Raw genomic sequence first — 144179 nt, 5'->3', positions numbered from 1 at the left:
TGGACAATGCTGGAAACAGTATCTCATCAGCTTACTTTTGACATTTTTGTTGACAGTGATCTTAAGGAGGTAGCACAATAGATAATAGATAGAAAATAAATGTTAGTCATTTATTTAACACAAAAATACAATTACAGTCAGTAAAGCGTCATACAATTTTATATAAATTATTCATTTAAATATTTAAACCATTCCTTGCTGTAAAAACACTTTTCTCAGTTTTAATTATTTTATTTTTTTTGTTTTAAATCATAATCAAACACAATAGAGATTGTCCCCAATTCAAGGGAAGTTATGCAGTATACTGAACATCAGAAAATGGATCACACTCAGGATATTGCTCACCAAAAAGTCTTTATTAATCATTTAAAACCAGCATTTTGGTTCAATAAAACTCCTCAAGACTTATCAGTGGATTGTATTTTTAATTATGAACAAAGTAAAAAAAAGAGCTCTGACTTCAAAATTACTATGAACTGTGAAGCTTATGGTTTTGCATCTCTGAAACTATTATATATATATATATATATATATATATATATATATATATATATATGCAATGAGGCCCGACAGGCCGTCCATATACGTTGAATATATGGACGCCTCGGGGCGTTGTGAGGCACGAGACGAAGTGGAGTGCCTCCACCCCCAAGAAGTCCATATATTCCATGTAAACGGACGCCCTGAAGGGCCTTATTGCATTTATCCGGGCCAAACAGTGGATTTGTAGACAAAAAAAGCATAAATCATGTTTAGGGCAAGAAATTATTAGTTTTTTTAATTAAATATCCTTACGCCAATAAAGTAGTCCCATTTATAACTTTGAACTACACACTAAGTTAAGATGAGTAAATAAATTTTATTGGAACATGCAAAAGAAAGTACATCTGTATTTTTGATATTGTGGACATTGCAATTATTCTTTTTCCCCTGTCACTAACAGTGCAGACAATACAACGCATCTCGGATTTCAGTAATTTTTCAAGGTATGTGTCTGAGATGGGTGGATAATGTGCAGGTGTGTCTTTTTCTGTTTTTCTGTAGCGTTTACAAACCACTAAAAATACATTATTTTAAGTGACAAAGTCAGGGTGACTGAGTAAAAGTCAGTAGTGTAGAGTAGTGGTTAGGGCTCTGGACTCTTGACCGGAGGGTTGTGGGTTCAGTCCTAGGTGGGGGACACTGCTGCTGTACCCTTGAGCAAGCTACTTTACCTAGATTGCTCCAGTAAAAACCCAACTGTATAAATGGGTAATTGTATGTAAAAATAACGTGATATGTGTATAATGTGATACCTTGTAACAATTTTAAGTCGCCCTGGATAAGGGTGTCTGCTAAGAAATAAATAATAATAATAAAAGACAACGATTTTATATTATTTTTTTTTTTTTTTGCTATCTTCCAGTTAATTGACTTACTATTTTGGGATAGATATTTTGCAAGTAATTGGTCACTCAGTTTCATTGTTACAGTTGTACATCTGTAACTGTAAAAGCAAGATGGTTACCGTCTGATACTTTGAATTCTGTGAGGCAGCACAGTTATTTAGAATATGTGACAAAGCTCCAACTGTCTGTATCCATCCAATATACGGACAGCTGGAACCTTGCTCGACCAATCACACTGCTTGTTTCACGTTCCATATAGGTCTCTTACAATGGACGCCAAACCATCTATTTTTCAACATGTAGAACCTTGTGCATTGAAAACTGAAGAACCTGTGTATAGCAACAGCATACAAAAACTAGCTTCATTCTCTTTCCATTGTATATTCTACAACTTTAATAACTGACATACAATTATTGCTTGATAGGGGTGCTTCAGCAACCTTAAAACGTTCCTCTGTTCTTTCTACAGCTTTGGGCTGTTGTGTTGTAGGGTATTTGAAGCTATATATACAACAGTCATGTTTTTGTTTCAATAGCAGTACTGCAAGCAATTGCAGACTCTGCTGCTTGCAATGTATAGTGGGTATTGTGTACCTATGTGCTCTTTTGGATTACTCATCACTCAGATGAATGAACTATCTCAACAGTGCTGACAGATCCCAAATCAGGCAGTACAGCATAACATGCTATTACATTGATTACTTTGTTGCTTGATTGATGAAAAGCCATTCAGTATGATAAAGATGGAAGTAATATGATCCCAGTAGAGGCACTTAGGCAACAAAGTCACTAAGAAACTGAGAATGTTCCACTGGGCATTATTCTCTGCAAATGGTTCCCCATTCAGGTTTTCAACACTGAAAGCTCAATTTTGCAAAAAAAAAAAGGTGCTTTTAGCCAGAAAGCCAAGATCATTTAGTAGTCTTAGGCATTTTTTTTCTCCCATGCAGACAGTAAGCAGACTGCTCTACAGTACATTTAGTGAACCACCCATAAGGCATGTGTGGAAAATTGTCTCTATGCTATGTATCAGATTAGTGGCATGAGGAATTTGAGTATGTACGGTATGAGGAATTTATCAGACGTTAAACTTTCAATTTTATATGAATATTTTTAACCTCGACATATAGCCATTCACGTTCTTACCTTAGCAGCCCAAATGCATTACATCATCACTGTGTGCCTTATCTGTCTAATGCATGTGCACAAAACATAGCAAACATTTATTCTATTACACACTCTTAGTCTATAGAAGTTTCAGAAGACATTTCATTATAACCTTGTGCTTCATGGAACTTTCTGTGCTCTGCAACATTTTCTGAAGATTTGCATTAAATTTTCAGTACAGCAAAATATTGTAAAACTCCAACATGTTCAAAATAACAAATTTAATTATGAATAAATTACAACATGTTTTAAACATACCTGATTGACTATGTAGATTAAGCTGCCTAATGTGAAGTCTTATATCTGTGAAGTTGCCTACAAATTCAAAAAAGTATATTTGATTTAATTTAATCTCAAGAAAGTTAATGAAGTCGACTTTCAAAGCCTCTGTGCTGAATATTATTATTATTATTATTATTATTATTATTATTATTATTATTATTATTAATTTCTTAGCAGACACCCTTACCCAGGGCGACTTACAGTTGTTTACAAAAAATAAATATCAAGAATTACAGTACAATAAAGAGCAAGATACAAAATAAAATGACTTCAGTCCTAATGACAGCAAATACAAAACACAGTACAATTTGATATCGAGGCAATTCAAGAGCAGATAACAGTGTTGATAGTTACATCACAGTTAGATACGAGTGCAAGTGAAATACTACAGATTGGCTGAGAAGGAGGGAGAGAGCATGGTAGTTTCCAGAGGAATCGAGATAGAGATCAGAGGAGAGGGAAGATGAGGAGGGGAAGAAAAGGAGGAAAAGAAAAGATTTAGAGAGGTTGAGTTTGAGGTGATGTGAGCGCATCCAGGAGGAGATAGCAGACAGACAGGTAGATGTACAGGAGGGGATGGTGGAGTCAGGGGGAAGGAGAGGAAGATCTGAGCATCATTAGCATGGAAATGATATGAGAAACCATAAGATGCAATGAGGAGGCCCAGGGAGCGGGTGTAGAGAGAGAACAGGAGAGGACCCAAGACTGATCCTTGGGGGACTCCTGTTGAGAGAGGGTGGGAGTCCACGGCACACATGGTGGGTTTGTGGCCCTGGAGGAGGGTGGAGAGGTCAGAGTCTGAGAGGGGAGAGAAGGAGGAGAAGGAAGGTGTTAGTAGGGGAGACAGATGTTGGGGTTGGAGTGGTAGGGGGTGGGGGGGAGGGAGAGGTGTTAAAGAGTTTGCAGATATGAGAGATTTTCAAATATTCAAAGGGAAAATGTAATTGAATGAGTAAATTCATCAGCTTTTGGAAATCTTTCAATTAAATACAATACTACAGAGAAACTGCAGTCTTTAAGAATCCCAAAGGCTGAAACCAGGCAAGAATGAATTATGCTGCGCACACTCTTGGATGCAATTTTCTCAGTTATAATATTTTTATTGCTGATCAGGCTCTGTTGTTTTTATAGTCAGCCTAACAGCATTATTATAATGAAAATCAGTCAAGCGCGGATGCAAGATATTTTTAGAAAAATTAATTAACTGTACCCAAATCCCAGCAGGAGACGTAATAAGGAAGATCTATACTGAAAATGTCTGTTTGGACCCCAAAACCGCAAAATGCTCCTTTAAATATGTAAGTGAAGATTGATTGAGAACAATTTATGTAACATATCAAATATTTAGAATAAGGGTTTCTTTCTTTGTAGGTACAGACAGTGCGACATTTTCAAAATGTAGTTAAATGTTAATAAGCAGGCTCGATATGCAGTCAGGCTTCAATGGAAAAATGATAATGTGAACAGCTTTCCACAACTTGTAATTCTGTAGGCTATCCTGCAGGCTGTTGCTATGGTAGAACTGTATTGGAAACATACAGTATCAGATAATAACAATTATTATATACAAGTATTTCAACTGTGATAGTTTTATAAAATAAAACCAGTCTCCACGTAAAATTTCGGACTTTATATCCTCAATCACTATAAAATAACCACTGCACCTGGGTAGTTTTCATGAGGATTTTTTTACTTCAGGGGTTCTTATTGCAATACCTCAAATACTGGGTAACACTTTACATTAAGTGTCTCTAATTAGTAGTTACTTGGTAAATGTATATGTACATACACAGAGTTACAATGAACTTAATATGTCAATGTTTTTGCACAATGTGTAAGTACACAATTGTAAAAGAAAAGAGTTAGGGTTAGGTTTAGATTTAGAGTTAGGGGTAGGTTTAGGGTTATATCGTGAAAAAAGGTACACCTTAAGTACATTGTAACTATGCATAATAACATTGTAATTATGTATAAGTACACATGTATTTACTAAGTAACTAATACGTAAATACACAGTAATTAGAAACACAATGCAAAGTATTACCACATACTGTTTTTTCTTGGGAGTCTGTGTTAAGGTGTTTTCTCTGTACTTAATTCACTTCCATATAACCTTTATTACAACATATTAGGCCCTGCTCATTTCAAATGCAAATTATCATGATCCACTGATCCATCATATTGTGACTTATTACCTTAATTTAATAAGGTGATCAAGCAAATTACATCGGTGAGAAGCACTTGTTTTTAATCACTTTAATGGAAGAGCTGCTGATAAGCTGTTTACATCACCCCTCTCATCCAAGGGTCCACTTTTAAAGTGAGAGGCAGATTTGTGAATTGTGTTGATATTAATTGTAATAATGTTAGTGATGGAGTAGTTTTACTTACCATTAGATTGGTAAACATTTTTGCAATGTATGGATCTCAGTTATCTTTTGAAATAATAAGGGTCTTTAACTCTGTATTAACACAGCTGTACAGGAAATCCAATCTTCATACAGGTTAAGCCATACTGGTTTCACCTAGATCAGTGTTTCTCAATCTGTGGTCTACGGACCACTGGTGGCCCACTGGCTCCCTTCAGGTGGTCCGTGGAAAGGTTACATAATTCCGGAAAGGAAGCGGCAGCATAGTTTTAGGTCCCATTGCAAACCCAAAATTTAAAACTCAGCTACAGAAGCAAGAAGAAAATGCATACGTGTAGAATATCTCCAAGTTAAAAAAAGGTCTAAACTCTCCTTGTCTAAAATGTATTCTTTACTAGGGAGTTTTTGTGTATTATGCTCACGTGCACTCAACACACAGACACACACACCCCTCATTATATCGCCCCTCGCTATACTGTGGATTCGGATATATCGCGGTCGTAGAGTTGGCTCCCCATTTTTACTGTCTAACTGTGCATGCCTTAGCTGCAATATACATAGGCTCTTAGAATTACTGTTCGTTTTATTTCGTACTGCACACCACAAACAAAAATACACAAAACAATTAAAAACAAAGCATTAATATTGTACTGTTGTTATCATATACACACGCATTGCACAATAACACAAAGCAAATTAAATATCTACCTGCTGAAGCGGTTTTTATTTTCGCCAGCGAGGTGTTCACGTGTGGCAGCAGCAATGCACTAGCAAAAGTCACAAGGTAGTGACGTCAGCTCCCTAGCAACAAGCCTGTTGGGAGCAGAATCTTTCAATGCAGCGGGTTTGGGCATTTGAGAAAGGAGAGGAAGACTCATTAAATTAATTGGAGACTGAAGTTGATGAGAAGCGGTTACCGTCCGCTGTACGAATTAAAACGGTGTGTGGTGCTTTTTATACGAAAAATTAGAAAAAGCGGGTTGCGTAGAGGACTTATATTGGACCCTGACGCCCCCGATAAAACGAGGGTGTGGTTGTACAGTATTTGTTATTAGCCTATTTGTTTTTCTATGGGTCTCTCGCTATATCGCGGCCCTTGAGTATATAGCGGATTTATATTGGAACCCAACACCCGAGATATATCGAGTGGGTGGTGTATAGTATCTAGCGTTCCTCTTTAGAGATAATAGTCCCACAAACAAGGTTCTATTTGTTGTAAACATTAAACTGGAGGTTTTCAACCTCTCCATTTGTTGTACTTAATTAAAATGAATAAAGCCTCCGTGCTGGTCTCAATCGCTCTGTAAACAGAGCTGACATAACCCACAATGTTAGCCTTGTTAGTGACCAAGCATTTAAAAACGCCAATCATATATTTTTGTTGATAATGAAAAGATACAGAAAAGGAGGCAATGACAAAGTTCACTACCCACGCATTACTACTGCTGACCTGGAGAAGATAATTAAAAAAAAAAAGTTTGGGGGGTGGGGGGGGGGGGGGCATTTTTAAATGCTCGGTATTTATTAACTGCAGAGTAAAAATTCTCAACAGCCAATAAGCGTGCAGCCTCCAAACATTCCGTTTGATAAATAAAGATTATAGATGGAGATTCGTATTGTATTATTAATTCACATAAATCAATTTCTGCTGTAGTTATCCATTTAAAAATAAAACATTCTGATTTTTTTCTCTCTGTGAATTTGTGAAAAGTAGTCATAATCCTCTGCAGTTGTTATTTTCCCCTATCAGGCACCAGTAACTTCAGACCACATACAGTATATACTGATTAGTAGACTTCTGACACTCCTTATGGACATGGCACAGTGGATCTTGTTTGTAGGTTGCAGTCTGGGATAAAGTTGTTTACAGTATTGCACTCATTGTCATGTCCCTTTTAAACTTGATTATCTGTTGGTTATCAGTTGTTCCTGAAGAATTATTATCTTTCCTGCACATTAAACATAATGTTCAGCAGCAGAACATTTCAGATGAGTACATTAACACAGCTTGATAAACATAATCTGAAGAGACCAGGTGGAAAATATCATTAAAATGTTAAGGTTGTTTGGTATTAATTAGCCATGGTAGCCACTTATTGTATTCTTTAAGGTGCATGACATAATTTTCTTAGTTATCTTACAATGTAGGCAGGGCCGGATTAAAGGACAAGGGGACCCTAAACTAATCCATATTCTGGGGGCCCTATGCACAATAGCTTGTCAGTGTTGTAATTAACAGCCTGTAGGTAAAGTGTAGCTGCAAGGAGAGCTTTCATTTCTATGTCAGATGCATGCTCACCATTTAGACCTTGCAAAACAAATACAATGTGTAACACATACTGATCTTGGGCTTCAGTCGACTCCTCAGTGACCACTAACAAGCAACCAGACTGTTTTGCCAATTCCATAGTCTCCTGCTTGTGATACTCAGTAACTTTAGGTAAAAGTATTCACGTCTCAGATGGGCTGATGAAGGAATCACTCCACCATTTGCTACACTCATTCTGAAGAATTTATGTAATTCTTGGTTGGCTAATTTCATGATTTCTGTGCATGGTATATATAAAGGGAGAGAAGCAAGCACTACAGAACAAAGCCTTGCGGATTACTGCAAGAGTTTCAACCTTCACCAGAACAGCAGAGCTTCACAGAGCTGGGTTTTGAGATGCTGGATGAACATCTTCTGAAGCTGAACAGAATGTTCTATGATGCTTTGGGACAAAATGACAACCCTCTGCATCTGTAATACCTGTTCAGCTGTGGTGATGCAATACAGATCAAGACGTCAACTCAATCCGCGATTTAAAATTCAAGCCTTCAGAGTAATGAAGTAACTACCTTGGTATCTGAACATATTACTACTGGATTAAATGTGGTAGTCAGACAAGAAGCTCTGCTTGCTATGGACTTAAACCCTTCTTGCCGGCTGCAGAAGGTTAGCCTCCAGCATTATACACATTTACCTTTACCTGTCTTTTTTCTTCTAAAATTCAAATCCCCTAATTAAAAAGGAAAGTTTCTAAACTGTAAGGAGGCATACTTTGCACATTTGAGACATGACAGGTTTTAAATTGGCCCTAAAACTGAAATAAAAGAATGTGTAAATTGAGCATGATTCATGCATTTTATCCTGCAGCCTGATGCCTCTGACATAGGACTAGGAAAGGATATTTCCCAGGAGGTAGTGGGCATGGAGCATTTGGTATGGTCCATTAGCAGGAAGCTGCTTGCTTGAGAGTCTCAGATCAGGTATGCTGTAAATCGAGAAGGAATGCATAGCCATCATAAAATAAAATAAAGGAACCAAAAGCAGTTTCTGTGCACCTCTCTTCATGTGTGTGTGGGCCTGGCCGCCCACATGCAGTTTTTGTAAAATGTCCCCAAAAACGTCGACCTCGCGTGGGCCCCAATTCTACGGGGGCCCTGTGCTACAGCGTAATTTGCGTATAGGTTAACCCGGCCCTGAATGTAGGTTACATAAAGTGTGGACATTCCTAAACAAGGCAACACATTCATAATTTTAAACAAGTAGGTTTTACCGAATGAAAAAATAAATATATCATGCACAATATGTTTATCTGCCACAGTAATTGAGTTGTGTTGCATTTTGTGGAAATGAAATATCAGAGCATTGGAAATAGAAATTATTCTATTGATCAGTGTTCATGGTTTTTACATGCCAGAAAAGTATGAGTTGGATACTCAAATGCACCGCTCTTTAAGATTGACAGTGTTCTAGATTACACAGCGTAGTTCCACAGTGTTCTATGTTGACTTTGAGACAGACTCACAAGATGTTGTACGAGAGATGTCATTGACCCAATCATGTCACCAACATGTTCCAAAACTTGCTGCTTTGCAAATAATCTAGATTTCTGTAGAATGTAACTTGCAGAATTGATTTCTCCTTAAGGCTTTGTTTGGCAGATCATTATAGTGTGGATGAAGTTTGTACAGTAATTTCAAGTGTAACTTGATTTCCCCATTTTGCTGATATAGTCAAATGTTAAACAACAAGATCTGGATAGTCATTGGAAACTGTGGAAAACTGGAATGCTGTTTAGACCCACATGGGCTCTAAAAGTGAAGCAGACATATATTGCTTAATTTATTCAGCTACCGGAGAGAGATCTTGCAACACATTTTAATGCAACAGGGTAAACTCTTAAATGTGTTGGGAAAATGGTGCTATATTGTTGTTAAGATTTTTTTTGTTAGTATGCAGCCTTAATGATGTTTTGTGAACTGAGTTTCAGTTTTTTGTTCTAAAAAATAAGATACCCATCCTTATACAGCAAATACTGTCAATTTGAAGTAACACATACACAAATAGACAAGCAGACACAGGGTGATGGGATTGTCTTCAAACTTGTTTTAATACTAAAAGAAAGTGATTTGACAAGACTTTCTGTCCGCTAATCAATAAAACATGACATAGAGATAACTTTAAACTATATATTTTATAACGTCACCCTACATGTCGCTATAAATAGACCTTCAGTTAAACAGCCTAGGAGTTAGTAACAGAATCCCACAGATGAATAAGAAGCCATTTGTAACATATAACAGTAGCACTGTAGATTACAGGGCATGAAAAGAGGTCTACATTGTAATAACTGGGTTCTTGGTTCTTGCTCTTACACGTTAAGTGTAATTGTATTGTTACCTCATGTAATTGCATGGTCATAACACCAGGAACAGACCATTTGTATGTAATTACACACTTATTCCAGCAGCAGTGACCATGTAAGAGTGTGAACCATTAGTAGTTATCCAGTTATTACAATGTAATTACATGGTAAAAGTATACCTAAAGCAAACTAACTAGGAAATTCTAAGAAAAATCATGAAACAGTAAACACAATAACAAAAGAAGATTAAATAAAAATAAGCAAAAAAAACACATGATAAAATGTGAACACTCACCCCTGTGTGTATTTGATGTTATATGTATGTATGTATTGGTGCACGGATGTGTTACTATTATTATTATTTCAATGTATGTATTTGGGCACTTGTTTACGTCGATAAGGATTTTTTTTCTTTCTTTTTAAATTTAGTAGTCGCTAATTAATTTTACCCTGTTTTTCTCCCAATTTGAAATGTCCAATTGTATTTAGGCTCAGCTCACCGCTACCATCCCTGTACTGGCCCGGACAGTCTACAGGGGTCAGTGGTGCTCAGTGAGCCAAGAACACCCTGGCCGACCTAAGCCCTCCACCGCTTGGCCAACTGTGCGCCGCCCCCTGGGAGCTCCCATCCACAATAGCCTGGACTCGAAACGGCGATGTCCAAGCTAAAGGGTGCATCCTGCATTCTATGTTTTGGCCAACGTTCCAACGTTTTGTTTTGTAAAAGTGTTTTTGTTTTGTTGAAGCCTTTTATTTATTATTAAAAATGCGGAAGCAGTGCTTTCATACCGCATTCCAACACATGTGTATCTCCTTCCTGGTCTGACGTCACCCACAACCTTGCTATAGGTCCCATCAACAGAAATGAGCATGTGTTGGAATGCTGTCTTCAACCAAGCTACCCTGACTGACCCATTAAAAAAAAAAGGTTTAGCCTGTCAGTTGGTTGGGTCCACTCACATTCACTCACATTCTACAAAAATAAGCACAGAAGGGATGCAAAAACTTGTCATTATTTTCATCCTATATGAAAGTTTATATGCAGTTTTACCATGATTTAGTGCATCGTCAAGTGAACATTGTCCTGTGTGTAGAGCAACTGATCTGAATTTATAGTAAAACATCCAGAATGTGTATTTTGGCAGGGAAGCTTTTATTTTTACCAAGGAATAACTCTATTTCTATCACCTTACCTCGATGGACTGTTCTTGGAGACATAGCACTGGCATAGTACATTATTACTTAACATTGGCACATATTTTGGTACAAACAAGTATACTTCTGTAGGTAACATACATACCGTACAGTATTTATTTTTCAGACTGAAACTGAATATAATCACGTACTTTAAAATGATAGACTTTGGTCCCTTTAAAACACCAGAATGCCTGCAGGCAACTGTCTTATAGATTCTTAGAATGCTTGTCGCTGCTGTATCCCTTTCTATGACAGCAGTGCTGTTCTGCTGTGCCTGCTGACCCCTTAATGATAACTACACTGCTTAGAAAAGGTTTGGGACACCAGCAAGTTCAATTCTAGAAATATAAAAGATGAAGGATATATAAAGGGTTAATTAACAACACAAGTTGCTTTTCAGAATAATTATTTAATCCTATGTTGCGTACTGAAATGAAGTGGAGTCCCTGGGAGCAAGCTGTTATTTATTTGCTCTGCTGTTTTGTATTTTCAGAGGCATTTTTACATTAATATGCCTTTCCTATAGGTGCACATTTTGCATTGAAATTCATTGCACAACAGGATTCCATTTTGCAATCTGAACATTTTATTTTTATATAATGTAAATTATTGAATGTCATTCAGTTTACTATTTAATGTTGTTAGTTACAGTAACAACAGATGTGTTTATGCAGTTTAAAACCCTTATAACCCCACCTATTATTATGGGTTCATTTTAAATAGTTTTTTGTGTTACAGACATTAAACTCTGTATGAATTTTCTATTTATTATGAGAATATTTGTTATAAAACCTTCCCAGTGCATGTGCTTCAAGTATGTGTTCGATACATTCACTCAGAAACGTATTTGCCTGCTTTAATCAATGTATTTTTTTCCCCCCAGAGTAGATAAATGCAAAGTAAGATGTTTGCTACAAAAGTATATATTACCAAGTATTTTACACCAATACTATCTCGCTGTGATATAGTACTAATTGGATAAACAAACATCACAAATCTGTTCCAAAACATATTTACATAAGATAAATGAAGAAAAGAAAATTGATAGAAAGAGATAAATATAATGTTGTTATTTACATCTTTCTTAATGAACAGCTCTCTTTAAAGTGCAAAATGAACATTAATATCAATCCCCTAAGTGCCTGTCAAGTCCACTGGGGGATACAGTCTGCCTGCAATAGTGGAATCCGGCATGATTTGTTTATTTATATATACATTTTTGTTAAGTAAACTGTCATATCACAGAGACTGGACACTTGCTAGCTGTATGTAATAGTTAATCAATACTGACACGTATTCACAGATCATGTTGAGTCCAAGCTGTACAGATGCACCTTTGCTTGAACAAACTAATTAACTACACAAAATGTAATGGATAATAACATAACAGAAAATGACTGATTGTTTTAAGATGCAAAGTGAAATGCATTTACTCTGTAGCCCCACAATAAATTGTATGGGAATAAAAATGTGCCATGGCAGAAAAAAAAAATAAAAAGTGAAAGAACACAGTGGGGTAGATTGATGGCAATATCAAAACGAACTACTAGAAACAGAAAGACACCCAGCGAACACACCACTACATTCAACCAGGGGGAAAACCCCAGCAAGAATAATATAATGGTGTATAAAGTGCAACTGTATTCAGATCAGTGTCTCTGGCAGATGATTTGCTGTTAGTGACCTGGACTTTAGATCAAAATTCTGAAAAAAAAGTAATATAAAGCTAACCAGTCCTGATAGGCCATGATATAAACACCTTTAAGAGAGTATTGAAAACCTGGCCCTTTAGACCACCCAGTGTGGAATTCCTTGGGTAGGAACAGGTATAGACATACATACATTCATATGCACATTCGCTACATGTCAGTAGTGCAGATGGAGATGGTGTTAATTATGGAGACAACACACTCAATAATTCATTCAGTGTTTATTCCAGTTTATATTTGTTTTTCACTATATGCAGAATTAGGGACAATATAAAATATTCACATTTACATCCATTTAAATTATACCAATCCCCTGCCAACTACTGCATTCTTTAACGTTTTGTTTTATTAACTTTTTATGGCAGAGAATATTCTGCCTTTGTGTAAGGCCAAGTGAGCTCAGAGCCTGGAATGAATAAATATTACATATATATTTATCTGTGATAAATATTTGATCTTCCCAGGATTATTTTAAATGATAAATACGCCTATTTCCTGTTAAGTGTATTTTAAAGCACATTTTCCTGTTCACACTTAAGGGTCAGATCAAGCAAAAAACATTATGTCACAACCTGTATTCCTTTTTCCACAGCACCATGGCTGTATTCACACAAAGGGTTTTGAAAGATAATGCACTTTTTTTTTTTTTTTGCTAACCAGGTTTGTGTTGGGCAAGTATTCATATTGTGGAGTTAAATCATGTTTTTTTTGTGTTTTGTAAAATTTCAAAATTAATGTGTTTAAAGCAAGGTTACTTTACAGTATGTACAGTAAGATGCTTATTAATTGAAGAGTTAGCCAATAAGTGGAAACTAATGGAAAATAAAGCTGTATTTCCTTTAAAGGCATCTCCAGATATTGTGAAAATCTATCTTCCAATTATAAAGTTTACCATTTGTTGGACAATATGTATGACCTTGTGGCAAAGTGGTTTGCAGTGCACAGGTGTAGCGGTGATGCAGCGCTCAGGAATAACAGACACAAGACAGTTCACTGTGAAAAGCAGCTCTTTTATTTGGCTGGGTTGCTTGTTTTGCAACTACAAATAATATTACCTGGCTCTACACAACAATGTGTATCACGCAGGTAAACCATGGGGTTCAGTCCCAAAATAATAATAGACACTAAACAACACACACACAAACACAACACGGTCACAAGTCCAGAGTGAGTGCTCTTAGAGTGGTGATTTACAAGTTTATACTTGCACAATCGTAATGCGGATTTACTTGCTGGCTGTTTAGCTACAGCTCCTGAATGTTAGCCTTCTATAAATGACAAACGTAACATTTTAATAGAGAAACAAAACAACACACAAAAACTCTTTATAACACAGTACTCCTTCACTGGTCCTTTCGTAACCATAACAAAGGAACAGATTGCTTCGTCACATCCCCTGATACACCCTCTGTCACACCCCCTTCGGTATCGAGTGCAATCACATATCCTCCAATCCATGACTGACACATCGCCTACCGCATTAAGGCGATGACTTCTAGTATTATTATTTATTTATTTCTTAGCAGACGCCCTTATCCAGGGCGACTTACAATTGTTACAAGATATCACATTATACAGATAACACATTATTTTTAGATACAATTACCCATTTATACAGTTGGGTTTTTACTGGAGCAATCTAGGTAAAGTACCTTGCTCAAGGGTACAACAGCAGTGTCCCCCACTGGGGATTGAACCCACAACCCTCCGGTCAAGAGTCCAGAGCCCTAACCACTACTCCACACTGCTGCCCTATTCAGTCCGGGGCACACTGTTCCTGTTATACAGTGCCCTCACAGGTCAGGAGAGAGATTGTTGACTAGGATTCATTCGCTTTCTGTCACAGGGCTATACTAAACATGCCGGTTAGCTTCCAATCTAAGGCCCCAGGCATTATAACACTTAAGACAATTCTTATGGCACACGCTTGTTACAATGGCAGACAGGACTAGAAATGAATTGTATCTCTACCCTTCCCCAGTGTTTGGCAGAAAGATGTAAAATGAAATGTAATGTTAACATAAATATAAAGTGCTACACAGTAGTCACAGTAACACCAAAGAGGTGGTATAGAACTAGAACAGGCCCACCATAAAAAATAGACTCATCAAAGCAATTAAAAGCAGAACGTTAGGTTACTTACCGTAACTCTGGTTCCCTGAAAGAGAAGACGACCACCAGACATTAAGTATGGGATATGCCTGCCTATTGGTAGGTATTTGCTGAGCTCTTTATATCAGAGCTGCCAATAGGCCCCTTCCTGGGGTGACATCCTCGGTCCCGCCTACCGAGGGGTTAAACCTGTCAGCCCACGGAAGCCATTTATCTTTTTGCATCGAACCTGTGAGGGCGACCGATGCAACCTCGCTGGCTGGTGGTTGTCTTCTCTTTCAGGGAACCAGGGTTACTGTAAGTAACCTGACGTCCCCTTTCAATTCGAAGACAACTACCAGACATTAAGTATGGGATAGCATACCAGAGCAGTCGCGAGGGAGAAGGAATGGCAGCATATGAGGGACACATCAGAACCTCATAACCCAAGAACCCATATCCTCAAGGACCCTTATGCATAATGAAGGCAAGGACGGATCTATCACACTGAGTTGATAGAACCGGAGAAAGTATGAGGCATAGCCAAGCTAGCCGCAGTACAGATATCGGAAAGCGAGGCCCCTCTGAAGAGGGCTCAAGATGTAGCCAACCTTCTTGGTGGGGGCAAGCCGGCACTATCATATGCAGTCGAGGGGCTGTCCTAGGGTCCGTACACCTCAATGCCCGCACCGGACAGAGGAAGTTCAATCTCCTATCCTCCTCTGAAGAAAATGGGAAGTGGATGGAAAGACTCCAATTCCACAGACTGGAATGTGGAAGGCTGTGATCACCTTAGGGAGGAAAGCAGGGTTTGTACGTAGTGACACCCTGCTGCCATCCTAAATAAGCATACAGGAGCTGTGCACCGACAGCACCTGTAGCTGAGGTGATAGCCAAGAGAAAGGCTGTCTTCAACTCAGATACTTCAACTCTATGGTGTGTATGGGCTCAAATGGGGCCTTCGTGACAGCCTCCAGTACAATATCAAGGCTCCATTCAGGGAGAACGAGCCTCCTTGGAGGGCGTAACCGCTGAGCACCCTTCAAAAAAATGGGTCGCTAGTATATGAGTGCCCGGGACACTGAGTCAATGGGTACATGGCATGTAGCTATGGCTGCTAGGTACACTTTTAACGTAGCGGGGGATCGACCCGCCTCTAACAGATCTTGCAGAAACTGCAAAATAGTTGCTATAGGGCAATAATAGGGGTCATAACCTCTGGTCATGCACCAATTTTGAAAATACTTGCACTTATAGAGTGGAGCACAGTCTACAGGCAGAGTGCATCAAAGCACCACGTGCACCAAGTACCGCATGCACCTAGTGTGCTGAGCACTGAGGGCGCTATGCGGACTGGGTTACTAGACACCGTGCGTACTGAGCACTGTGCGCCCCACTGTACTGAGCACTGAGGATGCTATGCGCACCGGGTTACTAGACACCATGCGTACTGAGCACTGTGCGCCCCACTGTACCGAGCACTGAGGGCGCTATGTGCACCGAGTACCGTTTGCACTGTGTGCACTAAGTACTGTGCGCACTGAGCACCGTATGTACTGAGACGCTACGCGCACCGAGCACCGTGTGCACCAAGGCACTGAAGTACCAAGGGCTAAGCGTGCACCGAGGTAGCGAAGCACCGGGGGGCAGCTAATGCAGTGGTGCCTACCCTGACCGCATGTAGTCACACACCTGGTCAGCGTGCAGCACACACCAGGGAGACACACAGACTAAAGCCACGGCGGGCGAGTTGACGGGGAACACACTTTTTTTTTTTTTTTAAAAAGCCAGACACACCGAGTGGGCGGGCCGAGGCAGCCAGCGAAGTCTACTCTACAGTGGGGCAGGTTAGAACGTAGCCAAGGTGGAGGAATTACATGGCTGACTGGCTGTTTTATTATTTTTTTTTTATTTATTTCAGCCAGGTCAGCCAGGGTTTAGGTCGGCCAGGGTGTCCTCGGCTCACCGCACACCAGCGACCCCTGTAGTCTGGCCAGGTGCCTGCGTGCTTGCCAGGAAGCTGCCTGAGAGCTGTGTTGTCCTCCGACGCTGTAGCTCTTGGGTGGCTGCATGGTGAGTCCACAGTGTGAAAAAAAGCGGTCGGCTGACAGCACACGCTTCGGAGAACAGTGTGTGTTCGTCTTCGCCCTCCAGAGTCAGCGCAGGGCTGGTAGCGGTGAGCTGAGCCTACTGAAGAACTTCCTCACAAAAAATAAGAGATTGTTAAAAAAGGGAGGTACACCACAAATACCAGAACTGACACAGGAATGTAAGGGATATACTTGCCACTTCCAAAATTCTAATTATTAAAGGTATCAATTAAAAAAATAATACTGGAACTGGTCTTTTGTTCAGTACAGAAAAGGTGATATGGAACAGAACTGGCTACAGCAATCTAGGATGTCTAACAAAGTCAGTACAAAAACATGAGTGTTCCCAAAGTCGCTTGCGAGCCACTGTTACACTCAAAACTTTTGGACGATGAAGGCATGAATTCCTCAAATAGAGGTAATTATGTGGAATTAATCTCTCTGACAGCATGTTAAGCAATCACTTGCCAATAGCCACAATATTCTCAGGTACCTCTAACAAGATTCAGAATGACTTAATCTCTTCGGTGTCTCAGGTTTTGCTAGATGCAATACAAAGGAGGAGTACAGGAAGTCAAGTACGTAGCTGTAATGGTAAACTCAGCTGAGCTGTCTTGTGTTTTGATGTATGTGACTGACAGTGGGCCGAATGAACGGTTGTTCTGTGAAAATGTGTTACATTTACTAAAAAATAATAATAATAATAATAATAATAATAATAATAATAATAATAATAATAATAATAATAATAATGCTTTTAAAAAGACGAAATTCCAATGTTTAGATTCTATTGATTTAGAAGTATTACTATGCAGGACAGCCGCTATAAGATTGTTACCTTTATTAAAAATCTCTAATCTGTTAATCTACTGATTAATCAACTAATGCTCATGAATTAACCAATCAAAAATTGTAATTGAGTGACAACCCTAGTTATTATACATTATACTGTTTATTTTCAAATATCAAACTTCAACATAGAACACGCACCTTTCTAAATATGTCTTCAAAGGACAGTCTTGGATACAGAAGTTGCAGGTTTAAGAGTTCATCCATTTTGACAGGCAAGGCATAATTTGATGCCAAAGGGCTACAACAAGCTGGTGAGTGTGCTACAGATTTTCAGAGGTGGAAAGCCAAAATGTATCATCTTAAGTAATTGAATATCTGTTGACAAGACGATGTTCTAATGTCATCAGGGAAAAAGAAAAATAAGTCTCACTTTTTTCTCATGCTGTTTTGGTAGTACCCTCATCTTTGACTAGAATGTCAATAATCCCAAGATGGGAGCCAACTGTATTGAAACTTATGTAGCGTGTGTTGCTGCCACCATTTTTAGTTAACTGGGAGGATCCGGTACAATACGAGGCCTTAAACAAGGGCAGGTAAAGCATGTCAAAGACACAGAAGGTTACAATTTACCAGTCAAGGTTTTATTATACAAAGGCTAAAATATAGGCACAGAAATCAATCTAACTATTCCAAGACTAACTAGAAATATCTAATAGAAGGGGCAACACTGGATCTTTAAAAACATTAAATAAAGCACACCAGTGATCATAAAGAGAAGTTAAAAATATAGATTGAAGTGTATTCAGTGTGTTTCAAAACAAAATACGTAAAAAGTATGAAAAACAACAAATACAAACCAAAGCAAACCACCAGATCCAGTGTCCCCAAGTATCAAGACACTCTACATTTACAATCTAAAAATGGATTTTAGTAAAATAGTAAAGATTAATGTACAATCGTGTTAAACACATAACAAAAAGACAACAAAATGCGCTCAGGTTTCGGCCACTTTACCCATAAACCATACTTCAAAGCTGGAGAGAGGTCTAAAAATGAGAAGGGGGGGGGGCTTATCTGTAACAGTCATATTAGAGGGTCGCTCGCAGCAGGAAGTCTCAGGCATGCCGGCATCTCACACCGCCCGGGGTCCAGTATAATCCTCACATCTGCACACCGTCCAAACGCACAACTCCACAATCAGCTTTCCCTGGCAGTTCTGACACAGACAACACAAGTCTTGGATCTCTGCAACAGCCTCAGATTCAACAGCACTCTGATTCCCTCTGCTCGCTCTCTTCACGCTCTGGAATCTCTTGTCCGCTCTCACCCCCACTCATTTATACACCTCTCTTCAATCTAATAATTAGCACCTAGTCGAAACCTTGTGCACATTTAACCTCTTCAACACCAGATGCAAAAATGAATGTGCACTCCAGGTTCCAGATTTAGAAATTATTGTAATTGGTATTTATACCCCTGAATTTGTATATTGGTATAAAATAATAATATTTGGAAAAACGTCAATACATTTATAAAATTTGTATTAACCCTTTAGGCTCCTGTGTACTAGATAGTCATATTCAATAAAGCAAAACAGACACAAAAGTTTGACCTTTTTTTACATTTTATTTATGTATATAGCTAGCAAAATGTATACACAGTAAAATAAACGTTTTATATACATAACAGAAAATTCACTTTTTTTATGTAAAGTAGGTATAAAATTACGCACACAATATATTAAAGGAATACAAAAAAAAATGTTTGTAAAATAAATCTATGCATATACTTTAGATAGCTGATTGTTTCCTGCGGCATCTTCAACTCTTCTCAATGTCTTCACAGATAGACAGGGAGGCTGAAGTTAGATCAAAGTTCGTTGTTCGTTGTTAGTTTTTTGAATCACGAAAAACAAACTGGTTCTGTTTTTGTTTTTCAGCTTTTTGAATGAGGAAACATGAATAAGGTTCCAGTTTGTTATTCAGCTTTTGGGGCTCTGGCAGCACGGGACTCCCTCTCTCAAAGGGCGTTCAGACGGAACGCTACGCGCATGCTGCCTCCTTTGTGCGTCGCTTCATGTTACTGCAATCCCCTGTTTACACCAAAGGCGGCAAAGCCAGGGTCCTGTGACGTCAATTGTGGATGCATTGACCGCAGGCTACGCGAGCTGGCAGGATGTGAGAAAAAAAAATAAAAAAATCTTTGTTTTTTTATAAATTTAAAATGTATTACTTCTTGTGGTGAATTACTGTGGTAACATTTACTATGTAATTGCATGTATTGGAAAAAGGACTATTTAGAACTATAGTTAAGTAAAACAAAAAAATGTAATTTAACTGGGTTAAGAGTAGATTTTTTTTCTGTTAATCATTACAGATTTACAAGAGTACAATAACTTAGTTAAGCTCTAAAAATATAAATCCCTAACATTTTATAAAAGTAACAGGAATTTGTTTTTGTTTTAAAACGAAGACATTCAGCCATTCGCAGATGAAACACATTTGAGTTTATTTGCCTGTTTAAGAACATAAGAAAAACATAAGAAAGTTTACAAACGAGAGGAGGCCATTCAGCCCATCTTGCTCGTTTGGTTGTTAGAAGCTTATTGATCCCAGAATCTCATCCAGCAGCTTCTTGAAGGATCCCAGGGTGACTGCTTCAACAACATGCCTCCTATTTTCTGTTTTGAATGCCCCTTTATCTATTCTCCATTTGTGACTGGACCTTGTTTATTTTTTTCAGGTTGAAAAAGTCCCTTGGGTCGACATTGTCAATACCTTTTAGAATTTTGAATGCTTGAATCAGATCGCGGCGTTGTCTTGTTTGTTCAAGACTGAATAGATTCAATTATTTTAGCCTGTCTGCATATGCCATGCCTTTTAAATCTGGAATAATTCTGGTCGCTCTTCTTTGCACTCTTTCTAGAGCAGCAATATCCTTTTTGTAGTGAGGTGACCAGAACTGAACACAATATTCCAGATGAGGTCTTACTAACATTACTTCCTTTGATTTAAATTCAACACTTTTTACTATATATCCGAGCATTTTGTTGGCCTTTTTTATAGCTTCCCCACATTGTCTAGATGAAGACATTTCTGAGTCAACATAAACTCCTAGATCTTTTTCATAGATTCCTTCTTCAATTTCAGTGTCTCCCATATGGTATTTATAATGCACATTTGTATTGCCTGCATGCAGTACCTTACACTGTTTTATATTAAATGTCATTTGCCATGTGTCTGCCCAGTTCTGAATGACCTGACAACTTCCCACAGGCCTCTACCATGGTGTGAAGTTTCATGAGTTTTCGTGCAATGGTGTTGCTTTTACAGACATTTGAACATTTTAACAATAACAATAGGGTTCCAGCAACTTTGTTGCTTGACCCAGTAATAACAATAAATAACGTTAGGTTGCGGATGCAACCCCGGTTCCCTGAAAGAGAAAATAACCATCAAGGTATGGGATATTGCCGTCAGGCAGTAGCGATTGGCTGAGCTTTTATAGCAAAGCTGCCGATAGGCCTCTGCGCGAGCTGCCACGTAAGCCCGCCCCCTTGGGAGCTTACTATACGCAGCGCGCAGAGACTCACTTCCTCTTTTGCTCTTCAGGCCGTGAAGGCTTCTGAAGCGACCACGCGGCTTGATGGTTATTTTCTCTTTCAGGGAACCGGGGTTGCATCCGCAACCTATCGTTCCCTTTCAAGTCGAAAATAACCATCAAGGTATGGGAACAGTGTACCCAAGCCGTCGCGAGGGAGGATTCTCGGCAGTAGGACAGACTTACGTCATAACGCAACTGCGTAGGCAGAACATCTAGGCATATGCGGAGCTGCGCCTCAGCGTCTATGCTCGTAATGACACCTGTCTTAAAGGTGGAACAGTCAACACCATGCTATCAACCACTCAATACGTCCGCATCCTGAGGCGTCGTAGAGTGTAAAACAGATGCTCCAAACAGTGGAGCAGAGGAATCCAGTACATTTAACCTGTAAAACCTCATGAAAGTATGCGGCGTAGCCCAACTGGCTGCCGCGCAAATATCAGACACCGGCACCCCTCGAAAGAGGGCCCAGGATGTCGCCATACCCCTGGTAGAATGCGCCTTCAACTGCCCTGGTGGTGGAAGGCCTGCAGATTCATACGCTAATTTAATAGCATCCACTATCCAGTGGGAAAGGCGCTGTTTAGACAGCGGCTGACCCAAAGATCTAGAACCATGGCATATGAACAACTGTTCTGTCTGCCTCACAGTCTCTGTACGGTCCATATAACACCTCAATGCCCTCACGGGGCAGAGCATGTGTAACCGCTCTTCCTCTGGGGAAGAAAAAGGAGGAGGATGGAACGCCATCAACTCGACTGACAGGTTCATGTGGAACGGGGATATAACCTTTGGTAAAAAGGCCGGATTAGGGCGCATGGAGACCTTAGAACCGTCTCCTGCAAAACGAGTACAAGAAGGATGCACTGAAAGTGCATGTAACTCGCTCACGCGTTTTGCTGATACCACAGCCAGCAAAAAGGCTGTCTTAATAGATATGAGCTTCATATCCACGCTGTGGAGAGGCTCAAACGGTGCCTTGGTAAGGGCTTCTAGCACCACATCAAGGCTCCACGACGGTAAACTGGTCGTTCTTGGAGGCCGCAAGCGTCTTGCGCCTTTCAGAAACTGAGATGCCAAAAAATGGCAACCAGGTGATAACCCGTCAATGCGTACATGACAAACCGAAATGGCGGCTAAATACACTTTAAGTGTAGAAGGAGATTTCCCTTCATCCAGCAGTTTCTGCAGAAACTGCAATATTACTGCCATAGGACAGGAGACTGGGTCGTGGCTCTCAGCCAGACACCAACTCTGAAACAGCTGCCACTTATACGCATACTGCGACCTAGTAGAGGGCGCTCTCGCACTCTGGATGGTCGATATAACTGCAGTCGAAAGCCCTAAGGCTGACAGGCGCTCCCGCTCAGGGGCCAAGCCCACAACTGCATGAGTTTGGGGTTCGGATGCCAAAGCTGTCCTTGAGCTTGGGACAACAAGTCCGCTCGCAAAGGGAGTTCCCTCGGGCGACCGTGCAGTAACTGCACTAGACTCGGGAACCATATTCTCCGAGGCCACCGAGGAGCGATCAGAATCACTGTCGCTCGCTCTACCCTGACCTTCTCCAAGAAGGCGGGGAGCATCGGAATCGGTGGAAAGGCATACAGGAGCCCTGGCGGCCATTCGTGAGCCAGTGCATCCACCCCCAGGGGGCTGTCGAGGTCCTTCACCGAGAACCATAGGGGACAGTGCGTGGTCTCTCGCGAAGCGAAGAGATCGACCTGCGCTGTGCCGAACCATTCCCAGATGCGCTTCACCACTTGAGGGTGGAGACGCCATTCGCCCGCAAGAGGACCTCCTCTGGACAGGAGATCCGCTGCGTAATTGACTCTGCCCGGCAGATGAACTGCACGCAGAGAGGCTAAACGCGGTTGAGCCCAGAGCAACAGCCGTGTTACCATCTGGTGAAGACTGGGGGACCGCAATCCGCCCTGGCGATTGATATACGCCACTACTGTGGTGTTGTCTGACCGCACTAACACGTGCTTGTCTAGAAGCACTGGCAAGAAGTGCCGGAGGGCGAGGTCCACCGCTCTGAGCTCCAGAGCGTTGATGTGGGCTGACCTCCAGGGTCCTGACCACACTCCACGGGTCCCTGTCCCGTTCCAGACTGCTCCCCAACCGTGGTTGGAAGCGTCGGTCGTGATGACCTGCCTTCTGAAAATGGGACCCAAGCGTACGCCTTGGCGGAGGTTTGACGGAACTCTCCACCAGCGTAGCGCTTCCCAGCAGGCTTGGGATACCCTTAGCCTGCGGTGTTTGTCTCTCCGCGGATGCAACGCGAAGGCATTGAACCAGGCCTGCAGAGGTCTCTGGTGTAGTAAGCCCAAAGGAAGGGCTTGTGAGGCGGCAGCCATCAACCCCAGCATGCGCTGACACAGCTCCATGCTGACTGTTTGTCTCAACCTGAATAGGGAAAGACACCGCTCTATTGAGGCAACTCTTTGTGTCGACAGGGTCGCTTCCATGGACACTGAGTCCAGATGCAGACCCAAGAATTTGGTCTGTTGGCTCGGCACTAGGCGGCTCTTTTCTGAATTGATCTTCAGACCTAGCCGCCGAAGATGGTCTGTAACCATCACTGTGTGCTGTGCCACCTGCTCCTTCGACTGCGCGCAGACGAGCCAGTCGTCCAGATAATTCAGCAGTCGGACACCTTGAGCCCGCAAGGGAGCTAGAATGGCATCCATACATTTCGAAAAGGTTCGAGGAGCTAGTGACAGGCCGAATGGAAGGACACAAAACTCGTATACCCTGCTCTGGAATGCGAAACGCAGATACTTCCTGTGACCCGGGCAGATGGGAACGTGAAAGTACGCATCTGTCAGGTCCACGGTGGTGAACCAGTCGCTGTGTCGGACTGACTGGATGATGTGCCTGTGCGTAAGCATCTTGAACGATAACACCCGCAGGTATTTGTTCAGTACTCGCAGATCTAAAATAGGACGGAGCCCGCCGTCCTTCTTGGGCACCAGGAAGTATTTGGAATAGAACCCCTGGTCGATCAGAGCAGGGTCTACTTGTTGAATGGCACGCTTGCTGAGCAATGCTTGTATTTCCACATTCAGAGCTGAGGACTGAACCGAGTCCTTCACTGCAGTTACGACCACCCCCCGAAAGGGGGGAGGTTTTAACTGGAACTGAAGGGTGTACCCGGTGGATATAGTTTTGTGCACCCAGATGTCGTTGGTGCATTGTTGCCAGAACTGGAGCTGGGAGACAGTGTAGGGGAGGGTTAACAGCTGCCTGGTGTTCTCAGGGCTGTTTGGGCTGGGCTCGTTCGCGAGGGGCCTGGCCAGAGCCCCGGGGGCGTGGCTTGGCACCACCTCTAGGGCGCCACCCTCCGCGCTGCGGTCTTGAAAAAGGAGGTTGACCGCGCGCTGCTGTGCTTGAGGGAGAGGTCTTAGTACCCCCTGGCCGTGGCTGGTGCTGTGGTGGTGCCCTGCGCCACTGATGTTCCTGAGGCCGCTTCGGCTGGAACGACGGTTTTGGCCACATTTTCGCCATCTGCTGTGACGCCTCCCGCGCCTTGGCGGAGCGTTGCAGCATCTCCTCCACCGCTGGACCAAATGTGTGTCCCGGTGTAATTGGGGCATCCAGCAACGGGGCCTTATCAGGTTCCTGCACTCTCGCCTGCGAGAGCCAGAGCTGCCTTCTGGCCACCACCAGAGACGCGATGCTCCTGCCCTGAGCCCGCGCGTTGAGCTGGGCCAGCTTCACCAGCAGTTGACTGACGGTCCCCAACTCGCTTCTGAGGGCCGCCGAAGGGCACTCAGGCAGGTCTTTGATTAATGCCGCTTGGTAGACCGTCAGCAAGCTGGCCACATTAGAGAGCTTGACCGCCTCTGTGGCCGCAGCGTACCCCTTCTTGAGGTGTACCTCAGTGGTCCTGCACTGCTTATTGGGGCATGCAGGATCTTTCGTCAGCCCCGATAATGTTGGAGTCTTCACCAACGCGGCGAACGCAGCGTCCACAGGTGGGAAGGACGCCAACCCAGCCTCACTTGCCCCTTGCATGTTAAAGGCCGAGGCCTTGCGAGAAGTCGCCGGGGCAGAGGCCGGAGCCCCCCAGGTGGACTGTACCTCCTTAATAAAGTCTGGGAATGCCGGAAGCATCCTGGACTGACTGGACTGGGCTGAAGGCGACTCAAACAAGGAGCGCCGAGGCGGCTCCGCCATTGGCCACTCGACGCCCAAGTGGCGGGTTGCTCTGTCCACCACAGACCACGTAGGGTCATTGGTGTCCAGCACGTGGAGCTCGTCCTCAGAGTGCTGGGAGGCTACCTCAGCCTCTGTACTGTCCCCCTCTAGGATGTCAGATGCGTCTCTAGACAGCACATCGATATCCCACTCCCCTTGAGACTGCACTGGAGGAGCGACGACCGGTGCAGGTTGTGGAGGGGCCACTGGCTGACTAGCAATGGGCCCAGTCGGTTGTCCTGGGACTGGAGGCACCACATTTGCTAAGGACATGAGGATGGACTGCTGCCCCATCATAACCTCCATGAATTGAGACATTTTGGAGGTTAGCTCTGCCACCCCCGACCTGTCTCTGTATCGCCTGTCCCGACGAGGGGAACGAGAGCGTGCTCTCCGTCGAGGCGATCTGGAGTGCGACCTAGACTCCCGACGGGGGCGTACCCTACGAGGGGAGGGGCTGCGCTCCCGTCTGGTGGGGGACCTCTGACCAGCCGTTAGCTGGGAGGACGGGCTCCTGGAGAGCTGCAGCCGCCCTGGCGGCGTCGCCGTAGATGACGGCGGGGCAGAAATGGTGTGGGACGATCCAGTGGAAGGAGAGCGCCCACCCACTGCTTTCTTCGCCCTTTGGCAGAGGGTGCGTGTCTGGAAACCAGCACAAAGATGGCAAAAAGCCCTATCCGCCAACGCGGATGCGGCGTGCTCTGGCCCCAGACACGCCACACAGTCCTCATGGGGATCGCTCGCTGGCAATTTTGCCTGGCAGGTGACGCAACGGTGGAACCCGGACATGGTTGCCGAAGCGTGGACGTGCCCTGATCGTAAAGGCGTCGATGCGCCAAGCGTCGAGCGCCGAAGCGTCGAGCGTTGAGGTGCGTGCACCGAGCGTCAAGGCGTCGAAGCGCCGAGCGTCGAGGTGCGTGCACCGAGCGAGCGCCGAAGTGCGTGCACCGAGCGTCAAGGTGCGTGCACCGAGCGTCAAGGCGTCGAAGCGCCGAGCGTCGAGGTGCGTGCACCGAGCGTCGAGCGTCGAGGTGCGTGCACCGAGCGTCGAGCGTCGAGCGTCGAGGTGCGTGCACCGAGCGTCGAAGCGCCGAGCGTCGAGGTGCGTGCACCGAGCGTCGAGCGTCGAGGCGCCGACGCGCCGAGCGTCGAGCGCCGAAGCGTCGAGCGTCGAGGTGCGTGCACCGAGCGTCGAGCGCCGAAGCGTCGAGCGTCGAGGTGCGTGCACCGAGCGTCGAGGCGTCGACGCGCCGAGCGTCGAGCGCCGAAGCGTCGAGCGTCGAGGTGCGTGCACCGAGCGTCGAGCGCCGAAGCGTCGAGGTGCGTGCACCGAGCGTCGATGCGCCGAAGTCCCCAAGCGCAGACGCGCTAGCACCAAGCGCTGATGCGCTGCACAAAGCGCCGAAGCGCTGCACCAAGTGGCAAAGTGCCGACACCAAGCGCCTAAGCGCAGCACGCCGGAGCGTGAGTACCGAGCGTAGAACGCTAGCACAGACGCCTAAGCGTCAGCTGACCCGCAGAGCGGAGACGCTATGTGCTGGTACAGTGTCTGATGCTGTGCACTACTTACCTGCTGGTGCTGGGGATTGAGGCTTAGTGGTCGTCTTCCTCTGTGTAGTGAATGGGAATTTTTTTTTTTTTTTTTTTTTTCGCTGCAGCAGTACTGCTGGTGGTGATTATGTGACTGGGACACAGTATATGTGGGCACAATACAACTACCGAGCGTCGAGCGTCGAGGTGCGTGCACCGAGCGTCGAGCGTCGAGCGTCGAGGTGCGTGCACCGAGCGTCGAAGCGCCGAGCGTCGAGGTGCGTGCACCGAGCGTCGAGCGTCGAGGCGCCGACGCGCCGAGCGTCGAGCGCCGAAGCGTCGAGCGTCGAGGTGCGTGCACCGAGCGTCGAGCGCCGAAGCACTGCTGGTGGTGATTATGTGACTGGGACACAGTATATGTGGGCACAATACAACTACCACGCGGTTTTTTTTTTTTTTTTTTTTTTTTTTTTTACCGCAGGCAGTACGTGGGAGACAGCAGAGCAGGCTCCACACACACGCGGTCTAGCCAAGGCAAGACCGGGGCTGCAGACACGCGCGCGGCCAAGGCCAACGCAACGTGCGTCACAAATATATACAAATACACACAGAAAAATATATATTTTAATACAACCCAAAACACAACACAATAATCAAAATTAATTAATAAAGGAAAGACGGGAGACCACGAGAAACGCGATGCAAGCAAAGCGTGAAGGAAATATATAAAATATATAAAAATATACACAATATATAAAATCCTTAAATAATAATAATAACGACTCCGAAAAGTGTAACTGAAATAAACTCGGAGAAGGGGCAAAAACCAGCTTCTCAAGCTTTAAGCTTATTGAGTACAGTCAGCTACAGGCTCTAATACCTACCGCTACCAATGCTGAAAACAAAAGAGGAAGTGAGTCTCTGCGCGCTGCGTATAGTAAGCTCCCAAGGGGGCGGGCTTACGTGGCAGCTCGCGCAGAGGCCTATCGGCAGCTTTGCTATAAAAGCTCAGCCAATCGCTACTGCCTGACGGCAATATCCCATACCTTGATGGTTATTTTCGACTTGAAAGGGAACTGAATCCAAATCTTGGAGTCTTGGAGCAAGCTGATGTTAAGCCCCGTATTTGTCTTTTTGAATAAATTTGTGGAACCAACAGTTTTTTTTTCATGTTTTCGTACCTTTAAAACAAATCTTGCTCAATGAATTAATACATATTCAGGGGCGGATCCAGACTTTCATGAGGGATCCCTGATTCCAAACATACCGTTAAAGTAAACAGTATATTATTATAGGAAATATTCTTTATTTTGCATAGTTTATACCATGGATGCATTCTGTATAGCCTAGCTGCATATATCAGTATGGATTGGTTTTCTCATAAATCGTCGAAAAACTGCCTTCGAGGATGTTTACTTATGAATCTTTAACATCCTCATTAACATCTATATCCATCACATTGTATTAATATATTTTATCAATTGTATTATGCTATGGATTAAAAACTGTAAGTGTATTACTGTGCTGAGAATACCTAACCAAAGATATTCTATTTATTTATATTCTATTAAATAGAATATCTTTGAGCTAACCTTGGAAGTATTTGCATTATGTCAAAGGTCTAACGGCATTCAAACATTGAAACTCGAGTCGCTATTGAAACAATCTTTTAAAATGTATCAATGTTCTGTAAATGTGTTGGCTGCAAAAAAACTTAACAAGCAGGCAAAAATAGATTTTTTCAAACAACCTTGAGTGACAAATTCAGCGACATTTTCAAGTTTTTGTAAACCTTTTAAAATTATTGATACACTATTGAAAAGGAACATGCAGTTTCCATATTTTGCTGCCTTTAAATCAATAAATACACGGGAGAAACGTTTAACGGCAAACCTTAAATGACAAAACCCAAGTTTTTGTATTTCTTTACATTACTAAAACCACAGATACCTTCAAATTATTAGTAAATTGTAACTTCATATATGCCACTGACTCGCTAGGTCAATGTACAGACTAGTATCTCAAACAACAATCATGAAGTCTGTATTTGTTTGACCCTGTTGCCATAGTAACCATATGCACGGCGCTGATAAAAGTATGACTTACAGTGTAGAATGCTGTAAGGAAAATAAAATGCATATTTTTCACGGTAAATTGCAAGAAGCTGAAAACAACTTTTCGTTTTTGCTTACAAAATCAGCTCTCGGCTCATCAACGCATGCCATTGCTACAGTATACATTCCAAACACACACTCATTTTTAACAGTTCCCAAAATATTTAAGATGGAAAATCGGCTATAGACGAAACACTCCAACCCGTCTTAATGCATGATGCATTGTGGGGTTATGCTAATTTCAGTTCACAAGAAATGATGACATGTGCATATCCAGATACCCATGATTTTATACTTCAGTTTAAAAGGGTATTTAGTAGTATTCTTCCTACAAAGTTAAATTAAATAATGATGATAATTATAATAAAATTAAATAGGGATGGGTTAGGGTAGTCGATTACACACGAAAATTAATTAAGTATTGTAATGGAAACATACATATTCGTATACAGAAAAAAAATGTATATATGCTATTTGCGATTAATGTTTATTTGCCGTATCTTTCAAAGAAGATGGGCGTAAGGGCATGTGTCAGTCATTTTTCTATAAGCTAAAAAACAGGTACAGCTATCGGCTAAAACAAACAAAGTGAAGCAGAAAAAAATGGCTACATACCTCAAAAAAGGAGTTCAGTGTGAAAGTATTTTGACCAGCGAGTTTTTTTTTTTCTTGTGTAACGTCAAGGATAAAAGAAACATTTGGCCATATACTTTCGTTATGGAGTTTTGGATTTTTCTTAAGAAAGGAGAAACAAGCACTAAACTAAAGGCTAAGGATAAACACGCTATCAGTTTTATTTCATGCAAAGTGACTATTAAAATTGACATTTTTTGGCATTGGCCTTTTTTTTTACATTGGACTGCAGTACAAGTATGCACCTTGTTTTGAATGATTTAAATACTATTGAATAAATAAGACATTTGATTTAGATTAATCTGATGTCAATACTTCACAGCTAGTTGTAATTAGTAGCTAGTAATGTTAAACTATTATGCTGTCAATTTATAGTAGGCCTATAGTACGCATATGCCTTTTATTCTTGTGATCTTAAGAAAATGTTGGTCTCTGTGTATTGGAATAGCAAACTATTCAAAATTCCCATCCCTAATATTAAATATTTAAAAATTCCACAAGCTACTGAAGTAATGAACTATTTAATTGATAATTGATTGAACTATTGATTTATAAATATTCTCTCAAGCTTTATTTTAGATTGTAAAATGAAATCTGGGGTACATACTTTTTTTGAAAAACTTTTTTTTAAAACCGATCTACATCAGGAGTTGGAAGTTTTCAGTACTTTGGAGGTTAAAATAAAACCTATGCACTGTTTATTGCAAGGGACAACTTAAACAACGTGCCAGCTTTGATTTTAGTTACCGAACTGTAGCTTGTTTAGAACAATGCTGGTCCAACATTAAGCATTGTTATCTCTGACGAAATTCATACAGCAGTAAGATTGATTTGTAGACACCACAAATAAAATTGAACATTATTAGCATTGGGTGCCTCACCTCTAATGACTCATCCATTCCTCACATAACTAAGAAATACAGTTTTTTCCTATGTCAGAGCACTGTGTATTGTGTCATCGTTCAAGGAAAATGATTAAGAATAACTCAACCACCAATCCAATCTATATTTTAGCGGGATCTGTGTTAGACATGACAAGCCCTGAATTGCATTTAAATGTAAATTCTGCACTAGATTTACGGTTGCGTATTTAAGATGTAAATTCTGCACTAGATGTAATAAAAGTACAATGCACGTAATGAACTGGAATCAAGCCTACCTTTTTTAAACAAAAGCCAACATCGACCTTTGTCTTTTGTGATCCATACTGCAGTCTGTCTGGCTCTGAAATTTTATGGCGTGGACCGGGGCAGCTGTAGCTGGAAGTGTTTGCGGACAGATGCTGACACGGAAATAAAATTTAAAAATCGCCACTAGATGTCATAATTCCAGTCATTGAAATACGCTTGCACAATTTTGTGGTATAAAAAGTCGGTCCAGTAACTATTTATTTTAATTTTGTCTCATACAAAGGTTTTGTTTTTTTTATGAAAGGGGGAGGTCCAACAATCACATGTGTGCCCAGTCCCCAATTAGGTAATTGAGTGCTAATTGGGGAGTGGCCACATGTATAAAGCAGAGCAGAAATCCTTTGTTTGGGAAAGGGAGTTAGGTGTCTGTAACTGTGTGAATGCCCAGCCTGACAGCAGTGTTTGTGTACATTTGCTTGTTTTGTTTAAATCTTTCTTTTGGCTCATGTGCCCTGTTTATTTGTTCCTGTGTTTTGTGTTTGTTAAATAAATGTGTGCAGCACCGCTTCACTGCAGCTTGTGTCTCTGAGTCTCTTCCTGCCGGTTGGGCCGTGACGCTCTCCTGCCACAGGTTAGCATTGAATTGTGTCAGAATGCATGAAATTCTCTGTAAACTCAAAAACATTAGGGGCATGTCCTTCCAACCAGATTAATTCAGAGCGCAACGATTTTTGATGGAAAGCAGTATGCATTTGGTATTCAGACTTTTTTACATTGTGAGTTATCATAATAATACATGCAAATGACCTTGAACAATGTACGTTTGCATGCATGCTGGGTATTATATTTTACTTATTAATTAATGTTGCTAATCGACAGAGCCCTCTTTACTGCTGCATGGCTGGTTGTTGTCCCCAATGGGTTATGTCCCTTGCCATCATACTGCTTTTATGTAATTAAACTGTGCTAGTTAAATAAAGCATGATGAAGTACATTTCCTTTGAGCATGTGGGATATACTCAATTATTTTCTCTGGTTTGGAAAGGTTTAGTTGAGTAAGTGTGCATTTAATTCCCTTTGCTGGTGTCTGTTATCTTCTTACCTACAATATGTATTATAGGCACAGACGGGCTCAAAGGCAAAGGTATATTTTTAATATAATTGGTGCACGTGGTTAATTCTCTCGTGGTTAATTTGGAAGTGCTCTTTCTGAGCACTTCCAAAATCTCATATTCATTGACAGTTACAACATATAGCCCAATAAAGGTACAAAGATACAAATTAATGTTTAGGTAGTTTTTAATACCTTCCATTGAATCTAATTATTTTCACTTTACAGGTTGCAATGGCTGTAGCCATTTTTAATTAACATTTCACATCTAAAACAATGACCTGCAGTTAGTTAGTTCCCTAAAGCTTGTGTAATTACATGAAAATTACCACGTCAGATAAAAATATTTGCAAGGCTATTTCCATGTAATTACACTGTAGCTACTCTTTACATTTAGGAACCATGGGTGAATACAGGGCTATTCATGCCCTGTAATTTATAGTGCTACAAGAAATAACTTCTAAGTCTTTGTCAGGGGAGAATTGTAGCAATGAAGAGACATTCATTATACAGATGCTTTCAACAAGTAACTTGCTTTGACCAGTGCTGAGGTGAAATGACTTGGGAAGTGAAGTAGCCTCAGGCTACCTGGAAGTGTTAACTACAACCACTTCCACAATGTGTATACACATGTATACATAATTCCATATTTTTAAAAGGTTAATGGCACCTAAGAATCTGCCCCTTACAATGCCACTTTTGTCATGACCACAGTTAAGAGTACTACTACCATTTGTATTCAGTGACCATACATGTGTACTGTGTGTGTATCTCTGGAAGAATTCCAGGAGTAGACAATAAAAGACTGTACAATAACTTTGTCCTTGATTATTTACTTGGAGGTTCTCGGGAGGGTCAGCCAGGCCAGGGTGGGACTAATTCAAGATGCCGGATCAGCACTTTAGTTGTTGATGCTTGAATTAAAGAGTATTTGTAAGAAGCAGGCTCTGCTAAAATCTGCCAAGGTCACTATGGGTCAGCACTCATGAATTACATTCTGGAATCTAAGATGAATGAGTTTGACTAGACACTGGAGAAATGCCAAATATATTCTAACTGTTCTGCGAGAATGACAAACAAAATAATAAACAACCCCATTCTTTAAAAAGCACTTCATCATACTTTAATCCTTTTGCTGCTTTTTCTTTCTGTATTTAAAGAAGAATTTAAAATAATTTTCTTTGCCAGTTAACCATCACCAAACAAGCCAATGACAGTCACACCCCAGGTTCTATAGCAACTACGTAGAAATCAGCAGTGTAAAATGGATTTTATTTTTAAAGAAACATAAATGGGAGTACAATGACTAGGCAAAAAATCTGAGAATAACCTTGTGACCTGGATGGCTTGTGGTGACGTCAGATCAGGAAGTAGACAGGACAAAGTGTGGTGAGTGAAGCGTGAGTTTAATTATAAACAAGAAGATTTAACAACACAAAACACGTAACAAACAAAATGGCACATTGGCCAAAATAAACAGACAAACAAACCTCACTGATCTAACCCACAACAAGTATCGTGCTGGTCCTCCAGCATGAGTAGCAATTGTTATTATTTTTTATTTAGTTCTTTCCCGACTCCCGTTCTTTCTCCCTGAACACACCAACCTCGAGTGAGAAATTTGTGCTCTTTAAATACAGCTGTGCCGGGACTTAATTGCTTATCATTCAATCTGGCCCCAGCACAGTCTGCACGTGAACTAATTGTGACATCCCCGTGCCCACATACCAATATACACGTTAACTCACCTGTGCTGCATAACCCAAACTATACAAAATAAACCTAATACACCCAAGGGCGAGGGTGACCCCGTCACATATCTCCCCCCTTGTAATCTCAAAAGTCTTGGTCAAAGTCCTGGGTCAGGAATGGAGGCATCAATGGGCCCACAGGCGGCAGTGTTGCCAGTGGCAATGCTGTCAGTGGAAATGCTAACAGAGACAAGGCTGGCTTCTCCAGCTAGGACAATCCTGGCAGCGGAAAGGCTGCCATTGGTAACGCTGGCATCAGCAATGCTGACAGCGCAAAGGCTGGCTCCTCCAGCTGGGGCAATCCTGGCAGCGGAAATGCTGCCATTGGCAATGCTGTCAGCAGGTTGATCGCCATTGGGATGGCCTCCATGAGCTTCACCTTAGGGTTCAGCAGCCAGTCCCATATCTCCCTCGAGAGAGTTGGATGCTCATGCTCCCCCTCTCGTGCGAGCTGGACACTCAGGCTCCTCCCTCGTGGATGTTGGAGCTTGCACAGGCTCCGTCTCCTTCTTTCAGTTATGGCCGCTGCTTCCCTTCTTCTTCTTCAGAGCCGTTGGCTGAAGCTGAGTCTTTTCCCGGAGCAACCAGTCCTCCACCGACTCCACCTCAGCCCGACTACGGGATTCCCAGAAGAGGGGGTTTTCGTATGGTCACCCATCCCTGACGTGCCCATACACTCTGCACACCTCACAGAAATTTGTGCTCTTTAAATACAGCTGTGCCAGGACTTAATTGCTTATCATTCAATCTGGCCCCAGCACAGTCTGCACGTGAACTAATTGTGACACCCCCGTGCCCACATACCAATATACACGTTAACTCACCTGTGCTGCATAACCTAAACTATACAAAATAAACCTAATACACCCAGGGGCAGGGGTGACCCCTTTCATCCTGTGTGCTGATATTGCTACTACCGTACTGCCACACTGATACTGAAACTAGCAAATACAACTGATTTGTTACGCAAGCTACCACTGTGGAAACTGGGACATGTAGTTCTTTGTTGACTTTAAATCAGAGATAACACTTTGCCTAGGACTAGAATTCCGTAATTCATTGCACAGATAATGCATTTGTAAAGAAACTAAGGAAAGTGAAAAAAAAACCCCACTGATTTCATATCAAAAGGATAAAAGAAAGGTAGTTAGCCTGATCATGACAGGTTCTATATTAAATAACACTGCCAGATTGTTATTGATTCAAAAAATCAATAATTGTGTAAGCCAGGGAAACCAAGGGACCCCACTGTTTTACGTTGAGTAATTAACACATATTATTATATGTGATTAATACCTAACAAGATAATTACTCAGAAAATAGTATCAGCATACACCTATGGGCCGCTGTAGCACATCTATCACTTGTCATAATATGTTGCACATGTCTTCAAACTCAATCCATCATGAACTGCTTGCAGTGGTGGTTTTCATCAAACACTGCCATTTCAGCAAAACCTGGGAGACTGTAGCCACTGTATTGAAAACTGTTGCATGGGAATCCACTATCATGCCCTTTGTGAAGTTTCTGGCATCTTTCTGCGCTCCCATTATTGTTGCAGAATAGTTGCACAAATCTCTCACACAGCCTATATCTAATTTTATTTCCATTCTCTTGCATACGTATTCTGCCTATATAGGTCTAGTGGCTCCAATGGCATGTCACATGATCGCATACATTTGCTTACATTGCAGACTAGTGAAAATAAGAACTACTAATACCCTGCTTAAAAATGTGTCTGATCAAGTTACAATTTGAGGTCCTGTGAAACTGTTTTTTTTAGACATCCTATAAGATTGCACATCCATTTGCTTTTTAGGTTTCAACTTTGTTCACAATACTAAAAAAGTCTGCTGAAGTTAGAAAATTATGGAAAATTATGTATCTTTTACATATTTATGAAATTAACAGAATATAAATACCAGCAAGTGTGGATGGACATTCCATTTACATTTTCAGAATATTAATTCCAAATGTTATATCTGTGCTGACAATTACAGTACCCCTAAATATTGAAGCTGTTGATGGAACTGAAGACTTTTTATGACCATTAGCCATACAAATACCATCACTGCTTCAGTCTAACACTGGTCTGCTTGCCTTAGCAAGTAGTTAATTACATTTCTGGCAGCTCTACAGCTTATTAGTGGAGTTTCTTGAAATAGCCCTCAACTTTATGATTTCTTAGAATGATTCATGGTGTCTTGATGATTTCATTAATTTCTAACATCCCTCTGGTGAAGTATGCAGTCCAGTATGGGGCTCCAGCAGCGGAACTTAGGACCAATCAGAATAAAAGCAACACAATCTATTACAACAGAACTTAATCTATTTCCTCTTTAAGTATTTGTTGCCCACATTTGGAAGCCCTCAAGGAAACCATAGGTTATGTAGAAAACATTCTGTAATCAAGCTTCCTGTTAATAATTCCAATTAAAGTCAGGCTGATAAATCTGACACCAGAGTGTAATTTCCTTGATTATAATAATACTGCTGTATGCTTGGAGATTTTGTGATTTACAAAAGCGTGCATGGTGTGGGCCAAAGATTGCTGTTGCTTCCTACTTTGTTTTTGTCTTGTTCACCTGCAGCTGACCAGAGAGGTCTGGTGAAAATTAGTGTATTTTTTGCTAAATGACCTAGTGCAGGATCCGATCAAGATGTTTAACTAAGATGTCAGCCTACTAATATTATTATTCTTGTTAAAAAGTTGAAGAGCATATTATTCATACAAATCAAGCTAATGCATTACATGCATTTACTTAAATGCAATACATGTATTTTTTTTAGCATGATTTCAGTAATACAATATAGGTATATCGGCTTTTAACACATAGCATGGGAAGATGCAATGACGTCAATTGGGATGAGTTGGCATCCAAAAGTATTGGATGCCCTTAACTATTTCATCAGTTTCTTTAGATGGTCCCTTCCTAACAAACAGCTGTTTAATAGTTGTATCATCTATCATCCACAATGTGTATGGAGATGTTAAGAAAATAATGCAGTGGTGTACCTGTATTGTTTTTCTCCCTTATGGAAATGTAATATATACAAAATATATTTTTTAAAATATAAAAATATATTTACAATATATTTATGTCAATATAAATAAAAAAAGGTTAGCAATATATTTATATCTTAAACAACAATAATTTGCATATTTCAAAATATATTTTTGCTACAACATATTGCAATATATTTACCAGAAAAAATACAAGTGCATTTTAAAATGTGTATTTTCCACTTAACATATTGTAGTAGTCTTTACAAAGATGCAACATACTGTTCAATGAAGAGGCACAGACAAAATGGAAATGCTCTTACATAGATGTCAAGTCTCAAGGTTTACCCGTGAAAATCACAGGTTTTCACAATTTTGAGAGTCTCACGGCCGTGCAATGGATTCTCACGTTTTTTCATAAGTTTGTTATTGTTTTCGAGGCTGCGAAATCCTTTATACATGATACAGCAGTAAATCCAATACAACTGTCCAAGCATATTATTTCATTTTTGGGGGTGTGTGACAGAAATATAATGAGTTCTGGTTGTAAATCTCCCTCTCGACCTGTGAGGGCGCTATGTAGCGAAAGGGAAAGACTTTGGACGGGTTGGCCTGGTTCATTTCCTGGGTTGTGAAGTCGGTCAGCCTGGAAGAAGGCAAGACTCCGTTGCAGGAACGTATTGACCCGGAAGGTAAACGAGGTAGCAGTTGCAGGCAATAGTGTCAGCTGCAATCGTTTACCAAGGGGTCATGCATGATCACATAAAGGGGCCGGAGAATTGTAAATCTTTTCCTTCGCTTTTGGTTTCGAAATAGACCCGGAAGGACCCGTGCACTGTGTACTGAGAGGATCGTGAGTGTTTGTTTTGTTTGTCTTGTCTATAATTTTTACTTGTGTGTTTATAGATGGCTAACACGTTCCAGAGCTGTCGCTAAGGGCCAGCACTGAACCCGGAACAGCACTGCACTATTTGTCACTCTTTAAACTGTATCACCCACCACGAGCACTACAGCACGCACCCAGGACTGGTGACCGTGGTTGTATATTGTGGGAGAGATACTGTGTTTATTGTTTAGGGCTTTTGTTTAGGGTTTATTGTTTAGGTCCCTGTTACTGTTCTCCGTGTTTTACGCATCGCTGTGTATAACCCGAGTTTATTATTTGGTCACCAGACCTGGATTATAACAAAAATAAAATGACTATTTTTCCATACCGGATTACAAATCTCTGTCTGTTTATTCCTGCACTGCATCACCCCTGCACCTGTTCATAATCAGCAACCACTTTGCCACAGGGGGTCACCATGAAGAGGTGTACATTACCATTTAATATTCCTGTACTTCAAAGATACTCCAAAGATAGAATTGCCTTGTCTCAAATTGACGGTTTCGTCTGCGCGAGCCTTCTATGTTTCTCTACACAACATGTCATTACTCGGACAGAGTCAAAGGAGAGGGTGTCAGACTGAAATTACCACATAAATAAGAGAAATGGACAGCAATGAGAATTTAATTATTAAAGTTGAAAAATATAATGTTCTTTGTGATGCAAGTATCAGTGGTTATAAAAACAATAAAAAGAAAGACGCCATATGGTAAGAAATAACAGAACAACTGGAAATTGACGGTATGTCTATCTCTCTTTATTTCACCTTAATTTTAGTTAAAGTGACGGGAAGTGCTACATTATTAAAACAAATAAGCGTCGTTTTACAGAAATACAAAACCAGTGTGGTCTTTATTCCACAGGCGCGGCACTGTCTGGTGCTGATCGGGGTCTGCAAAACCTGTTTTCTAAAAAGTGGTAGTTCACCACTTCCTATGATTTATGAGAATATTATAAACATTAAATAAGCATACTTTATGTCTTTCTTTCGCTTAAAAAACAGTGATTAGACAAACGTAGATTGACATTTTCAATTTAAATACTGTGTATGCAGTGGTCTTATAATATGAATAAAACAATACATTTTTAATTGTTAGTTATTTATTCTAAAACTGTATTTTCCAAATAATAAGGCAAGAACATTACAAATGTTATTTCAAACTCGCTTGAAGTTTAATGTTTGAGGTGACCATCCTCCTAAACTGCTTACCACAACCGCCTTGCAAATAAGGCCACGGTCTCAATTGGTTAACTTCCTGCATAAATAATAAATACATAAATATAAATAATGAATCAATGACATGTATCTCATAAATATAATTTACTGATTTTATATTAATTCAATAAAAAAAAAGATATTAAAAAGTTTGTATTTCCTTTGATGCCCATTTTTAACACCCCGCAAATTGCAATTCACAGATTGAGCAGCATCATCAAAATCTGTTTGGGGACTGTGCATTTGCTCAAAGCACATTTTGAAATTACTCAAAGACCGAAGAAGCTGTCTCTTCTTTTTCGTTTCATTTTGTTCTTTGATAATTTGTAAATGCTCAAATTGCAAAATGGTTATTTTTGTCAGTGATTGACCAAATCCTGACTGTAACATTGTGTATATATATATATATATATATATATATATATATATATATATATATATATATATATATATATATATATATATTAGAGGTAAACAAATTACATTCTGATTTTACACAACTGAAAAATGTATTTGGAAACATATACAAACTGTAAATATATTCTCAATATATATATTCTAGTATACTGAAACATATGTCAACATATTTTCCCAATATATTGCAATATATTTAATTTCCACAAGGGTTTTAAACGTTTGTATAAGCGATTTTAAATAAAGTTGTTCAAAATCATCTTGGTCCTTTACCAAGGACCTCAGGCTCTGAGAATAAAGCCGCCGTTCTTTCAAATATAAATCATTCAATGTTCATAATATTTAATACATCTATACAATATACTACTTTATTACGGATACGTTAATAAGAGTAAATAGTGTCAGTTTTAATTGTTGCAACAGGCGGTTTCCAAATGAAACATGGCGGCCGCCAGATTGATCTGCTCTACTTTCCGAACAGCATTGAGAGGTACATTTATCAGTGGTTTTATTTAATTCTAGTATTATATCGAAATGCAAAGGTCTTTAAATTGGGCTTTATGAAGGACTTCTGTTGGTTTTATAATTTGCTTGTGTTTCAGAATGTATCAACCTCTATCAGAATGCTGAACACTTAGGTGTACTTCTGACACTGCGTGGTAGTGTGACGTCACATCAGCATGTGTTGAGCTGAAGTAAATGTTTTGTGTGTAGTCCACCCCCCCTCCCCCCATGGATGTTCTAAACAGATCTTAAAATAATACTACTAAGTTCAAATGTGTTAATTTGAGAGGAATCAGAAAGACAGAAATAGGTTTATTCTTTGCAGAGGTGAAAATCTCTTTCTCTCTCTCTCGGTTGTATGTGGCATTTTTGTTAAATGTGCTTATGAGATCCTATCGGAGTTATAACGTGTATAAGCTACGTCAAAATACGGTATAACAGGGATAAAGTGTGAATGCTACTGTATCATTTGTTTTAAATGTAGTCCCATATTAACATTTTAATATGGGACTACATAACATTTTTTAAAAAGCATTGTTTAGTAGTACAGTGTTTTAAAACACCAATTCCATTCTGGCATAAGGAAATGTGCAACTGCAATATGTCAGAGCTTAGTAGTGTCTTTCTGCTCAGTTCTGGGGGAGCAAGGCAGAATACTCACAGAATAATAAGACTAAAAACACATACATCTGAAATAAAAACATCAACTGCACACTCCAGGTGAAACGACCAAGGAAAGTGTAAATCTAACAGAAAATGTAAAGCAAGGGTTGCAATGAGATTTTCTTAACCTAGTGTAGTAGATGACATGTTTAGAATTAAAATACCTGCTTGCTATACCATTAGTTGCAGTGAGACATGTGGCAGGCTACATAGCGCCAGACCAGGTGTGTGGAGATTATATATATATATATATATATATATATATATATATATATATATATATATATATATATATATAATAATTAGCTACAGCTGCTTTACAGTCTGCAGAAATCATATTATGATCATGATAGGCAAGGGTACCGTTACTATTTTTTCACTTTTAGTTTTTTCACTTTTAAGTTTTAATCAACTTTAACATAACCAACATTAATAGATTAATTTCACGTCAGATTAACTATACAGCTATTATACACACATTTTTTTATGCTTATGTTGTGTTGCAGCAGTCAGTTGAATATGACAAACTTGTATGTTAACTGTTGCTGAATGCAGATAAATATCAGTTAGATTTAAAAAAAAAAAAAAAAAAAAAACATGGAATTATTTTAGCATTCTTTGCTTTTAAACATCTAAATAATGCATTGTTGGCTGAAATATGGATCAATATTAGTTTACCATCAGTCACAAAAAATGTAATATTGAAAAGTGTTAGCTGTAATAAGTAAATTATTAATCTTGCCGTTGTTTCTCAGTTACCATCTATGTAAATTGGAAAAAGAAATGGAGCCTACAGTATCACAGTCATGTACAGTAATGACTCTTAAAAGACTAGGAGCCCTTTTTAACATGAGAATGTTTTACATTCATAACTAGCAATGAATTGTTCAGATGATTTGCCATTGCCCTTTAACTTATTGCTAGGTAAGAGCCCTAGATTCTTTCAATCTGATCTTGTATTTCTGCAATCTACCTGTACTGCTCTTTGCAGTTAAACTATGAAAGTTACCAAAAAAAAAAAAAAAAGGTGGTGTGCAATTGTCAGTGGCAGCATTTGTCCCACGGTGGCCCCATACAGAGCCTGATTCCGGGGCCCCTATTCCTTATTCTTATCAGTAATACTACGATACCATGACTTTCAAACGGGGCAACAATGACACTATTAAATGTATTGCATTTTACTACAGCAATCGCAAAAAAACACACCCTCAGAGATAGTTAGAAAAGAACCTTTCATGCTTTCGCAGCGACAATGTCTGCAATTATAGCTGAATAATACCGTTTTCGGCAAATCTGGTGCACGATCGATATCTGCCCTAGTCCAGTCAAACTTCCCTGTAACACTGTAGAAAGTATTTTTTTATTTTTTTATTTCATGTTCAGACAAGAAAAGCTTTTCTCCCCTGACGCGTCTGCTTTTGACTGTGCCTGTCACAGTAGCAAGTCAATAATACTAAGGTTAGGATGCAGGTCCAGCAAATTTCCCTGAAGATGTAATCAAGCTTCTCAAGAGGTGAGGACGATATTGGCTGGAAACGCATTTACTTTAATTTGTTTCCAGGTTCATTCCTATGCATGTGAGACACTGTACACATCCCCCTCAAGTTTGCAGCTCTGGCGGCACGCACAAGCAAACTTTGCTTGCAGTGTGTCGAAATTCGTTCATTTTTAAATGTCTTACCGTTTTTAGGTTAAATGGTGGGTGACATGATTACGCGGCACATATGGACATAAACTTGCGCATGCCTTTAAACCCCAACACGCTGTGTTTTTTCTGTTTATGGGTTGTGGCGTATAGATAAAAAGAACGGTAAAATGGCTAGTCATTCATTTTGGTGCAGACCTGAGGTGAATATAAGTTTTTTAATAGTATAGTAGAACTTCAGAGTTACGAACACCTTTGGAATGGAGGTTGTTAGTAAGTCTGAAATGTCTGTAACTCTGAAAACTGAATTTTCAATAGTTGTATTAAATGTGGACACCTGCTCTCTATCATCAATCTGGCAAATAATACAAGGATACAGTACAGTGATACAATACTCATATTGTTATGGTTCTAAAGTCTTTAAAACAGTACCATAAATGGAAAAATGCTACATTTAAGTTACCATTGAAATTATAATTGTAGTAAAACACACGTTTAAATGTCCATGAAAACCTGGGTTAACGTAGTGCTTGTTTTAAACAAAATGCATTTGTGCAGCTTGCCTCCTGTGGCTTGAAAAAAAAAAACTGTGCTTTGCTTAAAAACTAAAATGTTCCTTGTAAATTTGCCTGTACTTGCTTTGAAATCTGCCTCACCTTTCTGGATACATTTGTTGGTACAGTAATTTTGCCTTTTCCATGACCAGCATGGTGCTTATAGGAGGGCCTATCTGGTTGCATTGCACTCATTGTTGAGTGATTGCGTACTTCCGGTTGAAAGTGGGGTGTTCGGTAGACCAGTCAGTTCATAACGTTGGTGTTCGTAATTTAGGGGTTCTACTGTAACTGAGCCATGACAACAGGGGCCCCCTTGCTAACCAGGGCTCCATCTAATTGCATGAGCTGCATGTGCCGAAAACCGCTACTGGCTAATGTGCAGTACATCCATTTGAAGATAGTTCTTTTGTGACTTTGATTTCTGGTGTGGCTGGAGGCTAGCACGTTTCTCATTACCGAAGCATGCTTACAATTTTGATGAGGTCTGGCATGTGTCAGTGGCAGCCTAAAAAGACTAAAATGCTTTAGCTCTGGGCATTTGCTCTTAAAAAAACAAAAATGCTTCCTTATATCTATATTATATAGAGGGGCCTATTTTAATGATGTTAACAGTGGAGGGTCTTAATACCACCACCCTTTTAAACTTTATTTATTTTTTATATTTTTTTACATTGGTCTTCATAAATTAAAAAGATACTGACAGGGAGTAGTTTGAATGATGAACTGTTCTTTATATTGTGCTGATCAAAAAGAAGTATTTTTGCCCAAATTGAATGAGAATATGGTGATCCAAAGTGCATGATAACCCCTGCAACAACAAAGAGTAGTTCAGCTATTATTAATGCATGTTCAGTGGTTGGTATGAATCCCTGCTGAGCTATACCACCTGGCACTCACACAGACCAGTCTCCCAATGGTACCAGCTAAGAGTGATTACCTTTGGTGGCTGGTGTGTCTCTTGCCCTGGGCTCTCTCTGTGTTTTGCTGTACTTTGTCAGGTAAAGTATGTGCTTTGGGTGGATGATGTCATTCTGGATAAATGGTCAGCTCACTCAGTAGATTAATAATGTAGCCTTAACCCTTTACTTCTATTTATTTCTGTATTGAACTGGAGATTAATTTAAGGTAAAAAATGGCACCATTTATGCTTTTGTGCAGGTTTCAAGCACTGCATTCCTAGAAATCAGGGCAGTAAAAAAGTGTTCTGAAGTCTGATATACATTCCTATTGATTGGCCTTTAAATGTATTTTACAGATCTCAGCCCTGGCACTCTCTGAATTTACGAGAAGGGTGATATCAATAAATTAGAAAGAAAGATTGATATGGCAGGGATGGACTCATTTTGCATAGCAGTTTCACCCATTCCTGGTTTTAATATATGCATGATTAGCCCCAGTGTATAGATAACAAGCTCAGATGTGTCCTGTTAAACCAGGAATGGATCAAACTGCTATAGGAGTCTTATTTCCATCCCTGTATGGAGGCAGAAGTGTAGGTTAAATCTTGCATCTCAATGGTATTGCTGTACAACCCTAGAAGGGACTTACCTAATATTTTTGTATATATTTTTTGACGTGTTAATTTGTTTTTAGTGTAAAGGGTAGGAAATGTATTAGTAATGTACTTATAGTGTATCAATAAAAAACAATAAAGCAGACATTATTGTATCTGCTGCTAACCCCTGTATTGGCTTGTTATTTTTAAATGTATGTATTTATTTATATGAAGAATTGTTTATGGTTAAATGCAGATTAAATGAAAGAAGTACAGCAGTTCTTATATTTCTAATCACGTGACCAGGTCATGACACATGATACAGAAACAACTTAGGCATAACCTTTTTTATTATTAAGATAAGCTGGTACCCAACCTGTTGAAAAAAAAATGAAGACAGTGTGTTCCAAATCATATACACTATCACTGCTGAGATTTAAATTAGTTCCCACCACTGTACAGTTTGCAAGTGTATTATTTGGACTATGCCCGTGTGTTACTTCATCATTTGTGCTTCTCTGTTTTAGGCGGTGTCGCTGTACCAGGGAGCAACTGTCAATACACGCACCTGTCCCAGGCTTTACGAACAAACTTGTGCATCTCCTCAGCAGCTTCTAATGTTGCAGTGCAGCAATACAGACACGGCAGCTTCTTTAACAAATGTAAGTGATCCATTAGCAGATATTTATCAAATTATTATCTCATCAAAAAAAAAAAAAATCTTAGGTAAGCAATAATTCATGAAGCATTTAACAGCTGGTTGTTGTATATTACTGTATGTTTATAATAAAGCTAAATTCCTTAAAAGAAGCATTACCAAACTAGACGGTTTCATTTGAGGACAACTGGAATCATAACAAGCAGCTTGCCAAGTACTGCTGTAATCTGAAATTGGTTTTGAATTTCTAATGCACAGGAGAGTAGTAGACCAGAAAAGAGAATAGATCAAGGTACTTTACTTGGTTACATGACAACAGCGAGTCCACATCACCGCAGGGGCCATTACCGCGCCTGCCATTACAGCGACTGCCCATAACAGCGCTACGACATTACAGCGCCGAACTACAATTCCCAGAAGACTCTGCGAAGTTCACAATAGCGGCACTTACCAGGAACTCGGACACACACGCAGTCAGAGCGGGGTTCACCACAGAGTCAACTCACCAGTAAAAGGACGCAGCTGTCATGCATTCGTATTTGAGAACTATTCATGGTAAATGGCGATGAGTGCAGTTGGTGGCTGCGTTCATGTTACTCCTAAAAAGTCTGCGTTGCAGTTGGGAGTCTGCGTCTGACGTCACGGTATGCGTAGACAGCTAGGACAGTCACAGTCGACTGAGCAAACATGGAGACCGACTTGATTGATTTTCTGTTTGCAGAACACTAGTTTTTTTTCACTGTTCCCATACAGCTCCATCATAACTAGATTGGTAAATATGTTAAGTAAAACCTGTATTTTTTATGTAGTTGGGCTGCATATCAAATATTTTTTTGTTTATCACTTGTTGCAGAATGATATTCAGCACGTGTTTTGCTATATATATTTGTATGTGGTTACAATATATTTATTCAGGGCTACAAGAGCACAACACAAACAAAGCAGTATGTAACTGTAACAGTTTTTTTTTGGGAACTTTTTTTATATTAGAAAACAGAAGAATAGGGGGATTTTAGGAATTTACCATCTACATATATTTACCATAAATAAATAGAGGTGTTTATAGGCATGTACTATATACATGTATTCAACATTAATTTTAGGGTGTTACAGTTCCATAAATTAGAGTTTGTAAACTTTGGACGACCACTGTACACACACACACACACACGGTATAAATCTATTCAACAGCAGCTTACAGGATTACATTTTTAGGTGCTCTGCCAAACGGGCAAACGAACGTTTCTACATATTGTGGCGGCGGCAGACAAAAGAAACACACCAAAGGCAGTTTTGTGGCCAAAATAGCGGAAACAACAACCACTGTTTTTTATTTCTTCCTTGAGAAATTGACGCTCTGAAAAATGGGATTGGGGGCTGGTAGCAAAACCTGGAATGCAACTGCTTTGCAATTGTGCAATATGAGTCTTCCTGACACTGCTAGGTCATATTAAAACCTGCATACTGGGGGGGTGGGGGGAGTTCCCGGTAAGTAACGTGTTTGTGAACTTCACAGAGTCTTCTGGGAATTGAATTGTAGTTCGGCACGGTGATATCGTAGCGTTGTTATGGGCAGTCGCTGTAGTGGTTGGTGCTGTAATGTCCGTCGCAGTGATGTCATAGCACTGTTATGGGCAGTCGCTGTAATGTTCATCGCAGTGATGTCATAGCGCTGTTATGGGCAGTCGCTGTAATGGTCGGTGCTGTAATGTCCGTCGCAGTGATGTCATAGCGCTGTTATGGGCAGTCGCTGTAATGTTCGTCGCAGTGATGTCATAGCACTGTTATGGGCAGTCGCTGTAATGGCCGTTAAGGTAATGGCCCCTGCGGTGATGTCGTGATACAACTTTACCTATGCCTGCACCGGCTCATAACCTTAGATTTCTGAAATGAACGGAAAAATCTTTCCAAATTACTGTGTGTACAGTACTTTCATAAAAAAGTTACCTTTTCATTGGTCAGCATGTGAATTATGCTGTATATGAGCTATTGGGGCAAATAATATATTCCAGGTAACCTTATTTTTCTGGTATGTTATTGAAAAGCTGATATAGACAGATTGTAAGAAATTCTGATTCCATTTATCATTTTGCCTGAAAATCTAGTAACCAAATACATTTTTAATATTATACAACTGCAGGTATGAAAATCTGGTCTGATGTAATACCAAGTTGCCTATTTTTGTCTAGTTTCCATTTGTACAGCAGTGACACTTTTTTTCAGACAGGGTGTGTTACTTACGAAATTGTTGGTCATAATATATTTATAAGGCATCAGCCAACTAGGCAGAATCCATTTCCAACAAGGCAGTGGAGGACGACAGTTCTCGGCGGCAAGGATGTAGTATGTAAGTCACACAATAGAGTACTCCATACTGTATATAAATAACCACTTATCCAATTTGAATCCAATTGAATTTTTAGCCAAAGTTATTGAGAATATTAGACTCAATTCAGATTATGTGGAGAAGCCTGTCCATCTGTCTATCTTTCTGCATTTCAGAGCTGTATACAGTATGTGTATATATGTCAGACTCATAGTCAGGATTCTGTCAGTCACCTAAAAAAATAACCATTTCGCAATTTGATCATTTACAAATGATCAAAAAATTAAATGAAACGTTATTTCGGTCTTTGAGCAAATTATTTTGATCAAATTGCGAAATGGAAAATATCAAACAAGCAAAGAACGAAACACAAAAGAAGAGACAGCTTCTTCGGTTTTTGAGTAAAGCGATATAATCAAATTAGGCAAGTGTATGTTAATAAACTATAATAATAAAGTAACAGACAAACTAACGTTAATAAAACTAAAGCAAAACAACACGGTCAAAAATCTTAAATCGCTACTATGAAAATAACTGGCAGGTGTGTTTTGGGCTATGGCAGTGACAGAGGCAAAAATAATGGGCGTTACTTAGGGTTAACTTAACGTTAATAACCTAACTGTCAAACTAAATTAACACAGCACCCCTACACACGTTACAAAAAGCAGCAGCAATATATTATTATTATTATTATTATTATTATTATTATTATTATTATTATTTATTTCTTAGCAGACGCCCTTATCCAGGGCGACTTACAATTACAAGATATCACATTATTTTTACATACAATTACATTATTTACAATATACAAGACATGCACATTATTTAACAGAATGGTGAAGCAACTCACCAGAATGGGAAACACCAAATTGCTCAGCAACTTGTGTCTGATTCAGGCTTTTTTCAAGATCTGTTTCACCACAAGGGTGTTCCTTTAGGCAAAGTGTTCTCTTAGGAGGTGTTCCTACATGTATTATCCATTTAAACTGAATTGTTAATAATTTAGAATTAATATACAGAAAACATTTAACAACTGGAAAACTGGTACCTTTACTGGTTATAATTTGTATTGTATAGATATTGCCTCAATTTTTTGCAAAGTGACTTCCCGAGCGGGAGATAACTACCAGCCCCATCCACTCTACATTTAAATAGATAGATAGAAAAGGTAGGGCTGGCAGATTTGCAAGATCACAATTTCACACGGTTTGAATGGAATGAAGAAGCCTGATCACCCCTGGCATGTAAGAGTCCCCAAGCAATCTCTGAGCAGGTTTAGAGCCCGGTAAAAGAAGATTTACAGAAGAGAAAAATTATTAGAACTCCATATTAGAGCAACAGAACCCAGAATTACTCAGAATAATGGCAAACATCATACAATATTAGGGGTAATGTAAAAAAACAAACAATTAGTAGGACATTGAGGCTACTTTTTCTTGTGTATTATACTATGATACATAAGATAGGCATTTATTCAAGACATTGTAAGACTATTTTATACTGTAATAAAGGGTTTATATAAAACCTCAGATCCATTGGATTTATAATTGGGGTGTACTAATTCTGTATGGATCAATTACAAAGAGTTCATGTACAGTAGGAATGTTATTTCTATTTCTTTGTAGAAATTGAAGTTGACCGTGCAAGATTTCTGTTGGTACATCATAGCTTTTCATAGATCTCTCATTATACTACAGTATAACATTGACAATTTAATAAATACAAGGATGTGGAAGAAGAGAAATCAGTAATGACTGCAGATTTTAGTCTGTTCAGCAACGTGAGGCATAACCATATTGCATCTAACAGGTTGGAGTTGTCTTGCCTAGAGACATTGATTGAATTAATCTTGTATCATACAATTAACTGGCTTGAGATCTGACAGTCTGGCAGTATGACAGTAAGATCTGAACACCATGGCAGATATAGATCAGCCTGCAGTGCATTTATTTTTCGCTGACAGAGGTTAGGGACAGTAGATGGGAACAAGCCATTACTATTATTTATTTCTTAGCAGACGCCCTTATACAGGGCGACTTACAATTGTTATAAGATATCACATTATTTTTACACTTACCCATTTATACAGTTGGGTTTTACTGGAGCAATCTAGGTAAAGTACCTTGCTCAAGGGTACAGCAGCAATGTCCCCCACCTGGGATTGAACCCACAACCCTCCGGTCAAGAGTCCAGAGCCCTAACCAGTACTCCACACTGCTGCCCTTCAGCCATCAGTCAGTTTGTTTACATGACCACCAATTTTACACTTTAGCATTCTGAATATATTCACACTACATCTTTCAGCTATGTCAGCAGTATTCATAATAAGCATTAAATGTTAAAGAGGAAAAGTTTATTTTTTTTAACGTTAATGTGGAATAATTTAGATTGTATGGTTTTTATTGTAATTACTCAAATATTGTGACTTTTTTTCATAAATAAGTCTGTCAATGTGCTTTGACTGTGAGTTATGGAGCTTCTCTTCAGTTCTCGTATAACTTACATTGGCAATTAGTAAGTAATAGGGATGTGTTTTGGTAATTTTTTTGTGAACTTTTAAATGCTATGCAAGTGTCTGCATTTAAACCATATATACACACACTCTCTTTATATTACATTATGATGTATACTGACAGCCCTGGTTAGTATTTGAAAATTTCCCAAAATTTTCATTAAATCCAAGATGGCTGCCACACCATGTGACCAAAGGCTGCCATATTGACCACGGCACAACATCCCATAGTCCTCCACATTTGTGCCAAATTTCGTGAGTTTTGGTGCAGGCGTTTAAAAGTTATAGGCATTTGTAATTTGGGTGGAAGGAAAAAAAAAAAATAATAATAATAATAATAATAATAAATCCTAACAACAACAATAGGCTTCCCAGCCATTCTAGTACATGTAAAGGAAACATGTACATGTACTAGTGTGTTTCCACGCTGAGGTAATATAGTTTACACAACTCTTCATTGGGCATGCGCCAGTACATCTGACAGTACACGCGGAAGTCAAGTTTTTTGGCTCGGAAGAGATGCTCCAGAAGAATGATTTTGGACATTGGCAGTGCGGCATTATGCAAATGTTTGGACGCATACAGATTATTATACAAGGACCAGATACATTTGGAACAGCAAGGTGGGATAGTTTGTTTTATTTTTCATGTAGCACTGATATACCCTTTAACTTTAGTGAGTGCCTTCTACAAATTTAGTGAACTGAAGGCCATTTTGGCTTGCACTTTTTGTTACCAATTTATAGCCCTGCTCAGGGTTTGTGAATTTAAAGGGGATATGTATGTGTGAGTACAGCATATAATTTTGGTTTGAGCTCTAGAGGTACACATTTTTAAATGTTTGTGTGTATGTGCCTGACTTCTGCAATTCAGAGTTTTCAGAAACTTGCGTGGCTCTCTAGAAATCTACCCGGAGTGTTTTTCTAGCAACAGAAAAAACGTAGTAAAATTTTTTTTAAAAATAAAATAGATATATTTGTCCAACAGACAAAGTATAACGGTAAAACTTGTTGTTCCTCAGACAGATCTTGTTGTCCCGGGCATCTGGCAATATGAATTCAAGTCACAGTCATTCTGTTAAAAGATTTTACACCTGCCCAACAACCTTTGCAATGAACGCACATTGGATAATTTCTCCATTAGAGTTGCCAACATGCAGTCCTAACTGGGCTAAGGGATTCACAATTCAAACTTGTTTTATCCAGTGGAACCAAACTGGACGGATTTCAGATTGCATTAGACTGGTATCCGAGTGAAAGATGAAAATAGTACAACAGCCCAATATGTTGCTGTTGAACTGTGCTATGAGCGGAGCTGTTCTTTAAGTGAATGACCCCAAAATAGTGGGTATACATGTTCTTGATTATCCCCAGATAAAAACAAATTAGGTGTACACATACGTTTTTAATTTTTTTTTTTATTAGGAGGCTCGTTTAATTGTAACTTTTGGAAGTTGCACCTGTCAAAGTATTCTTTATCTATAATTAAATCACTTTTAACATCTCCATAATCTGTTTGTACAAGAACATGCTTGCCATTGATTTAGAAAAATGAAAAACAGCCTTGTAAAATGTAATTAGCAATTGTCAGTTGCTTTTAATTGAAGTCAGTTCTAACTGCAGACTCAAGAAGCCAATTAAAAGATGCTTAAGATGGTAATTTTGAAGGAGGTGATTTTGTTTCATATTCCATTTTCATGATGGCAAACGTGATGTGGTGATATGGTAATTTCAAATGCAGCATTAGTACAGATCCTCATCAGTCATGAGTGTAGTATAATTTGGGGTCGTTAGTGACTCACTAAGTGAATGCTAAGATGGTATCACCTGCACACAAGATTGAAGTGAAACCGGATACTCGCCTGAGGGTCAGCGAGGTCTGTCAATAGAATCATTAAGTCCGCTCACTTCCTGTTTTAGTTCATTACTTTTTTTTTTTTACCAGTCTTCTCTGTTTCTTCAGGATATATTTTCTATAGACCAAAGACTACAGTTTAAATTCTCTGTCCATAGCAACATTGAAAATTACAACTGCTCTAGACCTGAGAATCCTATGTCTTTTTTGGACAGAAAGGACTTTGTTTACTTCCCTCAGATATTATGGAAATTGTGCAAAAAAATTTTTGCATTCTTCTTATAAAAAGCCACTATTTAGTATTACATTACAAAGAAAGTTTGAGCGACTCAGTTCCGTGACCTTGCTGCAAGGTAGTGTTTCATTTTTCGGTGGTGTTTTTGTATTCACTTTTAAAACAGGACTCCAAAGATAAGATTTCATCTCAGTAGGGCCATCTTGGGTAAATAAATTTCAGACCTGTGAATCTGACACAGGAAAATACATGCTGACAGTTTCCCTCCCGTTATTGCCAGGTTGGATCTAAGTTTATTGTATCCACATGTGATAATTCAACAATCCATCAATGCATTTCGGCGTTGTTTCATTAAAGAGATTAATAGAATGTTGTTTTAAATATAGCATTCCTTCTTCAAGCTAAGCTTTGCATCACTGAATGACAAGTAACCAAGATCAATCGTATGCAATGCTGCTGTTTAGTGACGCAAGCTCCTAATGCAGCTCCTGGCATGAGGGTGGTATCAAGTATCTAGCTCATTCATTCTTTTATCCTACTGTCTTAACAATTGTGGACTTCCTTAACTGCCCTCAATTAATTAAGGCTATAGGCATATGGTGTGTAATTTGGTTTCTGCTTCGCTAAATATCAGCCTAATTGTCTCAGATACTTCATGGCCTGCAGACTGGGATCATCGCATGGCCCGGCATGAATTTCATTTCTTAGATAACGTGGTAGGTGAAGTGGATTTATTGCTTTAATAAACTTAAAGCAGAAAAACTGCTCTTCCATTTTAAATCCATTTAGTAAAAAAAAAAGACTTCTGATTAGATTTGTGTACCTCTCTTGCCATACCAAACTGTTCTCCCTTTTAAATGTGATTTAAAGCCACTGAATATTGGTTAATGATTATGCAGTTTATTTTTAAGGATACCATCCTCATTACTGTTGGTACTGGAAATTGCATTTCCTTCCCATTTATAGGGCTAAGTAACCGCACTTTGTTGAATAGGAAATTCGGGCATATTAGCCAGTGGACCAGGTTGCTCAATTAAATCAAAACTTGTACTGTATCACATTGATGTTGATGATAGGTGTTTTATTTCTGATATTGTCCACTTTGTTTTGGTCTTAGTTTTTTTGTCCAATCTGAGAAACTGGTTGTTTTTTGTTTGGGAGACAGCTAATAGAAATCATTAGCCGTATCCATAATCTTAAAGTAGAACTTTAGCAGGCCTGAGGCCCTGCACCTGAAAAGTGTTTTTTGTTTTGTTTATTTTTCTATAGTGTTTTGTTTCTGTATAAATAATTTGAGAGCCAGACGCTCTGCCTGAGACATGCAGCCAGCCAAGTTTGTTTACAGGAATCACAGCTGAGGATTGGATGGCTGCAGTTCCTTGACCGGTTGGTAGGCACGTCCTTGTGATAAAAGGGTCAGCTGACACACCTTGAGGCTGCGGCCAAGGACAAGGTCATCCATGCAACCCCAGACAACAAATCTGTCTTTTATGAGAAACCAAACCTCCAACCACCGTATGTGGAACTGGAATCAGGGTTTTAAAACTACATGGAGTAAAGATTAGTTTAGGGATTTTTATATCCCAAAAGTATAGCGAGGAGTGTGTCAGCAGGACCTTCTTGATTAGTGGAGTAGTACTATCCATATTCAGTTCTGTTTTTCCAGTATTTTTTTGTTTTGCCCAATTTGTACACTTGTTATATGATCACTCATGAGATACCATTTCTGACATGCAGTATTTTTTGTTTACTGTAAATCTTGGGCACCACAGTGGCATTTCAACATCACTTCTTTCCCAGTCTATCAGCGGATTACTTTTATAAGGGCATTTTAGCAGAAGACAAATTATTTTATTTTATTTATTTATTTTCTCAAAACAGTGACAGCTGAGGAGTTATGGAGGGGAGTCATGGCAGAGACTGGTGCTGGTGCAAGAAAAGGAAGAGGGAAAAGAACTAAAAGAAAAATGAAGAAAGATCTGAACAGAGGGTAGACTGTCGGCGAGGGTAGGGTTATTTAACTTTTCTTTAGTCTTGTCAAATTCTGAAATTCTAAATTTATCTCTAAATTTTAAGCAACAATGGGTTTCTGATTTTAAAAAGTGCTAAATTTATAGTGAGGAGTGTGTCAGCAGGACCTCCTTGATTAGCGGAGCAACGCTATCCATATTCAGTTCTGTTTTTCCAGTAGTTTTTATTAAGTTTAAGTTTTCTTTTCTTATTCACTTGTGGAGCGAGCGAGCGTGGTGGGCGGGGTTGATCACCCTCCACTCTCCTGGAATAATCCATAAATTAGCCATGTATAGCTCACCTTCAAACCGGGAGCACCGTCTCTGCCTTTATTAGAAATGCTTTCCTGTTACAAATATACTGACTGTACACTTGCGTCTTATACAACAATAACTAAGTCCGCATTTTTTTATTGGTCCACATGCATACCTGCAACGTACCAGTTATGTAAACCCCGGATTATGAAAGAGGATACAAGGCATTGGAAAGCCATATTTTCTGCAGAAAACATGTAGACTAAATAAATACTCGTCACAGTAACTACAGCTTTTTCTTTGTGACCTGATGGAGACAAAAGTGGTGATCCAGCGAATTATAAAATATACCCCATGTTTAAACAAGCATCTAAAAACGAAGTTGCCAGACATTTGATTCCCATAGAAGAAGCATTGAAAAATCAAGAGGTCATTTTAAACTTTTTTATAAACAGAACGTTAAGATTTGTTTTAAGTTGTTTTATTAAACTTACATGACATAAGCCATTAGAGTTTGTTTTTATTAGCACTATATTTTCTTAAATTTTTTTTTTCCATGGTAACATAAAATGAAGCAGAAAATGTCAACTTTGTGCTTAAAATAAACATTTACAATATTAAATTCTTCGTATTGCAAGTAGGCCTAAACGAGTGGATGATTAGCTCAGGTTCTAGAGCCCTTGCCTTGTGTGTGCAGCACTGAAAGCATTTTGTGTGGCTTCTTTTGTAGGTTCAGTGTTTAGGCTTATATTATAACACAGGGAAAGGAAGGTGCCACAAAAATAGAAATTAACAAGAACAATTGAAAGGGTACATAGTTCTTTTTTTACCTGTTAACAATTAAAAGGGGGTGACTTTCTGATGTAAACAAGTTGCTTTTGAGATCCAAACGAACAAGAACATTAAAAGAAATGACATGCTGTATAACATTTATTTAAGAAAAAATAGATTTCACTTGAAACTAAATATGTATTTTACCTCAACTTTATTTGACGGAATACTTGCATCAAGTTTCACAGACTGCTGTTTTGTTCACTCAAGTATTGGCATCTCTTGGTCTGTGAAACCAGCAGTTAAAGTCCACTTATTATTTGGTATACATTCTAATTTCAGGTGTAATCTGAATCTTAACTTCATTCAATTTGAGTTCCTGAGTCAAAAATCCAACACGGCAGTGGATCCCAGATTCCTGCCAGTTTTCAGCTTTTTTTTTTTTTATTTTTTTTTTACTTCTCCTCACTTTCATCTCTGGGTATGGCTCAATGGTGTTTGATGAGGAATGGGGTAAACTCAGTGATTAAATACTGTTTTAAATATTGATGTGTCATTTTGTCAGGACGCGGGGGTTTCCTTTGGCCCGGTCTGAATATCCCAATTGTGAAAAGTGGGACTATCCAGGCTATCTCTAAAAGAGACCACGCCCAGCAGGAGGAACTGCAGGCCGAGATAATCCGGCAGAGAGACGAGTGGGACCGCAGGAGGAGGATGAAGGTGAAGAGGGAGCGAGGGTGGACCGGAAACTCCTGGGGAGGAATCAGTCTCGGGCCCCCTGACCGTGGTCCAAACGGAGGTAAGACATGGCTCCTCCGACTAAGAGTAGTTTAAGCTAGGGAGAGTTTTTTTAAAAGCTTAGAGTTTAAACATTTAAAGAATATCCACATGTTAAACATTTAGAATTTGTCTAACCAATACTGATATAAAAACGTCTTGCCACATCCACTACCTCACTAATTTTATTAAGTTAAAACATGATTCTTTTTTTCACATGCCATTTTCTATGGTTTTCTTGTACTAGGTTTGATAGTAAATAACTTCAAATTATATTTTTATATATTATATGTTAAAAAAAAAAATATTAAAACCATATGGGACAAAGGGGAGCAAAAGTGGAGCCAATGTCACCTTTTCTCCAGAAACTTTGTAAAGGATAAGTATTAAACCTGGCATTTATGGTCACATCATGGCATGATCCAGGTTTTTTAATGGCTTCCGATGGGAAGATGTTCTGTGATTTGAGGAGAAAAAAAGCAGTGTTATTTAAAGAGGGCATTTTACACCAAATGATGCATTGTCTCAAGTTTCACTACTCCTAGTATAAGATATTTACCATATTATAGCATACAAAAAAGCAATGTACTTCTATGGCCAAAAGTTATGCATCACCTAGAATTTTAGGATTGAGACATAATAAATATATGTATATATATATATATATATATATATATATATATATATATGTATATTTTCGGTTATTTCAGTCCGCTGTTTATATCGGACAAATAGTGTTTGCTGTTTGCCATTCCCATTGATTTCAATAACAAAGGCATTGTTTATACCATATTAAGCATGAGGTATATTTCGGGTACTTAGCTGTTTGGATCTCGTTATATGCCATTCACATAGATTTAAATAACAAACACACTGCTTATACTGTAGTAATCACTCTTACTAATCCACAAGTCAGGTGTTTTCACCTCATTACCTTGCTATTCAGTCAATCAATCTTGTATATAGCGCCTTTCATAGTGGACCACCATCACAAAGCGCTTTACAAGATACAGTGAAAAACCATGCGTAATACATTACATAAAGTGAAAAACAATGCAGAATACATTAAATACAAGGCTAGGATGTGAATTTTAAAACATTGTGGATGTGTATGTCATATAGCATCATGAGAAGATACAGTGAAAGATCAGAAGTAGCACAGACACAACAGTATGTGTATATCATATAGAATCATGAGAATAAGATAAAAAAGACAGCACTTTACTGTCGTAAGCTTGACAGATAGATCAATGAGCTGTTTGCACCTCGTTACTGAGCGATTTATTCAACATCATGTAGTCAAAGAAACTACAAAATGATATTGCAAAAGCCTACCAGAAGCAATAATAGTAGTACAGTATTTCATGTTAGATTTTGAAATGTCACAAAGCGGTATGTAATTCATTATATTAATGTAACATTATTCAGCTGGTTTTATTTGACTTTATAAAGGAAAATGAGTTAATCCTATCAGGCGATGCAAAACATGTGGCCATAGCTGTACCGTAGTATATATGCCTAGCAATAACTATGTAATACATTTTTTTAAATGAGCAGCAGTTGGTTTTGAAGAATTATTTAGATCTCGGTTTATTGTGCTAAAAATCAAAGTAATTACAGTATGTTTGAAACTGCAATATATGTAAAACTTATTCAAAATGGTTATGTCTTGCAACCAGAAACAGTTTATAGTAGCCTGACTGATGCATAGATTAAACATATCTGCCAGGGATTTAAACAAAAAAGTGTGATGATAGAGTAGGTCAAGAGGAGCACAGTAAGTGCTTCCCAAGATATATCCAACCATGTTTCAGTACTGAAAAAGAGCAACTAATTACATATGTTGTATGTATGTGAACAAACCTCTATTACTATTTATTAGCAGACACCCTTATCCAGGGCAACTTACAATTGTTACAAGATATCACATTATTTTAACATACAATTACCCATTTATACAGTTGGGTTTTTACTGGAGCAATCTAGGTAAAGTACCTTGCTCAAGGGTACAGAAGCAGTGCCCCCAACTTGGGATTGAACCCACGATCCTCCGGTCAAGAGTCCAGAGCCCTAACCACTACTCCACACTGCTGCCCCAAGCCTTTATCCAAGCCTTTATCAGCTCCAAAAAACAAAACAAATGCAATAAGTAAATGACCATGATTCTGATAGACTCAATATAACTTGTGCTCAGAATGTCCATCACAATTAAGCATTTCTCAGATGAGGGATGCAAACATATATATATATATATATATATATATATATATATATATATATATATATATATATATATATATATACACCTCCACAGTCTCTGTCATCAGGGATATTCCTCTAACATGGGAAGGAATGGTGAAACAATAATGTAATCAAAAATGGGTCACTGATAAATATTAAGAAGTATAAATAATGTATTTTAACATGATTCAATAACAGATGTACTTCAGCAAGATTTCAGTGTTTTAAAAATATAATAATCCGGAGGTGACTGACAATTGATTAAAAAAGAAAATAATAAAAGAAAATAAAAAATACATGGTTTTGGTAGCCAGAAAATGCATATTCTGATGCATGAACAACTTTTAAGTGGTTTATTTTTAGTTTTGAAACCTTATTAGGGCATTTATATGGATTTGTATTGTGATACTTTATTTGGGGATATTTGTTTGTCTGTGACATCAGTCTGCAACAGTTTAAAAAATACATATAATTTACTTATCTCCAGATTTTAAAAAGCCTTTGAACAAGAGTGTTCAAAGGCTTTTTCTGTTGAGTGCTTTTGAGTACAGCTGGGATTTGTAATTAAAAAAAAAAAAAACTAGGCCTATTAATTTGAACATCGGAATGAATATATATATATATATATATATATATATATATATATATATATATATATATATATATTTAGCTCAAAGAGCCAGCTGCCCTTAAAATTTTAAATTTTAAATACTGAATCATTTTCAATCTACTCTGTTTCTGAGGAGATAGCTGACAGTTTGCGGTAGTCATCCAAAATGTATACAGTACTGTAATAGAAATCATGCAGTTCCCATTGAGGAATTTGAATTCCAATTGCCCCTAATAGCCTGTGTGGAAAAGTGGGTAACCTTCTGGCTCACTAGTTTGTTTTTTGCTTATCACTTATATTTGAGCATCAAAAGAAACATATCACTTATATTTGAGCATCAAAATAAATTTATTACTTGTATTTGGATAAAATTCACTAGATGTGATCGGAAAATGAGAAACTGTTTTAGAGCAGGTGCAGTGACTTTTTTATTGTGCTGATTAACAACTGACATCACGAAGATGCTGCAAAATGATCTGTCGATCTTGGGCAGGTGTTGTGACCTTGGTCTCCCAGTTCGTGGCCTGTCATTGACAGAGTGTGTCTGGTTATATCGTTGCACCAGGTTTGAAATTGTTGGCTGTGAGCACCCAAGACGGCGAGCCACAGTACGCTGCCCTAGTCCAGCCTCCAACATGCCGATTGCACAAAGGCGGTGCTCTCTTGACAGACTTGGCATATTGGTTTTATTCTGTGATTTTCTTTATTGCTTTTATTCAAGCTTGCAATTCAACAGCTGAAATCACTCCATATCCAGTGTCCAATCAACTGTCACTAATTAGGTGATTAAGTGCATATTCTTCAGTCATAGTCACTCAAGCGTGTCATGGTCAAGAATGAATGATCGAGTGATTAAAAAGAAACCAAAAACATTTTTGTCAATGTCCATCATTTATGTACCTTATTTTTTTTCGAAAATAAATGTGTTATAGTGATAAGTTTATTTTGATGCTCGGTATATATTACGATGCAAACTATTGAGACTTCTAGTCAAAACGTTTGTCATGTTTATTTTAGCATTACTGCATATTCTAACATTGAGTGTGGATTCATACAGTATTCATCTGGATTTTATTTCTTAAAGACTGTTACTGTATTTTCAACAACAAAAAAGTTGAATATTCAGCCCCGATCTTTATATTTAACCCAGCTAAACGTTTTAACACTATTAAATGTATTCTTGGTTCGGATTAAATGGTGCATTGTTTTTTTTACATGCAGAAAAAAGCTAAGAAGAGAAACCACCAACACAAATATAATTGGATTAATTTCACATCCGCCATCTAAAAAGGCAGATTAGCTTTCACATAGCAGACATTAAAAGCTTTAGCTTTTTTGACAAACCTATTTCAGGATCTAAAACTAATTTCACCAGCAAGGTCAAAAATGGCAGGGGATAACAGTGATAATAGAAAGTTGTATTGAATTGTAATTAGCTCTCTTAATGGATGTATATATACTAAAATAAATGGGAAATGTTCTATTAAAAGTCTAACCGGTTATTGTATTATTGTTTCTTTTTGTTTTTTGGTTACTGTGCCTCTCTGTGCTGCTGCCACCATAACCAGGTCAAGTTTGTAAAAAGCTGTGGAAAAGGACCATGACTCATAATTCCTTTTTTTCTGTGTAAAAAAGAAGCTTTTTGGGGGAAAGTGTTTGATATTGGTTACAAAAATAAGTAATTTACAAGTACAAGTACAGAAAGCTTACTTCTGCTGTATCAGTAAAGCAGAACGATCTGACACCAGTCAACTATACAGCTATGGGTAAAAGTTTTGCATCACCCTATAGAATTAACATATTTTGCTTCATAAAGTCGAATGAAACCTGCTGAATAATGTTACGTTGTAATGTTAGCCTCGTTAGTGACCAAGCATTTAAAATGCCAGTCATTTATTTTTGTTGATAATGAAAAGATATAAAAAAAGGAGGCCAAAGACAAAGTTCACTATCAACGCATTACGACGGCTGACCTGGAGAAGCCAACACAAAAATACATTATTGGCATTTTTAATGCTTGGTCACTAAAAGGCTATAATTACTGTTTATGTAACAAAATTGAGTACTCTTGACCAGCCGAATTACGCACTGAAGCATAGAATTAGTATTACATTTTCAAGACCAAATGTTTTGAAGTCGATTACCTCAACAGCCAATCAGCGTGCAGCATCCAAACATTCCATTTTATAAATAAAGATTATAGCTGGAGATTCGTAGCTCCGACTGTGCTGGTACCTCATGGGTGTAACTTCACAGATTATAAATTCACATAAATCAACTTCTGCTGTAATTATCAATTTAAAAATAAGTCTTTTTTTCCATTTCGTACTTGATAGGGAACGTTGGTTCCCTGAAATAGAAATGTAACCATTAAACTTCAAGGTTTCTGCGTCCGTGATTGCAGCAGTCTTGAATGGAAAATGATGACGATGCTTGTGTCAGCAGTCTATTTATGGCCTCTGGGGCGGGCGTCACTGGCACTGTGTGCAGCTTTGATGTATTTATTCAGGTTAGACAGTATTTAAGGTAAAATACCCATGAAGTAATGGTTACATTTCTATTTCAGGGAACCAGGGTTATGATAGTAACTCAACATTATTTGTGAACTGTGTTAGACGTTTATATTTATTGTTTATAGTAACTGTTTTGAGTAGTTTCTTGCTAGTTTTATTGATCTTTACCTTGTGTTTGCCAGTGCACTTGCATTAGAATAGGACCCAATATGTCAACCCTTTCAGTGCTAGGGGGCACACAGTGTATGCCCTAAAAATGTCCTCATAAAGTGCTAAAATAAATCTCGCTGTACAACCGGCTGTGAGCATCCGATCATTTTAATTGTATTATAGAGTGTGTAAAAGGGTGTGGAATGGTGGGGGTATTCACTGACACAGGAGACAGAAGATTGTAGTTACAAACACCGCACAGGTGCCCAGTTTTATTTATTTATTTATTTATTTATTTATTTAATTTATTTTAGCCCGCAGAGGGTGCTGTTGTCCGTGGTCTGAATATTGACAACAGTAAACAGGACCACGGGGTTACCAATACAGGTACACAGTCCAGTGCACATACAAGTGCTCGAAAATAATAATGAAAACAAAAGGCGAAAGAAAAAGGGAAAATACAACTACAAAGAAAAGTGCTGCTTACGCAGTGCCCCCACTGCCGCTAAGCCTGTCAGAACGGGCCTCCAATCTACGCTCAGTTATCCTCTACACTGGGGTGGCTGAGCAATCCCCCAAGGCCCGCCTCTCAGCCACTCAGAGAGAGGGAAAGCCCACACACCCTCTTCCCCACCTCTCTGTGTCATCGCCATGACTGACAGACGGATCCTACGAGACTGCTGCCCTCTACCTGCAGTACCACGCATGTGCCAGATAGTCAGTCCAGATCTCCCCTGTTACAAAGGGTTTAAGCTCTCAACATATGTATCAGTCACGTCATTTAAAAAGTGCATGATTGAGGTGTAAACTGCCCTGTGTACAATTTCTCTGTGTTATTCAATGTCGGATGTGGAAGTCAAACAAGCAAACAAAAAGGGTTGTATTATATTTTTTATAGTGCTTTGATTGGCGCAACTTTTGATGGATACAACATGTAGGGGATCTAAGGACCTATTTTTAGCAAACATAATCTTACTTTCAATTGTTATTTTCAGAACTGATCGATCGCTGTTGATTACTGTATGCTGTCTCTGTTGTATCTTGGCATATGCGGTAGTAACTCAGTGCTTGGACACGCTGTGTTTGACCAATCGCTTCCGACATTTTAGGATATGTGTGGGAGAGTTTAGTCTCTCAAAACTTGGGAGTGGTGGATTGATCACGTCTATGAAACGGTGAATGATTGATGCCTTAAATGGCCTATAGGATTTCTCTGTGTTGTTCAGTCTGGAATGCAGTCAAATAAACAAACGACTCGTACGTTTGATTTGAGCAAATCTTGATAGATTTCTCCATAGATAGTTTATGCATTGCTACATATTAGCAATGCAAGACACATGCAATTGGTCTAATTACCATGTTAGGAAATTACTTTTTTAGGGCTTTAAAGTGGCACAGAAATTGTCATTTTTAATTTTTTTCCGCATTTAATCTGCAGTATCTTAATCAGTTGAGTAGATATCCAAAGTAAATTCTATCATTGAAAAGTTCAGATTGTGCTGAAAAAAACAATATAGAGGGTTTCCTCTGTTTCCTTTAGAGACCTGTGAGAAATTTGACTTTTAAACAATTCAGTCCCAAATTCAAGAAACACCTCTACTAGCACTGGGGGTGGAAAAACCCTTAGCAGCGAAGAGTATTTATTTATTTTTGTTCTTTTGGAAATCTCCCGTGAAACAAATAAGAATTTCTAAATGTTTTGTTTTTTTGACCTGCTATGTCAGATTAGAGCATATTATTATTGTCAACTTACATTTCACTTTGTTTTTATTGTTTTTTTCACAGTACACACCCATGTCCTCATGGTATAGTACAGAGGTGGCCAAACCGTGTCTCCCGGGCAGTTCAAGTGCAGCTCACGGTGAAATGCTGGGTGACGTACATTTTGCGAATGAACTGAAGAAAGAATAACAAACAAAAGTGAAAATAAGAGAGAAAAACTAAAAATAAATGCAAGTTTATTATTTTTGTTCTCTGTAGTCCTTCATGTTTATTATTCTTTCTTCTTCCCCCTTCTCTGTTTTTCAGCCTGCATGTTCACTGCAAGGACATTTAGTCACTTGATGACCTTTGACAGCGCGCGCTTGAGAATCCGTATTCCGATCACCTCGAGTGAAAGCCGGATGTGTGGTTGGAAGTCAGTTTGATCATTTTGAATTAAGTGCTTGTTTGTTTCGTGGAGACAGTGGCATTGAATGAACCATCTACAAGTAATAAATGAAAGTATGAGGCTTTAAGCCAGAATGGGAGGAAGAGTTTGCTTTCACTGAAAACAGTGGTAAACATCTGTGTCTCCTCTGCAACAAATCGCTTTCACACTAGGTGAGCAACCTCAAACGTCTATGAAACAAATCACAACACATTTTCATCGGGATATCCTCCTGGATCAAAGTTGAGGAGAAACAAACCAGCCTCTTTAAAAGCACACTCGGCAGTCAGCAGGTTCCTCTTTCTGCATACGGTACAGAAGCTGATGTAACGAATCAAGCGAGTTTTGTATGGCATGAAATATTGCCCATGCCAAATGTCCTTATTCAGGTTAATGAATCTTTTTTATAAAATTGGAGTGGGCGCAAAACAAGATAATGCATGTCTAAGTGTATTGCAGGTCTAAAGTTCATATTATATTTATAGATCTTCCATCTCGTCATGAGCAGGTACAGTAATCCTTTCAAAATACAGTTCATGTGTCCTCCACAAAGCTCTTAAAAGTATTTAATAAACACAGACCAGACAATGAAAACTGAGCATTCAGATTTTCAAGGGAAGAGCTTGTGGTGTTTTGTTGAAATAAGGACAGGTATATTTTGCTTTATAATAACTGAATATATTTTATTTAAAGTATGCAATACATACAATATAAACAGAAACACAGTCGCGCCTCTCTAGCGGGACAACCGGAGATGTAAAAATATCCCGAATAACCAGCTGTCCCAATTTAACGAGGCATTTGACATGACCTTAGTCACACTTATATTCATAATTTACATCATGTGCAAGAGAGTATTTTTACTTTTTTTAAATTTCGAAATGAAAAGAAACACAATGAAATCACATGAATAAATGTTAAAATACATTATTTAAAATTCAATTTATTATTTTTTTTCCTAAACAAAATTAATCGCTGTTTATTTCCAAATTAAATTAAATTTAAAAATAAGGAAATCACATCACAGGAAGAGACTTTTTTTGCCACAGCAGCCTGAGAAACCACAGGAGACTCCCTCCAGCTCCTTCAAGAGTTCAACGTGGTTTACGCAATTTACGCAAGTCACAGCATAATCATGTACTCACTGCACTGTGCTATGCGAACCTGTCGTGCTCTGAAAAGCAAACTCTGTTTATCATTTGAAAATACTGCATCCCAATTAAACAAAGTGACTTCCCAATTAAACAACATAAATAGCATTAGGATCGGAGGTATGTCCCATTTAAGCAGAAATCGCAATTTATCAGTATACCGATTTAGGCAGGTGCCAACTGTAATGGAAAAACAGCAGTGTTACATTTAAAGTTTAATAAACTAGATCTACAGTACAATAAAAATCACACATAAACTGTGTAAGGCTCTGCAATGTTCTATCCCTTGTTCTTGTTTATTTTGCTGCCATCAAGAAATAACTACTGCACAGAGTAAGTGCAAGATTTCGTTTCAATTGCGGCTCTTGGCCATATGAAAATGTTGGTATGCGGCTTGCAGGGTCAGGAAGTTTGGCCACTCCTGGTTGCAAAACAATAAGGTGCTACTGTCATTCTGGATATATATTTTTATATATATATATCACAAATCTTTAGTCCGTAATAGTTGGCTGTTGCATAGATAATGTTGAACAGATCCCAAAGACTTACTTAATGCCAGATTGCCATATTAACAAATCTCATAACTTCTTTTACAGAAACCTATGAAGATTTTGACTCTCGTGTGATTGAGGTAAGATCTGGCATTGTTTCTGGATATTTTAAAGCACTGCATATTTATATTTTGCTCAACATTTCATTTAAAAATGTCATGCAAGCAGCCAAGGTGGTGTCACTAATCTGATTTAGTCCCGTCTTTGACACTCTGGGTGCTACAATACATTCTGCGCCTTATCAGTATAAGCAACATCAGTATTTCAAATAGACACACCAGTGTTTAGTGACTTTGAAGAGGACAAGATGTGTAAGATAAAGGATTGTCATGGGAAGCTTTTCTTTTTTTAATTGATAGTAACTCGCTTGGAGCTAACTTTCTTCCCACATGACGTCTATTGCTTTGGGGAAAGTTTCTGTAGTGGTAAGCAGTGTGGCTGTGATCTGATAAGATCAAATGGAGATAATTGAACTGTGATTCAACTCACTAGAGTAAATGCAGGCATAACATTAGAAGTAAATCCAGTGTGAAAAAAAATCTTAGTTTTGTAGTGAAAAAATTAAGCTGACAAATTATTTTTTATTCAAAATACTTTATATGAAAGAAGGGTATACCTCCGATCTAAACACATGTGCACGAGTTACAAACTGACTTTGGACAAGGCCTCAGTACAGCTCAGTGCATGATATGTTTGTGTCAGAAAGCACGGATATCCATGGAGTCAATTCATAAGAGATGAAAAGACGAACAAAATGTTACAATGTTTGATATTTATACCTTTGTAAGCAATTATAGACCCCCCTTCAACCCGACTGGTTTCTGTCCAATAATCGAGGTAGTCGTTCTCTCATCACACACGACGAGCTTACCACATACTTCCTCTGTGGGAAAGCAGACGGTGCTCTCTGACCTCATTGCCCGCCACATGCTACATGCAGCAGGGCGCATCCATCTTGTCTTTTAAAATACCTCCCACCGTCTCAGGGTCACCCATGTGTAATGTGGCATGGTGCGTCCATTTTGTCTTGTAATGCATCTTCCCCCCTTCTCAATGTCAGCCATGTGTAATGAGAGAATTCCAAACTTGGACAATACTGCATTAAAATGACTATAAAAGAACATTCACACACAATTTAAACATAATGATTCTTATCTATAAAAGACACACACGTACACATAATGTAAAACTTATAATTAATAACATAATTAATACCTCATGCCATAATTAATACCTCATGCAGAAAGCCATTACTACAGGTTAAAGCAGTTATGTAGTGCAAGAAAAGAGAATGTTCCACTGCCACTTTTCTGCAGAGATTGTAAAGGATATTAAACTACTGAACCCCTCATTTGTAGGCAATTCCTTCCCCCTGATGATCCTAATTGGAATTTGGAGACCCCCTCCCCAGACAGACAGCATGGTACCCTATGGCAGTGATAAGCAACTGCAATTAGGATCTGGTCAGGGGTTTAATTGGTTCAAATAAGACATTCAAGCTGACAATGACAGTCATTGTTTAACTTGGACAATCTCCTAATTAGATCTTTAAATCTTGTTTTCAAGAGCTCTATCTGTAACCCTGCAGCAATACCACCCCATTTGCAAAGAACAGGTTAAAAAAAATTGAAAAGGCTTTATCACATTTATAATTGATATTGGGTATAAAAAAACATGGAATGCTTGGAAGTGCTGGATGGAAGCCAAAGTAAAGTAATGCATGTCCAGTCACACCGTAATAAATAAGTATCCTCCAGTCTCAGGGTTTCAGATGACTTTATAATGTGCTAAAACGTTGTTGTTGTGGGTTACAATGCCATCTGAAACCTTATAATTGCTTTATTCTATTGATATACACTGTATGCCAGTAAGCACACTACTGCATAATGCAATCTAACAATTTTTTCCATAAATTATTTGAAATGCATCTTGTGGATAAAACAGCCAGTACATTTACATATTTAAAGACTACAAAGATTGTGATGTGTAAATCAAATTTAATAATTTGTTTTCTAGTTATATTTATATTTCTCATTCCCAATAAATGTTTTGACAAAGGCAGAAGTCAGAAACTCATAAAGCAGGCTCTCACGACGTTCGCACAAAATACAGTTTCTGGTTCACCTGAGATGCACTAAACCTAACTGAACTCCATCACTAAGAAGGCCTAAAGCATTCCACCCTGCAGCTTACAAAAATAGCTTATTTCAAAATATGGTTGTCTGGTAGCCTTTGTGCAGTTGTTCAAATTAACATTGTTCACGTACTCTGTGGGGATGACATTAATACAACTCTGGGTCTCATAAGAACCGCAGCAGCCTAAAATGACTGCTCTACCCTCTCCACATCGCCAGCCATGTAAAGTCCCAATTATCCTGCATACCATTTCTGACAGATACAAACTGATTAAATACTAATAAGATTTCATGGCATTCACAGCATTGCTTTTCAGTTTTACTATGGATACTCTTGTGGCGTAGCCCAGGGGCTGAGTTATCAATTTGTCATTAACTGTACACTGCCAGTTGTGTATGACAGTCTGTATGAACTAGTGCCTGAGTCAAGAGCAAGTGATAAATCCTCTTATCTACTGAAACAGAAGATTGCTAGTCTTAAAGCACAAACTGTAACAAATGTGATCAGTGGTTCAAAGGCTTGTAGTGTATTCGGAAAACAAATTGCTTTGGGTATTTCTTAAAAGGTAATCTTAATGATGAACTTGACTGAAGTTGAGTCTTCTCCAAAGAGGCTAACTATGCTGCAGTTTACATGGTAAGATTTGCCCATGCTCCATAAGGCCATTCCTGATTATGCAATGTTTGTGCATGATAAGAAAATGTGCTGTGTTGCCTGGGTCATTCCTTGACAAATCACCCATTTAAAACCCTTCCATCTCTAATTTTACACCAAATTCAGTTCCTAAGGTTGTTTCAAGCAAAAAAAAAGAGCACTTTTTCATTTTTTGACTGATCAGGTCAAGAGGTCAAAAGTTATAGAGAGATCAAAATGTGGTTGATGGGCACACCCCTAACGTTAATCAACCTTTTACTCAAAAATGGTTTGTGCAACAGACTTGCGGTAGGCAACGATGGAAAGTTACACCTTAACAAAGCTTTTCACCTTGTAAATCACTTTGGGAACAAAAATGCCAATATTAGTTATGGCGGAACACAAATAACGCGGTCTCCTAATTATGGACCCCGACAACCGCATTATAACAGGGTAGCACTGTACTTAGTATTATGAACACTTGAAGAGACATATGGTAGATGCAATTTGTTGGCATGAAATTGAATAGGTTAAATACACTGTAATACCACTATATCCATTAAAAACTAAATTGGTAAAGCCATCATAGGTTTACATGAGGTAATATCTATAAAAAAACATGTATAGAGTCACCATAATTTACTGTATCTATTTGTACAATCATATATTTGTGCAAATTGCAAATTGAATGGGCAAAGGGAATTGCAAGAAATAACCCAGATTATTCATAAACCCAATTCATTGCCACTTAAAAAGCCATTTAAAGAGCCACTTAACTGGTTTGTTTAATGGTGATACATCTGTACAATGCAATGTCAGCTGGCAGTAATTTATCTCTACCCACTGTAATCTTGGGGGAAAAAACGTGCATTTTCACTACTTTTTAAAATGATGTGAATTGATATCATTTAAAATCCTACCTATAATTACAGTACAGCAGCATGCTTGCCAGATCATTTTCTTTAGATAATTGTTGTAGTGAAGTTTGAATCTCCTTTTTGTCCTCCTGCAACCTGGCTTTGTGTTCTTGTCTGTACTATAATTTTATAATTGAAAATGTGTTTCTTAATGGTCAGTTGAGAGAAGTTATCACTCCCCTACTTTAAAGAAGTCTGTGGTGTTCCTCAATGTGTTCTTTACTATAGTAGTTATTTCTTAGTTTAACTGCTCTTTTTTAATTTGAACACAGATTCCTAACATTTTGTTCAAAATAAATTGCCCAACATGTCTTGGTAAAGATTCTGGTTTATTTGTTGATTTTAATCATAATGTATCATCTAACCCTTAGCGGTCCATTTATTCAGCGCATCTCAGGTGTGCAAGGTCCAATTTATTTTCACACGCGCTGTTTATTTTAGACGTGCTGTTTAAAAGTTTTTTTTTCACAGTAAAACAGGTTTAAGAAGCACTGCAGGACACTCAGTACTGCATCTACAGCCCTACCCCACTCCTTGTTCGCTGTATTTTTCACATACCTCTTCATAGTCGTGCATACTGATAAATAATCTCCTGATCACTCCTTTTATCGCCAAACTCCTCAATTATGCGATCCAAGTCATTATTTTATTACTATAACATCTCAAAAAGCTCTGCAAATGTCAGTGATATTCTTTGAGCGCTGGATGCGGAAGCAGCTATCTTGTTTGTTTATGGCCGTGTTATCTCTGTGGTGCCAGGGCTATGTGTATTGCTCAGATCCGCCCCTTTTTTTTCGGCTTCTCTCGGCTCCTGACAGTCTCACTCGGCCATTGAATGGTTTTCACGGCTTTTGTCGTTGAAAAAACGACTAGAGACCTGTGCTTTACGTCTTTTTGATGATGTCGGACAGGGTTTGACATCGGACCGGAAAGAGAAAATTGTAATGTCGGACCTAGTCCGACACAGGGGTCTAGCTCATCCCTCAATTCCGCTATGAGGTCAAAGATGACCTGCGAGTGAGACGATAACGCTTTAGCACCGCATCCTCCGGCATCCCAAACAAAGTGACCGTGGGATTGAATATGCTGGGTCTTTGTCTTGCCCTTCTCTGAATGTGTTCCTGTCTCACCTCAACAAGAGCCAAGTGTCGCCACATCAGGAAATGTACAACAGCAGCCATGCTGAAGCCAATGAGAGGTCTCTGCAGGTGTGTGCTTTTGTACAGTTCTTAGTTACTCGCTTTTACAATGTTTTGCACCTTGTAAGCAGAGATGTAAAGTTTTTGGAAGGTCAGCAATTGCCTAAGTGCAAGGCAAAATCCTTACATCACATTATAATGTTTGCACCTGCTTAGTATCTAGATCCCGCACAATTCTATGCTCTTTTCTTCATTTGAATGCATTTCAATATAATTTTAATGGATTCATGATGGCAAGGTGCAAGCAGGTGCAGAATATACATACGCTGCAATAAACAGAAGTAATTTAATACATCCCTAAATGGTTGTTTTGGGAGTTTTGGGATGACTTTGTGTGTCAACGTGTTAATGTCGTTTCTTGGATGATATGACAACTAATATTTTTTCTGTCATCGCCATTATAGTTTTAGTTATTGTGATACAGCTGGGGTAACTGCAGTTGCAGTTTTGATTGTAAAACGCTTGTGCATCGTAGTGTGACATTATTTTTTGGTCCTGGAAATGTATAATGTGTGTGGTCATGGAAAGTGCTGAAAGTCATTGATTTCACTTGGGAAAAATAGAGTACGAACCCTGTTAGAGGTGTACTGTGTCTTCTGTTATTCTTTAGGGAATACTTATCTATCCCAGATTTTACCTAGGTAGTGTTTTTAATTCAAATTAGAAATTCACTTCCTTGTAATTTTATCTGTTAGTACGTTTACTGTAGTTGGATGTAACTGTCACATGTTTATTTCATTCCTTTGACAGGTTTTACTAATATAGTTTTACTCACTAAGACTTGAGTGTCTCATAATTTGCAGTGAGACCCAGGAGAATAACATCCGTATAACTCCTCAAAATGTATATACAATGTATTCTCTAAGCCAAATGAAACGGTTTGGTAGCTAGGTGTTTATAAGTGCTGTTATTAAAAGAAAGAACAAGAAGCTTACAGTTTGTGGTAAGGATGTGATTGGAAAAGTTACTGGTAAAGAAGTAATTCTATTACCAGTTCTTGGCTAAATAAGAGATCACAGAACGAGGAGATTTTTGGAAACTTCAGAAATAAAATTGTCAGCAGAGGTCATGTTTGAAGGTGATACAGGATCATTGTGACTGTTGAACAGACCCAGATTTAAACAGGTTTAGCAAACATCCTGGATTCGCTTGTCCAAACGGCAGTTCAACCCGTGCTTGTTGCATTGCAGAGTCACTGTTTGGGGCGGCTGATCGATGTTGTTTCACATTCCATCAGCGGTTGTTGTTTGTTATCCCTCTAGTTTTAAAGAGAAGAAAATGCATTCCCTTTATATACGAGTAAAGCCAAACTATCTCGGAAGAGTCCATCTAGATTTCATTAGATATTTCCCCTAGCCCCTTCCTCTTCACTTTTTGGCATTCTATACATTTCTGTATAACTTGTAACCTAAGAACCAGGTTTTCAAATTACTTCATATTTCATATACTCCACCCCTCAAAAATTGATGTAGGACAATTTGGTCAAGTGGAAAATAAGGTTCTTTACCCCCCCCCCCCCCCCCCCCTTCAATCTAAATATCCATGCGTCTTAAGCTTTAACAACCAAGAAATGCTCGCTTGTTTGTTGCTTCATAGTACTGACTATTAAGGAGCTATCTGACATTCACGCTTTGATGCAAGGTCAGGTGGTGTTGGCAGGAAATCTAACACCACCTGACCTTAGAATAAAGCCCAGCCAGCTTGAGAAAAGAGGCTTTTCAATTTTCAGGAATGGTGTTTGAGAGGCTTATTTTATTTACTGTACATGCTAATATGTGTTCTGTTGCTGACACAATAAGAACAGAATGCCTGTGTAATTGGATGTTATTTATATTAAGTAGGTGGCCTATTAGATTTGCTCATGTTCTTTGAAAGATAACCCTTCTCTCATGGTGAGATGGGTAGCTCTTTGGGCGGTTGCCGTAAGGAAAAGACGAACTACTAGGCAAGGAAGAACTACTTTTTGGTTAGCTTGAAAAAAACATCCTGTTCTTTTGAACGAATTGTTATAATTCTCTAAATTGAATGTATATTATTATCCCCTGCATAACTGGGAATATATTTAGGGAAGCCACCACATACTCCCATATGTACAGTATTTGTTGTTTCTAGTTTCTGATTGGTTGGGGTAACAGGCTATACTGTATTATTATTATTATTATTATTATTTATTTCTTGGCAGACGCCCTTATCCAGGGCGACTTACAATTGTTACAAGATAGCACATTATTTTTACATACAATTACCCATTTATACAGTTGGGTTTTTACTGGAGCAATCAAGGTAAAGTACCTTGCTCAAGGGTACAGCAGCAGTATCCCCCACCTAGGATTGAACCCACGACCCTCCGGTCAAGAGTCCAGAGCCCTAACCACTACTCCACACTGCTGCCCCGAACTGGATCCTACGTTTAATTCAAATGTGTTTTTTTAAAATGATTTGCATGGAAACTTCTTGAATGATGAGGCGCATGTGGAATAATTGTTAAAGCAGATGGCCTCCATCATTGAAAAATAGAACCAGTTTCACCAGTGACAACTGTATTGAAATGAACTCAGATAAGCAGAAGAGGTTTTTCAGCACCCTAGTGATAGTGCACCATTAATGCTATATCTTATTTAAAATGACATGGTAATTGTTTTTTTGTTTGTTTGTTTATTGGTTTTTGTATGATGTTTGCAATCATTCCAAGTCATTGATTTTGCAATTACTCAAATATGATGTATTAAGTAAATGGTGCTGGCTGTTATACAGACCTTTTGGTGGTTCTACCCTGTGGCGCATGGCTATGGTAAAAGACAATCTGGCAACTTAAACTGAAGCGTCTCTTCCTGAACTTGGATGAAAACACATTACTGCATATACACTATATAAAAAAGTGAATACATCACAATATATAAGTTATTTAAAAAAAGCACTCATATCATTACAAATATCATAAAATGGTAAGATGAAATTATGCTCCTTGTCAGCAAGAATGCCTTATAAAATATTTATGGAATGCCTTATAAAATATTTATGGGCTGCAGTGTGGAGTAGTGGTTAGGGCTCTGGACTCTTGACTGGAGGGTCGTGGGTTCAATCCCCAGTGAGGGACACTGCTGTTGTACCCTTGAGCAAGGTACTTTACCTAGATTGCTCCAGTAAAAACCCAACTGTATAAATGGGTAATTGTATGTAAAAATAATGTGATATCTGTATAATGTGAAATAATATATAATGTGATACCTTGTAACAATTGTAAGTCGCCCTGGATAAGGGCGTCTGCTAAGAAATAAATAATAATAATAATAATAATAATAATAATAATAATAATAATAATAATAATAATAATAATAATAATAAAAAAAAATAATAATAAATAATAATAATAATTTACTCAGCTGGTGAAGGTGTCCTGCCTTGACCAAGATCCTTTGCTTTGTAAAAGAAAATAAAAAAAGATATATTATTCTCAGTACCACATTGTGTTCAGTCAGTTCCCTAGGAAATTAATTAAACTGTTCAAATATAATGGTATACTAGTATTGTTCAGTGATATGAACTGTTATTACTTGTTGACAAAATAAACTATGAGTGAGTCTATTCGATTTACAAGTTCCGCATGTGGTTTATCAGTGTCGGCAGAAAACTGGATGTACTTGAAAACAAGGTTCTGCGTAACATTGTTTTCACTTATTTAGATGAATGGTAGGTGTCTCAGTTGTGTTGCATCAGTAAGCTTTAATTAGGGGTTATCTGTAAAACAAAACAAAAAAAACCTTGTAGGTTATTACTGCAATATTTCATCTGTGCCATTTGCAGGAATTCTTTTGTTTAAAACCTTTGCTCCTGAGAAGACTGAAACAAAACAGTGTTTTAATCAAGGTTGCTAACCAAAAACTGTACATTGGAAGTCAGGCTTGAAATGTACCTACAATACTGCCTTTTCAAAACTGTGGGCCTGATCGCAGTCTAGGAGCTCATCTGTTTATAACCACAACTGGTGGCTGCTTGTAACCAGAGAGCCGTTAATCCTTAAACAATAGTTCAATGTATATAACAAATTTTAGGCGATAATAGGTCTAGATACAAACTAGTAAGTCATCCCATCTTAATTTGGCCATATACCCTCAATTTGAACTCCTAAAGAATCAAAAATGCAGATTCTGCTCTCAGACAGCATACTGTATTGCCAAATACAGTGTGTGGTACTTTTTGTTGAAGTGGTTTATGAAAGACAAAGGGGAAGGCCACAATAGTACAGTGATGAAAACAAACTCTTCCCCTAGATGTTTTAAAACTTAAAATGAATATCAGCCAAATTACATCGGCATCTGCAGGACCACAGATACACATCCAGCTGGAAACTAGATTTGGCTGAATCCCTAAAAATGAGATTTATTACTTTGTTTACCAGTGCATTATGAAAATGTGAACACGGCAACAAAACATACATTTCATATTAACAACGTTAAGTCTTACATTGTTTGCATTTTGTATTTATCTGTTTATTTATGTATATATTTGGCCATGTGGCAAAGTTCATGCTGGCTTTACAGTTATCACAGCTAAGTGTTGCCAAAGTTACTACATCAATATACAAAAATAATCATAAAAACAATGACAAGTCATTTCAAATGACTATGTGTCAACATGCAATATTTCGTGCAGCCATATCTTTTGGCATGAATTTGTATCTCTGTTTGTAAATAAAAAAGGTTAAGCTCTGATAATGAAAACCAAACAACCTTAACCAAGGACAGCTTCTATTAAACAAATTCAAAAATATTTAGTGTTTGCTGTTAGTATTCGCAAGTAATTGCAATTGAATGTCAACCTGGAAATTGCACTAAAAATGAATGTCTCACAATTGTCAATTTTGGTGTGTGCCCTGGAACAGGGGAGCCGGAGCCAGTGGGGGCAAGAAGGGCCATGGCCCTCCTACTTTTTGACAAAAGGGCCCCACATATTGCTTCCCTTGATCTTTAATTTGGATGCTCGCTCACACCGCACCACTGTCAAAGTTGTGTATGTAACCATTTTGGAAAGTAACCAAAAATAATAATTTCATATAGTATATAAAAAACGAAAGCCCAGAAAGAAAAAAAAAGATTTACATAAAACTTGAAAATAGATCAAAATAAGCGACAAAAAATTAATAAAAACCGAAAAACAGAAGCCCTAGTTATAATTAGGGCTGTATTTTTTCACAGTAAAACTTGCTTATTTCACAGCATTTTACATTCTAAAAATAGGTATTTCAAGCTATTTTATGATTAAATATAATGTTTATTAAAGCATAAAAAATATAATACAACAAATGTTCCTAAATATTTAAATGCTTACCTGAAAAACAGTAACTTGTAGAATACTTAGTTTATGTTCACCTTGTAAATAAAGAATAAAAACAAATGTTAAGGTTCTTATTTAAAAAAGGTCTAGAAAAAAAAAGTTTCCATTTCAATGTGCGTTGCCCAAGCATTAATGTAATTACAGTTAATGTTGAGTTTGATTTGTGAAAAGTCCTTAACAGCAACTGTGATAAGCATTATTTCATTTTTGGGAGAGGGATACGTCACCCAGTTCAAAGGCAGATGAGACAGCCTCAGTGTGCAGAGCCTTTACTTTTGCTGTGAGATGTTTTTTTTCAGTGTGAGAAATAGAAATACTTTTAAAACGGTAAATATACTGAGGACTTTAAAGAAGGCGCTTTAGAAGGCGATACTATTGTGGATTTAATTTTTTGGTGGTGGATATCACCGCCACCAAAAAATGAAATAAAACAAGGCAACATATTAAATTATTTGTGCAGGAGCCACCCTCCACAGCAAAGCAAAACACTGACAACTTTAAACGCAGTGGCGCTGATAAGCACACACAGAAACAGAACTAACACCGTGAATGCTGGAAAAAAATGTTTATAGTAAACAATGAGCACCGAGAAGCCGACTTTGTATGTGATAGCGAACGTTTCTACATTCGTCATCTTGTAACACTATTGAAGACCGTTGAAACATTTGTTGCCATTTCATGTAATTTGTGTCCGAATCAGTAAATGACTGTAGAACTGTAGCTAAACAAATACTTTGTAGACAGCCGTGTAATATTCTTTATCAATACACGTTTTATCAATATAAATGCTGGGCATGGTCATTTTCTTTTTTGTTTGTTTTACAAAACAAACATTTCATTTGTTTTGAAGTAAATTAAACGATGTTTGTGGAATACTACTAATTCAGATAACAAGCTCATTATAATTATTATTAGTAGTCGTATTGTTGTTGTTGTTGTTTTTGTTGCAAACTTTAAGTAACCAGCAGACTAATAAATATTATTATTATTATTATTATTATTATTTATTTCTTAGCAGACGCCCTTATCCAGGGCGACTTACAATTGTTACAAGATCTCACATTATACATTATTTCACATTATACAGATTTCACATTATACATTATTTCACATTATACAGGTATCACATTATTTTTACATACAATTACCCATTTATACAGTTGGGTTTTTACTGGAGCAATCTAGGTAAAGTACCTTGCTCAAGGGTACAACAGCAGTGTCCCCCACTGGGGATTGAACCCACAACCCTCCGGTCAAGAGTCCAGAGCTCTAACCACTACTCCACACTGCTGCCCATATATATATATAACCTGCTTCAATATTTGACGTAGTTGTTATATTGCATTAATTTATCCGAAGAAATACTGCAAATTACTTTTTTTTTTATATATATACGAAAGTGAAAGTTTTTCCATGATAGTAATGTTATCTATTGTATTATAGGGGAAAAAAGGTTTGTCACGAGACTATGGCTAGTTTTTATTGCAAAAGCAGCCATTAACTGAACTTTATGCAAGTGCAAGCTCAGTCTCTTGCATCAAGTAGCCGATTACATCTTACATTGATATATCAACACCTTAAACCATCTTTCTGTTCCAGGCCTTTTTTACATTTTAAAACCAAATATCTTTTTGTAATTTTTTTTTTTTTTTTTTTTACAATAGGAATGCTTAAAATGTAATTAGTCCAGCAAAGCTATAATTTCATTTCAGTGATTGAAAATTAATCAGGGCAGGTGATCATACTTATTTATAAGTCAATCGATCATATGATTTATATTCTTCAAACATATCCTTACTTAATTAAGGACCTATCCCCTTATTATATCCAGAAACCAAACCAAAAATCAGTATACAAATACTGGTTTCCTTAATCCTAAAGCAAAGCAACTGCCAATTCCCTGCTATGCCATCGGTATAACTCATAGCATGGAGCTCCGGAGTTAATGGACTGCAGAGGCAAAGGAAGGCAACGACAGCGGCATACTCAAGGTCAGCATGCTGTAATCCTCCACAAGCAGACATGCTTACAGTGTAAAAAGCCCCTGTGCAATTATCATTCACGTCCATCTCTGCATTCTTGATTAGCATTTATAGAGGGGGTCTTTGAGTGTCCTGGGAAACCTTAAGATGCCAAAGGAAGGCTTGCTTGTGTGAGCACTCGCTTCAAGAGAAGCCATGGTCCATTGGGGTGATAGTTTGCATATTTAATTGCATTTGTGGAGGAGAGACACTTGGAATTAGACTAATAAAAAAAAGTACCAGAGACGGTCAGCCTCCCGCATAACACAGTGTGGTATTGACAGGTTAATCATGTAATTTGTTTGGTCTTATAGTTGCACACATTTTTATTTAATTAGGGAATATCTTTTTAATTGACACACTCCCTAACATTGTATAATGTTAGTTTAAAGACATAAAAACATCTGGATCAAGTATAAGCCTAGGACCTTTTTTAAAAAAAAATGTTTTGCTTGCAAAGACCAGTGCTACCCAATGTACTGCAGTGTTCTGGTGTAAAATGTTGGCTCTGGGTTAACATCTTAGACATTTATGGATGCAAAGCATGCACGCAAACAATTACATACAGTAATTTTATATGCCATGCATTTTTAATCAGTAGGAAAACCATTGAGGTGCTCAGCGTCCTTTTAACCCGTTAAGTACTACGATCTCTTTTTGGAAGGCAAGTGGTTTTGGCTTTCACAGCACTGTGACAAAGATTCTACTCATATCCTCCTCCAATAGTTAATTCGCTTCCACTAGATATTGCTCCAAGCTATTTGAAAGCCTTGGTTTAACCTTCCTGTCCAGGGGAGAACAGTTGGTGACAAGTCTGGTTACTCTTGTTGCAACATCAAGCATGCCCTCACATCTGCTCTTTCCTTCTGCTTTCAAAGTTCCTGCAGTTTGGACAAATGTTTGATAGTTGTCATGTCATGTCAAGTATTAATCCTTGCTTGACTAATCAACTGTTGTGCAAATAGCACGCGATGTCTCTGCATGAATAGTGTGATCGACCTGTTTGCATAAAGTACCCGGGTAGGGAATGTTGTCGGATTTTAAGGAGTTTGCTCCATTTTGTGGGGATTGGGATAAATTCTGCTGAGACATGCTATCTTAGCCCATGTGTTGCAAAAAAAACCTCCATAATAATGATCATCTATTATTGGTTAACTGTGGTTTCCTACGAAGGCATATAAAATAGACAAAAGACCATTACGTTTGACAGTTCTTTGTATTCGCATGTATAGTGAAGAGCGGAGGTCATGCTTCTTTTCACAGGGGAATCTTGTTTTCAAGTAACTCCCAATACAGAAATCAAAAGTAGCCTGCATATTTTGGTGAAAAAAAAAAAAAGTTCCTTTATTTCATTTAAAAAGGTCAATACGTAATAGCTTTCTGCATTGCAGTACCCCGTCATATGATGAAACTGAATCAGGTGTATAGTAAATGTTTATGTATTTTCTTTTACTGTGGAAAGACCCTTTGTGATTAATCATTAAGCTGATTTGTTGGAGTTATATAACAGCAAAAGAAGGTTGGGAGGTAAAGCCTATTTAATTTGGTAGATCAGGAGGCCTTGGCAACTGGTATGAAAACTGCCACAGCAGAGTATCAGCAGACTTGAAAAGGCTTCACATGGTTTGAAGGTAGATGTGATGGGTTTAGACCGGATGGTTGACTGAAAGCATTTTCCTCCAAAACTGTTCGATAATGGCCACTTACTGTATGTTTCTTCCAAAGATCAGTTCATTACTGTATCATGACTGCCCCCTTCTGGTACAACAGCAGATATCAAGCTCAGACAAGACACAAACCATGCTGCAGATAAAAGATCAAATACTGTTTTCTACTGGAGTGGATAAAACAGAGTTATAGACCAAGAGAAGTTGTAGTGTGTGCAGATCAGTAAAAAAATAAAATAACGTTTTATCAACACTGCCCAATTAAAAAAAATAAACCACCCGTATTTTAAGACAGTATTTTTACTGTGGTGCCCTTTAGTACTGTGTCCCTGTTTGTTTATTTATTTATTTATTTATTTATTTATTTATTTATTTATTTATTGACAAAAATGTACCATTCGGGCTAAGATGTATAATACACAATAAAACTAATTTCTTCAGGAACTGTGCTAGTAATACAGTGCCTATAATATATTAAAAGGTTTGCATGTGTATTCTAAATTAAGTTATTTTTTCCCAGGTGAAAAGTGTGTTTAACATGACTGCAAAGGAGGGAAGAAAGAGATCAATCAGTGCTCTCGTTGCTGTTGGAAATGGAAACGGTGCTGCAGGTGAGAGAGGAAAGAAATCCTACCGTTTACTTATGTCTCTGAATGGCGTTTGATTAAAAAAAAAAAAAAAGACACATACTGTGAACATGTGCATGTACCTGAATAGCTTTTCAGTGTATGTTGCCCTTCATGGACTGAAGAGTACGTCTGAAATGTAGCAATAACATTGTAAACAGATTCATGTGCCTGTTCATTGTACCGTCGGAACCATTCAAGTAAGCTGGATGTGCCCACATTCCTCCAGATTACAAAATTGAAAAATATTACAATTTTTTAAAATGTCAGTTCAGTCTTACATATTGACTTTGAATTATTGAATTATTATATATATATATATATATATATATATATATATATATATATATATATATATATATATATATATTTTGTGCTAGTAGAATTTCAGTGGAATTACCAAAATACAAAACACTTTAAAGAGCAATATATACTATGTATGATACATATCATGAACCAACTTGCAGCAGTCCAGATTACTTCAATAAATCTTACAGCCTTTTGTACATTTTGTCAAGACGAGCCTTATGTACAGTAGGGCTCTTCATTGTCATTTGTTTTAATTCTGAGATGTGCACAAAATACTGAATGGGTTCTGCAATTTAACAACATCAACAGGTATTTCCACTTAATGCGATAGATAATTTGTGCATATCCCAAGGCAAACAATAGGAAAGTAAATGAGTTGTATTGAAAACATCTAAAACCCTCCTCCACTTTTGAAATTAAGCCTTGCATATTCTCTCTGTGTAATTGTTCGTTTAGCATATCTAATCACAATGTTCTCAACTTCAGTATTACAAGCATAGTTCTGTTGTGTTACAACACGGCTTATTAGCATTTTCTTAAATACAAAATAAATACACAAGTCTCTTGTCTCTCTAGGCTTTGCACTTGGAAAAGCAGCTGATAGAACTACAGCTCTGAGAAAAGTAAGACGTTTTTCAAACATTGGTATTACAAATACATGTCAAGTGGGCATAATGAATGTTTTAGCTTTGATTTTTGTTATGTTAGCCTGCGTGGTTCAGGGGGCGTGGAGCTGGGTGCTTCCAATTCTTCAATCTCCCAATTTTCTAATTTCCTCTTAATTAGCATCTATTTTCTATTTAAGCCCTGATCACCTGCACCTTTTCTGTCTAGTGTTTCGTTTTTGTAGGAAACGCTCAGACGCTGTCGTTTCGTGCTCCACCGCTAAATATCTAAACTTCGTTGCCTCGCTGTGCAGGTCATTTCTCTGCACAGCGTTGCCAAGATATGTTATCAATCATTTTCCTACCTGCTCAGGTGATCCTACTTTTCAGACAGCGTCTCTTTTCGGCTTCAAGAGCTCCAACGTTTGTCTTTCCCGTTCCATCCAGCAACAGCGCCGTTCAAGAGCAGCGTCATTACTTAACCTGTCTGCAACTTTATCAGAAAGACTGGTCCTCTGCTAAACTTTCAAGCTCCTTCGACAAGACATCGACATTCACGTTGTCAGCGATTGCCTTACTTTAAATCTATTAAATCCACCTTTAAGCTTTGGCTGCGGAATCTTTCTTTACTCCTCGCCCGCAATCAGACGTCCCTCCCCCCGCTCCCACAGAGCCAGCACAATTACCGTTCCATCGGAAGATCCTGCCCTGGACCTCCATCAGCTACGTTCAACCTTTTAAAAGACGTATCCTGCCCATTTCAACCAGTGGCGGCTCGTGGTTTGACTGGTCACAACATGTTCCAACGACAGTGCTGCACTGCAACTTTTCCACCCGCGCCTTACAGACCATGGTTACCACGGCAACGCCCTCATTTGAGTGACTGTGGGGAGTGGTTTGTTGCGATGGTGACCAGGCAGCTTCATCAGGCTCTGCGTGCTCTGTGACTCAGTACTGCTGTCTTCCGGCTTCCTGTTGCTGCGCTTTCACAACTGGTGGAGACGAATTCAACGAGCCGAATCATGACCTCTAAGTACTGCGTTTACTTATTTATATACATGACTAACTGTCCTAACATCTCTAGAACATTTATTATTTAAATCTAAGGGAATAAGCAAATGTTGTTCTACATAGACAAGGATGTTAATCGGAATAACTTCATAGATTCTACCCTGCTTCACTCAAGTCAATGGTTTAATTCCAATCATAACCTCTGGATGGCAGTATAATACCACAAGTTCTCTCTCTATATATTAAACGAGTTTGGTATCGCTGCGAAGCTCGGACACTACTGCTTTTCTATTTATTCTCGCAGTTATTCTCGGAGTTCCACTCCTGCCTCATCCTTTGTCTATCTATATCAACTGACATTCTTCAATTTCAACTCTACCTACCACCCCCACCCTTCGAGGACATGCTCATGAAGCCACGCGCTTGTCGGCTTTCTGTGATGCTCCGAATCTACCGTCACATTAACTTCCAGCTTCCCTGCACCAGGCTTCCATCCCAGTGACCTCTTCCTGTTCCCGGATTCGTGCTTCCTCATCTGGCTTCTCTCCTTCAAACCGACAAATTTCACCAAGGCACTTTATTCAACCTTCAAGTTTTCATTTCAGCAACGTGAGCTGCCAGTCAGAAACGGAAACCATGTCCTACAACTATCATCATTTCAGTCAAGTGTCCTCCTACCCTGCGATTAGACAATACACTCAGACTGCTTCCGACCAAATCAATAGATTTTGCAATAGCCTCAGAGCAACGCATTCTTTATCCTCTCAGGTTCTACAGCGGCCTCAGCTATGCATTCTTCATCTCTGGCTTTATCTAAATCACTTTTCACTCAAAGACCAATATCCACCGCATTCAGCAGATCTCTGTGCTCTACAGCAGACCACCACACTACCGATGGCAGTCCACCGTTCACCATTACAGATCACTGCTTCAGCGGATCTCTGCGCTCTGCAGCAGACCACCACACTCTTCCAATGGTAGTCCACCATTCACAATAACAGATCACTGCTTCAGCAGATCTCTCTTTCTGCAGCAGACCACTGCTCATCATTGACCGCGCTTCATCGTTACTTCTTTAGATCTCTGCACCATTCAGCAGATCCCGTCCCCTCTGTTAATTGCTCCTCACTGCAGCAGATCTATGCTCCCTCTTCAGATCTACTCACTATTATAGCATGCAAAGTTGCTTTAGTTTACAGTTTAAATCTGTACCTGCACTACTCCAGAGCTTCCAACGCTTCCGTTTTCCTCCAATATGCAGATCACGGCAGCATTCCACAATCAAGGCTAATGCTAATCCCCATCTAATCAAAATACGAGGTGCTTGACCTTCTCAGCAATCTATTCGGATGTCCTCACATCCTCTCAAATATTACAGCATTAATGCATGGTGAGAGACGTGGTATGAGACTGGAAATCTGTCTTGATTATGAGTTAAGGAGTTCCACTACTAGGAGAATGACTGGAGTTGTGAAACCCAATCTCTGAATAAAATGGAGCACAAAGGGTGCTGAGCTTCCCCAGCAGTCAATTTGCAATGTTCGTTCAGTTCCAGCCGCTACCTCAACCCTCAATTCCAGCTCCCCTTCGGCCTCTACTTTCGGTATCCAAGTTCCGTCAGCTGGTCCCATCTGCTGCCCCCCCCCCTCCAGACTCCCCAGCTTCATCAGCTGCTATTTGACTGAATCCTACTCTCAGTAACATGCTTCAATCTGCTCCGCATTTCATGTCTGCATCCCTCGCCCTTCTTCGAGAGCTTCATATTCGACAGCTTGATCAGTGTGTTCAGCCTTCTGTGCCCAGAATCAGATTCATCCTATTCCTTCAAACAAACCAGATCCTGGCTTTCATCATCCATGGTAGGGATTCTCTCTCTCTTCCCCCCCCCCCCATTTTCTCCATACCAGCAGTTCGCCTGACCCTCCGTGAGATTCTTAAGAGCCTTCCCTTCTGCCTCCCCTTCCCGCCTGTCTACATCAATGAACATTCTCTGTTTGCTCATTCTGCTCTTCGGAAACGCCACTTCACCCCATACAAGGATCTACCTATGGAGATCATCTGCATCTGAGCCCTCTTCTGTCTTCTCAGGAGCTCAGAATCCACAGTTTCTTCTACTTCTAATTTTACTCCATCATTCAGTTGTGTACCTCCACGACGGATCCATTTCAGCGTGGTCACTTCATTCAGCGGTCAAGCAGAGTCCCCTATCTGCCCATTCTTTTCAATGTCAAGGTATTTCTCTGCATCTCAGCCTTCTTCAGTCTCCTCAGAACTCGAAGTTTCTTCTGCTTCTAATTTACTTCATCATTTGGCCGTACCTCCAAGATGGATCAATTTCAGCATGGTTAGTTCATTCAGCTGTCAAGTAGAATCCACTATCTTCCCTTCTTTTCAACATCAAGGTATCTCCCCAGCAAGAAACCTTAACCCCCCCGCCCCCTAGACCCTCGGTTCATCGATTCCTCTCACTCCTATCATCTCTCATCGCTGGTTCTCAACCCACCTCTCCACCCTCCAGAACAAGCCTCCTTCCTCTACCCCCCTAAGGACCCTCAGTTAATTGATTCCTCTCGCTCCTATCATCTCTCATCACTGGTTCTCAACCCACCTCTCCACCCTCCAGAGCAAGCCTCCTTCCTCTACCCCCCCCCCCCCCAAGGACCCTCAGTTAATTGATTCCTCTCGCTCCTATCATCTCTCATCACTGGTTCTCAACCCATCTCTCCACCCTCCAGAGCAAGCCTCCCTCCTCTACTCTACCCCACTCCTCGGATCACTCGTCACTGGATCTCAACCTACCTCGCCTCCAGAGCACGCCTCCCCTACCCCACCCCCCAAATCATTCTGTAGGCACAGCCCCCTCTACTGCAAGGGCCAACATCAATCACAGTCAGATCATGAGTGTGGGGAGTTGGCCCTCTTCTGCAGTGGATTCTTTCATTCATTCATTCTCCTCTCATAAAGTTGCAGCCCATTTTAAAATCGCTAGCATGCCCGGAGTGGGGGCTACCTGTCTGCCGGAGCCACCAGAGGTTTTCCCCTAATCGGCCTCAAGGGGTTTTTTCCTCTCCACTGAGCGGCAGGTATACACATAGTCGCATCCTACTAACAAATTACTAATCTCCCTCTGTTTGTCCTGTTGGTCCTTCTGGTCTTTTGTTTATGTTATGCGTAGGCATGTACTGTCTCTTGTTTGTCGCACGGTGTGGGAGTTTTCGTGAGGTGCCGGGGGTCCATCCTTTGGGGGGCAAGTGAGTCTCACTTCCCCGACCTCAGGGCTAGGCATCCGCCTCCCTTACCTTCAGGGGGGTTCTCACCATGTGAGTCAGAGCGGACCCCCGGCCAAACTCTGTCCTGTCGCAGCTCCTGCGCTCATCTTGCCTTACTCGAGGCTCTGTTCTATTCTGCCTCTCTTTCAGGACGTGGTCACTCGTGCTGAGTCCTATACTAACCTCAATGCTTTGTCCTTATTTCAGGTCCCAGGCAGCGTGACGTCTCGGCCTATCAGGGGTTTTACGAGCGCCTCTTACAGAAGTCTCAGATGCTGGGTACCTCTCCAATCTCCTCTCGAGGGGCGGCTTTTCGAGTCATAACCCTCATTAGTGTTTTCAGTTGCTGGGTCCTCTGCCCCTGGGATGTGTCGGCATCGTCGCCCTCAGTCAGCGACCTCTTTTCTATCCTGTCCTCGATTGCTGGGTCCTTCGCCCCTGAGATGTGTCGGCATCGTCGCCCTCAGTCAGCGATCATCTTGTCTATCCCATTTCGGTTGCTGGGTCCTCTACCCCTGGGATGTGTCGGCATCGTCGCCCTCAGTCAGCGATCATCTTGTCTATCTCATTTCGGTTGCTGGGTCCTCTACCCCTGGGATGTGTCGGCATCGTCGCCCTCAGTCAGTGACCACCTTCTGTCCTACTAACAGCTCCTTGCTGCTTCTTCTGCCTTACTCTTCAACCCAGCTCACGCCCCGTGAAATGTTAGCTTGCGTGGTTCAGGGGGCGTGGAGCTGGGTGCTTCCAATTCTTCAATCTCCCAATTTTCTAATTTCCTCTTAATTAGCATCTATTTTCTATTTAAGCCCTGATCACCTGCACCTTTTCTGTCTAGTGTTTCGTTTTCCTCCTCCTCCCCTCCTCCTCCTTCTTACATGCCTTCGCATCGGTCGTCTCTGGGGGGCAAGTGAGTCTCACTTCCCCGACCTCAGGGCTAGGCATCCGCCTCCCTTACCTTCAGGGGGGTTCTCACCATGTGAGTCAGAGCGGACCCCCGGCCAAACTCTGTCCTGTCGCAGCTCCTGCGCTCATCTTGCCTTACTCGAGGCTCTGTTCTATTCTGCCTCTCTTTCAGGACGTGGTCACTCGTGCTGAGTCCTATACTAACCTCAATGCTTTGTCCTTATTTCAGGTCCCAGGCAGCGTGACGTCTCGGCCTATCAGGGGTTTTACGAGCGCCTCTTACAGAAGTCTCAGATGCTGGGTACCTCTCCAATCTCCTCTCGAGGGGCGGCTTTTCGAGTCATAACCCTCATTAGTGTTTTCGGTTGCTGGGTCCTCTGCCCCTGGGATGTGTCGGCATCGTCGCCCTCAGTCAGCGACCTCTTTTCTATCCTGTCCTCGATTGCTGGGTCCTTCGCCCCTGAGATGTGTCGGCATCGTCGCCCTCAGTCAGCGATCATCTTGTCTATCCCATTTCGGTTGCTGGGTCCTCTACCCCTGGGATGTGTCGGCATCGTCGCCCTCAGTCAGCGATCATCTTGTCTATCTCATTTCGGTTGCTGGGTCCTCTACCCCTGGGATGTGTCGGCATCGTCGCCCTCAGTCAGTGACCACCTTCTGTCCTACTAACAGCTCCTTGCTGCTTCTTCTGCCTTACTCTTCAACCCAGCTCACGCCCCGTGAATTAACTAGTGATGCATTGTTTTATTGTTTTCTAGGCGAAGAACAGAGCTATTCATTATCTGTACTACATAGAGAGGTACCAGAACCATACTAGTAAGTAAAGCAATTAAAGTACATCCTTTGAGAGACCTCTTCTAGTTGCATAGGTTTTAGAAACACTAATACCAATGCTTTCCCTGGGGCCACGTGTGTTTACAGTATGAGAAGTTTGTGTAGATGCCGTATTGAACTCTTTCAACACAGCAGACCTGTATACAGTTCTAGGGCAGATTAACTGCAGACTGTTATTGCAGTATTACTCTAGCAAAGATATCTCCACTCAAAACAGCAGACCATTAAATGTATCTAATATTATAATATGTATATCTATGCCCATTTTAGATTTGTTTTTCAACGTAAACTCCAGTTGATTTAGTTTTTCTCTAAAGTTGCCTTACTGTATAGCTTGTTAAACATAACTTGAACCAAGAGATCCGCAGAACTCTGGGGTAGTGCATTCAAACTGACTAATAGGTGATGCTTGACCTGAGCACGATCTCACTTGTTTACCTGGAGTGTCTTTGGGACGAGGTTGTTTTTATAACCTTGTTTTCATATATTTTGTTTTTAAATAGTTTATCATGATATTAATTCCAAATTCAAGAGAACAACCATCAGGATGAAGAAGCAAAACAGAGGTATTACATTTTTTTTTTTTTTAATGCTGTATTTATTACTCTATTTATAATTTTGCGCACTGGAAGTGAACAAGAATAATGTATTTTTTAATAAGAAGAGAAAAACACATTGACCACTCAAGCATCCAATACTTCGGGAGAATATGGTTTTAAAACAAGCAGTTTTTCTGTCTAAGTTTACACTAGCCTATATCCTTATTAGTTTCATGAGGGATGTCAGTGCTTAATGCGAAGTGCATAAACAAGATTAGATACTGTGAGGTAGATGTAAGGATACGCGCAAAGTGATTTGCGGGTGCAATACCCCCATAATGCTGCTGTGAATCGCATTTAGCTGCTGTAAAGTCTGATTTTACCGGCCGCAGAAAATGCGGCATATGTAAAGAATGGTGTTCACCTGGCGTTCTACACTCGCTATCAAATTAGCACTTTGCCATCATTAATCCATTACAATTATATTGAAATATATTCAAATGAAGAAAAGAACATGGAATTGGGTGGGATCTGGGTGGGATCTGGATACTAAGTGGGCGCAAACAATGTATAATGTGATGTAAGGATTTTGTCTTGCACTTAGGCAATTGCTGACCCTCCAAAAACTTTACACCTCTTCTTACAAGGTGCAAACCATTGTAAAAGTGAGTAACTAAAAGCTGTATAAAAGCACAAACCTGCAGAGACCTATCATTGGCTTCAGGATGGCTGGTGTGGTACACTTCCTGATGCGGCGACACTTGGCTTTTGTTGAGGAGAGGCAGGAACATGTTCGGAGGAGAAGGGCAAGACAAAAAAGACCCAGCATATTCAATACCAGGGTCACTTTGTTTGGGATGTCGGAGGATGCGGTGCTAAAGCGTTATCTCTCACTCCGCAGGCCATCCTTGACCTACCGTATTCCTTCGAATTTAAGACACCCTCGAATTTACCACCCGCAATTTGAGGAAAAATAAAACATCTTATAAATCTGCATTTACAAAGATACAACCACAGTTACGCTGTTGTATCGTACAAACTGACATGAAACAGTGTTGTTGTATATTAACCAGAGAGTTTATTGTGCTGCGCACTGTATAATACTTAAGATGGCTTCTCTGTCGTACACACACCACCACTCACTCAGGGCATCACACATCCTGGCAACAGCAAGCACGACACAACACTCCACAGCATCAGGCAACAGCAGTGAACTGTGGTATTGCTGGGTGTGTCGAAAAATACAGGGGTTTGATCAGCGTTTCCGATCTGTCCAAGCTGGTACTGTTTGTTAGAAATGCTGAAATTGTAAACGTTTCTCTTGGAATTCCTCAGGAAGCTTGGTTTCTCTTTTCTCAACAGTAAGTCACGTTGCTGCTTGTGTATTCAGGCAGACGCCTTTGTTGTTTTTTTCGGCAGTCAATCACATAACTGTTTGTGTATTTGGGTAGTCACGTCTTTTGTTGGCGATTTTTAATACATGCATCACTAGACAGTACTCGAATTTAAGACGCAGGCTATTTTTGAGAACCAAAAAATGGTTAAAAAAACGTGTCTTAAATTTGAAGGACTATGGTAACAGCTGAATTGAGGGATGAGCTAGACCCCATTATCAATCTAGGGACAGCTATCTCTGCAAGTATGGCCGATTAAATAATTGCAGATCATTATTTGTGTCTGAGTAATTTGCATTGCTCTTAAGCTTACATAGGGCGCAATGCAAAATAATTGCCTGGCCGCAATGGAATTTGGATTTTGCATCTGCAATTATTTGCAGTGCGCCTGTACTTACCTCTACCCCTCTAATCTCTCTCTTATTTCCTCTCCAAGGATGCTCATATTACAGAAGTGACACTTGCAAAACAGCAAAAAAACACATGTGGTATAAAGAATTCAGACAGCATGTGTTTAGATTACTTGCACCTTTATTGTGTGTTTTTGATTTTCTTTTTGTACTAGTCTCAAGAATATGCTTATATTAAAAAAGCATGAGGGTTAACATAGCATAACATTTTACTTATATTATGTTACAGACCTTTAGAAATGTAGTCTTTTTATTAAAATATTATAGAAACATAGTCTGTAATAGTATTGAATATATGTTTAGTATTTATTACTGTGGAAAAGACTAACTGGTGATTTTTTTTAGCAAATCTAGTTGTACTGAAAAGTAAAACTTAATGATGCTTGAAGTTGTTTTTATTAAAGCAATAGTGTAGTTAGATGACCTCGACTGGAGATTTTTCTCATTTATTTCCTTTAAAACAACATTTAAAACCTAGATTGACCTTCTATCTGTAATGATTCGCCGGGTACCCTTCCACTGAGAAAAGTTTTAGAAAATAGTGCCGAAGATTTTCTAAAGGATCACATACATAATTTAAAGAAAAACTAAAATAAATGTATTAAACAAATACGTTTTTACTTGTCAGAGTTGCTTCTAGTTTATCTGGACAGAGCAGTATTACTGAATCATCCGTGTCTCAGTTTGTTGTTGCTGAAAGATGCTGAGCTCCAGTCGAGCTGACAGGCTGTGATTGGCTGATTTGGCAGTTGCAGGTACAGGACTGGTTGCTTTTGTTGTTGCAAAGTATTAATTAATTGAGCTTTCATTATGGCAAGTCAAAATGAAAAAGCTGGCATTTGTGCAGATTGATTTTAAGTGTTATTAAAGCCCGCTAGATCTGGAAGCTGATTGGCTGATGGTACTGAATCATTTTTTAATAGGCCTTATAGAATTCATAGAATGGTGGATTATTTAAAAAAAGGTTTACCAGTAAAAGATTTGTGTCATTTGCATTGTCACCTGTAAATTGTCTTTAAACATTAGGATTCTTAAGGAGAGAAAATAGAAAACACAGTTTTTTTTTATTCTTTTTTTTTTCGGAGAACTTCTAAATGTAATCATTGTACCATAATTATCATGTTACGTTTAATCAAATTTGGCTACACAGGTCAGCAGTTATGAGTATTTGTATATACACAAAGTATGCTTGTCTGGGAGACGGAAACAGCCAAACTAATCTGTATCACTGACAATGTCCAAGAGACCACCAGCTGCAGCTGTATTCAGTCTAGGATTCCCATCACTGAGCGTGAACTACACTACAGTAAAGAAAGGAATTAAGTCACTGCAGAGAATCAGCAGCCCAGCTGGACAATAAAACTTACGGGGCGAGGGTGGGTGATCTACAAAAAAGATCTGGGGGAAAAAGCATGGGTTAAATGCGTTCCCCTGAGCTTGGTAAGGCTTTCTGAGCAGGATAAATTGCTGGTAAAAGACTTTGAAAAATGACAACAGGTTGGCCTTTGCAAAAGATTTTGGGATCAAGCTCTCTGAATGGTGATGGAATTCAGCTGCATATAAATAATTCAGGCTGTCTAAAAACAGCATCCAGCTTGATGAAAGCAGTGACTTACTAAGCTGCTTGCAGCAAGATTTCACGGTATGGGAGAAGGTCTTGGAGGGTCTTGAAGGTTTTTTAAATGTTGTATATATATATATGAAATGTTGCCTCTGCATCTGTGTTCCCTAGGACCCTGTTGTAAAGTAGAGGATCCTGTTGATAAAGCTTGTAGTGCTACTTTGATGTTGGAGTCTGGATCGATGTGTACAGCTTTATTTAAAAAATGGAAGGGGGTAATATGCTGTTAGCAAATGTAGAGAAAAAAAGTTATGGAATCCTGTCAATTTTGTACTGTTACATAAAAACAACATTGCTCTTTTTCACAATAAACAGTAGAAATGTTGGATTGTTTGCCTTATATAATTTGTAAGAAATTAAAAAGGTTCAATTGGTCTGCCTCGGTACTGCTGGTGCTCCTGTTGAAAACTGACAGCTTGAGTCACCACTGTGTTTGTTTGAGAAAAAAATAAATAAAATCAATCCCTGTCCTACAGGAATAAATAAATAAATAATTCAACCCCTTTGGTGGATTGTTTTATGGGGCTGAACAGTCAATTCTTTAACTTTTGTCATATTTAAAAAAATATATATATATATATATATATGAATAAATAACTTAACATTTTTTATACTGTAGTTTGAATTTGATTGACATGTGATTGTGTAATTAGTGATGTCTAAATCTTTTGTTTCCTGTTGGTCCTCTCATAAACTAAACAAAATCTAGTGAACCAGTATTGTGTACACGTACTGCATATTGACAGCAATACAAAAGGAAACTTGATTCACTAGATGCTGTTGGTTTTTTAACCTGAACAGACACTTAAGCTCACCTTGCACTCATAAGGTGGGACCAGCCCCCTAATTGCTTTAATACCAAAACATACAGTTAAGTTTTACATTTTAAGTGAGACCAGTGTTTTGTCAACAGAAAAGAAATGTAGTTTAAATCAAAAGTCCTCAGAATCACTTTAGTTTAAAAACGATTAGCAAACACCTGCCTCGTGTTATCACAGTCACAGTAACTGCAGGCTTTTTGCAGCTGTACTGAATTCACCAAGTTGATCATCTTTCTACCTGCATAAAATTTGCACTGTTCGTAAAAGTACAGCAGGTCAAACGCATATTAACTTGTGACTGTGTTATTGTGATTTTATGTTTACAATTATGACATCACACAATTATTACAATTTTTGTTTTTGACCATTTCTCCAGGATATGGACTGCATTGTCACAGAGCTGTCATTACTATGTGCAAACTAATTGGCATTGAAGACATGTATGCTAAGGTTTCTGGATCAACAAATCTGCTCAACATTACAAGAGCCTTATTCCAGGGATTGGCAAAACAGGTAATGATTCTTTTGGGTACTGAGAATATGTATATCTTTTTAATGTTGTTAGAATTGATTTAGCTTGAATATCACATATTCTAGGTAACACATTACATATATAGTATGAAGAGAAATAAAAACTTGGGTACCTAGGGCTAGATTCTCTCTTTAATCTAAATTGCTATTAGTCTATTATTTTTGGAATGTAAAAGTTACCAAACCTGAAAATCTTTGACAGACATTTGACATTTTGATTCCCGTGGCTGAGGTGATTCGTAAAAGCTCATTCAGCAGTTTATTCACATTTTAATATGTGTGTAAATGTGCAGCCCCTAGGATCTACCCAGTTCAATACATCACAAGTTATACAAGGGTGTTGACAAGTTGTTTGTTTTCTTTGTTTTTCAAATAACAATTTCCTGCTGTTTTCTGGTGTAGCCAAAATCCCCAAACGCAGAAATGAGGGTTTTAATTAACTTTGCTGCATTAAGCTTGTTCCACTTGCATAATGATATACAGAGAGTGAATCAGTGATGTATATGGATTGCAGTTAGTTACTGAAAATGTTGTTCATTTAGATCGTACTTCAGGAGAAAATCTTTCACTTTTTTATAATGCAGGGTTTTTATCTTTGCGGGGATCAGATGGTCTCCCCATCCATTTTATAATATATCCAAATAAAGTACAGCAATACATAGACTTCATGTAATTAAAAGAGGGGATGACAGTAGCAGCATTTCCACTGTTGTGTTCTCTCTTGTCATGCATTAAGGCAGGACTGAGATTTACCCACTGTTACTGTTTGGAGTATAGTCATTTGTACTTGGTTTACTTGAATGTATTTATCTCTATTGCTGTATTAGAATAGATGTCATGCCCAATTAAACTAAACAGTTACAATGGGGTGTGTTCAATTGGTCTAAATAGTGACAGGGTATCTTAATACTGACACCACTGAAATAATTCAGAAAAGGCTGTTTTATGACAACTAGTGCAAGGGAGTTTCTTCTGAGTGATTCTTACAAAAATCACTTAATGTAATAAAAATACAGTGATGTCCATGATGGAGCCGGGTTAAGAGTTTTATTGTGGCTGTATTAAGATCCAGTGATGTACAGATAAAGTAGACCCCATGGACTCTTGGTAAAACCATTCTTGAACCATGCATAGTGAAAGGATGTTTTTGATATAGGAATGAAGTGGGGGAAAAAATGGTAGTGCTGTAATATCATTAAAACCGAGTAGTAAAAAAAAAAAAAGGAACAATTCATTTCTATAACCACAGATTGGGGATGGCATGCAAAAACCCAAACAAAAACAAAAAAAGCTTTGTTTCTCCCTCTGTAGGAAACCCACCAGAACCTAGCGGAGAATAAACAGCTGCATGTGGTGGAGTTTCAGAATGTGTGCGGGCCGCTGCCAATCATCGTCGCCTCCCCTCACAGAGGAGCCAGGGAGCATCCCGAGCCAGAGGACGAGATCCCAGACACAAAGCTGGACTGGGACGATGTGAAGGCAGCTCAAGGAATGAAGCGCTCCATCTGGGCCAGTGTGAAAAGAACCATCTGGTGATCTGCTACAGAACCAACTGGTGGTCCAAATACAAGTGAAGCACAGCTATCCTTGCAGTGGAGATGCAGAGAATGATTACTTTCCTTTGCTGGACATATACAGTAGACATCCAATGGTCAACAGGCGAGGAGTTTGCCTACAAAGTTGTGTAATATGTCATGTGCAAAAAATATTTTAAGTCCAGCAGTAGAGGAAGCTGATTTATAAATATGTTCCTATTGGTGAGTTTTTGATTCACAATCCACTGTAAATAAATGGACATCGTTTTAAGTTGGTGGTTTGTTTTTTTACAGACTTTCAGGCCTATTATATTGCTACTTGTACTGCTCTGCCTGTACAACATAACACCAAGAATCTGAAATCTGTATGAATAAATAACACCAAGAATCTGAAATCTGTATGAATAAATAACACCAAGAATCTGAAATCTGTATGAATAAATAACACCAAGAATCTGAAATCTGTATGAATAAATAATGCTTATAGCTAGATTTATTTATGATCATGCAGAAAATAATAATCGTATGCTACAATGATGAAGCACTGTCTTAGTTGTCTTTTTATTGATTTATTTTATTTCCTGCCAGTATTGTTAGAAATCTTTCTTGCTACCCCTGCTGCTCCTCACAAGTACAGTAGCACCAATGGAGAACAACTGTGTGGTGTATTTGTTCTTCATTTACTTGAAGAAATTGGTTGCTGCAATGGTGACTTACAAAATCCAATGTGGTTGCCATTTGAGGAACCACTGCATACACATCAGGGCTGCTACGATTAAATCTAAAATCGATTTTTCAACCGATTCCATTCCTCATTATATACATCGGATAATTGATTTAAATAGTTACAATTTTGTAATGCGCATAGTTAATAACATTATTTAAGTTTATCAACAAAACTGTACCGAAAGCCTTGCTATTTACAGTATTGTCCAAAGACAAGCAGTGGGCGTGCTCTTCTTTTCCTGCTTGTGTTAGCTAGCATCTGATTTGCGGGTCCCATCCTGACTACCAGCGAATCCGTTCTGAAAATGCTTTGTAAGCATGCGCCCTCTGTGTATTCAATTTAAACAAAAAGTGCGTCGCCTTGGATCCAGAGCAGGACGACAGGCTTGTATTCCTGGTAAACAACATGTAAATAAATTGTGCACATTGAAGAAAACTGACTGTATATAGTTTTCGCTGCTTTGGAGTTTCAAAATGAACTGTTAAACCTGGGAATAATACTGTTCTTAATGTTTTTCGACAATGTATTTTTCAAACTGGACTGCGTGCTCCGTCTGCGTTTCCTGATTGATGACCACATCTAGTTTATTTAAGTACAGTACAAGGTCGCATATCCAACCCCATGTGGACTGGGCTGTAGGTGGATATGTGAAAAAGTCAGATTTGTGAACATCTGTAGAAAATGACATTTACACATGCATAAATAGGTTAGTGAACAAAAACAACACTCAAACTACTTTAAACACAGGGAAATTATTTGCTTTAAAAGTAAGCAAACGTAAACGATATTAATTGGGCTACAATATGCGGTTTACTATAAGCCATCTCCATGCAAAGCTTTTTAAAAAAAAAAAAAAAAAAATAGGTAAATGTACAGTAACCTGCAACTGATAGCTTCTTTCTTAACTCTAGAAGTCCCTGCCTCCCTGGTTCTGCTTTCATAATATCTCATGTCATGGTACTTTGCGCTCTTACTTGATATTGCCAACAGCCAATAAGAATCTCGGTTTAAATATTGCTTCGGCTATTTTAAACAAACGTCCGTTAAGCATTGCGTTTATGAAGCTTGCTTTGTTTAATTCAAATGTATTTAAAAGTTGCCAATATCTGCAACCGTGCGCTCCATCATATAAACACATTGCACAAAAAAAAGTAAAACAAAGCTTTCTCAACTGGTGTATTGAAACGTCACTTCTACACACAGCTGACTGACACACGCACACAGCCCGTCTCTTAAAAGGGAACGCACCAAAAGGATGATTGCTATAACGCTTTCTTTCTGTTTCCATCGTGGACACTGCACTTGCTGCCAATGCCATTACTCTCGTAGCCTCATTTTAATATTTATTCATTTATTTATTTAGCGAGGCGGTTAATTGATCAGGGTGGTTATGTGACGGTCGGATATGCGACATTCCACTGTACAATCAGTGCCACGCACAGCTGATAAAACTGCATTTGAGGAGATTTTTGGAATCCGGTCCGAACCGGTTCCCAAACTATTTAGAAAACATATCTGTATGCCAGTGTAGGGCAGAAGGGGTGTGGGGCGTCTTATATACATATAAACAAGCACTAGTCCTACAGTTCTAAATCAGCATAAAAACCATTAGAAAGACAACAATCGCAGAGCAAAAAATAAGTCAAACTAAACTCATCACAGCAATGATCAGTCAGTATTCCAAAACAAGGACAACAAATCGCAAATGTCTAGTCTAGCTAAGTGCCTGTTTTTTCAGGGCTTTTTCTAAGTATGACTGTGTCAATTATAGTTATCAAATGTATTTTTGACAGAAATTAAAAGTCTTTGATATTTTTAATAATCAGTTGTATTAAAAACAACAGTTCTCACTGGAACCGGCTCCTTGATATTTGAATCCGGTTCGACGGTTCCAAAGCAGGAACTGGGTTCGGTTTCAAAGGAACCGGTTCACACATCTCTAGATGAAACATTTTTATGCCGGTACTCATACAGTACCACACGTAAAGCTATATTAGAGTTAATTACCCCTCACATTCCAGTGTTGTGCACAAGCTTTTATTTTAAAGCAATGGTATATTATGGTATAATTAAATTCATTTTGTATGGCCAATTAATCGATTGCTTTTACAAAGCCCTAAAATGGATACAGTGTATTTATGGAGTGAAAGAGTTTCCAATGACACAAGTGCAGGCTTGCCATTTGTATTCCACAGCTGCACTGGTATGAGTCATCAAAGAGTGATGGAGATGAGGACTGGGATCAGTAATTGGTACCAACATTAAAATAAGGTTGCATTTTGCTCTGGAGAAATGTAGCATAACATATTATGCTTGAAATGTTTTTTTTTTTTTGCTGACTGAATATGGATAAAAAAAAGCTTACCTCCTATATATGGGGGACATTGCTCACGGCTGCTGTGGACTTTGCCATTAGAGACCTACAAATATCCCCTGGAAAACGGATTAATACTGTAATAATGCTGCTTATTTTGCCAAGGTATTCTGAAGCAGTCAGCAGAACTAAATGATAAATTATATATTTCATGACTTGCAGCAAGATTTAAAAATAGTAAGTATAATTTGGTGGCAGTTTTTTTTTTTTTAAATGCATGTGGTTTGGTAACATATATATGTTCACGTTATATTAAACTCCTCTTAAATTCAAAATCTGAATCATCTGAAAATATTGAATTAAAAAAAAGCTGCATTCAAAATGCTTTGGAGCAAGGCTCTTTTTAGAGTCATCACAGTGTAAAACTAGTGACACAAGGTTTCAAGTAAGTCACTTCTTTCAAAAACTCAGTAAGGATTCCTAATTCATATACAGGTGGTTAAATTGCATCATATAATAATATATTTTCTATAGAACTTTACAAGTACTATAGAGTTCATGGAATTAATACTCCAAAATACTATATAAGCCTATTTAAGAGTACAGTATACTGTTTGCATCTTAGAGTATATGTATTGTACATTGTGAGCACTCAATATGGCACCTCCATAACACTTTGCTGAAGCATTTTAAACATCCCTGTAAAAGAATATCTTATCTAGCACAAGCTGCTTTATAATTCTTGATCATATTTCATAAAAAAATAACTATTTTGAAACAACATATGTTGTAACCTTTGGTCATAGGTCAGAAATTATTTAAGATTGTTATATACTTTTAAAAAAATACCTATGGCAATATGTTTCCCCTGACTTAAATATTTGGTATTATTTAACTTTTATATGTGAAATTGGTAAAACACAATGCTCTCTGAAATATCGCTTTCAAATTCAAATATGTGATTCACTTGATCTAGTTTGATGGGAAAATCATCCAGTCAAGGACATTCAATCTAAATGATTCAATGAAAAAGACTACTGACCGTGGGTTATGTATTTTTATTACAGTCAATTTTAAAAAGTTTAGAAAATGAAGACAATTCTTCCCTGAAGAGAAAGCCTGGAAAATACAGCAAATTGAAGTCTTCTTCTGAGTAGTTCTAAACAGGCCCAATCGCTCATGAGAAGCTTGAGATGAGATCCGACTCCCAGGTGAGTCAAAGTACAGTCTGAGTCTCATCTTTACAAACCACTTTGTATTAGTTGTATAAGAAAAAAAAAAAAAAGAAGTATGGAAACTCCTTGGGATCATGTGACTTCAGTGCTCTGATGACAAACCATTTGAGATAATGACTTTATATCCAGTGCCCAGTTGTATTCCGTACTTCTTTAGTTCATGATGGATTGTGGGTATACTATTAAACAAGATTTTTTTTTTTTTTTTTTTTACAGACCACTCAGTCTGATGCCATTCCACTTACATGCCCCTGGGGATACTTTAGTTTTGTTCACAAAAACCTCTTTCTGTTTATATAATATTTTTTATAATGATTTTGTTGTGCTTAATAGCAGAGCTTTACAACATAACTGATATTTAGTGTAAGATTAATATTGCGGTTTTAGACATTTCATCAGTGACTTCTTATGATTTTACTTTAATAATGCCTTACAAAGAAAATGTTGTAATTACAGCTGTCTGTATATGTGCAGTCAGCAGAAATTAGGTTAACTCAGTGTATGATTAGTCATCATGCTTTTCTCTTGTACTAGGTTCTGTACTCCATTTTGTTAGAAAGTTATGTAACAGAACTTGAAATGGGAAAAGTTATTCAAATAATAAACTGAAACTAATTGACATTAACAAGAATTTTTGCGAAATTTTTAGCATTGGGGCATGGTTTACTTTTCTAGTGAGGCTGCTATAATAAGAAAGTAAGCAGCCAGGAGAAATAGTGAATATGAAGCTTAATCTACAAATGTACGTATCCCACGCCCAGATCCAGGCATATTAGGATCACACCCCCTCATATCTGTTGGTCGGTCCACTCTGACGCAATGATGGTGTGGCATACAGATGCCTGAAGGTGTTTTGCAGGATTGGATTGTAGTCCGTTCCTCCATGAGTATCCTGCATCTTCCACCTTGTGGCAGTGTGACCCCACCTTGTGCGTATTGTTTGTTTGTTTATATGTTGCATGTAGTGTGTTAAATGTTAGTGTTGTACCGAGATTCTAATTGAATGATTGATTAGCAATCGAGTCTCGGTACAACTGCATAAAAGACGCACATTGTCACTCAGTCGGGGTTGGGTGTACAGAGAGGAGGTACGGGGAGATAGAGAGGAGACAGAAGCTAAACATAACAATTGCTATTCATTCAGCACGGTACTTTTTTGTCCGTTTCGTCCCGTTTGTGTTTGTTTACTGTTTTGTTTGGCCCTTGTGCCCGTTTGTTTTGTGTGTGTGTTTTGTTCAACTCTTTTATTTTCATTATTATTTAATAAAGAAACCGAGCGCTTTCGCATCTCGGTTTTAGCCCGCAGCTGCTGTGTGTCTGTGTTTCTGGTCTGTGACGTCACCACACCTCACTACTGCAAGCCATCCTGCCACACACCTCCAATCTCTTATCTAAACTTTTTGTCAAAGACTGTCCTTATCTCAATGTATTTAAGCATGTTACAGTATATGCCAGCTGCTATGAAAAACTACAAATTACTTCAATAGCTTTGGAAACCTGCTACCTTTGACACATTACTATCTATGATTACACTACTGACATCTTGACAGAGTGGTTGCTGTGTGCAGGTGTGGTGACGTCACGGACCAGGGACACAAAACCAAAACAATGAATGGCGGGGCAAAACTGACGCGCAACGGCGCTCAGCACGTTTATTAAATAATAATAAAAAAAAACAAAAGATTTAAACAAACACAAAACACTAAACAAAAATGCACAAGGGTCAAACAAACAAACAAACACTAAACAAGTACTATGCTGGTTGCGAAACCAACATACTCAATTGTTTATTTCTCTTTCCACAGACTTATGTCTCTCCGCTGACACTCTTCCCTGAGCGCAGACAGCTGCAGGCTTTTATATTCTGGCCGAGGGGTTAACTAGCTATTAATTAATTATCGTATTACCCCTCGACCATAGTTTGCACGAGTTTAATAAGGATGCGTGACTGTCAGCTAGTTAAATAATCAGTAGCTGAAAGTCACGCATCCTCACAATGTTTTAAAATCAAATAATGACGACGGCTTTCGTCCGCGTCGCAAACAATAATAATACAAATAATAACAATACAGTGCACATACATATAGGGGCGGGACACTCCGCCACACATCTGAATGCAGCCGATGATGCTGGAGAGCTGTCTATTAGGAACCCAACCAGAATGCATGCCCACTGATTTTTCTAGTGACCTGTACTTTTTAATTTAATCTCAGCACTGGACAACTTTGCAAAAAGACAAGCCTACATATTATAAAGAAATAGTTTCAGTGTCTTACATGGAAATAATTCACACAAAATGCATATAAGGGTATACTCAAGACTAGGACTGATTTGGAGTTTTCCCTATATTGCACTAGCAGTCTGCTGGTTTGAGAGGAGGTACAGTGTTGACATAGTAAAATAGCTATACTGTAGAAGGAATGATACGTGGGGGAGTAAGTGTATCATAAACTGACGTTAATGTAATGTATGCACTAAAACATCACTTCTGGGTATAATCAAACTAAATCACACACACACACACACGCACACGCACACGCACACGCACACGCACACGCACACGCACACGCACACGCACACACACACACACACACACACACACACACACACAAAACACTTCAAATTTCCATACATTTCTGGAGATAGTCTAATAACACCCACAATGCATTCATCTCCCATTGAAAATAATTACTGGTCTAATTTTAATAACCCGCCACAAGTCGATAATGTGTGCTTGCTGTATTGACAATTTGCATTCGTATACCAAGAGGTAAATCTGCATCTTCTCATGCCATTCCTGCATAACCCAATTACATGTGTCTCAGTAAACCCAGCTGCTTGTGATATCCAGAGATGCACATATTCTTAAAAAACAGACCTCCTGGCAGTATGTTTTTGTAAAAATAAATGCAAATGTCACTTCATGTAAAAAATAAAATAAAATAAAAAACAAATGCATGCAAATATATGCTAAATATTGTTGCTGTAGGCTATCTTCCTTCCCAGGCTGCCTAACCACAGACAGTAATTGTATATTTAAAAAAAAAAGAAGCATACATCAGCTTCGTTTCTATCACAATGCAGAAGACCTTTATTACTTTAAAAAATAATAATAATAACTGTAGTGTTGGATTGCTGCCACCTGGTGGTGCTGTAGTTCAAATTTGGGTATTGTGACTTTTTTGCTGTCCTTACAAAAGTACCACAAAATGTTCCTGTCAGAACACTGCACTCTGATTGGTTATCAAATTATAATTAATAAAATAATGAATAATCCTCTCCCAACACCGAAACCCTAAACCTAAGGTCAGTATCCCATATTGCAGCCATTACACATCTAAAGTAGTTCATGTTTGGCAGTGAATAAGCGTTTTTATTACTTTAAAAAAAAGTGACCGGAGGTGACTTTTTTGAGGACTTCCTCGGTTCTACTGACAGGAACATTTCATGGTACCTTTGTAAGCACTGCAACTTTTTGGAGATGATACCTAAAAACCAAATACATTTGCTATATGACAAATATATATCTTCCCAACAGATATGTGGTTATGTTAGACCCCTAATGTTTGCTACAGTACTAAATAAAAACTTCTGAATTTAGATTACCCTGTAAAACAGATGTACAGTACAATAAGCAATCTTCAATTCAAAATTCCCATGATACAGTATAATTTATTGTAATTTACTGTATCTAATTTGTTTGTGTACATTTTTATTTTGCATCGTCTTTGACGACATAAAATGTTGCAACAAAGATAAAAGAGTTTACTTCATTGCAGAGGTGGCATCCCATGCGCACAGACAGGGATGTTGACAGTGTGTGTTTATATGATGTTTTTTATTTGGGGTCCATGGGCCAGGTTCGTTATAGCCGAAGGTTCGTTATAATGAAGGGTGTTATAGTGAGGGTGTACTGTATAAACTTGAGTGTTGTAAAGTTACAAACATTTAAACTAAGAAGTCTTTAGAACATTCTTATGAGAAGGAACACAAATACCTTTTGTAATTAAAAACTATTTTCCCATGCCACTTGCTGGCCTGAAGCTCAACTGCAATAGAATAATACTGATGGGAGTGTCTGTTCAGTCTAAGGACTGTGTATTAGTATGACATGGTTTTCCAGTAAAGCACTTAAACATCAACCTACAGGAAACACTCTCTCTTAGGTTTGGATTCAATCTTGAATACCCTGAAATTCAGGGTAGGTTGGAATTCATGTTTCAGCTTCATGCATATGTCTCTCTCCCACTTTTGAGACCAAAGTTACACCCTTCAGCACATGGCATGACTTAAAGAGTAAGTAACAGGGTTCTGAAAATTATACATCCCCACGTGCCACTACAACTGTTTAAATAATGTACCTGCAATTTTCTTTTCCTTCAACTTTTTACACCTATACCTTTAAAGTCTGTTTCAAAGCTCTTTTCAAAATGGCAGCTCCAGTGCACTGATAGTGTAAGGATTATTGCCCACATTGTCAAACAGGTAACACAGCAATAACGATCCATGATGTGGTATGGAAAAGAAAAGCTAGAGCGCTTATAATGTTTGTCTTTTTTTTTTTTTTTTAAACCCTCTTCATGCAGTGATTTAGAGCAGTGGTTCCCTCCCTGGTCCTGGGGACCCCCTGTGTCTGCTGGTTTTCATTCCAACTGAGCACTCATTTACTTAACTATACCCTTAATTGAACTGATAATTTGCTTAATTAAACCTTTTTTACTTATTTTCAGCTCTTAAAACAGTTGCAGATTTCAAATTAGCTATAATATGTTATAAGTAACTTGAGCTCTGCAACTGTTTAAGAACTGAACACAATTAAAAGGGTCTAATTAAGAAAGTAATTGAGAGCTCAGTTAGAATGACAACCAGCAGACACAGGGGGTCCTCAGGACCAGGGTTGGGAACCACTGATTTAGAAGACAGATCTCAAACCCCAGTGCACTAGAGCAGCCATTCTGAAAATAGCTTTGAATCAACTTTAAAGTTAGAAGTGTAAAATTTTGGTGGGATGTTAACAATGAAAAGAGAAATTACAGGTACGCTATCTAAACAGTTGTAGTAACACATGGGGACGTATAACGCTATATTTTCAGAACCCCGCTACTTACTGTTTGAAAGGGAGTGGTGCAATTTACTTTTAAAGCTAAAATGTAATAAAACCCTGCAGATACAGGCAAAAGACTTATTTTTTCTCCAATATAAAACATTCTATATCAGTGAAAAGATAGATGGAATGTGAGAAAACTAACGTGCATTGTACTTATTGCATTTTAAAATAAATAAATAAATAAAAAATCCTGTAGTAGTTATTCTGGTATGCAGTCTTTAAAATATTCAGAAAATCTACAGTAAGTTTAGCCTAACTTTAGTTGCTTAACTGGTTCGAGAGCTGATTGAGGCTAAAGAGAACCTTTGAAAATCAGGATCTCCAAACTGGAGGCTGCTCAGGATGCAAAGCTTTGTGTAAAATGTGGAAAAAAGGTTTTTGATTTAACCACCATTAACATGAACCTTCTACATTGTAATTGCTTTGCTTAAAGCTTATTTCTTTGATGACTATATATTTACTCTTCTGATTTTCATTTACCTTCTCTTCATGCCTTTTCAAATTCAAACTTATTGTCAAACACAGCAAGTCTTGTGGAGTAGTTGCTAGGAGATGTTGACCAGTGTTATTAGCTATGCTTTTGTACTCTACAGTGCTTGCATAGTAGCACACAGTGTCTGATTGAGTGTTTGAAGTTATAGACGAAGTTACATGGCCATCAATGAATACTCTGAAGTTAAAATGCAACCAAGTAAATAAAATGTCAACATCTACTGTATTTCCACAATGTACAGTATCTGTTGTTGTAGCCTAAGCACACACAACATGGTTGCCATCAACGGTTTCCATTCCAACAGTGACCACACACAGTGGTATCCCTTTACATTGAATGCAGTTATGTATGAACTAATGGCTTCCTATTAAGCTTCAATATCATTTATTTAAAGTAAACATCTAGCCATGATCCATTCCAAACACCTCCATGTTTTCTTTAACTATGGGATAAATAGCTTACACTGTAGATAAGACTGAAGTCATTTTTATTTAAATAATATGAAGTTATGTAAAACCCTTCAGTCCTTTCTGTTCATGCTGTTGTGTTAGCACGATAGCATATTTTTCTTTTAAAAGCCATACTTTCCTTTTTGTGTTCATTGTCCATTACAGCATGCTTAGAATCCTTGCTTTGTGCAATTCAGCTCAAATCACAGAGTATAATGAAGTTAGATACATTTTACTGAGATCTATTTATTATACATTCAAAACACTAATTAGAGAAGCAATGATTAAAGACAGCATTGACCTAAATCTAGGAAAAAGAGTACCCTTGCTAAACTTAAATACCAAAGTCTGTACTTTATATCAAGTTAGCAATACGCATAAATTGTAGTTTTGTATTCCATAGAAATTTTGTACAATTAACAAACTAAAAGTAATGCATTTTATTTGGAATACATTTAATATTGATGCATATTGTTTTTCATCTGGGTGTCATTTTACTGTATGCCAACATAGTGTGTATGTAACTAGATACTTACTAGATACCCAGCAGGTATTACAATCTCTGATTTACAGCAAATCAGTCATTTTAAAAGAATAGACAACACACTTGCTTTTTGTTTAATTGACCTATGTTTCTCTTGGACCACCTTAACCAGCCTGACCAGCTAAAATAGCACACCACCAGTATAAACTGGCATACACCAGTGCCAGTTATTGCTGGATTTTTCTATGAGCGTCCAGTTCAATGTGTTTTGAATGGTTTTCTTCTGCTGCATGTGGATAATAGCCTCCCAGCCAAGCTGTCCACATCTGTCATCTGAATCACGGGACAGCAGACAATCTGACAACCGGGCTGATCCCTGCTCTGAAAAAGAACTGCCCAAACATCTACACCTCCACGAGCTGGCAACAAGCACCCTTCCAAGTGCATACTGGAGGCGTTATGAATCACATTGTTGATTCATCCTGCACTAAATGCCATGGAAGTATGTCATACAAATACTGTCAGCCATACAGCAGGTGTTAGGTATATTCCCTGTATAATGTAGCGCCTTGTATTTCTTAGATAACCAAGACTTTTCTTATCTTCTATACAAATTTATATACCCCAAAGTAAATATGTCTTCAGCATAATGAAAGGGACACGTTGGTAATGCTAATAAGAGGTGAATTAAATGGATTTTAAGGTCTGATTTATCACTCCTTTAAGATCATTAAAACTTAACTGTAATGATAAAAAATAAGCTATTTAGGGAGTGGTATAAAGGATACTCTGTACTGTAGTTATTCAATGAACCTTGTTTCTATAGCAAGTGCAATATAAGGAACATAAATATTTTTAATCCTTAATGAAACAGCTGAATTCTTAGAACTACTATCATTTAATCAAGTTCCACATCTGCTCAGCAACACAGCACAATTTGAATGCAAGATTCCAAAATGGAATGCAACAAAATGCAATATAGCGTTGAATAGTAAAAAGTTATTCAACACTCGATCTTTCAACACTTCCAAAGTGTACAGTAGGTGCCTTTGCAAATTTTACTATCAATTAGCCAGAAGACCAGGATTACTTTTCCAGACCTATTTATAGATACGTAAAATAAAATCTGGATTGAAAAAAGGGCAATAAGTTTTGTGTGCCAAGTAGTAATCTAGCAATAAATGTTTTAGGCTACAAATAATGAAACAATACATTTGGTGGATAATTGGTAAGATGTTTAAAATGTGGGGTAGGTTTAAAATCTCTGATCTGAATTGAGAGAAAAGAATAACCTCATAGATGCATGTATGTGTTTTGTACTTTAATATGACATGTTTTCAATAAGAATTAAATTGTGTAATCTGCCCTCCCAATAATGGCAGGTTTGGACTAGCCTGTATTGCAAAGCAACCTAAACCTTCTGTGTTCAGTATACAGTAGTGCTTTCTTTCAGGCATACATTGGAAATTCTGATTCAGAAAGGTGTGTTCAACTCTGGACCTTGGGAGCCATTGATCCAAACAAGGTCTAAATATTAATTTGAAATCTACAATGCTTTATAGTGCACCTAGTCATAGTCGGTGGTACTTAGTCATTCATGCAGTCTGTTGTATTGACTTGAATTTAATTACATTAAAAAATTTAATTATTTATACATTTATGCTCTAAAGAAAAGGTACCACAGATTTGAAAAACGAGATTTAGGCTCATGTGTAGGGCTGTGCTGTGCATTTTCAGATTTCAATTTATTTTGACCCTATTTTAATTTTAGATTCTTGTAATTTCTTTATATTGTGATTTTCTTGTAACATTTATTTGGAGAATAAAAATGTTAGCCTGTTGTAAACAGGCCCAAATCACTGCCAGTTTTTTTTCTCTCCTTTGTGATGCTATTTGGGACAGAGAATGCTCAATGCTGACACACATTTGCCCCCCAAGAATTCTTCTGAAATGACGCCCCTTATTAGTGGCAATAGTCGCTGTAGTTAAATACAGCGACTATATAGAGTTGGCTGGTATCTAACAGAGGGCCACTGTGTGTTTTTTTCACTGTACATTTCCAAATGCTTTTCAATCGGACTGTGGACCTGTTCTCTCTGATTTTCTGTTTCCAATTGTGACACACTGATGAAATGGACATGCATGTACTGTATGGTATGAACACTCTTTAGCACAAAAAGAAACAGCAATAAACAGAACAACCATTGCAATGAAGTATACAGGTTTTATCCAAAGGATGTCTGTAGCAGTTTCAATTACATTCAGTTTATAAATCGGTTTCAGCGTGGGGAGATTGAAACCCTAACAAATAAACCATAAGCCAATGTAAATATCAAAAAGCCATTAATGTAATTTGCCATGCAGTCATTTCTATCCCCTCATAGGGAGGCTTGTAATGCCAGGGAGTATTGTAAAGGTGGGTGTACATACTGTATGCAAGGCTGAACATACATCACACTTTTCAGTTTTGCATAGTCAAATTCTTTCATCAGATAGTTCAATTCTTTAATAAACATCAATTTCTATACAAATAACACCCAAAATGTAGTAGTAAACAGCTTTATTCTTAAAATCGAAAATTTTGAAAGATTAACATCTATCCTACTATTCTATTGCAAATAAGGAAGGACATTGATAAAAATAAAAATAAAAACCAAAGAATACAAACATGTATGTACTGGTATATTTTGGGTAATAAAAAAAAAAAAGATGCACATTTTCAGTGTGAAAATACTTAAGAATCCTTTATGAGAAAAAAAAAACTAAAATATGTATATGTTTTACTTTAAACATTAAATCATGTGTACTTTTCCCCGAGCTGGACCGCAAATTGCTTCTGTGGTCCATATTCAATAAAAGAAAGCACGTGGAAGTCTAAAATAGAAAACATAACAGTTTGCTCATTAAATAACACAGTGTAACAAATTTTTATTTTTTTTTGGTTCCTGGGTAGTAAGTGTTATTTCCTAATTGCTTATGCCTCAAAAGTATAGAAAATGGATATTATTCCCCACAAACTTTGCTTTTGTGACCAGGACAGTGATATTTTGAAATTTACCTATTTTCCAAAACATTCCAGATAGATTCAGTGCTGAGTAAACTTGGAGTAACTTCTAGAACTTTCTAGAACTTTCCTGTAATATAAATAGTAGTATAAATACAGGGGCCTTAAGCCCACTAGTTCAGTTTAGTTCCAGCTGCCTAAGTGGATACATATCTGCATTTTTCTGAGATGGCATCAAGAGGCTGCAATGGTGGCATTCCTGATGGGTCTCCAAGGCGGCCTTTGGGACAACAGGGACACCAAGGCGCACTACCACAGGCGGGACTGGCCACAGCGGACCGAGTTCTCTGTGGGGAGGAACAACGTCAAGTGGGAGCCACTGGTGGACCCCTGGAAGGTGCTGATGCCACCACTGCACATCAAATTGGGCCTTATCTGTCAGAGCTCTAGATAATGAGTCGGCAGCCTTCAAGTACCTTCAAGACTTCTTCCCTAAGCTGTCTGAGGCAAAGGTCAAAGCCAGTGTCTTCGTCGGACCACAGATAAAGAAGATCCTGGAGTGCAATGAATTCCCCAAGAAGCTCACTAGTAAGGAGAAAGCGGCTTGGAACAGCTTTGTCGCAGTGGTTCGGGGCTTCCTGGGCAATCACAAGGCCAAAAACTATGTGGAGTTGGTTGAGACTCTGGTGAAGAACTACAGCACAATGGGCTGTAGGATGTCCCTCAAAGTCCATATCCTTGATGCTCATCTTGATAAATTCAAGGAGAACATGGGAGCGTACTCGGAGGAGCAAGGCGAGCATTTCCACCAGGATATACTGGACTTTGAACGCCGCTATCAAGGACAGTATAATGAGAACATGATGGGAGACTACATTTGGGGGCTGATTCGTGAAAGTGATTTACAGTATAATCGTAAATCTCGAAAAACTACTCACTTCTAAATCTGTTGTAGTCATTTTTGTATTACTTTAGTATAAATACATGTTAATTTGGATTCATATGTTGTTTTTTTCTGACTTTATGTGAACGAAAAGACACAAATTCGCCCGTTTTCTCATTGGAAATAGGTAAATTTCAAAATATCACTGTCTGGTCACAAAAGCAAAGTTTGTGGGGAATAACAGCCATTTTCTATACTTTTGAGGCATAAGCAATTAGGAAATAACACTTACTACCCAGGAACAAAAATTGTGTTACATAGTGTAATTTCTTATTTTATTTCTTATATCATTTCTCACCTATAATGTTTTCATTAAACCTTTACTGAAGAATAAAAAAATGGTAACTAAGAGCAATAGACTTCCATGACTAAGAACCGTAGACTTGCATATTCCTGTCTTTTAATGAAATGGGTCCAGTATTGCTGTGTTGTTTTTGGTGCCCGATGCCTTTAAGAGGATTTCCATCTGCGAGCAGACATCACTGCGTGGACTGTATAGAGCAGGGTTGCGATATAGGAAAACACCTGAAAGACAGATGCAATAACATGTTAATAATATTAAACATTAAAAAAGAACAAACCCATTGTCTGTTTTCATGCTGTTGCTTTTCACTTATCACCACTTCTCTCCTGCGTTAAATACGCTCTTTGCACAAGGCTTAGAGAAAATGTACAGCTAGGCCAAACGTTTTGCATCACCTAGAATTTGATGGTTAAAAAAAAAAACAACTATATGAACACAATTTAGATATTTTATTTAACCATGTAATCAAATAAACTACAAAATGATATTACAAAAGTCTACCAGAAGCCAGAACAGTAGTACAGTATTTCATGTTAGATTTTGAAATGTCACATTTTTCTATTTTTGTCCATTTTTTGTTAAGTATATGGAAAACTACAAAGCGGTATGTAATTCAATATGTTTAATTGACTTTATGAAGCAAAATGAGTTAATTCTGTAGGGTAATGCACATTTTTTGGTCATAGCCATAGGTATCCATTTGTTGTTTTTTGCTTCCAAGTAGGTCTTTATAATTATAGAAATGCTCTGACTGATAGTCTCCTGTCTGGGCATTGAGATGACCTTCTGATGATCACAAAAGCATTTATTATAGCAACACATAGCAATTCTCCAAGCAAGGCACTTTTAAAAAACACAGTCCATTCACATAAATTAGTTCTGTTTTTTTTGTTATTGGTTTTTGTCGTTGATTCGGAGTACCACATTAAATTATCTTATACATATCAAGTCACTAACAAAATGTACTAATAAGAGGCTATTATTATTATTATTATTATTATTATTATTATTATTATTATTATTAATCCAAAGCACTGTTTAACCTAAAATAATGTTTATAAACATCCCTTAAAACAGCCCTATGAACAGGACCCTATATCTAAAAGAAATGTCATACATATAATTTTTTTATTTTTTTTTAATATATTATATATAGGGCAGCAGTGTGGAGTAGTGGTTAGGGCTCTGGACTCTTGACCGGATGGTTGTGGGTTCAATCCCCAGTGGGGGACACTGCTGTTGTACCCTTGAGCAAGGTACTTTACCTAGATTGCTCCAGTAAAAACCCAACTGTATAAATGGGTAATTGTATGTAAAATAATGTGAAATAATGTATAATGTTAAAGTTGTAAGTCGCCCTGGATAAGGGTGTCTGCTAAGAAATAATAGTATATATATATATATATATATATATATATATATATATATATATATATATATATATATATAAATAAATATATATATATATATATATTGTTAAATACCAAATGTTACGAGTTTCTTTGTGAATCAAGTTTTTTAGATTACCCAACTTGATATTCTATAGTGTTTATCAGCATATTAGTTTAGTGGAATACTTACTACTGCAGCTATGTCTTCCTGATAGTACATGAAAAGAGTTTCATCTCCTAAATTGACTTGACCCAAAACTGATGTAACATAGGCTAGTGCAACTGAAGCACTCAGGTAAAAGAATGCAGCAAGTGCGTGGTAAGCCACATCCTAAAAAAGAGCACAGAACAGTGAGTCAAAAAAACATTAAATACAAAGTAACAAGTAAAGGCACTTTACTACATTTGATTATTTAAAAAAAAAAAAAAACATAATACTCTTTAGTATTCTGCTCCCCAAAATTAAGCAATGAAATACAGTAGAGGCCAATGGCATTCTTACCAATAAAAACATTTAAAACAACAGAATATGAATAGCAAATGGCAATGCACCCCACAAAAGATGTATGTAATTATGTTATTATTTCTGGATTTATAACAAGAACTTTATAATTCTTCAGAATTTCACTGACATAACTTACCAGTGTTGCCCACATAGAGCTATTCTGGTTCATACCAATGATGAAGAGCAGCAGCCAGAGGAATGTAAATACGAAGCAGAACACCGACACAAACATCACCCACCCTTGTGGGTTGTCCATATACACGTTTGTTGATGCCACAAGGATCCAAACAAGCCCACCAAAAACCTGTAAGACATTAAAAACATGAGTATGTGTGTATACATAAAGGGTTGTCTCTTATTAAAGCAGATGTATAATACAGTATGTAAACAATCTAAGTGCCTAACAAAATAATACCTCACTCAAAGTACGGACCTAAGATTCAGTCAGGAAACAATGCCATAGATTTATTAAAGCTTAGACTAGACAACATTACTACATTGTACATATTTTCACACTACATTCTTTGATGTTTGCTTGCAGATAAGTGGAAAGGCTGACCGCAGGGAACTGGGAAGTCATGGGCAGGGGGGCAGGATAGCAGCCCTCCTCATTAGACGAAGCCAAAAAGCTGGTCAGGAGGTGAACGCTTGCACAGCAGGGACATAATGGATTGAGGTAAGATAAACTGGAAATCCCTTCCTTGCCGATCATTGGACGTATCGTTTATCGAATGACAAATAAGATACTAGCTATTCGACTGAAACGATTTGTTCTGAGTTTTGGAAGCGCATAAAATATGCTTGATGTTTATGTGATTTGATCTAAGGTTAAAAGTGAGTAAATGTACATTTATGTGTTCAGAATTCTCTGTGCCACTTCCATAAATTCCATAAACTACTAAATGAATCTACATAGCTATATGTACTCCCTCTCGGGGTATGCACAAACCTGAAGTCTGACCTCTGGGTAGTACCATAGTACCAAATCAAACACATTTTAATGATAAATGTACATATTCCATTAGATACACACACTTTTTTTGTATTAATATAAAGGTCATTATTGCAGTTTAGCTTTTCTATGTATTATGTCATCTCAGTTTTTCAGTACATACTACTGGGATTCCTAAGGGCCCTTTTATATAAAAACCACATCACAAATTATTTTCAAATTAAAATTCCAAGATTTTTTACATTCTCCCACTAAATTTGAAACACCAAATGTGAGTCATGCTTGACTAGATTAAGAAGCTACTGGGTTCATTTGAATAGCTAAGACTATTGGCATAGTAAGCAATGCTAAAATCAAAGCTACAGTTACTGTGCATTGCTCTTAATAGCATAATAATACAACAAAATAAAATACCATGTTTAGTAGTTTAAGGGACATGCAAATGCCTATGTAGTCTCTCCAATAGTGTACAGCAGTCTGTCAACTACCTGTATTAATGATGAGTCTAAAAATACAGTACTTCATCATCAAGGGTTGCCTTTAGGGAGTTTTTTTAAGGAGTGCCTTGCTAAAGTAGAAGATTTACTTTACTTTGCTCAGCTTGTTTGCTTCTGTGTAAATGGTAACAGTTGTTCACTGTATTCTCTAGTACTCATTATGAAATGTACAAGCTTCAGTGTACTCTGCTTCCCTGACATGGAGTCAGGTGAGAATCTGGGGTTTATATTGAGCTCTCAATTTAGTAGGTTAGTATTATAATCGAATGCTTGCCTTATAGTTCCAGGAAGTTACCAAGATAAACGATTTTTCTAATGAATTATCCTCCCCTGTTGTGTAAAAACTTCAGTTCTATGTCCATGTTTAAGCTATTTACTTACAAAAGACGATAACCAGAGATCACAGCAATTTCAAGTCATTTTACAATCTTTAATAAGATCGTATTTTTTTAAAGGGGAAAAAGCACTTGTTCGTTTACAAGAACCAAACATCTAATACAAGTAAATGCCTCCTATTCACTCTTAAGTTATCTGTTGTCACTCAATGTTCCCAGACCCTCAACAGCCAAGTTTGAACTCATTTTATGGTCTCTGGAGCTATTTTAAAAGCTATTCACTACTGGAATTCTCCAGAACAACGAATCAAGAAACAAAAATAATTATATTTTCAATATATTCATTATTTAAGTGTGATTTCACATCCACAAAATAAAAATGATGTGTCAGAAACCATCCTGAATGAAACAAAAAGGCAGTATGACAGTTATTTTTTCAGTTCACATAATCATTTAATCCCCTCTGCTATATGAACGATTAGAATGATTATTTGTGGTATCAATTTTTTGATATTCTTCTTGCATATCTCTTAACTTTGTTTAATAAAGCATTGAAAATAAATCTAAAAGAATCTACAGGTGAATTTCTGTAGCTCTGAGATTCATTTTTTTGTTAAATATTGCAAACTTTGGCATGCTTTATTTAATTCAAATGTATTTATGCACACATGTAATTTCCAATTTAGTTCCTAATTAATTCCTATAAATTACTTATCAATAGGGCCCTGCGTTTTACGCGACCTGTTTTTTTCAATTGTAAGTCAACTGCTATCCCCTAGATGTCCCTGCAGCCACTCCAGTTATAGTAATTGAATTCACAATTAAGAAATCAACACATTACACTTTGACTAATTAGAAAAATAAAAGCTAATTATGATGAGTATAAATGGTAATTGAATAAACTGATGCGTTAAAAGAAAAATCGAGAGACCTAAACATGGATTCAAAGACATCACAATCAAAAAGCATTTTATTGAGCGAACGCACGCAACAATATCCACCTGGTGTTCTGTACACCGATGGGTATCATTTATTTTACACAACTTGCAATATATCTTTGGACCACACTCGAAAGTCAACAATAGACCGACATTTATCATCAGAAAAACACAGAAAACGAAAGGCTGAGATTGACAGCGATGAGACGGCGTCCTCCAGTAAAAAACGTAAGGGGGAAGAAAACGAAAAAAACGTTGACAAGATGTTACTTTCGATTTGACAGAGGCATTTGTTTGTGCTAATATTCCCCAGAAAAAATATATATCGTTAATCCCAAACTACCTGCATTTCTGAACAACTATGTAATAAATTGCGGGAGCAATTCCTACAGCAGGTCAACTGAGAAGGGAATATCTACCCCAAATTGCTGAGTTGCACAAGATGAAAACTGTACAACTGGTAAAGATGTCTGACAGTGTATCTGTAGTTACTGACGAATCTACAAATGCAAAAGATCAGTATGTTTTGCACATTTTGTTTGTTCTCTAAGGACTATCGAATACCTTCGAACTGAAAGTAATATTAGCCGATACAGTTAATCTGCACTCTGTGAATTACTCATCGGTGGCACAGGGCATTGTGAAATGTTTAAATGCATTTGTTAATTTTAATAATGTGACTGGATTTGTCTCAGAAAATGCCGGTTACCTGATCAAGGCATACAATGACATTCTTTGAGGTTTACTGCCAAATTCAGTACATTTGACTTGTAATGTCCACATAATAGCCCTTGCCAGCAATATCTGGGCAAATAATTTTCTGAAAGCAGACAAGCTGGTTACAAGCTGTTAAAAGAAAATGTTTAAACATTGCCCAAGCAGAAAACTACATTTTAAAGACCACCTGACAGAAGCAATCCAACAAGAAGGCCGTACTTTACCCATAAAAGCATTATGTTTGGCACAACCCCAACACAGCGTATCACCCAAAGAACACCATCCCTACTGTGAAGCATGGTGGCGGCAGCATCATGTTATGGGGATGTTTCTCATCGGCAGAGACTGGGGCACTTGTCAGGATAGAAGGGAAAATGAATGGAGCAAAGTACCGAGAAGTCCTTGAGGAAAACCTACTGCCCTCTGCAAGAAAGCTGAAACTGGGACAGAAGTTCACCTTTCAGCATGACAATGACCCAAAGCACACAGCCAAAGCTACGCTGGAGTGGCTAAGAAACAAAAAGGTAAATGTCCTTGAGTGGCCCAGTCAGAGCCCCGACCTAAATCCAATCGAAAATGTGTGGCATGACTTGAAGATTGCTGTCCATCAATGCTCCCCAAGGAACTTGACAGAGCTTGAAGAGTTTTGTAAAGAAGAATGGTCAAATATTGTCAAATCTAGGTGTGCAAAGTTGGTAGAGACCTTTCTCAACAGACTCACAGCTCACAGCTGTAATTGTTGCCAAAGGTGCTTTCACCAATTATTAACTCAGAGGGGTGGAGACTTAATCAATTATGATCTTTCAGTTTTGTATTTTTAATATATACCTTTTTTCACTTTAACAGTGTGGAGTATGGTGTGTAGATAAGTGGAAAAAATCCTCATTTAAATGCATGAAACTCTGAGGTACTGACACAACAAAATGTGAAAAAAAGTTCAAGGGGGTGTAGACTTTCTACAGGCACTGTATATATATATATATATATATATTTTTAAATCGAGAATAGTGTTTACTATCAACGGCAATACAGTAACAACAATAGCAACTAGTCTCTGGTTTGAATGAAGAAACAGCTGGATGCAGTCTGATAACTTTCAGCAATGTTATTTCAGCATATCACAGTAACACCACAGAACAGTGCTCTCTTCTCTAAAGCCAAGAAGGAGGCTTTGAATAAACTTTAAACACACTGTGAACAAGTTACTGAACAAAAGGCACGATCAGCATTAACACATGTAATTTTGCTAACTTTTAGGGCCTAATGGTAGCTTAAATACTGGAACTTACACAAATACACAAACATGCACTCAAATCCTAAATAAAAAATAAAACATTACCGCTACTTTTATTTATTTAAACCGTTTACAAACCATGTTTGTTTTTGTGTATAATGTACTTGAACTGAAGAACAGCTCCATGTAAGTAGAAGATTGTCTTTTTAGTGTTGAGTTACTATTTATGCTATTGGAAATACCCCCCCCATACAGTTATTTCCCCTCTAAAGTGCTCAGTTTTGCCAGATCAGAGATTTTCTAGATATAAATATATAAATACAAAATAAGTAACTTAAATTCAGATATTCACAAGAAATACTACTTACAAGTTCTGGGATAATGAATGCATCAGGCAAAGTTTTAAATACTCTGGGCCCACTGGGTAGGCTGTTCATTAGTTGGGCTGTTGTTGCCATCTCCTCTGCTTACTGTACTTGATGCGACCAAAACATGAAGTGAAGGGTTTAAAAAACAAACCTTCCTTTTGAAGGAAAATTAAAACTTGACAAACTAGCTTCTCAAGCTTTCTGCAATTACCACACCCAGTAAACATAAAGACAGGGACCGGTGGCAACAGACATATACTCAACTGCTCAATTTGCTTGGAAGAACATTGACTGAGCTTGTTTGGGTGTGAAATTTAGTTTTTGTTTAATTTCCGTGTTTTTTCAGGACTAAGTTAATTTGCGTTCACATTGCAATTTGAAAGTGAATTTGATTTTTGTTTTTTTACTATTCGTGGACTGGATGCTTACACTGTCTGCTGTTTCTTTAAGATGGCAGTGATAAGGGGATTGTTTTGTTTTTTGACAACATGCATTTCAATTATTTTGTTATTTTGTTATTGCTTTTTATCGCTATTGAACCAAAAACTGGAGGAAAGTACAGGCGCTGGTAGGAGAGCATTCTCTTTGTCAAGTTCTGCTTGGATTTTGACAGCCAACCAAATTTCTAAACTTACCGTGAAACTTACATTCCAACACTTGGTCCCACAACACCTTTGGTACAAGTAGCTGCTCTCCCTGGCTGTTCTGACGGTACAACAAACCTTTCATTGTTCCATAAACCTCGTCTCCCAAACCAAGCAATGCACTTTCTCCTTCAGACACATTCTATAGAACCGCAGAATTGCTCTTGATGCTGTTCTGCATTTGTTTTCTGGGTTCTAACTGACTCTCCACCTAACTCCTCATTCCAGAATGGCATGCAATCTGGGAAGTCTGATTCGACATCTAGCCTGTGCACATGTGACTAGCAGATTGCTTGGCTTACTTAGCTGCAGTAAATCCACCAACACTGGCATATCCTGACCGATCAATATAGGATAAGGTAAATTTAGTACTATGCCTACAGTTAAAAGAAAGGTCTGGTTAAAAGCCTCAATGTAAACATCTTCTGTTGGGTCTCTCATCTCCATGTACACATTTGATTCTGAGCCCTGTGGTAGAGTTCCACAGATCCCTAGGAATCCACTTGGTCTGGATACTTCCCATGTCTAAAAGTGCAGTTAACGGTTTACCATTTAAAGAAATGGTCACCACTGGTGCTACGTCTGTTTTTCCTACACTGGCCTTACCACTAGGCCTCATTACATAGCATAGGTTAGTAGTTTTCACTTTTCTCAATGGACAGACTGGTTTGATATGCCCTTCCTGGCCACAGTAAAAACACACTGATTTCCCTCGCTCTTGTTTGGCATACTCAGATTTACAGGCTACCACACTCTCTTGGCTAGGCATACTTTTGCTTGGACCACCACCTTCTCCAGCCCTGTCAGACACCCCTTGCTGTTCGAGGGTCTCCTGCAGTGAAGCGGTATCCTCCCGGTCCTTTGCGGGAATCAACAAAGGCATCTACCAGATGGGCGACATCCTGGGCAGTCACAGGGTTGCGCTCCTTAACCTATACTCACACATCAGAGTTCAGCATCTATAGAAACTGCTCCAGTACCATGGTTTCCACAAAGTTATCCACAGTGCAATGCTCCAATTTCACCCGCTTAGCAAATATGTCTAACGCGCACTTACAGCTCCTGTGGCATTTCCTCCAGCAGAAGCCCCAGGCTCTGAAGCGCTGGCAGTAGGTTTCAGGATTGATTACATATTTCTTCAAAATCGCTTCATTGACCTTGTCATCGTCTGTTGTGTTATGAATGTCCATCGCAACGTATATGCTACGTGCTTTTCTGGTTAACCCTGGAACTGTACAGGTTTTCCAGTCCTGTTTCGGCCACTTGTAAGAGGTTGCCAGTCTCTCAAACGTAGTTAAATAATGATCAATATCGTCCATGTTCTCTAGCTTAATTAGCTTTGCCTCTCGGCCACGGAATCACGGAAAGTTTGCTTTGGTGAACTCCGAAAGCTTCCAGTTTGCTCCACCTCTGTCTGCAACTCGGTGATCTGATGTTGCATTACTCGGAGTTTTTGATCTTCTCTCCTACTCTCTCTCCAGCCTTTCTTCCCTTAGCCTCTTATTAGCATACCAACAGGAACAATGCAGGGTGAGCTTACTTTCACCAAAATAAATGACTTTGGCAAATCAAAACAAAAACAGTAATAAATATATAATTAACAGCTGGTGATTGCAACAGGTAGAGATCACACCCCAGTCTCCAAGTGAGGTCTAGGACCAGGTATATATATATATATATATATATATATATATATATATATGTGTGTGTGTGTATATATATATATATATATATATATATATACACACACACACACACACACAACCACCCAACCCCTCTCCTAGCATATACCATTCTGTATAAACACAAACTATATACAAAATAGATTTAAAACCATCAACTTCCAGAATATACAATTTTACTAATATGCAATACATTATTATTCAGTGGTCCAGGACAGGTACACTTAGCATTGGGCAGGCCCCTCCTGTACAACCTGGGCTCAGATTTTGAAACAGTATTTTATTTTCTCACTACAGACTTTTGCCCCCCCCCCCAAAAAAAAAAAACACAACATTTTGTTTCATTTTTTTTTAGATTAAGACAAACCATCTATTTACAAACAAAAATCTGTGTTTTTAAAAGTCAATACGTGTTTTCAGTAATGTAGGGTTCACTCCATTAGTGCCTTAACATTAAAAGGCTGTAAAAATGTAAGATAACCAATTTAAAATATGTATATTTATTGCCTGAAAACTGTTAGTCAGAATAAGAGGTCATTATTTCCAACATATATTGAAAATCATTTTGGCAGCACAGCAGATGGTCAAGACAAAGGAGTTTGCTTCACGTTTGAGAAAAACACCTGTAGCAAACTCTAATAATGACTACAGAACAGCATCAAAGAAATATGGAATACCAAAATCAGAATAATCAATAAGTACCACAGAACAAATTGAACTGGAACACTTAAGTGACAGAAAATGACAGGCACAGCAGGTAGAATCTATGGCTACCAACTATAGCGTTATAAAGGGTAGCACTGTTACTGCAAGCAAGGTATCATAACCGTTACCCTTCTTTACAACTTACAATCCAAGTGTCTAAAACAAGCATGTTGGGCTTCAAACTTACACACAATGAAACTTTTACAAAACACATTTTTATTGGTTGACTTTAACCACACACATATTCTGAACACAACAAATGCATCAGTTTGACATTTAAAACTGTTAAATTAACACTTCGAAATTACAAATACTTGAATCAAAATACAACATGGGAATAAAGCCAGTTGTCTACTTTGCAATGCTGCCATGGAAACAGTCCCAAGCAAACTGAATGAGTGCCCCCTCTCGAGGAAGGTTGTGTACCCCTGTTAAAATGTTGCCTTCTGACAATACAACCCAAAATGTTTCAGCTACAGGCCTCTTTGATATGTTGTCTTACTGCCTCATGTTTACAGAAAAGCCCTTTAAATCCCTGTGCACACTACTCTATTTACATACAGAATATTTTATGTAACAACTTCAAATACAAAAGATAATCTATACAGTATGCAACAGCTGGTGGAAGCATCTTAATGTATTTATTTAATTCGGATCACAATAAGACTTTGCTTTGATTTAGATCAATGTTATGGAGGAGCCATCACAGTTAGTTATAACCCTCCTGTATTTATGAAGTTTTCCATCTGAACGCAGAAAACATGACGTGGATCACATAGAGCAGGGTGGCAATGTAGGAAAATACCTGCAAGAAAGATTTAAAATCATTAAAAGCAGGAATATCAGACAACAGAAATCCTACTGCCAAATTGATTAACAATTGTCATTCAATTCTCTAAATAGAATCTTACACATGTTGACTAAAAGTTATTTAACAGACTTTGGTTCAAATCATTAGAGGGTCATGTATGCCTGCAGGACCCTTCAACTTGCAGACTCCTCACAGCACCATCCTGGATGTCCATGTCAACAGTTATAAAACAGGGAATTCAATTTTGTTTTGTCCATCCCCATTAAATATACCATTCCTGAAAATCCATCCATGTGGGAACCTGAATAATTTGTACCAACATGTATCAATTTCTACCAACAATGGAGCGGTGTACTTACTACTGCAGCTATGTCCTCTTGGTAAGACTTAAAAGTAGATGAATTATCCTGCAACGCTATCGTAGCAGAGGACTGTGCAACAGAAGCACTCAGGTAAAATAAAGCTGCAATTCCATGATAAGCCACATCCTGAAAAAGAGTGATGTCAAATATTTAATACAAATTCTACATACACATTGTGTATACACACACAAAAACCTACATGCACCACATCTATAAAATTGACTCAAATCCACATTTTCTAAAATTATCCAATAATCAAGCCCAGTACAACTGGACAGTCCTAAGCTATGTAAAATACATGTACAACTTTACTCAGCCTAGCATACCTGGGAAGACCTACCAGGAGTCCTGATCTGCACCCCAGAGGTGGTAGGGCCGATCATTTGTCGCATCATAGTTAAAACTATTAATATACCCAGTTGCATATGGGAGGATGTCATGCAAATTTTAGCCGTGGTTTAAATTTATGTAGCCAATACTGCTGACCACTACAAGTCTTTGATGAAGTACCATTTGATTTTATTTTGCTTAGACTTCTAGTTGTAGCAGTTATTTCAAGATGTTCCAGGGTAATGTGGCGTGTAACCATCGTATTCCATGTAGCTAGCATTATAATGGACGTTACAAGTTGTGTTATTATTATTATTATTATTTATTTCTTAGCAGACGCCCTTATCCAGGGCGACTTACAATTGTTACAAGATATCACATTATTTTTTTTTTACATACAATTACCCATTTATACAGTTGGGTTTTTACTGGAGCAATCTAGGTAAAGTACCTTGCCCAAGGGTACAACAGCAGGGTCCCCGACCGGGGATTGAACCCACGACCCTCTGGTCAAGAGTCCAGAGTCCAGAGCCCTAACCACTACTCCACACTGCTGCCCCTGCACCTAACAGGTGTTACACTTTGTAACACTGTAAATACACAGTTCTTTGTTACTGCTGCATACAACCACTATACTGTAGGGCTTTAAAACTACACTTCCGTGGGTAGGGAAGGTAATGCATTATACAATAGTAACATTAGAACTGGAATCCCAAAATGTTAGGAACAATAGTACAATGGGAAAACAGATTGTCTACTGTAATATTAATTTACAGTTTGTTTTGGTAATGGACAGTGATTGTGTGCTGTTGATGACCTTCAGGTTTGCCTTGGTATATTTGTACAGCAACTTTGAATTTAACCATGCTTTCTGCATGTTTACTGTACTATGCATTTATTGTACTTTTACAGTAGCTCCCAAGAATGTCACACTTTCATGTGCTTTACTACACTTTGCAATGCTTACACCATGCTTCACTATAGTAAAACACCCTTGAAATGAGATGCATCATAGTTTAATTGGTTCTCATCCTGGCTTAATACACACATTAAAATGTTTGTTTTACTTACAAGTGAACTCCACACAGGGCTGCTCTGATTCACTCCAATCATGAAGAGTAGAAACCAGAGAAATGTGAAGACAAAGCAGAACACAGACACAAACATCACCCATCCTTGAGGGTTTGCAAGAAGCACCTTCGTTGATGCCACCAAGATCCATACCAGTCCACCGAAAACCTGCAAGACATGAAATACAGAATTAAAAAGGTGGACAAAGACACGACTAAACTCCTGCTTTGGTCAACCTCTACTAACATTGCTGTTCTGTTGCAATACCCTGTAAATAGATTTCACTGGAATTACAAAGGTTGCTCTGATTGATTCCAATTCTGTAGATATCAGCACAGCCACTTTTTCATGGTTTTCCTAAACATGCAGGTCTTTCAAATGATTATTTTTGGTGCTTTTGAATTGAAAGGTGGAGGACAATGGAACTAGTTAGTCGGGCCTGGGTTTCAAGCTAGCAATGCAGAGTTATAATGAATGGCTCCTTAAATCTACAATTAAATCTACTGTGGGAGTATTTGTTGTGTCCACCTACAAATAATCCCACTGAAATTAACACCTTTGCCGATTACTGCTACATAATCTTGGAAGACTATTCTGTAGAGCTAGCAGCATTACAGTGCCATACCTGTAACTGTGGGTTGCCATGAAATGAGTCAATAAAATAGTTAATGGCTGAGGGGGAGCCCCATGGATGAAACAAGCAGACAACATAAAAGCTGGCTCCAACCAAAGTTATGAAATAACATTACTGTAAATGGAAGACTTTTACAGAACTATTTTCTTGTACTTTTGGGGCCCAAGTTTTTATTTGTCATAAAACCAAGTCAATGTAAACATGTACATTTGATAAGACTTCTTCAAATTTGAACTGTAAATACTGATTACATGAATTAGTTTATAAACTAAATTTAATTAAGCGTTCCAATTTTGTTATCAGTTAAAACATTTGTTGATGTCGGAAATGTACTTTGTTGTTTGCATTGGACAGACAATTAAATCAATGTTATAAAACAAGGACTATGGAGTGGTACTACGTGTTACTCAATGCCATTAAATAGAGCGACTCGGTGATCACTATGAAGCTAAATTGGTCCATTCGTCCTGGTTGAAGCTCTATCATGAGCTTACTATAACTGATCCATTATTAGACTGTGCTAAAAGCTATTTATGTCATCACAACGTTGCACAATGAAGAGAAAATGTGTCTGGTGGCAGACAATGGGTGGAAGCAACCGGATCTTTTTTGTTTAGCCTTCTAATACAAACCGTTATCAACTGCATGTAACCAGAGAACTTGTAGCTGAATTTATTTTTTTTCATACTTTGCCAGCGTGAGACTTCTTGTGTAGTTACAAAGAAATGCATTAATGTAAAAGTAGTTAGGGCCTCCGACTAGAGTCAACATTGAAATATAGTGTGACCTATTAAGACTTGCATTGTGTATACTTTCTAGAATCGATAATGTAAAGAAATAAACGTTAAAACAAATGTAAAACCACCAGAGTAAAAATGTTGTTGTTGCACTGTAAAATTGTATTACCCTGTAACATATGTTAGTCGCCTTGTGTAAAGGCGTCTGCAAAACAATAAATACAAATTTTAAAAAAAAACAAAACACACACACAACCCCAAGCACCATTATGCCGGGATAGATTCATTATTAGTAGTCGATAAGTTACTTACAAGTTCCGGAATAAAAAATATATCAGGCAGAGTTGTAAAAACTCCGAGTCCACTTGGCAAGGCGCTTATTCCCGGAGTTGTCGAGTCCATGTCTTCTGCGTAAGAAGCAACTTAATGACAACAAATCCTCAAGTTAACGGGTTAGAAACAGGTGCTCCTTTTTAAAGCGTGTAGAACCACGCCTTCTAAATTAACCTATGAGAATTCAATGTTGGCTTTAACAACCGTTTCATAGCATCTTGCAAGGTACAGCTACTTTTCTTTTTTTTAATTATTTGTTTTCTAACTAAACGACGCTTACTTGTTTAGGTATCCACGCAGGGTTAAAAGACAAGTTGTTACTCAAGTTAAGACCAAACAGAAACATAGCGATACTATGGTACTGTATTTAGCTTAATACCCCGTGGCGATTTTTAAACAATGGAAAATTGGGCGTTAACAATCACGTTCACACAATTGTAGGTTAATTATAAGTCAGTTTAATAAATAAATCAATTTAACAACGAACAATAAACGTTCTACGGCTACTAGTTTTTAACATTCCAATAAAGCGATTTTTTTCACATTTTTAGAAGAAGAAAAAAAACTTCACTGCTGGAAACAATATATATACACACACACACACACACACACACACACACACACACACACACACACACACACACACATACACATACATTTGGCCATAGATAATATTTTGTGTGTTCTTCAAACAACTTATGGGGCGGTCTAGGGGTAGGTTAAACACCGCCGCTGTACAGAATACGAATAGGCAGAAATGCTACCTGTAGAAAGTAAAGGATTTCAAAGAAAGCTAGCGAATGGGAGATGTGCCTCGAAGACAAAACGGTATGTGGTAAACACACAGTACATATGTGCAGTGATGTGTGTCCTGTGTGTTCATTTGTAACATCGGTAAATCTATAAATTAACAGGTAAATGCACAGATTTAATAGCTAATCGATAAATCTATACATTAACCGGTAAACGTATACGTTTACCAGCTCATCGTGTCAAGCTATACATTTAGAGGTGTAGTGTTATTTTCAGGCACCCCTAAAAACGTGGTACACAATTGGTTGTCTGTTTCCAATTTAAGTTTGCAAAAAGATTGTGTATAGTTAACTTTAGCACTTGCTTTTCATTTTTCTACAAACCTTAATTATGACTATAGCAAGTGATTGCACCTATACCAAAACCTCACACGTCAAGTTTTGCTGCTAGTACCACATTCTGATGAGGTACCACTTTCTGGCTCTACACCGATAAATGTATATATTTACCAGCTCACAGGTCCATTTATAAAATAACCAAGGTGGTGTTAGTTAATGCATATAGCAGCTATTGTTTGAGTTGATGGGGGTATTCAAGACTTAACAGACCATTTCAATGGTGTGTTTGGTCCCCCATAATTATTCATTCACAAGCGAAGCGAGGTGCACAGCTGTGGTTATGGTTTTTTTTTCTTTCTGTTAAATGCATTAATTAACCAAGGGTTTTTTTTTGTTTGTTTTGTTTTGTTAAAGCTATATGCATTAGCTAACATGTCATTGGTTATTTTATAATTGACCAGTAAAATGGTAAATCTAAACATTTAAAGATTAATCTAAAGGTGTACCGATGTAACCCATACAGACATCACTGCATTTAACTGAACCATATAAAAAAGACTACCAATGCTTTTTTTAAGAAACTGTACTTTGCTTTGATATATGATTGCATAAATTTCATTTATATTTATTTTGCTTTACCATATATTCCAAATGTATTTTATTTTTATTCTTACTTTCATTAAACTTAACCCCACCTCAGGCCACAGACTCAATTCACCACCTGATGAAAACTAAAAGTTGAAACGCGCCGTGGACGTGGATCAGAAATGTTTTTAATTATTATTTTTTTTATTCTTTGAAGTGTGTTCAACAAAAGAAATAAAATGAATTGAGTCATGGAAAACTTGAGTAGTATGGATCATTAAGAAAAACTACAAGTTGTGCGACCAAGTTCTCTCTGCAGTCCTGAATCATAAGGATCAAGGTTTGTTGGAGCATTCCTGACTGGTTGCCATAAATTGAGAGAGACAATCACTTTCATATATATATATATATATATATATATATATATATATATATATATATATATAGACACACACAGTTGTAGTCCAAAGTTTACATACCCCAATGGAAATTTATAGTTTCTAGAAATTTATTGAAAACAAATAATTATAGGAAAAATCTTTTGTAACAAAAGTTTTACTTTTGGGATGAGGAGAAAAAAGTTACAAGAAATAGATGTCTACAGTTATTTATTTCAGCAATTTTTTTTTTGCAAAACTCCAAAAATGGTAATTCAAAAGTATTCATACCCTGACAAGGAAAATGAAATTAATAGCTAGTTGAAGCACCTTTAACAATAATAACCTCTTTTAAACTATTAGGATATTTGTCAATGAGCTTTTGGCATGATTCTTTACTGATTTTTGACCATTCTTCAACACAAAATTGTTCCAGTTCATTCAAATTCCGAGGACTTCTCTTGTGCACAGCCGTCTTCAACTCATACCAAAGTTTTTTAGGGAATGGTTTCAGATGATTTGCCAATATCTTTTGGTATGCTATGAATCTATTTTACCATGTATTGGAACTAAATTTCCTGTGCCATTAGAGGAAAAACAGCCCCATAGAAGGATATTACCACCTCCATGCTTGACAGTAGGTATGGTGTTGTTTTCTTTGTATGCCGCACCAGACTTTCTCCAAATGTATCGACTATCAGTGCAACCAAATAGCTTGATTTTTGTTTCGTCACTCTACAAAACCTTTGACCAGAACTCATATACATCATTCAAATGCTGTTTTGCAAACTTTAAGCAATTGCCCTTGTGTCATTTTCCTAAGAGTGGCTTTTTCCTTGGCCTGCGACCATTGAGACCTTCACCATGTAATACTCGACCTATGGTTGAAATGGAAACCCCAGTCCCACTTGCAGCAAATTCATTTTGAATATCTTCGGCAGTCAATCTTAGATTGTTATTAACTTTCCTCACAATTTTTCTACTTGTTCTTGGTGAAAGAACCTCCTTTCTTCCAGACTGAGGGAGCATTGTGACAGTACCATGAGTCTTGTACTTCTTGATAGACACAATAGTTGAAACTGGGATACTCAAATGCTTGGAAATATTCTTGTACCCTTCTCCAGCTTTATGACAATAAATTATTTTCTGCCTAAGGTCTTCAGATAGCTCTTTACTTTTTCCCTATTGACTTATTGGTAATGACATCAATCACCCTATGCCTAACCCTTTTATACTCTCTAAGAATGTTCACCTACAATCCAGCATTTTCTAGACTTTTCTAGAATTAGGTTCTGCATTATCATATTGACATTTCTAGCACCTTGTAGACAATACTATCATAGCATCAAAGCGTATGAATACTTTTGAATTTGTATTTTTGGAGTTTTGCAAAAAAATTGCTGAAATAAATCATTGTAGACATCTATTTCTTGTCATTTTTTTTTCCTCATCCACAAAAGCAAAACTTTTGCTACAAATTTTTTTTCCCTAAAATTCTTTGTTTTCGAGTAATTTCTAGAAATTATAAATTTCTATTGGGGTATTTTAAACTTTTGACTACAACTGTGTGTGTGTGTGTGTGTGTGTGTGTATATATATATATATATATATAATTAGATCGATCTTAAAATTAGCAATACTGTATGTCAGTAGTACCCATTCTTTCATACCTACCCTTAGCAAGTGCAGCCAATGACTTCTGCCTACTAAGCCCAAACCGATAAAACATTGCATTAGCAATATATTTTTAATGTCAACCATGCACTACTATTTTTTCCTGGAAAGTGGCTTTCAAAAGGAAGACGTGTCTACTGGCCAGTCATAGTTTATTGTGGATTATGTAATAGAATACACTGGTTAGTAAGACGTGATTGGGGTTGGCTGAAAAAATAAACCGTAGTGAAAGACACGCGGGTGGCAATGGGGCGTAAAATGAAAGGTGTTGCCGATTATGTCAAATAAAATGAGGATTTTGTGGAAGAAATTATAAAAGGAAAGACCAAACTTGTGTGCAAATACTGCAGGGTTGTAATTTCCGTGGTACCAGGAAAAACGGCCTGTAGAATCTCAGAGCACTTACGCAGTACTTTGCACATCAAACAAAAAAATCCATCTCCTCTGGTGCAGTACAGATATCATTAACAGAAACTGTAACAAGAATGAAAAGAAAGTGCAAGGAAAAGGAGGACGTTTGTCATGAATTTGTTCGAGCAATGGCACGATCAGGGACCAGCTTAAACCAAGCGGATGGGCCTATCGCTGATCTCTTTAGCAAAAGAGCTCCTGCAGCAAAAAACATGCCTCATGCACACCAACTTTACAGCAGGTATTTGCCAGTAGTTTTAAAAAATGATTGGGAACGCATTGCAAACATGGTGGGGGATAAGGAAAAAAAAAAAAAAACTAGCCGTTACCCTTGATGAAAGTCCCGAGATACATGTCGATCCAGCTATGAGTATCCTGTTCACTTTCTGTGATGATGAGAATGAAAATGGAAGAAAGACATATGGCCGATATGGAAATTGTGCAGGTGTGTAATTCTCTTTCTTTACAGACACTGCTTGGAAAAGTTTTAAACAAATTCAAAAAGTCATGGTCTGATGTGATATGTTTGTGCTCAGATTCTGCAAGCTACATGATAAAACTGTTCCGTGACTTGAAATCTGCCTACCCTGATTTTAGAGCAATACATGTACCACTTGTTAGACATAGTGATAAAGACTGGCCTTCTTTCAGATCATTTTAAAGATCTAGTGGATTTTGTTATTCATGCTGGTGCTTTATTCAAACATGCACAAGAGCAGAAGCGAGCTTACTTTGCAACCTGCGAGGAAATAGATTTAAAAACCAAAGTGATCCCGTCTGTTACGTTGTCTCGTTGGTTTTCTTTTACCGAGGCTGTGAACTGTTTGGTTGAATATTGGAGACCGTTTCCAAAATTCCTGCTAAGCCACGCAGCCTCTGGAGCCAAATGCCACAGGCTGTACAACTTGATCAGTTCTGAAAAAAGGAGGTGTTTTTTTTTATTTTGCCAGCTTAAGTCTGTATCAATCAAAACATTAGAAAGCGAAGCGAACCATGTTCACCAGGTGTGAGAATTAAAACCATACTTCAACAAAAATCTGAAGAAGGCTTTAGCGATTATGGGCCTGAAACCTGTGCTCTGCTAAACTCCCAACCATTCAGCGTAAGTGAAAGGCTTGAAGCATCTTTCAAATCTTTTTTCCGTTCAATGTTTACCAAGTGGCAGGCAACAACAAGACGCTTAGACAACACACTGCAATTTCAGGGGGAAGATTTATTTTGGTTTAATGTGCAAGTTATTAACCCTCTACTTAAGGAGCAATTTTCACAAAACTTTAATGATTACAGTTTAATCAGTTATGGAATAGGTGCTCAGTTGACCCCCTACAAACACTGAAGTTACAGCACTAGCATATTGGTGCAAGGGCAGCGTGTACAGTGGCCAGAACTAGCCAACATTTTTTTGATGTTATTGGCAGTGCCCATATCCAGTGCCAATGTGGAACGTTCTTTCTCGCAAATTCGATTGATCAACAACTGCACAGAAAGAGCATCTATGTCTGCAGACAGTTTCAAAATGTATGCCATGATTTACTACAACGGGGTCTATGAGTGACTCGCAATCCTTTTTTTTTTTTTTTGGAAACACTAATGTTTTTTTTTGCACTAACTTTTGTGATTGATTGAAAAACACTTCCATACAGTTTTTTTTTCATATTCAGAAAGACTTAATATCCCAGTTTATATAGCCTAGTTTTTATATCTGGGATGGATGCTTTTACTTCAAGTTTTTGCTACTAACGTGGACTGTTGGAACTCATACAGTTTTTTAATTCTGTATTCAAAAAGTCTTTTATACCCGTGTGTACATAGTTTTCTTATACCTGGGACCTTTTATTTTTCACAGTTGCCTGAATCCTAGATGTGGACATCTGCACTTCAACACTGTAAGTAAATAATTTTATTATTATTATTATTATTATTATTATTATTATTATTATTATTATTATTATTATTATTATTATTATTATTATTATTATTTAGCAGCCTAAATAATTATATTAAACTTTGTTACAAAGTACTACAATTAAGGAAAATGTTATTGTAATTTAAATGATTATAGAAACCGAAAGTTGATGTGTTTGAATGTGTTTCTTTCTTTCACCAGAACTGTTAGAAAATGTTTCGCCTTTTCCCAGTCAATATTTATTTCATTTCTTAAATTCTCTCATTTGAAAAACCAGCTACTTAAATGGTACTTGAAAACACCATTCAAGTAACCTATTTCATAAATGATTTCTCTTTGAGTCTGCTCCTTGAAAGAAAAAACAAATACAATGAACAAACAATGAAGCAAGACACCTAATAGGTGATTGGAGGGGAGGAGGTTTGTTTACATGAAACTATACACATTTAGGGCAAGCCTTAAGAAAAACCAATTGGGCGACAACTACCTGTTAAAGCTAACTGAAAACCAACAAGAGTTCTTCACCATTCTTTTGTCATCTGCAATTTGAAAGTTCTGTCAACTACATTTGTATCTATAGGGACCAAGATCCATGTTCTCTATGAGTTTAGTTAAGTCACATTCATTGGGGTTTCAATGCGGGCAATTTACATGTGAAATGGCTATGCGCATGCACGTTTGGGAGAATTACTCTTGTAATCAGGTTTGTGGCCGAAAAAAGCAGCCAAAGAGAGGGATAGGGTGAATCTCATTTACACATGTAAATGATGAAAATCACAGGAAAATCCACGCCCAGTTTCTCATGGAAACCTGCATTTCACGTAAATGTGAATGAGCTTGTTTACCCTTAAGTGACTATATTTATATCACTATAAATATTGCAAAGGAGCAGGTCAGTTATTACTGTGGATTCCAAGACAGAAAGTAAGTAGCTGATGGGCGGTTTTATGGTTAGCAGTGGAGTAGTTCACCTTAATGCTAATGCGGGCCGGTTTTTTTTCTTATTGTTTTTTGCTGTGTCTGACTTGTCATGTTGTGTATCTCTTGTGGAGTTACAGTTCTGTATAAAATCACTTATCATGAACTGCATTATGCCCTTGTTATAGTATTAAAGCAGCTGTTTGAGAATACCCTTGTTGTAAAATTAAGTTAAACACGAAGAGCAAGTGAGCAAGCAAATGTCTGTAACTGAATTCCCTTGTTTTTGATCCCAGTTATGTCCAAAGACAACGCATGTCCGCCCTCCACTCAAAATGGCAGGAGCGAGGAGGAAACCCAGGCATCAATAAGTATAGTGACTTGGATGTGTTGAGCCAGCTCGATCGCCTGAAACAGCGAAGGAAGCACGTGTACCAACAAATGGTTGGTGCCTTCTCAGAAAGAGGAATAGAGCGCACAGTCCCACAAGCTAGGGACAAATTAAATACATTTAAACAGTCCTACCTGCAGGAACTAGCAAGGAGATGCCATTCAGGAGAAGCAGGACAGTCCCGGTTTTGGTTCTGGGAAGACATGGACTGTTTATTGGGGCAGTGCCCAGTGGCAGTTGCAGCTGCCCACTTAATTGACATCTGCAGTGCGCTGCATCTGAAGCAGGTTGCGTGTACATGTACATTCAATAACTTGCATTACTGTTAATTAAAAGTAATTGTGATACTTTTTATTTTATTTCTTTAAGACCGCTCCACCAGTGCTACACAGTCAGCAGCGACTACATCCTCCAGTAGTACACAACTGCAAGCTCAACAGGTGAGCGAACACACCAGTTCAGATCACACGGATGAAGCAACTGAGGAAGGAGAATCGGTGGGTTAGGAATCGGTAGATGAGACTGCACATTCACAATCTGATGTGGCAAATGTAGGTGTCTCTATTTTTTATTTGTATACATTGTTTTGTCCGGATTAACTGTATACATATATGTCAAATTAACGATCGCTATTGCTATGGTGTTTTTTTTTTTTTTTTTTTTTTTAAACTCCTCTATCCTCCCCCCCCCCCCCCCCCCCGAAGCTCATCCATCACAACACCCTTCAGCAGTGGAGTACAGGCGGTCGAGGCTACATGAGATGAGGCGGATGCGATGCCAGATGCAATAGCAACAGGTCCTGTTCCAGTAGGCAGAGAGTCACCATCAGCATGACTGGTCAAGGTGGATGAGACCGCAGCAGCAGCAGCAAAATCAGGACACTGTGGCGATATTCTCTGAGTTCCTGCACAGCATTGCTGAGGCTGTGACATCCAACCCACCTACGGTTGACGGTAGGACGACCTACCCCACACCAGTAAAATACTGTATGTAAATAAATACAGACAAAATAAAATTTCAAATGAACGTATTGATTTTGTTTTTTGTTTATATCATTAATATTTAACACAACGGTAATTACAACAAAACATAAAATAAAGAAAGAAGAGAGTCTCTGACAGCATGAGCCTCCTCAGATCGCTGGTGTCCAGTTGAAACTGGCGACTGAGGTAACCCTGTTTGTCTCACAGGCGTCAGCCACTGATTCCTGAACACCTTGTTTTGTTCTTGACACAGGTTGTGCAGGATACAGCAGGCAGTGGCAATTTTGGGAACAAACTCATGCTGCACTTAAGACCGTTTCAGCAGTATCCGCCACCTCCCTTTCAAGTGCCCAAAAGCCAGTTCAACCACTACCCATACTCACCCAAGTGTGGTGTTAAATGCTTCCTCCGCAGCTGTCAGTCGTCTGGAAAGGTAGAGTTTCATAAGCCAGGGAAGTAGGGGATACGCAGCATCAACGACTAGATATAAGGACACACCCTGCTCCCCTATATCCTGTATTGTCTGAATGAAAGGGGAATATAGATTACTATCGTAAAAAGGATATGAAATGTATGCAAAAGTCAAAATTTGTTGTATTTTGAGCCATTACTGACATCCCCCAAACATCTTAAAGTATTAATAATGAGTGCTTAATCTGAAACCACAGCAAACACAAACGCTGTTAAGTGAGGAATATATGAGGAAAATGGAAAATCTTAACACTGTCTTTCATTATACACATAACTGAATAGCCTATTTCCATTAAGAATACATTAATCCCTCAGAAATATTAACCTGCGGAAGTGGGTGTTGACGCGTATACAATCCTGAAGACCGGAACATCGCAGCATCATGCGCAGATCCTGTCATGACACACACGATGTCTCTAAACCTTTGAAATAAAGGAATAAAACATGTAAAAATGATTTAAATAAACAGTATTTTGATACATTAATGATTTGTGACTTTATGAGGTACTTTACATGAAAAGTCATAATATACTGCATTCCTTACAGCGGAGTAGCTTGGGAGAAATGAGGAAGGGAAAAGACAAGGCAAGCAGCAGAGTTTTTGGGTGAGCTGGAGTGGACGGATAGCGGAAGCAGGGAGGCAGGCCAGGAGGGAGTTGCAGTAGTTAAGGAGGGACAGTACCAGGGCCTGAACTAGGAGCTGTGTGGGGTAGTCGTTGAGGAAGGGGCGAATTCTGCATATGTTGCTGAGGAAAAATGCGACAGGAGCGTGCCATATAGATGTGCTGAGAGTAGGAGAGGGAGGGGTTGAGGGTGACACTGAGGTTCTTGGTGGATGAGAAGGGAGAGAGGGTGGTGGATTCAAGAGGAATAGAGGTAGAGAGATCAACGGTGGGGGGAGGAAGAGGGGGGAGAAAAGGTCTGATTTGGAGAGATTGAGTTTAAGTTGATGCGAGTGCATCCAGGAGGAGATGGACGAGAGACAAGTGGGAGTCAGAGGGGGGAAAGGAAAGGAAGATCTGGGCATCATCAACATAGAAATCATACGAGAAGCCATGGGAGGAGATGAGGGGACCCAGGGAGTTAGTGTAGATAGAAAACAGGAGGGGTCCCAGGACTGAGCCTTGGGAGGATGCCTGTAGAAAGAGAGGAGGAGGAGAACCAGGCAAGAGCAGTGCTGGAGAGTCCCTGGTCAGCGAGAGAGGACAGGAGAATAGAGTGGTCGACCATGTCAAAGGCTGCAGAGAGGTCGAGGACAGGACAGGACCGGACAGAGGAGAGGGAGGCGGCACGGGCAAAGAGTAGAGAGTTAGGGATGGAGAGAAGCGCAGTTTCAGTGGAGTGCTGGGCGAAAACCGGATGGAGGGGGTCGAACAGAGAATGTTGACAGGAAAGCAGAGAGCTGGCGATGTTCAAGGGTTTTAGAGAGGAAAGGGAGACAGGACGGTAGTTCTGGAGGGATGAGGGATCAAAGGAGGTTTTTTTAAAAACAGTATGGAAGGAGCCAGAGAGTAGAGAGTTTTTGAGAAGAGGAAAGCAGGGGCAGCAGCCTGGAAGAGGTGAGTGGGGAGGGGGTCCACAAGCACACGTGGTGGGTTTGTGACCCTGCAGCAGGGAGCAAAATTCAGAGTCTGAGAGGGGCAAGAAAGAGGAGAACGCGGGTAAATTGGTAGGGGGTTGCAGAGAGAACAGAGGACAGGGGGTGGGTGAGGAAGGAGGGAAGGTATTGAAGAGTTTGCGTATGTCAGAGATTTTGACGGAGAAGTAGGCAAAGTCGTCGGCCAAGATAGAGGAAAGGGGGGCTAAGGAGGGAGGAGAAGGTAGAGAAAAGTTTACGGGGATTGTTGGTAGAAGACTGAATGATAGAGTGGAACTAGGAGGGTTTAGCAGGGGTGAGTGTAGAAGAGGAGAGGTGCGAGCGATAGAGAGCCAAGGCAGCAGGGGAGTTTTGTTATCTTCCATTGATTTTCAGCAGAGCGCAATCCAGAATCAACTGCCACAGTCCTTAAAAACGTCTTGTTCCTGTTGCAGCGATTTAATTTCTTGCTTTTCAATTTCAGTAATATTTTCTTGTGTTGTTTTTTTTATTTATTTTTTTTCCCCCCATTCTGATTTTTGAAGATTGAAATTAGGAGGGGTGTTCCATGTCTGGCATATACTGCATTGTGATTTATAATACCAAAGCAAGAGAGACCTGTCTGACTTCATTCTGGGAGTGTTCATTGGTCGTTAGTAGTAACACTTTATTTTGTTTTAGCCTTGCAGCATAAACAATCCTGTTCTAGCCTTTTTTTGTTGATGGGCACATAGTTACAATATACAAGCAACAAGCAACCACATTTGTGCTCTTGCACTGTAATGCATACAAAGTTGTTTGAAACAGATGAGTGATATGTATGAGTCAGTTATTATACCCTGGATAAGTCATTCAGATACTCAGATGCAGGACAGTGATAACTATTATTCTACTGCCCCAGAATTTGTTGGTACCATTAGTTGTCCCTACTTTTATACTGTATAGGAACTGTTTCTGGGTCAAATATGGTGAAAGTTAAAATGTCAGCATCAAAAATGGATAATCTTTTTATTAACTCATTTTTTTGGTTTGTTTTTTTAAAGTTACTCTTGCCTACTGTATATTACCCTAACAACATTAACATAATAAAATTCCGTAGGTGATATGGCCAATTAAATTGATCAAAATTGCAGCAGATCTAAATATTGCCACTGTTTATATAATTAAAATGGGCCTTTGTGTATCAGATAACTGTATATAAATGAATCCATAATCTAACAGTTTAAGTGAGTCTTGTGAGTTTGCAGTAGTGTCTGTTTGGATATCTTAAAGGAATATATCATGTATTTTTTTTTTTAAATACCCAGCATACATATTTAATGTTTGTTTTATTATTTTTTTTTTTTTAGGTGTTACCCTTATAACTTTTTACCATAGCAAAAGTATAGCAAAGTGTATTTAAGCATGATGCATTGGTAAACACTGAAAAGAATAGCAAGATATTGTAAAGCATATTAATAAACAAGGCAAACTAGGGTAAACTGTGATAAATGCATAGTATAACCATGGTATAACTGCAAAAATACCATTCACTTAATACTTTCACTTGTTATTAGCCCCTTTTCCTGAAAGGAAAATACACAGATTACAATAAATAAAACTACTTACAACTACGTATGAGCCCATCGTGTAAATATGAGTTGCTTATTTTTTAACTTTATTTTATTGGATGCAATCCAGACCTGATGATCTCAAACAGTATGTGTTTGCATGTTCAGGTATTAAACTGTAAATCACAGCCTTTCAATCTCTTTCCTTCTCTTTCCTTTTAAGATAAAAGTAAGGGTGGGTCCATGAACACACCACACTGCACTACCCCCCGTAAGCAAATCTCTAGAGACGAGCCGTCAGGAAATGACAGCATTTAATAAGGCGTGGCTGTTATTCAGGGTGGTGTTGGTGTTAGCCTGTGACACACAGCTCTATTGTAAACCTGTGGGGCTGTGGTATAGATGGCACATGGGTGCAGATTGCAAATGCCTGATTCTGCAAAGACTTACACTTTGTAACTGTTGATCTAGTTCTGCCTCTGTCTGTTTATCTGTATTTCCAGTGGGTAACCTACACCTACCCATATCACACATTCCATTATTGTCCGCTAGACAATTTTTCAGTTCACATTTTCATTAACAGGTTTAATAGGCCCATATAAACATCGATCAGTGTCCCTCCCTTGACCTCATAAACCATAGGCCGTGAAACACAAGGCAAGCTGAGTTTCACCTGTTACAAGGATAAATAAGAATCTAAATTATCTTTGGATTAACTACAGAAGTTTAAAAGGACTTCTTAAGAAAACACAAACAATAAAAACATTGCATGTTTTTATTGTTTATGCAACAGTAGGACAAACTAAAAAAAGAAAGACACAATCATTCAAAAACCAATGGCAACATTTTAAAAAGTGATGACATGCAAATTAAAAAAAAAAAAAAACACAAAAAATTGACACCAACATATTTGCAATTGAGGGCTTGCAAAACAAAGTTTTACGGAAGTTCTGCTTTGAAAACGAACATGAAACCTCTAGTCCCCATTCAAGTTATGTATGCCTTGTGACTGTTCATTACGAGTAGGCAGTGTGGTCCAGTGGTTAAAGTCCAGGGCTTGTAACCAGAATGTCACCGGTCGCTGACAGACTCACTGTGTGACCCTGAGCAAGTAACTTAACCTCCTTGTGCTCCATCCTGCAGATCAATGTCCTATTGTAAGTGACTCAGCATAAAATACACAGTTCACAGTCTACCTCTATAAAGCGCTTTGTGATGGTGGTCCACTATGAAAGGTGCTATATAAAGATAATATTATTATGAGAGAGTGTTTTTTGAGTTTGCATGTTATCCCTTACAAACATACTGTAGTCGTTTTTTTTTCTTCTTTTGTTAAAATGCTGACGTGTTGTGAAGGCTTGTATCTTTCTTTTCTTTCATACTTACATTTTTTTGCAATGTTTTTACTGTTTGTGTTTTTAATGTAGGGCCTAGGATTTTATTGCTTGAAACTTGCACATAGTTTAAATAGTTTGTCATCTACGAGTTGCCTCATTAGTTGCCAGAAAACAAGTAGTTTCAAGACCTTATGGTGACTGAGTTTAAAGGTGTGGTTAAGGTGTGACAATGATTACATAATTTCATGAAAATAGGTTTAGTAGCACCCCCAGTTTATTTCCCATTACACCTTATTACCTGTTTAAAGGTTGGTTGGGTTGGGTGTGGTATCTGTTGTTTTACAATATGGTTGTTTCTTGTCAGCCTCAAAAGACCTAGTGTAAAGAGGAAAGGCCATTTCTCATTCGTTTCTTAATACACCTGCAGGTGTTTTTGGTTGTTATAAACACCTCTTTCATAGTTTTTTAGTAGAATTGGTTTAACTCTCAGGGAGAGCTCCAGGGGGGGTAAATGGGAGGGGATATTAAGAAATATCCTGCTGGTTTGGATCTGTTTTCGCCTGCTCATTAGCACATATTCTAAACAGTTTACACACTGTGAAAAAACAGACAATTTTGGTTTTAGCCAGGAATTACAGCTGAAGGAACGAGTTTCAGCCAGTGCATTTAAATACTTTAAATATTTTAAATGCACGTGAAGTGCAATCCCCGTGCCTAATTACAATTATACATTTTAAACACTTGTGCTCATTACCCACATTATATCCCATGTACCAACTACAATACACCAACATTAACACACCACACGCAACATATAACACACAATGCACAAAGGGGTGGGGCACATTGCCACAGTACTATATATTGAATGTTAGTTTTATCTTGGGCCTCATTCTTTGGCAACCTGATGCCAACAGATTTAAATGGCTGATATACAGCTTTCACACTGGGAGATCAAACTGGGCTGGGAGCTTTATTTTTCCTTTAGGATTGACACTAAATCACCTCCAGGTCGCCTTTTTCATGAACCTTCGTTCAGTAGTAATTTGTGCTTGAATAGTTAGAAAGCATGGCAACAAAGATCCCAGCAGAACCATCAAATAGAAAATTATACAGAACACACATTTGAGGATACTAAAGGAAATTAGGACATTTCAAACAGGGACATGTACACTTAACAGAAAAGCCCTGTGGCTGAGGTAGTGCATGGAAAGGCAAGGTGGTGTTATGGAGAGTGCATATGTCATTAATTGACACCCGCACAGGATAAGACGAGACCAATGAGATGACATCATCCAGCGATGCCCTGGAGCAAACAGACACGTGACAGCATGACACCATGAGGATCCAGAGGAAAGACAAGAAAAGCAAGGCAAAAGCAAAGCATTTAGGTTTACGGAATACTATGAATTTAGTTATCCTGGACAGACTTTCTGTATCTTTACTGATAATAAACTGGGCCAAATCCAAGTGGTGGCCACTGGACTGCGTGTTCTGTGATTGGTTGTTATGTTCTGTTAGGCACACTGGAGCTGCAGGGCGGTGCTCGTAGCCTTCATCCTAACCCGCAAAAGGACGCTCACAGAACAGCACCTGAGAGGGGAAATAACTGTATTATTATTATTACTATTTGTTTATTTAGCAGACACCTTTATCCAAGGCAACTTATAGAGACTAGGGTGTGTGAACTATGCATCAGCTGCAGTCACTTATAAACAATGCCTCACCTGAAAGACAGAGCAAAAGGAGGTTAAATGACTTGCCACACAATGGGTCACACAATGAGTCAGTGACTTAGGCAGGATTTGAACTAGGACTGGGACTGGGACTGGGACTGGGGGGGGGGGGTACTCTGGTTGGTTGAGGGCCAGTAACAATGTATCTGTTCATGTTTATCTGTTCAATCTGTTCAACTCCACCAAATGGGCGTTTACAGGTTTTGCTCAGACAAAACTGAGAAATTGCATGGGAGTATAATTATAAACATTTAAACAAAGTCGTTTTGACACTTGTTTGGAAAGCTATTTGCAAGTTTATTTTATACTGTACAGTAGCTGTAACCACCTGAATTCACAAGCCCACGATGCAGTCTATAGCTTTAAACAGAAACTTAGTAAATACAATCTGTATGATACTGTACAAACACATTTAGATCCATGCATGATTTGCATTATGCAAAGTTTTAGGGAAGACAGAGAAAAAAGTGGGGTTATCTGCAACATCAATCTGATAAAGAAAATACTGCAAACCAAAAATTAACTTTCCTGCTGCCATCTTTGGACCATGGTAATTTACATATTCCCATGTGGCTCCAGGTAAGAGACTTGAGTGAGCTAATTAACATTTTCACGAGAAACTGTTTCCATGTGTAAGTGGGCATTGATTTTACAAGCATTTCCTTAATTCTCAGGGGTAAATGAGACTTTCCAGTTAAAATAGTGCAACCGTTTTTTTGGGGCATTTTCACAAGCTTTCCCTGCCAACATGCACGTGCATTGCCAATTCACTTGAGACAAACCATTCATGTAAACTGGCCCAATGTGAACACCTGCAGTCCAGTAAATGCATCCATTCATGCTGGATCTCCCATGGTAAAATTTGATATCACTTTTGTTGTGTAGTAGCAGTATTGTGTAGCTATTTGTTTTCAGGAGCTTGGTTCACAGATTGATTCATGTTACAAAATGGCTGTCTTGTCATGGTAGTTAGCTTCTAAAATTAATAAAATGCTGAGGGTTTAACCGGTAAGGCACACAATCAAGTAAACAAATATATCATCTAATGTCTACATCACTGTGTACCTGAATACGTGTGCAGACTAAAGAAAAGTTAACTAGACAATGTGTGTTGCCCAGCTTGGTCATATGATCCCCCCGGTTATAGATCAGGTTCATTATTTCAGAATACAATGCAAACGTCTCCAGTCATCTATTAAAAAATGCACTGCATTAAGGGGATTGTTCCTTATTTAATGTAAATGTATATTCAGTGGTCAATATTTTTTTGAATGCTGTGTATAACTGTAAACACAAGTTTACTATGCAAAATAACATAGAATGTGTAGTTTGTAGTACATATACCTGGGTGGAAAGAACACAGTAAATCATTACAAACAATTACAGCATGTTTTTTAAACATAGTAAAGCGTAAATACAGTCTTAAATAAATCATTTTTTTCCTATTTTGAGTTACTAAAATGCATGCATAAATAAAGCAGTGTGGTCACAAAAGAAAACACCTGGAAATGACTAAATACATTTATTTTTGTCATTTATAGAGTCCTAAAGGCAAAATGTTGTCTAAAGTTGTACTTGCATCAGCTGCTGGGGTTCTCATTATACCTTTCGTATTGCGCTTGCTGTGGATGGAAAATGAGCAGAATACATTTCATGAGCCATACATAAACATTTCAACTCTCTGAACAAGAACAGGAAGCTGAAGAAACCCAATGTACGGCAACACTTTGGGCTCTTGACCTATAAAACGACACTACAAGAGGTACAAATGGAAACGCAGTGTATTGCAAAAACAGGAACTCCAGTAATTTTGAAAATATGCGCTTGTGTGTAAATAATTTAGGATGTAGTGAGCATGTACCGTGTGTTAGTGGTTTAGATTCTGTTCTGGGAATTTATAACCTTATAAGAAGGTATTTAACCGATCTACCATTTGAAAGCAAAGAAACCATAGGAGGCTCCAAAAGTGTTCTTGTTAGCAGCATGTAAGGTGTTTAAATAAGACAGTGAAAGAAACAGATTTGAAAAAGGGAGATGCATATTTTATTTATTACAGAATAAATATTAGGGATTTCATTTTCACTGTGAATGAATCAGACACTTCAGGGACACAAACTCCCCTATAGTTACATTTTTTTTTACCTGCTTTGTTCAGCTGCTTTATAAATACACCGTACCTCAAGTTTGAGATCACTATAATAACAAACAAGCTAACTGCTGGTAAAGTGTTAAATAACAAAATAAGGTCAGCTAATATTTCAACAGGTAGTCACTGGGAAAGAAAATCCTTGGGAACTTCTGTCATCAAAAAGCACTTGTGTTAGCCTAATTGAACTGAAACTTAAGACAATGATTTAGTCACTAAAAACTACATAGATTTAAAACAATAGATAAGAATAAGAAATGTATTTTATTTGAACTACATCACTTTTGTTAATGCTAGTTAAATTTGGTGGGAAACCCCACTCACCGACACAGCGGTCAACTATGCACAGAGCTCTACTGATACCTGGCTAAAATCATTTTTTAAAAATGTTATTTTCTCAAAATCAGCAACAGATTTGAGTTGAATAGCCAGCATCAATAATCTCCCTAACAAGAGCACTGTGTAGGCCCTATCAAATAGTGATGTAAAACAGAGGCTTTTGGATACAGTATCTATAGTGAAGCCACATCTGGTGTTAAATGATGGTATTTGGATGAAACAGGAACATACTGGAATTGTATTCAAATAAAGCAAGCAGTACACAAGACAAAAGCGTGGACCAGACGCTCTGCATTAACTACCCACTAGCAACACCAACTGCAGGTGTATGTGCTGCTAAAGTGTTTCTTGTGCAGTTCAATATGTAAACTGTGGCAACACCTATTGTTCAGAATCCCTGTAGACAAAAGGGATCATGTTGCATCATGCAACTTTCAGCCTGGTGCTTTCAGCCCTGACAGAAAAAATACAGCTTGCAAGTATTTATTTATTGCATTTATATATCGCTTTTTCATACAAAAGTATTGCAAAGCACTGTACAGTACATTGCAAAGGGCATTTATTTTTACACAACACATTTGTATAAAGGTCCCCAGTCATGTCACACACACAACTGCTACATATTAAATAGCATATTTAAAAAACAGTATATATATATATATATATATATATATATAAAATACTAAAAATGTGTGTGTAATATATGTGTATGTAGAATTTGTATTAAATATTTGACATCACTCTTTTTCAGGATGTGGCTTATCATGGAATTGCAGCTTTATTTTACCTGAGTGCTTCTGTTGCACAGTCCTCTGCTACGATAGCGTTGCAGGATAATTTGTCTACTTTTAAGTCTTACCAAGAGGACATAACTGCAGTAGTAAGTACACTGCTCCAAATAAGCAGCAAATAAAAAAAAATTAAAAAAAAATTATATTAAACTCCACTAATATAAGAAAGCTGTTTTATAAAAGTATGTTTTCAGTCTTGACTTAAAAACTGTAACAGTCCCAGCTTCCCCAATGACAGAAGGGAGGGCATTCCATCACTTAGGGGCACTGCATGAAAAAGCCCTTCCTCCCGTGTTAATTTTGTTGACCCCAGGAATAACCAGTAGCCCTGTGATCTAAGAGTGCGATTTGGATGCTACGGGGTCAGTAACTCCTGCAAATAACTAGGTGCTAATCCATTTAGGGCTTTATAGGTTAACAGCAAAATCTTAATTCTATTCTGCACAGGGAGCAAGTGTAAAGGGACAAACAGGGGTAATATGTTCACTTTTCCTGGTTTTAATCAGAATTCTGGCGGCGGTATTCTGAACGAGCTGTAAGCAAGACCACACCTTTTGGGTTTCACGCGGTCTACAGAGTGCCACCTTAGGGGAGAGATATAGCAGCTGGCTACCTACAATGAAAGATTTCTAAACTTTTCTTGTCATACGTGGTTGGTTTCACAGACCCTGATTAGCACTTCTCTTTGATTACTGTACTTTAGAGATTGACGATATTCAAATACTTGAACTTTCTTCTGTACCATTCCTGCCTTAGTATGGAAATGCAACTCCAGTGGCATCAGAAAACACCCAGTTATCATTTTTAAATAGCTAGAATAGAATGGCTTCATCTTCCTCTCTCTCTATATTCATTCAATAGTTCAATTGTTTATCATGTTCCTGAAATGAGCTGCATGCATTAATACAACATCCCTGCAATGATTGCAAAACAATGCTCAAACTATCAGAAATTGCAGATTCCAGCTGCAAACCTGCATAGTAAACTTTTTTACAGTCATATATATTGTTGTACATGATGCATAATCACATTACAATGTTGGATTCATCACAATGAGACAGTATGGAAATGATTTGCATTAAACAGGTTAAAAAGATCACAGTATATAGCCGATTTAAAAATATTTTGAAGTAAAAGCTCTTACATTTCAAATGTAGGTGACCCCAAGTTCAAATAAAACTCCTAATACTGGAGACTGGGAATTTGACCTTATAAAACAAACAATCTCCATCCAGAAAGCTAGGAAGAATAACTGATACCTGGAACAAACAATAAGTCAAATAAAACTTAATGTACATTTGTAAATATAATATACCAGTAAATGCCCTGGAGATATGGAAGTACACTTATTTTCTGGAGCTGCTTTTGTAACCCTTTCTATTGTTAAGGATATAGAGCAAACAAAATAATACATTTTGTATATATTACACTAATTCTGTATATATTACAATCAATTAATAGAAACACACACACATGTATTATAATCTTCCATTAAAAGGGTAAGTAGCGGGTCCCTGAAAGAAAGTATGACAGATTCTTTCAATATGGTCAGTGGAGCCTGCGTTACAATCACAATTTGGCCACTGCCTCATAAATACCAACGTGACTCGATTGACAAAATCAGTACATCACACACCCCAAACATCAGTTTTACAATGCTTTATTCATTCACATAAGCCGGAATCCAACCAAAAACCCATACAATCTACAGTGTAACCAATCCCACCTTCAGTACAATAGCCCCCCCTACAGCCCGTCAGGTTAAGCACAGTGTACTACCACACTAATAATGCCTGGATCTCAAAGGCAGCAGTGTGGAGTAGTGGTTAGGGCTCTGGACTGTAAGTCGCCCTGGATAAGGGTGTCTGCTAAGAAATAAATAAAATAGTATAAAAGCCTAATTATTCCCCTTACACCGTGCAATATATGTTCTCATCAACTATCAATGTATGCAACAGACAGCAATACAACCTTTCCAGCAGAGCAGAGAATATACTACATTTCCCACAATTATGTTCACTTCTGATTTATATAACTCAGCATATACTTATGCCATTGTTATTTCCATCTTAGGGCTCCCATCTCCACACCATAGTACACAAAGCTCAGGTCCATTCCCCACTCGACACAGCCCTGACTTGGCTGGCTGGTTTTGTTGCTACTCCTACACTCCTCTATGGCTGCTTCTCCTGGGGCCTATTGCACAAAAGTGGTTTAAAAAAGCCAGGTTTAGTTTAAGTTATCTGGTTTGAGTTAACAGGATATAACTTAGCAGGCTAACTCTATTGCAAGACTGCGTTTAAAATGATCTAGATAACTCAAGCCAGGTTAATGTTTCTATCTATGCACGTGGAAGAGTGTGTTGTCAATCTTTATTACCAGTCAACTGAAAAAATGGAGAAGGAAAGGGCGACTTTTTTGACTGCTTCCAAGCAACAAATTTTAGTTTCAACGTATGATAATGTTAAATAATTTTTTTCGTTAATGCGTAAGTATACAGTCATATCATGAGTACACAAGCACAAATCCCCTGACTATTATTTATATTATATATATTATTTATATCACTGTGTATTTTGATTAATAGAAAATTAGGTATGGTCATAATTTATAGACATAATATCTGGCAGCAACTTCTTCAGGGCAAGGTACACTTTCCTTATCGCTCTGCATATCGTTGCCTTATTTGAGATCTTCAGCATCGCCGACTGTATACAAAAATGTTCCACAGGCCATAAATCTTAGACTTATGCAGAGAACGGGCTCTGCTCTGTTGGGTTGGTTGCTCAAGGGAGCTGGTCTCGGGAGATCCACCAGATACAGGATACCACCCCTAGAGAGGCGGTATCGCTCGTACAGGGTGGAATCTGGATTTTAATCAGATCCTGGTGATCACTGAACACCCTCTCCCCACGAAAAGCCCTTCTTATAATTATAGCACCAACATCTACCACTCAGTTTTAAATGTCAGGATTAATCTTTGTTAACCTACTCTGAAGCAGGTTAGTTTAATCTCTCTTTCTGCCTGTTGCCCATACATCCACTCCAATTCCCAACACTGCCTCACTCAATCAGCCCCTTTTTTTTTTATAGGGCTCATCATTAATCCAGTGCTGCTTAACACAATACACGTGGGGAGGGGGGACCTGGTATAAACCCTGGGAAACCTACATTAGTAAGAACATATATATATATATTACTACTTCTTACAATAGCGTTATACATCCCCACGTGTTGTTATAACTCCAAAACGGAGCTAGGTGTTTTGTTTGTTTTGTTTATTTGTATAATTAAAAGTGTGCATCAGTGCTATTTCTTTCAAATTCTGTGTGTTGAGTC

At 38.4% G+C, this 144179-nt stretch overlaps 3 protein-coding genes and 1 long non-coding RNA gene across 5 annotated transcripts; 2 read left to right on the top strand and 2 right to left on the bottom strand.

Annotated features, from left to right (window-relative positions):
* Nucleotides 1-39732: 39732 nt before the first annotated feature.
* On the top strand, nt 39733-93793 carry LOC117403174 (small ribosomal subunit protein uS5m-like). The gene is made up of 11 exons (XM_034921173.2): nt 39733-39798; nt 44700-44834; nt 53642-53767; nt 55361-55594; nt 64983-65017; nt 79365-79455; nt 80356-80402; nt 86326-86383; nt 86905-86967; nt 91563-91699; nt 93029-93793. The coding sequence occupies exons 4-11, from the start codon at nt 55510-55512 to the stop codon at nt 93251-93253; spliced, it is 741 nt and encodes a 246-aa protein (XP_034777064.2). The 5' UTR covers nt 39733-39798; nt 44700-44834; nt 53642-53767; nt 55361-55509; the 3' UTR covers nt 93254-93793.
* A 12478-nt stretch (nt 93794-106271) lies between these two features.
* On the bottom strand, nt 106272-115367 carry LOC117403353 (myelin and lymphocyte protein-like). Its single transcript, XM_034005441.2, has 4 exons — nt 115250-115367; nt 110345-110512; nt 109894-110034; nt 106272-108533 (listed from the first exon to the last, which is right to left on the bottom strand). The coding sequence occupies exons 1-4, from the start codon at nt 115337-115339 to the stop codon at nt 108459-108461; spliced, it is 474 nt and encodes a 157-aa protein (XP_033861332.2). The 5' UTR covers nt 115340-115367; the 3' UTR covers nt 106272-108458.
* A 3106-nt stretch (nt 115368-118473) lies between these two features.
* LOC117403354 (myelin and lymphocyte protein-like) lies at nt 118474-122940 on the bottom strand. 2 transcript variants are annotated; one of them, XM_059024082.1, is made up of 5 exons: nt 122839-122940; nt 122538-122647; nt 120855-121022; nt 119451-119579; nt 118474-119085 (listed from the first exon to the last, which is right to left on the bottom strand). In XM_059024082.1, exons 2-5 carry the CDS (start codon nt 122625-122627, stop codon nt 119011-119013), a joined length of 462 nt encoding a protein of 153 aa, XP_058880065.1. In that variant the 5' UTR covers nt 122628-122647; nt 122839-122940; the 3' UTR covers nt 118474-119010. The 2 variants fall into 2 exon arrangements, with proteins under 2 accessions (XP_058880065.1, XP_033861333.2); XM_034005442.3 differs by having other exon boundaries at nt 122538-122940.
* Nucleotides 122941-128450: 5510 nt separating this feature from the next.
* On the top strand, nt 128451-130857 carry LOC131737123 (uncharacterized). The gene is made up of 3 exons (XR_009328700.1): nt 128451-128582; nt 130281-130462; nt 130616-130857. It is a non-coding gene; the product is annotated as an uncharacterized LOC131737123 (long non-coding RNA).
* The last annotated feature ends 13322 nt before the right edge of the window (nt 130858-144179 follow it).

Source organism: Acipenser ruthenus, chromosome 5 (genome assembly GCF_902713425.1).
Source record: "Acipenser ruthenus chromosome 5, fAciRut3.2 maternal haplotype, whole genome shotgun sequence".
Lineage (NCBI taxonomy): Eukaryota > Metazoa > Chordata > Actinopteri > Acipenseriformes > Acipenseridae > Acipenser > Acipenser ruthenus.
This window is presented reverse-complemented; position numbering and strand designations above follow the sequence as displayed.

Bases quoted from the DNA above. Each gene is read 5' to 3' on its own strand.
- LOC117403174 (XM_034921173.2), top strand. From the start codon at position 55,510: ATGAAGGTGAAGAGGGAGCGAGGGTGGACCGGAAACTCCTGGGGAGGA. The intron at 79,456-80,355 runs GTGAGAGAGGAA...TTGTCTCTCTAG, and splicing joins AAATGGAAACGGTGCTGCAG to GCTTTGCACTTGGAAAAGCA. The intron at 86,968-91,562 runs GTATTACATTTT...CCATTTCTCCAG, and splicing joins GATGAAGAAGCAAAACAGAG to GATATGGACTGCATTGTCAC.
- LOC117403353 (XM_034005441.2), bottom strand. From the start codon at position 115,339: ATGGCAACAACAGCCCAACTAATGAACAGCCTACCCAGTGGGCCCAGA. The intron at 110,513-115,249 runs GTAAGTAGTATT...AATGTCTTACAG, and splicing joins CATTCATTATCCCAGAACTT to GTTTTTGGTGGGCTTGTTTG. The intron at 108,534-109,893 runs GTAAGTATTCCA...TCTGTCTTTCAG, and splicing joins AGGAAGACATAGCTGCAGTA to GTGTTTTCCTATATCGCAAC.
- LOC117403354 (XM_034005442.3), bottom strand. From the start codon at position 122,627: ATGGACTCGACAACTCCGGGAATAAGCGCCTTGCCAAGTGGACTCGGA. The intron at 121,023-122,537 runs GTAAGTAACTTA...CATGTCTTGCAG, and splicing joins TATTTTTTATTCCGGAACTT to GTTTTCGGTGGACTGGTATG. The intron at 119,086-119,450 runs GTAAGTACACCG...TCTTTCTTGCAG, and splicing joins AAGAGGACATAGCTGCAGTA to GTATTTTCCTACATTGCCAC.